Genomic DNA, 144179 nt, shown 5'->3' on the forward strand with positions numbered 1-144179 from the left:
AACTGCATACATTTTTGTAGTGATTAAAGCCCTTTATCAGACCTTGACCGCTACTTTAAAATGTTACCCTTTTATTTTCAGGCGTTGGAGTCAATTTGAATGATCCCTATGAAAATTTCAGAAAAAACAAAGGTGCTGCTTTTATCACGAGGATGAAAGAAAGAGCATTAGAAAGAGCGTAGAATATTTTTTACATTATTTGTGTTGTTCACATTAAGCACCCTCTGACTTCAAAAATCTTACTTTTATTTTTGTAGAATAATAATAATGGAAGTCTTATATTAATATGTATACATATTTTTAGTCTTCAAATAAAAATGATCATTTAAAAATTATCTTTTACATAAAACAATTTCATTTATTTATTTATTACCAAATTTGTAAAAGGTACTCATGCCCAAAATAAAAATATTTGGTGCACACGAGTCTCTTCACTTTCGAGTTGCAGCTATGCACTGGGCGTTGGAGAGGGGGCGAGCGAATAGGTTTATACAATGCACATAGTAAAAAGAAATGTAGGTGTAGTCAACTGAATATTTTACTTACATTATGAAGACAATTTTATACATCTTTGTTAGTGAAGTAAAACCTCCAAGGTGATTATTTCATAAATAGCAGGCAACATCAAACCTATTACATTTCTTGACAAATTATGTTGTTTTTTTAATTATTTTTTTTCTAAGTTTAGTAAGATTTTTTGCAAGCGACAACATATTACTATTTTATCATAATTTATGTCTTCGCATTATTTAATTTAAAATAACAAAATGCATAATTAAGTTGATTTATGTAGTCTCTTCAAAGTTCAAAGTTATCTTCATAATTTGATTGTATTTCTGCTAAATTATCCAAACAATTCTTAAAATCATCAACTTCAAGTCCATCGTCTTTGAACTTGTGCATTTTCCCTATTTTAATTCTGGCAGCTTCTCTACGAAGACTTTCCAATGTTTCAAACATGAAGTTTCCATTGTGAAGTCCCGATATAACTGGAACACTTTCAGCTGTTTCATTATTAACAAATTCCTTTACGAATCCATTTTTGTTCAAATCTTTGCTGAAAATCTTAGGATATGGTGTCTTTATTTCCAATCCATCAGGAAACACCATCACATTACTTGCCGATGCAAAGTTATTGCACTGAAAGTAAAACTGAAACATTTCTTGTACACTTGTGCAGTTATAGGCAGCCATACTCAATTGTTGCTTTGCGCTATGAACTGGTTTCTTCAATTTATCTTCCGGTATGCCCCTGACTGTGATATGTTGGAACACCTTGTCATTAGAGACTTTGCAACTAGGGGTTATTGTTGTCCAAAGAGGAGAATTATTACGATCCAAGTGATCTATCAAGAAATCTTTTTCTTTTAGATTAAATGGAAGACCCAAACTGGCTGCTGCCATTTTTCTTCCGTATCCTGTCATGTCTGCACAAATGTCTGATAAACTATATTCATTGCCTTTCTGGCGGTATTTCAATGAAATGGTATCAATAGCAGAGGCCAGTATGGCTGATGACTGATAATAGCACTCGGAATTGTAGTTCAGATTGTAAAATTGCCTTTTGAAGCCTGGTTTGCGCCACCCCTTTTCACCGCAACACATGGGGACAAACAGGGAGGCATTCTCAAATAGACTTTCATAACATTGTACAAGGTTTATTAATCTCGACGAGTCTTTTAAATTGGATAACTCTCTTTGTTTTTGATCGATAGGATTGTTGTCAGTAAAGTGTGAAGCTATCAGTGGGATAGCAAATATAGTTTTATTGGAATATTCATCATTAAGGTGCTGGATACATTGGGTGGCGAGACCTCCAAAGCCATCTGTGGAGTCTAGAAGGACTTGGAATCCCTGGATACTATCACATTCCTCAGCATAGTGACGGATGTTATCGCACAATGTTTCATAAAACTGTTCAGTCTTCCAAATGTTTATTCCAGCATTGTAGGTTTCAAACGTAACCTGAAAAAGTTAAACATAACTCATCATTCATCAATAGTTCTTTTATAAAAGTGATGGGTGCTACAGACCATTCAATTTGGTTGAGCGGTTGCATCAATCTAGTTGAGTTGAACTGTGTGGAGATGCGTTATACGCGATAAGGGGGCGTGGCTGTCAAGTTGAACGGTTATACTGCCAGAGCATCCAACCGAGTTGAACCAACTTCAGTCTGCCTAGGAAGCCATTGTGCGTAGTTGTTTGTTAGTGCACATTTAAAGAATAAAAATAAATAAACTGACAGGCATGACTAATGATGGTGAAGTTTTGATGGAGATCCCCAGAGGAGCTACTGATTAATTTGAACCAACCATCGCGTGGTCTGTATGCAACAAACAACGTTTGAACCAGCCAAATTGAGTGGTCTATAGGGAGTTAATATAATAAGAAGAATTAAATATAATACAAAAACAAAAGATTAATCTTACGTCTTCATTATTGTGTTGGTATTCATTAACAATGTTGACAGTCCTCTGATGAAACCTTGGGTATAAATAATCCGTCCAAGTGGAAACATTCTTTTCGAAATCAAAATCTTCACTAAGATCAGGGATGTTTTCTCCAACGTTATCAATAAACTTGAGGTATTCGTTTTTTTCTATGATCGGCTCTACTTTCCTTTCAACTCTGTCCCATAATATATCCTCTTCTGCATTTGTTATACTCAAACCAGATTCTGGAAGGGTTTTCAAGCTCCCCTTGAGATCAGCCAGCAATAATCTGGGAGTGTACGTGATTTTATTATCAATAGTCTGACCTTCTCGATATAAAACATCGTGATTGATTTGAGAAGATTTTTGACCGGTGTAGTCAAACCCCAATTCTTGAACATTCCAAAAGTGAGCTCCGACAAAATTGGCATAGTGTCCAAACTGAAGCGAAATAATTTCTCGTGTTGTCCCCATTGTAGTAAAGAACGAATGTATTTTGTTATTGAAAGCACCCGAGCACGTATATCATAGGAAATGCTTAATTTTATAAACGTAACACACCCACTGTAGTAAATAAATATTACATTGCTGTAACTAAAAGTTGATAAGCTAAATTCTGTACATTAAAAATATACAGAGCATTGACGTTACATGATACAGAAGAGTAAATAATAAAATTTGTTTCCACGAGGTTAATTTTTTCGACGCTTTCGTGACGGATCTGTCAAAACAGAATTTTGAATCTCGAAGTTTCTGACAGTGTTGCCAACGGATCTCGGCCTAATGTCGCCGTTTTTCAAACATTTAGTAGCCGAATTTCAGTTGCAGTAATTCGAATGAACTCGCATAAATTCTGCCCACATATTCCCCACAAATATTCTACGTGAGCTTGATTCCCCCTTTTATTATTCGAAATCCATGGGGGGGGGGGGGGGGTTAGAGAATTTCTGTAAAACATAATTCCCCACAAAAATAATTCAAAATGAGTACTCCCCACAAAATATTTGAAATCCATTGTTACAGAACTTCGCTGGAAAAAATTCCGCACAGCCAAAAATATCATATGTGATTCCCCACAATTTTTAAATCCATGGGGGGGATGGCTACGGAATTCCATTTCGAAAAATTCCTCACATTTTTCCATTAAAATTAAAAAATTTCATTTCAAATATTTATTATTTGTAATTTGGCTGATTTAAATAACTTGTCTCTGAGGTAGCCTAATCGGCGACCAGTCGCCTTTTAGATTTTTTCGTCGCCGATTCTCGTTCTGAGTAGCCTAAATGGCGATAAATCGCCTTCGTTGGCAACACTGGTTTCTGACATTGTCGTACTTCTGGCTGTGCACGCGAATGTTTTTCAGTCGTGGTAATAATTACTGTAAAACCGGGGCAAATAGCTTTTCTTCTTCAGCCTATGCGATCTGGTTACCGAGCAAGGTTCATAGAAAATATATAACGATAAACAAGCCCTCGGCAACGGTGAAAATAATTATTTTGTTTGATTGGGTTCAGAATAGCGATGGGCGGAATCGATGAATCATCGATGGTTTACTCGATCTTTTTTACCATTCGAAATATCTCGATTCATTGTCAGAATTAATTCGAATGCAACTCCGAGACAATCGTTTTGAAACGTCATCGAAAGTCGTCGCTGTGATTGGTCAGAAATAATCGATGCCAGCCAAGCGTTGTGATTGGTCAGAATTAATTCGAATGCAACTCCGAGACAATCGTTTTGAAACGTCATCGAAAGTCGTCGCTGTGATTGGTCAGAAATAATAGATGCCAGCCAAGCGTTGTGATTGGTCAGAATTAATTCGAATTCACGGTCCGAAATAATCGTTTTCAAATGTCATCGAAAGTGGAATCGAGACAATCGCTCTGAAATGTCCGAAATCATTCGAATGTTCAGTCCGAGATAATCGTTTTCAAACTGTCAGAATTCGTTCGAAAACGCAAATCGATTCTCACATTCGAGAGGTTATATTTCGAGATGTCAAAATATCTCAGATTGCTTGACAAACGAAGTACATTGTTGGCTGCCTACTGAAGCATGTTGATGTTATAATCAACCTCGTGTGTGAATTGTAAATTATGAATTTATACTTTTAGGTGACGATTTACGTTTCCAGTAGGTATAGTTTATGTGTAAAAGATTTTCATGGTGATAATTTTTCACAATTGAAGGTTTAATCCGGATTGCAACAATAACATTTGGCTTTCATCAGTTGTTTTGTTTTGCTCTATCTAAAATTATTTTTTTACTATTCTATTTTGTTTTCTGGCCTAAAAAAAGTGTAGTGTGTTGTGCCTTGAGGTTTCTTCTCCCTTCTGATCTTCCAGGAGTCACTTTTCGCTGCTGATTTCCAGATATTTATAAACTTTTTTACTTCTGTCATTTTTCATACTATTATTGTAGTTGTTTACTGTTGTGAATAATGGAGGAAGATTTCCCTCCTGGACCCCCTACAAAGCCCCCAGATCCCTCTGCGGACCCCCCAGACGGGGAAAATGTAGAAATTTCTGACAGTGATTCTGTCATTTTGACTTCTACCAAAAAAAGGAAATTTACTCCTTCTTCCCCAATAAAACTTGACTCGCCTTCGACTTCACAGTCCCCACCAGCACTTTCTCAACTTCCTCCAACAAACTTTTATTCTCCTCATTCCCGTGGCCCATTCATAGTATACGCCCAAAAAACTGAGCAAGGAAAAACCATCCACCCTCTTGAATTTGGCAAATTCCTATCAAATAGCAAGAATCTTTCAATCAAGCCTGGAGGTGTAAAAGCCGAGGGTCGCTTCCGAATCTCCGTCGAATTCCTCTCAGGGTCAGCTGCCAACAGTTTCATCAAAAACATCTTCATTTCATCTAATTCAAAGTTCAAGGCATATATCCCTACTTTTAATGTCACTCGCATGGGCCTGGTCAGAGGTATCTCGACCAATCTGTCCATCGAAGAAATTCTGTCTTCACTTTCAACCCCCCAACACATTGGCAATCCCATAAAAGCCAGGAGGCTAAATTACAAGGACTCCTCTGAGGGTATAATTTCTTGGAAGCCCTCCCAATCTGTCGTTATCACCTTTGAAGGTCAATCTTTTCCCTCCCATATATATTTATTCTTCAACTCATTACCAGTTGAAATGTATACTTATCCCACCACTCAATGTTTCAATTGCTGCCGTTTTGGTCATACCAAAGCTGCATGCAGATCTCAACCCAGATGTTTTAAATGTGGAGAAAACCACGCAGCTGACCAATGTCCTTCTTCCTCCTCACCTAAATGTTTTAACTGCTCAGGCTCACATACAGCTATCAACACATCTTGCCCAAAACAATCTCGCCAAAAAAATATTAAAATTTCTATGGCCTCTCAGAACTTGTCTTTTCTGCAGGCTTCTAAACTATTCCCGCCTGTCAAAAAATCATTTGCTGAGGCTTTATCCAGCTACTCCTCATCCAACCCTCTTCCCTCCACTACAACAACTTCTTCTCATTCAACTAAATTCACCTACAAAAACGCTATCTCTAAACCGGCTTCTGGATACGATCAGCAACAACACAACTCACTGCTCTTAAATCCCAATGGTTCACCTCTTTCAAATGCCACAAATGGGTGTGCAAATAATTATAATCCGTCCTCAATGAACTCTCTTAAACTTTCTGAAAAACTCTCCCAAGACAATTCTTCATTTATCCAAACTCTTATTATGCTTCTAATTGACCTTATTTCTTCTCAAACTAATCTACCGTCCAACGCTGCTACTATTATTTCCACATTAAAATCATTTATTCAAAATGACTCTTCAGGATGTCAGAATACTTCAGTGGAATAGCCGAAGTGCTATTTCTAATAAATCTGATCTCCTTAACCTATTAAATTCCAACATTATTTCTTTGGCTGCTATCTCGGAGACTTGGTTTACTCCATCCACCCACTTTAATGTGGGAGGGTATTCCTGTCTCCGCGACGACCGCCCGGAAGGTTCGGGCGGCGGTGCTGCCCTTTTTATTAAAAAATCCATATCATTTTCCCCAATAAATAATATCAAACCCCCCAATGCTGACTTCCAAATGGTTGCAGCTAAAATAAAGGACACATCCTTTATTTCAGTCTATCTTCCCCCAACAGCCCACTTCAATAAACAAACTTGGTTGCAAATTGTAAGTCAACTAAGCCCTCCTTTCTTTATATTAGGCGATTTTAATGCCCATTCCCCCGTCTGGGGTTCTGCTTTCTCCGACCGAGATGGTCGAAGTGTGATGGATTTCCTAGATCAATCCAACCTTTTCCTTTTGAATGACGGATCTCCTACTAGGATCTCACGCCCCAGCACAAACCCCAGTGCAGTGGATCTATCGATATGTTCTACTAGTCTGGCTTCTCTCTCCTCGTGGGTGGTGTCCCCCGACCCTTGCTCCAGTGATCATTTTCCGATCACCATTACTTATCAAACTTCTTTCCAATCAGATAAGTCTCATATTTCGACAAAAATTAAAACGAAACACACCAAATGGGATGAATTTAACTCTCATATGGACAAGTTCCTATTAAATTCACCCGCCACCGATATATTTTCCGTCAAAGATGATTATAATAACTTCAAATCAATGCTCATAACTGCAATAAATAAATCAAATACTCCCCCTAAAACTAAATCTCTCAAAAAACTCCCTCCAACTCCCTGGTGGGATGAGGAATGTTCCAAAGTAGTAAGAATTCGGAAAGTTAAATCTCTTTCCTATCGTTACAATATGACTATGGAGAACTATCTTATATACAAAAACGCTGAATCCAATGCCAAAAGGGTATTGAGGTCAAAAAAAGATCCGGGTGGTACAACTTCTGCAGTTCAGTATCTCCGAACACTCCAATTTCGGAAGTTTGGTCTATGATCCGTAGATTTAGATCCTCCTTCAGTTCACCATCTCCTCGAGCGTCTCATTCTAAATGGATCGATGAATTTTTGGACAAAATTGCCCCCCCTTCTGTACCTAACTTAGATGAAATAACGCCCATCTATAATACTCCTATGTCTAATCATTGGCTAGACTCTCCGTTCACCTTAATTGAGCTAAAAAAATGTTTATCAACAGTCAAGGACTCATCTCCAGGCAGAAATGGTATACCTTACAGCATAATCAAAAATAGTAATGATAATGTTCTAAACCACTTCTTAAGCATCTTAAATAAAATCTTCCAGACTGGTATAATGCCTGATGACTGGAATTGTCAAATAATCATCCCTATTTTAAAAACAAACAAATCACCAAATTCTGGATCCAACTACAGGCCAATCGCTCTTTCATCCACCCTCAGTAAACTTTATGAAAAATTAATTAAAAACCGATTAGAATTTTTTGTCGAGAGTAAACAGCTTCTCTCTCCATCTCAATTTGGATTTAGGAAAAAAAATCCACTCAAGATAACCTTGCCATCATCAGTACTGATATTAATTTATCAATTTCTAAACAGGAAGTTTGTCTTGCCGTCTTTATAGATATAGAAGGCGCCTTTGACAATTTTTCCATCCCAATCTTGAAAAAAAAACTTCTAGGCCTTGGCCTTCCCCCCATGTTTGTCCAATCTATTATTAATCTATTTCTAGATAGAAAAATTTTCATTGAACTTCCAGATATTTTTCCTCAAAGTAGGTCTATTTGGAAGGGTTTACCTCAAGGCGATGTATTGTCCCCCTTACTGTATAATATATACACATATGATATGCATGTCGCTATTCCCCCACAAGTAAAAGTTATTGAGTTCGCAGATGACATAGCTTTCTTCTTATCATCCAAAATCATCCCTCTCTCCGTCAAATATCTTAACGAAGCCATGAATGCCCTTTTCACATGGCTCACGTTAAATGGTCTTGAACTTTCAATCCAAAAGACTCAGTGTGTCACCTTCTCAAACCGCCATAAAAACCCCCCCGTTCAAATTTTATTTAAAAATTCTCCAATCCCCAACGCTTCTGAAGTAAAATTTTTGGGAGTATCATTTGATAGGAAACTTAAATGGTCTTCCCATATTAATAATTTAGTTACTAAATGCGAAAAAAATTTAAATATCATCAGATCATTATCTGGCGTTTGGTGGGGAGCTCACCCTACTTGCATTAAGTTGCTTTACAACGCACTTATTCGAAGCCATCTTGACTATGCCTGCCCACTTTTTAGTACTGCCTCAAAAAATGTACTTGATAAATTAGACAAAATTCAATCTAAATCTTTGCGAATTATAACTGGAGCGATGCAATCGTCACCCATCAATTCCCTTCAAGTAGAATGTTCTGATCCTCCTCTTTATTTAAGGCGTCAACTATTTGCTGACAAATTTGTTCTTAAATGTTTAAATTCTAAATGTCATCAGGTTATCCCCAGCGTCTCGTTGTTCATTGACTCAACCCATTCATCTACAATCAGAGCTTCAACTAAACCTCTTCCTGACATCTGTAAAAATTTTAAGTCTCTCTCAGAGCTTCACATCATCCAAAATGATCTACTTCCCTTATACAAATTAAAATATAGTCACGTCACCCTATCCCCAACAATATTAGAAGGGATCGGAATCCTTAAAAGTCATTCCGATCTCCCGGCCCGATCTGTCAATAATATGTTCAATGACATTATTTCATCTAAATGGCCCAACTTTTCTCTTTTATTTACTGATGGATCCAAATCTCCCGACTCTCCTAACTGTGGTATAGGTATTAACGTTTACCACAATAATTCTAATGACAGAATATTTCATTCAATTTCAAATCAATTTTCAATATTTTCAGCCGAGTGCATTGCAATAATAGAATCTCTCAAATATATAATCAAAAATAATTTCGAACATTCCCTCGTTCTCTCTGACTCTCTCAGTTCCCTCCAAAAACTTAAATCCAGTCCTCTTCTTCATCCTGATGATCACTTTGTATGCCTTATTCGAGAGATGACAGCCTCCATTCAAAGCTCTGGTAAAACTGTAACTCTGATTTGGATTCCTGGACATGTTGGTATCATGGGTAATGATATTGCGGATGCCTTGGCAAAACAAGGAGCGTCCAACCCTGTTGTTACCCTCGTAAACCACATTCCCCTATCTGACATTTTTTCCATCATCAAAGATAGATCCCGCAATGTTTGGTCGGAGTATTGGCACATTACTAGTCAATCCAAGGGAGCCTGCTATGCCTCAATACAAAGGACTATTCCATCAAAACCATGGTTTCAGCAATTCCCTCATTTTTCCAAAAAAGAAATTTCTTCACTCATTCGAATGAGGATCGGACATTGTTCCGTTCCTTCCCATCTTTTTAAAATTCACGTTGTTGACTCCCCAGATTGTACATTCTGTGGTCTAGAAGTGGGAACTTTAGATCACATCTTTTTTGGTTGTCCCTCTCTAAACAAATATCCTCTCTTCTATCAAGCCTTATTTAAAATTGCCTCCCCTCCATTCAACATCATCTCATCTCATCTCATCTCTTCTAAGTCTGAACTCTACTCCAATTTTCATTATAATTTTGAAATTTGCCTATTTAAATAAAATTAATATTTAAATTCACCTTTCATATCTCAATAATTTTAAATGATGGCCAAGAACACCCTTGAAGGGTGAAAGCCAGAAATAATAAGAAAAAAAAAAAAAAGGTTTAATACCTACCTATGTTATTTTTAGGTTATGTATCATCTATTCGGGACATTCGGGTAGTGTATATTTAAAATAAAATAAACCAATAACTTAGCAAACACCATTTTTATATTTAATGCTGATCGGGTTTCACTACAACCATAGCTTCTTCGGGTAGAATACAATATTCAGTATATATTAAACTCATCAAGTGACATGTGTTCGTTCATATAAACATAATATATCTGCTACCTATGCTACGAACAAATATATTTAATTTATTTGAAATTAACATGAATGAAACTAACATCGGTGTCTCTTAGTTAGTAATTAAAATGAAACGCTTTCTGTAGTAAAATAACTTTATTTACTTAATAATAATTTGTGAATTGCATACAAATTACAAATGAATGAATGGTTTGTTTTGGGTTCTAGTAGGCGCCTACAACGTACATGAGATTTAGAGGTTATTTTTAACAAAACGGCATATAATTATTATCTTATTATTAAGAGGTACATTATAAATATTATTAATGGGAATTTGTACCTACTGGCTACACTAAGTAGCTATTCAGCAGGAGCTTACAATATTATATAAAACAGATATCAAAGTACAGCAAATGAAAATTACAGCACAATAATAATGTACATAAAAATATTTTTCTTTGTACTTAAAAAACTTGTATAATAATTTATTTTAATTGTACGTATGTAGATATTCGAATCTTATTAATTATTTATAAAAATGTTAATTGCATATGCATACATATTTGAAATTCGTGGCTAACAGGAATAATACTAATGTTGCTAGCAGACAACAAGGGAATCATTGCCAGGAATGAAAATTAGTGATTGAAATTTCGCTAGTACCTGCTTACCAAAAATATTGCCATACTAATGAAAATAAATTACAACCGGAATATGCAAACAATTTTTTTTACGATAGGAATAGTCTTGATATTCGAGTTTCTATTTTCGAATCCTACCCCCCCCCCCGACGGAAATTTTTTTGCCCCTATCCATAGCTATTGCTCCCGCACTCCGAGCGATTCATTCGAATGGATCATTCGATTCTTTTGATGTTTCGGTTAAAAAAATCGATTATATAAATATTTCGATCATTCCCATCACTAGTTCAGAATAAAAATGAACAAGCCCTCAACCACAGACATAGGAATTAATAGACGAGAAGATAATGGCGAGGGGTAAAATCAACTGTTGAAGAACGAAGGGGGTAAAGCTGACTGTGATTCGTCAATAAATCAATCTGACAGTAAATAGGCATCTCGCATTGTAATATCACCATTTACTTCTTAAAAGTAAAATCTGCTTTTGAATGAATAGACATTTTCACATGGGAGCGCAAATTACTCGCCACGTTATGAACAAATTTGTGAAGTCCAAATTCGGCAAAAAAATTCGGTTCTATTTTCAGAGTCGAATATTTCGTTTAAGTATTTAGTTAAGACACTTTTATAAATGTTCATAATTTACTTCCCAGCAACCAACCAGCTTTGTGTTTCGCGTCCAGACGTTTCTCGATGTGATAGTATATGTTTCTAAAACTGATCTATATTATACGATGTGAATATGCTAAAAATAAAGTAAAATAATGCTTATATATGGAATGTAATACGACAATTGGGTTTATTCTCTTTTTCACATCTATTTTTACAAGTTTTCATAGTACAAGTAAACATTTTGCCGTGTTATTTCGTAAAATGAGCCGATGATGCCTCGACCATAGTTCGCACAAGAATGATGACGTCACGTTTTCAAATTTCACTTGAGGCCATACGCGAGCACAGCCGGTTCCAATGGAACCGGTATGGGGAGTGGGGATAATACGCTTTTAATCACTTAGGGCAGGTCTACTAATATTCATATGTCTATGCCCTCAACAGTGAAAAATTTTTTATCTAAAAGAAAGATAAGAAAGCTAAACCACTTATTTAGAAGCTGATGACCTCGATAAAGAAACGGAATTTCAAAAATTTCGGTTCATTTTTTGTAAATATCAGCAGAACTGTAGATTTTTAAAAATTGGGTAAATTTTCAATGAATATCATTAGATCTATAGATAATTCAGTAGGAATATGGTAGGAACAGCTTCACTGGTCTAGCTCTTCTACTCCACCCTCTATCTACTCGCTCGTAGTCAGCACGGCCGTGGAAAATATTCGTTAAAAATCAAAAGCGGCAATAGCTGCATAGGTTATCGGGACATTTTAGCTTTCGAAGGGACAGAGGCGGACAGAGGCAGACAGAGGGCTCGCATTGGGCTCGCGATATATCGGGATGGATGGCAACTAGAGGTGGGTCCTATGGGTACTTTTCGTTACTGGGTAATGAGTACAGGTACAAATATACTGCATATAATAAAATACTGGTTACAAAATACTCAAAAGTATTTTTTACCGACCTGAGGATTGATTAAGAAGAAATAATTTGTAGTAACTGTACTCACATAATTTCTACCCACAGGTTCCCCACAAATTTTCTACGAAAACTCGATTACCCAATGATTTTTAGAAATCCATAGGGGGGGGGGGTTGTTAGAGAATTTCTGCAAAACATAATTCCCCACAAAAAATAATAAAATCCATGAGGGAAGGGGGGTGGTTAGAGAATTTCTGTGAAAGTGTATAATTCTCAAAAAAAAAATTCATGGGGGGGATTCACCCATCAAAAAGGACAAACTACAAATACCTATTAAAAATACCTGGTAAAAATACCTGTCAAAAATACAAATCAAAAATACCTGGTAAAAGCACCTATTAAAATACCTGGTAAAAGTACTTATTGAAAATATTTTGTCCCAGTATAAAATACTTGAGTATTTTGGAGATTTGTCACAAGTACAAAGTATCGCATGCAAATACCCGGTACTTTTACTGGGTACGATAAATACGCCTCACCTCTAATGGCAACCCTATTTATGAGTAGCACTTTTTAACTGCGGTACCCATAAATAACCATAATTTAATTTTGTTATTTATCAGAATGATTTGGCTGATGTGAATGACTACTTGAATGCGTTTCATAAGACGTTAGATTTATATTATCTACATTTAAATTGAATAAATTATACAAATATGTTTCGTACCTGCTTCCAATTATAAGGAAATACTATACTTGAATATTCCTGCTGGATGTTTGGATTCTCCTCACATTTCTCATTATTCCGTGAAGTCATTCTTCAATAGAAGAAATAATGAAAATATTTCATAATAATAATATAATATTGGGCAATTTGTATAGCGCCGCTTTTGTGAGATCTCCTCAGGGGCGCCCCCACAGACATTAAAACTTGGACAATAAAACTACCTATACCGAATATAATATTAATATATCGATCCGATTGCTTCCTTTACAACAAATACATACATAATCTTACTTCAACCCTAAGATTCTTTATGGAGCACCCTGGAGGTGATTTTTCAAAAAACGGCGCTATAAAAATCAATCAAATCAATTTATTTTTACGTAATTGTCTTATACATATCCAATTTTTCTTCACTTAGTACAAAAAATTTGCCTACCCACATTAAACCCGCGTTCTATAGGTACTGATAACAATTTGGGAAAATTACTTAAAAATACTAAAGATAAAGATCACAAATTTAGCCACTCAGGCATTTACCAAATATGTTGCAATGATTGTCCATCGTTCTACATAGGTAAGACAACTAGAAATATAAATATTAGAATCACGGAACATTTAAGATGTTTAAATAACAATAATTTTTCAGAGTTTGCCAATCATCTCATTTCCACCGATCATACTTTTAGTAAAGATACAGGGGTTAAAATTCTTCACCGTAGTAACAAAGGCAAAAAATTAGATCATTTTGAAGGACTTGAAATCAGAAAATCCCTCAATAATAACTCCAGTATAATAAATAACCAAATTAATCTGTCTTATAGTCCTATTCTAGATATATTTCCAGTTAACCGCTCTGTTCTTCCTGGAATTCCTGTAATTACCCCTTGCACTTTGTCCACCCCTCCCTCAAACAATTAACATTTTTGTATATATATATGTCAATATTTTGTGTAGTAGATCAGTTTTTAATATTCTCCTGACGAAGGAAGGGTTCTTCCGAAACCGGTAGAGTGAAAATAAAACTATAGTGGTCAAAAACAAATTTATGTGTTTTTATTGTCAATTTATTTTTATTTAACCTCTTCAACTAAATACCTAAATAATAAATAAGTCAGAATTTCATTTTTTTACACTCACTAAATGTACGGGCGTCGTAAATCCCAACCTAAAATATGAACTATTTGTTATTCTACTACATACTAACCTTCTTCGGTTGCTAGATAATATCTTAATTAAACACCTAACATTACCAACATTTGACAGTTAGCAATGGGTAGCAAAGAATAATTGCATAATCCCAAATGCATATCAAATAATATTAGTTAGTACGTTACACAATGTGACCACAGGCATAATATCTCGTTTGTCAAGCAATCTGACATATTTTTGACGTATCTCGGAGTTGGGAATCGATTTACGTTTTCGAATGAATTCTGACCAATGACGTGACTGATTTGATATCGATTAATTCTGACCAATGACGTGACGGCTGTGGATTCAAATGATTTTTGAAAGAATCGATTACCTTGTTCGATGACGTTTCAAAACGAATGCCTCGGATGGTGTGATGATTTTGGACAGAATCGATTTGAACATGACATTGAATAGAATTATTTCAATGGTCAAATATATCGAGTGAATAATTGATGATTCATGGATTATGCCCATCGGCTGTTATCAATCTGGTTGAGTTAAATATTGGGTTCAGACGTTTGATCAACTTACCAGCAAAATATTCTAGCCGTGGTTATGTTGAAAGTCTGGTCCTGGCACCCTACGGTGTTGGTCGGTGACGTAACGGTCTAGTGAGCGTTACAAATTACACTTACACTTCTGAGCGACAGTACCGTGCGCCGTCCCAGACCGCTGCGCAGCAAAGTCTCACAATGGATTGCCCTGTAAACCGTCACATTTTTTTCACTGCGTGGCTGCCTGCAGTAGCGCGCGGTTCAAAGTGGACATGTAATAGCCACTATTGAACTAAACCAGTGGTTCCCAAACTTATGCCATGGACAGTTCATCATAGCAAAAACCTGACCATGAAGGACTCGATGTTTGTTAGTAATATTCGTAAGTCTCCACAAGCCCTAATTTGCAGTCAGTTTCATTTTTCGTGATGAGGCTTGTTAACTGCACAGAATCCACGCTCTACTATATAGAACATATCGTCGTTCATATTATAACACTGCGTATGTTAAAAAATATGAAATTACTGTTTTCGACTTTCTTTTAAAGCTGTGAATGCGCCATGGCTTGGAATCATCAAAACAAAGTTTCGACCAATCACCGCTCCTTTTGTACAAAGTTTGGTAACAACGCGTATCAAAGAATTAAAAAGAATAAATAAACAATACGGAAGTAGTGTTAATATAATATTTTTCTGGTCTATTAATTATAAAAAAATGAAGTAAAAAGTTTTATAAAAAAAAAGCAGTAGCTAAAACCTATTTACCGACATAAGATGGGACCCAAACTTATTCCAAACATAGATTATAATAAACATTAAAATCATCACTAATTCAAAGAACCAAAAAATGTAGTGTTTGGCAGTAACCCCACGATATGAGCAACGATAAAAACTATTAAAATAAATACCAGAAGGTGACCAGATTTTTTTATGTGTACTGAAATCTCACTACCCTAAAAACACATAAAATTTCACCACAAACAAAAAATTCACAGGGAAGTCATGCACTTAAATCAACTGTCTAAACACAAAATAATAAAAACATATCTCTAGATATATTCAAATTTATAATATAGATTAATAAAAAAAAATCCATATCTTGCAAGATTATCATCGAACTTAATTTGAACACGCGCGATTCCCGCCAGAAACTAGCAAACTGTCCAATTCTAGCTAGGGGATTTTCAAGCGTCCCCAAGCTCTATGAGATTCGCATGCAAGAGCACATCAGCGGTAGGGTGGAATTCCTAGGGAACCAATCCAAATGCACTAAATACGAATTTCAAGCGAAAAACCCCGGTGACGTCCCATGACTGCACTGTGCGCACTACGCATGGACGATGCTCAACAGCTTCAGCTTAATGTAGTAATGTGTTGTGTATGCATATATGCATTAGTAAACTACAAGGTAGGTGCGAAGCGGATGTCAGTTCTTCCATAAGAACTATTCTAATTTCAAGCTTGAGAAAATTCGAAACATTTTTTTGTATTATATTTCTGCAAACTACCTATGTTAATTGCTATTTAATGTTTAATTTTAATGTAGACACTGTTTGAACTATTTTTCTCTTTGAGTAGGTTTCGGAAATATCTTGTGGGGTCAAACCTCATCGCCCCCTATGAAGAACCGCCACTGTAATCAGCCATCAGTAGTTAAAATAGTTTGTTTCTTCTGTACATAGTTAGTAATAAGATGGAGCATTATATAAATACTAAATACTATTGTTCAGCGTCCTTGAGGAGATTTTTCAAGAAAACGGCGCTGTAAAAAATCATCCAATATTATTATTATACTAAATAGGACGATGGGAAATTAATCTGTACCTTTTGTACAGTTGCCCATAATGCATGATATAAAATTGGTAAATATGTTTTTGTCAACAGAATTTATGGTGTCCTTGTTCAAAAATTGGTTTGAGCCCCTCTTTTGTGGACAATTCAATAAGTGTGGCTTTATCTTGCGAGTATACTTGCAAAGAGGTTCAATTCAACATACGATGGTGAAAAATGTCTTTAAATTTTTGGCTTAGTTTAGATTGAAGAGCCGTTAAGTGTTAAAATCATTTCTATAAGCAAATCAAATTTTCATCTCATTTTTGCAATTTTGAAAGATTTGGAAACTGAGAGATTTTCCTCTTAAATGCCTCAAAAGCATTCCGAAATTCCATGAGAAATGTCACCGTAGTTGGTACATACTTGTAGGTAAAAATATTTAAAAGCAGAATTTGATTTTTACTGGGGAAATTGTAAAGAATAACAAAGAACAATATGCAGCCATTGAATATTGGGCTCTTCTTTCAGGTACCCCATGCGAGTGTGGGTAGCCAATGTCAAGTTGAACAAGATCAATATCTTGTTCAACTTGAGACAATTCATGATACATCAAAAATCATAGTAAAAGGTGGAAAAATTTGCAAAAGCGCAATAATAATGACAAATTGTATATTATTTTTCTTTTATTACAAAATTTTAATACAAAATTAAATCTATTCTATTTATTCATAGAAATTCGTCCTAAGACTAAATACATACTACAACCTCTTACTTATTAAAATACTGGTAGTGAAAAAATACAAAATATCAGATAATTAAGTATAAATGTTGCATTTTTTTACAAAATGCATTCTCAATTAAATAAACAAGTGTAAAAATGCTTGGATTAATTAATTAGTCTGAAATTATATATTGAACACAGATTTAAAACTTATTCTAGGTTAGTGTGATACATCCCATTAAATAATGTCTATGAATTATAAATGCATTATTTCTATTGAACTAGTAAGTGTTAAAAATACTATCACATAACGGTTGAAGTTCTATGTTTTTAACATTGACAAATGTAAAAAAAACAAATCAATTTAAATTCTACACAACCCTCTTGCAAATTCTTGATAATATAGAAGACATCGAGCAATTTCTACATAAAACCAATCCAAAAGTTTCAGGTGTTTATTGCCACGGTAAGTTTTTGTTATAATTTAGAAGCCAACTTAAAGATTACTTACGTTAATTCTTACATATGCATTAATTAATCTTCATTTGATTCACTATTAGAACATTAGAAAATAACAGCAAAACATTGATTCAACAATTTCCTATCATTCCTTTTTCATCATTCCCAAAAGTCCGGGTAAAAAAAATTATATGTATCCATATATATAATTATTTTGAAATTCTTTTTACTTATATTTATTACACGACATAACTGACAACACAGACAGTGCTTACTTTGCTATTACATTTATAATACCCAGGTGGAGACAGGGTTATTCAAACAGGTTTAGCTTGATGCGAAAAAGATAAAATACATCATTTTAAGATACCGGAAATTCAACACATGTAATAATATTTTACTTATATTATAAGCTGCCAATAAATGGTATTTAAACATTCAATGGAATGAGTGTACAAAGTACAGCCAAAAGTTGGTAAGTAGAAGGTTTTTATGAATTGAGTGGCAATGCATTGTGTGCATTTTCGTGAAAGAGTCAGCCAAGAAGTATTGACCTATAATTTCTGTAAAACAAAAAAAAAGACAATTACAAGAACAAACTTGGAGAAGTCTAATTTTTTAATTCTCCAAACAATTTCAGAGCCACAATTGAAATTAGTATTTTTATTAACATTAGTGTTGGCAGTACTATTTTGGGCGGCAATACTTATGGTTCAAAAACAATATTACGATTTGTTTTAATTTTTGGCATTATTGTTCGTAATATTTCGTAATCAAAATGAATGTATGCACTATTCACATTACGGGGGATTATTACCTAGTGCCTGTCGACATGATGCGATTTGACATACCTGCAAGGTACTAGGTGTACCTACAAGCTATTCACATAGTCGCGGCGTTTACGCATAAATCCAACGTACGGGGTGGATTCTCATCACATTGTGCGGGTTGAAATGCGCAAATCAAATTGCATCGAGTGGACACGCACAAAGAGCTATAGACTGAAGTGAATTACATACTTGAGTGTGCCAACTTCAACTCCAATGACAATCATTCAAAATAGAATCACTTTAACTCTACATGGTTGTAATATTAATCTGGTAATGTGTTCGTATCCAGAAATGAGTTAGGACAGGTTGTTTCAGAGAATTTGAACAATTTCAAAGTTTATTTGCGATTTCTGTGAATATCCTATTTAAGTTCTGTTATTATTTCAGAAGTGTCAAGTAACTGGCCTATAATGATATAATAACAGAACCTGAATAAGACATTCACAGAACTCACAAATTAACATTTAAATTTGATGAATTGTTAAAATTCTATGAAACAACCCATCCTTAATGTGCAATATCAATGAATGAAGACACTCATACCACTAAACACTTTACTTTTCTTATGATTAGGGTTTCAATTTTTCCTTATTACAAAAATTAATATGTCAGACCAACATTACAAAAAATATTTACAAATTAAAGTCGCTTTATGTGCTAACTCACAATCTCTGCGAAGTGAATCATTCACATTTCTATATATTCAACAGAGGGTTTTGAAACACGGCATGATCGCCCTCTAAAAGGGATAACGTTGCTGGAGAAACATGTCGGGATGCGCCATATAATGTATTAAACTGTGGAAAGTTAACATTGAAAGAGGTTATTGGGATAACATTTTTAAATTTTATTAGATCACCGTGTACGGATTCGTCCTTTAGGAATATTTAATTTAATTATATAGGTATGTTCTTTTGAATTTCAGATGAACCTGTCGTTTATCAACAATGCAAGAGCATATACTGTTATTAACTAATAATTATTATTTGTACTATACTATAATGGGCAATTCAAGAGAAATGTTTAGAATTTGTCAAATAACAAGCATAATATTTTATTATAAATTTAACTTTTTGTTGGTTGCAACTTTATTCGAGGCACTCATTCAAATAGTGCTTCTAATGTTCTCTTCCTTCAAATCATAACCTACATTTTAATTGATACTATTTCGTATTAGGATTAGAGGCGGACTAAAGCTAAAGTTACGAGCACAATTACACACTATACAAATATAAAGGAGCTTACGTATAACGATACTGACGCAGCGTCACTGACACGCAAGCGATAGCGACAGTGCCGCGATTGCTGCAGTCATGCCAATGTGGTTGATTATAGGCTACCTTGTAATTATTTTAATAAAAATGGAGTCTTTTGAAGTTTCAATATTTTTGTATTAAAATCTCATAAAAGCCTAGATGGTCAGTTGGGCCTCAGACAGACTCAAAACACTAAGCAATAGATCAGATCTTCTTCAAATTTTTGCAAATCTGTCAAGAGAGATTGATTCATAATAGTTTATTTATAAAAGCAAGACAAGATAGGTTGGCGATCACATAATGGCGATGGACTGGAGGACTACTAAGTGCGTCAGTGTCACGACTCCACAGATGCTGCACTAGAAACTCTAGCTTTAGGGACATATTTTAAAATGATATGTTTCCCATGAAATATATTATGTTAACAGATTGGGTTTATGAGGTATAATTAGTACTTTTTCAAAAAAAACTACATTACTAACGGAAAAATTATCAACCCCGAAAGTTGTTAATTTTTCCGTTTGGTCCCAAAGACCAAAAATAAACTTAAATACAAGGAGCTTAATCCTACAATTTAGTATTATTCACTAATGATTGTAAAAGAGATGTCCTTCAAACATGTATGCATACATTTAACTATATTACTAATTCCAGCACATCTAATAATGGATATGCCCTTACAGTATAATATGTAAATTCCTATAATATTCTGTTATTAAGAGTTTTACTTCACAATTAACAAATGTACATTTAGAAATAAAACCCTTCAAAAACAAAATGTCTAGAAATTGTTACATAGTTACAACAAATGTCCAATACAAAAATTCTGTATCTGCAAATATTTTACACTTTTTAAAATTTTATACGGGACTGATAACTTGGGAGGATAAATTATTCTGAAAAATGATATTTTTAATAATTATAAATACAAACTTTTCATTATAATTTACGACAAAGCCAAAATAGGAATTTTTCAAATATGCTCCTGTAATAGATTTGCAGATAGGGTATGCCGATATGCGCTCACGCTACATTTTAAACAGTTTTGTAGACGTACCTGTAGCATTCCAAGGAATTTATTTCATGGGAAGATCTTCACATATTATTTCCATTGTGAGTATTATTTCAACTCAGAAATGCAAGAGAAGATGTTACGACTGTAAATCACTAAAAATTAAACTTCTCACTATTCTTCGCCTATTTAATTGATACAAATGCACCATAGTGCAGGGTTGACATCGCCCCTAAGAAACATATTTACAGTGTCTTACTGCAGATCATGAACCTTCACATATAAGTAAAACTTAAATCTTACTCATCCTCAAAGGTGCCACTTACCTACGTAGAGGTAATTCATTTTAAAGAGATCCTTGCTTGTTTTGTAGTGTACCGGATGGATTCAACAAATTTAATCATAATTGAAGAATGAAATACGACAAAAAAACATTAAGGATAGGTTGTTTCACAGAATTTGAACAATTCATACAATTTCACAGTTGATTATCAAGTTCTGTGAAGGTTTCCTTCAAGTTCTGTTATTATTTCAGTTTTGTGAAAGTAAAGGCCAATAATGATTCAATAACAGAAATCTTCGAAGAAATTTGATGAATTGTTCAAATTATGTGAAACAACTCGTCCTAAAAAAACATTTTCAAATTGAATGGCGATTCTAAATTCAAACGGAATTGATCGACATTGCTATGCACCCAGTGTCTTTGGGCATTTGCGGGCGGGTGTTGTAAATTAGTTGAAACTTTGGTACTATGGGTGTGTACGAAAACATTCTCTTTAAAATGATTTGCCTTTACATACATACAAACTTAAAACCACCAGAAGAAGATACTTAAAAGCAAAGCATAGTTTATGTGTGTGAACAATAAGAGGTTTCCTATTAACTTGAGATGGAAAAGAATAATCCCACTGTGTCAATTGTTTTATTATTAAACTAGTTGTATTATTGATATCATTTAATACAAATGCTGTTTAAGTGGTTAGTTTGAACTGCAATGTGATCAAAAGTAAATAGTATTACCTAACGATTTCAACATACGGCCACATCAAAATAACAAAACAATATTGGATACCCTTTATTGTCGACAGATAAATATGTACTTCTTTACAGAATATTCGCAATGTAATACGATTGCATGTTTAGGTGCCTTGTTAGGTTATACATTTATTAATACACATACATTAAAGTAAAGTTACAAAATATTGTTACTTTAAAAAGATAATTTCATCAAAATCATAAAAACTGAGCAATCACATCATGCATTCTTTTCTTAGGGGAATACCATAATGCTTGTACATGTTTTTCATAGCTTAATGGTTACTTAATCCTACATTATATTCTTAAGTTAGATGATAATATTTAACTAAATTGAATTATAATCTGACAATTTGGACATCACTCAGTACACAGCCTAAGAATTGTATACTTCACACATTTTTTCACTAAAGGTTTAAATATAAATAGAATTCATATTCATTCAGTCGCTAACCCCACACCAACTATGTATTTAGTTTACGAGGAACAACTATTTATGTATACGAGGAACAACGTATTAAAAAAAAAAAAAGGGCTCAATTAAATACGCTAATCCCCCACTTCCGGTCGGTGGACCAAGTAAGGAATGGTCAAACTCGTACATGTAATTGTACTTACAAAGTAATTAGTACAATCTGCGCATAATCTATCCAAACATAAATGGACATGATTCTACAATACATACATACATACTTAAAAACTAACTTCAGCTTACATACACACATGATTCTAAAACATGTCACTGGGGATAAAATGGAACTACCAAATATTCATGGTTATATTATTATTTGTTTATAATACATTTCAAGTTTGTAAACCAATTTGTACTAAATGCTTTCACACAATATCGGAGAATGGTCTAATTTGTATTAAGACAAACAAATAACCTAATTTAGCTTGCTGTGACCTAATTAAATAGACCGCCGGCAGAAGAACAAAAGATATTGAAATAAAATATGTTTACATAAATACATTTTTGTTACATTAAAGTCTATTAATGCTAGCGAGAGCAAAAAAATAGAGATGACTTCTCCATGTTGGAGATGGGAGCATATTGCACGGCTTTTCCGGCTAGCCTAATATTATAAAGATGTAGTCTGAACTTCTTTGGAACTGTTTTCCGGTCACTGTATGTATCATTCCTCACATATGCCTCACGTACATACATCATGTTGTATTCTAAATCAAATTGATCAAAAAATAGCAAGACAGATTAACCACCAGTGAAGCAAATAAACAAGTGCCTACGGTGAGGATCATCACTCAATGTTCCTATTCCCTCGACTGTGGTTCTGTGGTCCTGGAACTGAATGTATCTCACAATATCCTCTTCAATATTAAATATTCAGGGGACGGTAGCTATACCATTATATGTATTGCAATTAGAGTCATTCCCCTATACCAGAAATTACCGGTTGCTTATGGAATCAAACCCTATATGTATACACTATTTTCGGCAAGAGGAGCACATTAAATCAAAGCAAATAAATTTACTCCTTTTGAGGGTATTTCTTATTTGTACTTTTTGTATTCCAAAAAAAAATCTCCCAACAACTTACTATGACAATGACTGATTAAATAATAAGACTGATTAAATAATAAGACGGATTCCAAAACCATATTTCCTCTTATTTCATTCTCTCCTGCAGCTGCACGTACGGAGATTCAAATAATCGTAATCCTTTAGTAGAGCTTTAAACCACTCAATGCTAGGGAATTTTTAGTAGAATGTTATAAAAAAAATTGTATTCACAGTCCTATAATATATATATATATATTTTATCAGAACACCAAGAGAAAATGTGACTTTTCGAACTCCCGGGCGAGCGACATATATATTCACACAGGGTGTGTTTTTTCCTTAAAACTTCTGGAGCAAGTTTTTTTTTTAAATTTGGACCTACATCGGACCCAAAGAGGTTTTAAGTTTGTGACTTGAATATCTTATTTGCAGAGTTTGACTTTTAGTTCAAAAAAATTCCTGAATTAAAATACATAACAATTTTTGCTTTGGGCCGTGAACTTGTCTCAGAATAATATAGTTTAGGAGGTAAAATTATACAATACGTGAGAACCACTCATCAGCGAAATTAGAAACAAACTTTTTTCATGAGGCAAGCTCATCTCAACACTTAAAGTGTTTAATAAACTCAATAAATACTGAACTTTTACAAAAATGCAAATTTAAAAAAAATAATAATTTTCTCGTTTTGCACCACTAAATTATAAGTAGGCAATCTAAATATAAAACAAAATTGTACATTATTTTTGAATCACACAATGTTAACACCAATGTCAGTTGTTAATTTATAATTAAATATTATCAAAATGACATTAAAATATACAATAAAAAAATATTTAGAGATTACTTTGTTTTGATATCTATTGAGATCCGAAAATATTATTCCAAAAGGTGTCACTTTGTTTTAACTTTCTAGTTTAATAACATTAAAGATATTCACTAGACTTATGCATATCCTAAACGTAATACAGATATTCGAGATTGGAAATGATTATTCATATTTTAGTACAATAATAAATAAATCTTTCACAAATAGTAATTTGTACAAGTAGCAAAGAGCCGTCGGTGGATTTAAATAAGTGAATTACAAAACAATCCATAATAATTGCACCCAAGTGGTTAAAGGTATTAATATAATATGATATTCACACTAGCAAGTAGCTGTTGGTCATGAAGATTTAAAGATTCAAAGGACTGGAGGTGTTTCTTAAGCTATCCGATTAACCAGCGGGGTTTTCCGCCGGTTGGCGTGGGCTGGAGCTGCATTAACCGCCTGGTACAGAAAACTGGCTTTCGCTCTTTTTGCTGGGCTCTCTGCAATAGTGACACACCATAATGTTAGTATTGTTATTTTGTTGGGTAAACAGACTAGAACTAGCATGTAGCATTTGTCAAAAGATACTTGAAGCTGGCTTTCAGATCATGTAGTGGTAGCATGCCGTATTAATAAAAGACAAATTACCTGCATGGTGAAACTGTGATGCCAATGAAAACTCAAGCTTCAGAGGTATACTCTCTTCGATATCAATCTCATCAAATGTAGTCTCCATTACCTGAAATACATCACAAATATAAGGGTGTGTATATTGTGAAGCCACATTTTTATACGAAGGAGGTTCCAAATGGCCAGATATGAGATCCAAGCAAACACTAACAAATCCCACCACTTCAATAACATCTAAGTCTTAAGTCTACACCAGGGACAATAACATGTTGCTGAAGGAAGGTAGTAATAATGCTAACCTCGACATCAGTAGTTTGGTCCTCCGGCTGCATAAGTTCATCCACGTCCAGGTCGTCGTCAGAGCAATCTTCTTCCGCTGCGGTTGTGTCCTCAGTGTTGCTGTACTTCATGTCGCCCCTCTCCAGCGCCTCCAGGCTGTCGGGCCGCACCATGGCCTTGCGGATAGCCTGCGGGTCCTTCCGCGACCACTTCTGCACCTCCTCGTCCATTTTGCCCACTTTTGAAGGGTTCATTGCCCATAGACATCCTTCAAATAAAATTAATGTTTTTATAAATAAATAATATATTTGTAAAGGTTTATTTATTTATCTGTTGCTATGTTAATCTGTGAGAAATAATTAAGATACCGGTGAATTGTCTAGTTAATGTTTTATATTGTCTTGTTTACCGTCTGTGTCTGCATTTTCTCCATAATAAAAGAATTATAATAATAAAGATTGTTTTTCGGTCTGATCACATAAAAAGTATTTTTTAACAATGTTGAAAAATGTATTGCCATTGTTTACCTTTTCTTTGACCACCATTGGTGGACGGCTTTTCAATTTTTTCAAAGCATTTATTAAGACTTAGGTTATGACGAACAGAGTTTTTCCATCCGTTGGGTGCCGTCTTGAAGTAAGGAAAGTGTTTGCTGGAAAGAAAAATCATTTAGTTATTGATATAAAATGCACAACTTAAATATCAGTGAATAAAATATAGTTATTTTATCCGTTTGTCTAAAGTTAACTAGATGTCATAATAAGCCAATTTAAAAAACAATTAATAAAAGATCTTCTGACATAATAAAAATAAATAAAAAATTATACACATACCACATGAAGTTATAAATTTCGGATACGGGAAGACTGCCTGTCCGGGAGTTCTTGAGAGCCATGGCAATCAAACAGGAATAAGAATAGGCTGGCTTTGGGAATTCGCTGCATAATGCCACTTTATTTCCCGACACATACTTGGGACTACAATTATTGTCACTAAAGGCTGCACTTGATATAGTCGTCTTGAGAACTTGTTTATTATTATTGAATGCTCCATTGTCTATTAAGATGGTGGTGGGGTTCTTGTGTCCATTGGTAAGGATGGTTCTGGATTGCTGGTGTCCCAGAATCTGGATGCTGCTCGAGATGAATGTCTTTTGGCCCAATGTCTGTGTCACATACTGCGCGCCACTTAACCTCTGGTTGGTGTTGAGGATTGAAGTATTTCTATTCAGCTTTACTAGTTCAGGTTGCGATGCCTTTATTCTGAGGGATGTTACGGTGGGGTTGTTCATTTTGATTGGTTTCATGTCCAAGTCTTCGCTTAAGTCTTTTTTAATCTGTTCTAGATTATCTCTTTTAATGAAGACAAAATTTGTTCCTTCTGATGAGGGTTCAAGATCCCCATAGCTCGCTATACTGTCCTCCATTTCTTCTTTTACCTTACACACCTTAATGGTATTGGGAGAAAAGGTCAGGTGACTCTTCTCCTGAGTAGGGCTAGGCAAGGGAGGAGAACTTACAGATCGGCTGTGCAAGGAGTTCAGCATCAAGTTGGACGAGTTTTGATTGACAATGGTTTTCACAGGTGATTCTGAGAATATGGAGGGCATCACGGAATTTGGATTGACCATAACTGCATTAGCCTCGGAGCCATAAAGGTCAAGATTGTGAACAAAATTGGATGAATTGTGTAAACTAGAATTACTGCCCGCTATCCAAGTCGTTGCATTGTCCATTTCCATGTCCAGCAAAGGTGGCAGATCTGAAAAGCTGACTCCGAGGGTGTCCTAAAAAAAAGAATATCGGGAATTAGACAGTAAAAAGGTTCTTAAATTTCATAGACTGTCTTATCTATTTATAACAGTTGTGTTCCAACAAAGGTGTCAGGTTCTGTTGTTTTATTAATAAAGTCACTAGATACCGTGGAACCTCTCATAATTATTATGTGAAACACTAGTTGAGCGAAACAATTTTTCCCATATGACTCAATGTAAAATACTATAATACGTTCTATGCCAAAAAAATACTCAATTTTTTTATATTTTTAACATTTATTTGAATAAAATTACATACTTATTAATTGTTAACGAGTGTAACAACCTGGAATGAGATTTCGATTTGCAAATACAACAAAAAAATAGAAATAACTAGTTTATAATTTATGAATTTTTGCAAATAATTCATTCTTTACTAGAAACTTGTTTTTGCCAACGATTCTAAATTTGGTGAAAATGTGACACAGCATTATCAGTGAATAAATTTGTACAACGCATAGCCACCTTCTTATTAGGGTGATGCTTCTCAATGTATGATGTAAAAGTTTCCCATGCTTTCAGCATTTCTATTATTATACCAGAAGATTGTTGCTTTGCTACTTCCTGCGCATCCACTAAAAAACTTTTCTCCTTAACTTCTTGCTGTGAAACACAATGCAACTCTATAAGCTCTTCGGTGGTCAGCTCTTGACTGTGATCTTCCACAAGCTCATCAATAACATTGTTATCCACCTCCAGTCCCATGGTATTGGTCAAATACACAATCTCGTTGACTGTAGACTCCACAGGTACTGTTTCAAACACCTCAAAATCACATTCGACAACGCTCTTTAGCCTAAGCTTCTTCTAGGCAGAAGTGAGGTTCCTCTTGGTAACCCCTTCCTATGCCTTGTCAATAATCTTGAGGCAAGTAACGCTGTGAAAGTGATCTTTCCAAAACACTCTTGAGAGTGAGACTTGTCCCTTCAGTCACCTCAAAACAACGCTCGAAGAGTGTTTTAGTGGAGAGTTTTTTAAAGTAATAAAACCTGCTGGTCCATAGGCTGGAGTAACGGAGTGGTGTTGCATCTATCTTCTTAATTTTATTCTTGTTCTTGAGGATGTTGCAATTCGTTGACGTAGACCGATTGAATGTGCTCGCTAGATCAGCCACGCTTAAACCTTGTTCTCTCTTTTCAATGATTTTATATTCTATTTCTACAGTTACTTGTTTTCTCTTATGACTGCCTTCTTTTGGTATTTTACAAATAATGTCTAGACACAAGTTTGGAAAAATGTGTGAATACATGCGACACTAACGTGTTAGGGGAACGAGTCCCAACTAGAGACTAACACACTGGCGCGGAAGTCCCGGCTCATAAGTGAGTGGCATGAAGATGGGACTTGCCCTTTCTGCGTTATTCGTTATGCGAAATGTCCGTCATTAAGGGAGCTTTTCTTCATAATCTGTTTTGCTCGCTATGCGAATTACTCACTATAGGAGGTGTTCGTTATGAGAGGTTCCACTGTACTGATATATAAAACTTACCGATAGATAATCATTGCCGCTGCCGAGATCTGTAGCCATTTCCGACTTGATATCCATGTCCAGCATGTCCTGCAGCGAATCTGTTATGTAAAGATCCATCGTTCCGCTCACAAAGCAGTCCTAGAATTTGTTTTAAATTATTACTATTTAGTTATTTAATGTGATACTACGGAAGTTCCAACTGCTAATGGGTCTACAGCACTTCAAACTTGGGGAATGCTTTGATGCAAATGGTACGTTCCCACCTCATCTATTCTATGATCTATTTCATTCATTGTTATCTATTGGAATACAAAGTCAACGGATTATAGACATATAGCAAGAAATTGTAGTCAGTTGCTCGAGATGCTACGATTTGACTGAGCATCTCGTGTCTAGGTGCTTGAGCGTGCGGACGCAACGAGGATGCCTCCAGGTCAACATGTTCGATCGAGCCAAACCGTCGAGCAAGAATTTTACCACTCAACCACAGAAGCCATCACAAACAATTACAATAAAAATAATAAATTTAAGAATAAAAATCTTTTTCCATGTAAAATTTCTAACTCATCATTTTAAGTTCAAAATTATATAGACAAAAAAGCACTGCACGTTAAGTGTGTATGCACTACATTGATGAGTTTCTGAGATAACCGTGCCTATTTTCAAGGTAGATGATAACATAAAACCTGAAGTAGGTGTACACAAAGTTTACAGTTCTGTAAAATATATTTTTGTAACTAGTACCAATAATTATATTGTAAAATGAAATGGAATGGTACTTCAGAAGTGTATTGTTGCAATAGATGTGAAATAATGTCTGTAACATCTATAACACCAGAATTTAAGGTTTCGAAATTTTGATTCTCACACAAAAAAATAATAAGTTATCTGCTTATACGGCAATATTAATGTATCAGGTTGTAATATCAACATAAAAAACACGCAGATAAGAAAAAGTTTTTGTTTACAAACAACCAAACAATTATATTTTATTTCTGAAATTGGCTCAATTACCGCCGAAAAAAGAAAATATCGTTAACTTATAAATAAAAGTTAAAATATTTTATTATACAAAGGTTACGCCAAAAGATCGAACTGAAAATCGTTATATATCGTCAAGTATTTTGCCGTTAAAGTGCATTTTACTGCAAAACCACCCGTAAAACCATGTCCACATACACATACCTAATTTGTATTCCAAAAAATATACCGGGTGGAACGTAAACATTGTCATCGGCGAGCTCTCTATAATATTTGACACTTTATTTGTGTTGTGGAAATGAAGTAGTACGTACGGCACAAAAAGAGCGGGACATGGATGAGGCCGGACGGTCCCATTATGAACATGTTAGTAGTAAGAACAAATATTTCGATTTTTTAACACAAATTATCGGGAAAACTTGAACAAATATATTTTAAAACACTCACCGAATATTTATTGAAATAAATATCCTGATGCCCAAGTGATAAATCCTCGATTTCACACATTTAAGCGGATTTTCTGTCACAAGATTGACAGATACACCACAGATACCTCTCACTTCACACAAAACTACACTGTTTTGATGTTGATTTACAAACACAAAGAACGCTGAATTTCAAATTACTCGATGCTGATTGGACATTGGGAGTCACGTGATCTTCCCGCCATTTTATTATTGGATAATATTGTCAATGGAAGATACAATCAAGTACCTACTCACAAAGAGTATAAAAACGATTAATAATTCTAGCCGGGATGGACTTGAGATGTAAAATTACAAACTGCAATGCAAGGATATGAAATCACTGATATTGTAGTTGCTTCTAAAAAAGCGGTAGGCGGCAAAATTATTGTACTTAGCACGAACACAAAACACAAGATTTTTCTTCAATCCGACGGACAAGAACACGCTTTCGTCAAATGTCACGAAGTAAACTAAGCAATGGAAATATTATACAATTAATCAAAATTGTCGACACTCTTAAATTATTATTTTTCTGCAATAATACCAGAAAACATCTATTTAGCAACACAAACTGGGGCACTACGGACTGACGTAAAAATAACCGGGAAAGTAAGTTTGTTTACACCGGCAAATGTATCGAATACCTTCGAAACAAACACAAAAATATGAAGATCGTGCAGAGTAACGCTGTATTGATATGTAATTTACACAATTTTCTATATTAATGTCGCAAAGTACCCGTAAAATCCAAAATAATTCACGGTACTTTACAAGTTCACAAGGACGATTCTATTTTTCCCGAGGGGTGTGAATTTTGTTGTGTTAACATATTAAAAAAAAAAAAAAACTGTAAACGGGGTTGCAAGTGTGACGTGGTTAAGAACTGCACGTGGCATTAAATATTATTGCATAAAAAAACTGTTATTGAAATGATTTTGGTGAATAATTAAACATACCAATTTCGGTTGTTGGTGCTTGGGAAATGTGAAAATTCTTGCGTAATGCATGACATTATTCAAGATCATTTTTTTTTTTTTAATTGGAACTCCTTCATATCATAAAATGACAGAATTATATTTACCTATTTTATGTATCTACCGACATTATTCCGCATTTACTTAATTTTAAATTAACCGTTATTGAATATTTGTAAAAAAAAATAATTATGTAACGTTCGATGAATTAATATAGGAAGATACGGTACTGAGACAGTGAGTGCAGTTTCACTGAACTGAGTCCAGTGGATATACTTTAACCGCCTTTTAATACTTCGATGAATTAAAAGGGAAGATAAGTTTCTGAGACAATGCGCGTGGTTGCACTGAAATGGGTCCAGTGGACGAGCTGGTGATTTACTGCATTTAGTATCGCACATAAGCCCGTCCATCGCATCGGTCAGACAAGCTGTCAGCGGCTGCCTCATACACGTCGCTCTAGGCTCTTTTTTGTGAAAAAAATGCCTTCTTGTGCTTTTGAGATGTGCAAAAATCATTCTCGAGCAAAAACCAAATCTGATGGAGTTTCTTTCCATTAACGTGCACTAAAAATACTTATTATTTCAATAAATACAATTATTCAAAATGCTTCTAGAATAAAATAATGTAATAACGCATAATGATTTTCGAAAAAAATAAAGTGAGACAGCGAATGCAGAAACACATAAGAGTATGAAGGACAACCTAGTGACAATACGTCGTATTCTACTACTCTGTTCGCTAGTTTGTAGCCAAGCATGAGGGTAAAAGCGGTATGACGTCACAGGCGACCAACGAGCATTTTTGTATCTATGACTTGCTCAGACTGCTCGCCGCGAACATGCTCGCCCGTCTGGAGATAAGAGAAACGAGAGGCGTTTAGAATAATATAGTCGTTTCTCCCGTACACATATTCTTTAAATGGTTATCTCTTTCTAATGCGTTTCGCTCATTTAGTTATGTATGATGTAATTTCTAGCTATTTCATTTATTCACACAAATTCGCTGTGGCTACTCTTTTCTCGTGTGTTTCATTATTCGATTTAAATGTACAAATGAGAACGTGCCATATTTTTGTTTGATTAGTTTAAACATTTAAGTTTGAGTTCGAGGTGTTAACTTGATGGTGAGATAAAATTAAAATGTCCAGGTTCGGCAGAGTCGCGTCTCCCCTTCTAATCTGGTCGGTGTCCAAATAGACTAATCCAAATGGTTCGGAGCCAAATGGCACTGACGTATATGTCCAGCTTTACCGAGCTTTATAAAATAGAATAGAGGAAGTGCTAACGGTCAACAATTCTTTACAATTTTCAAACGGTTCGTTCAACAAAATAGTTTATAGAATAGATCAGGTGAGATCCCAGTGTAACTAGCTAAGAAGAACAAAACATGAGAAAGTGTTAAATAGATATGATCTTTTTATTTTTGATCGATTTTTTTCTCGTTCCCGTTTCCCGGAGTTACCGGTGTATAATCATTAAAATATACTTTAAGATTTTCACGGCCAAAAGTATTTTTGTTATTTGTTTTCGGGGTGTTATGCCGTGTTGCGCTAACTCCTTCTTTAGCCAACGTTACAGTGTCCATTATCAGGGGAGATGTGTCACATCTGGGATATCATGGGATATGGGACATATCATCATGGGACACATCTGCCCTGACGATGGACACGTTGTCCGAAACGTTGGCAAAAGAAGGAGTTAGCGCAACACGGCATAACATCCCAAAAAAAATAACAAAAACAAAAATATACTTTTTTTATTTAAATATGTGTAGCACATACGGAAATAGTTGAAACAGTGTTTAAATAAAAAATAAAAAGAAAGGAAAAAATTGAAGAACAATAAAAATAGAGGGTTTGAGGATGATATTGTGCAAAATATATGGGATGATAATATTATATCGCTATAATCGATACCAATATCGCTGTGCTGAAATATCGATTTCGAGATTAGGCATTTCCCTGATTTTCCACCGTCCATCACTAGTCTTGTCATATGACTTTTGGCACACGTGATCTTGATATTTACAGGATCTTTGTAGTGTAGTGTAGGTGTTTAGGTATATTTTCAATGGCTTTAAAAGCAAGCAGATGAGAAAAACACATACCGCCCGTTCACGAGTTCGGTCGTGTGGCATATTATATCAAAATTCAAATAATGAAGTGAAATTTAAGAAGTTGCAAAAATATCTCAGTTAAAAAGATGGCTTTATTTAACAGACTGTTTCAATCAAGGAAGGTTGCCAAATCAGAACGTAATATCCAGGAAGATTTTAAGTATGTTTATAATCTCGTTACGATATTCTATGTTCATCTCATAATTCCCTAAATTCTCGATTTTCGTCATGACTAATGAATGGGTTTCATATTAGAATTGAACATGAATAATGTCAAGAATCTACATTTACTACAAAGTGATGTGAAATAAATTAATATGATCAGGTGATGTTGATTTTAGTGCCATATTTCGCAGTAAAATGATTGTTCTCTGAACTCTCTTGTGATAACTGTCAATTTAATAGAATTACAGATTTATCAGTCAATATATAACACAATTTCTAACCCACTTATCATTCTATAACTCTTCTCTTTGGTGAATCCCTTTTAGAGAGTAGTGAGAAATTTTGGTATGTTATATTCTCTTATAAATATTATGTGGGTTTGAGAAGTTGAAGGAGATATAGTGATATGCTTTTATTTCTGTGTAAGTGAGCAATGTGTGCTTTGTGACTGATCATGATCAAACAATGCTGATTGAGTAACCGAATTTTTGGTTCATTGATCACCACAATGAGGTCGTCTCCTACAGTGAAATTTACCGAAGATATTTATAAGCCGTCAAATTGTTGATATTTATGGCCAGCAGAAAAGTATGTGAAGTTACGGTACATGCACAGGCGGTACTGCAGCACTGCCATTCGTATTTTGAATTGTGTATCGTGTATCATTAGACTCTGCCACACTTCGGAGCGGCGGTACCACGCGCCACTCCAGGTTGCCGCGCAGAAAAGTAAAGTTCGAAAGCAAGGTAACGGTTTACAGCATAGTCCATTGAGCCTTTTCTGTGCAGCGGCCTGGAGTGGCGCGTAGTACCGCCACTCCGAAGTGTACATGTGGCAAAGCCTTTTGCATATTTATGTTATACTCAAGTTACTCAAATTTGAGATTACAAGAATCTAATACCTCCATATACCTGAAATTTCCTTATTTTTCAACATTGGCAACTTTTTTTTTGCCTTCATTTTCATGGGGATCGACTTCTAACAAGAATCTTATTAGAATGTTTAATTTTGCTTTTATTAGTGCTTCAAAACTTTGATCATTAAAGCGCATCAAATCTAACAAAATCAATTTGTCTTAGACAAAGAATTTTCTTTTATAAAACTATGGAAATAGGAACCTATGTTCTAGGTATTTAAGACAATTTTACAATCGTATTTGGGATGTACCAATTTTACCTTTTCTATCGACCGGTTGGGAACTCTTGTTCCTCTGTATGTTTAAAAATGTAAAAAGTATTTTGTAATGTAAGTACAATAATTGAAGTGCGTACTTGATTAATGAATGAATGATATTTTCAGACCATTCACATTCAGCAAGGGGCAGGTGCGGGTGCTGCTCTTCCGGGAGTGCGAGTGGAGAGGGAGGAAGCTGCTGTTTGACTCCGCGGCTGTGGAGAAAGTGTCCCTCCACCAGTCTAAGCCGTCCTCTAAAAGCTTTTCAAACACTAACAAAAACATAAAGGTCAATGAGAGTGAAGAGAGGACTCCTTTGACGGATTCAAATATAGTGGAAATGGCTGATGGATTTGGTTTTAAGGTGAATTTTACGTTTTATCTTATTTATGCAGCACTTCAAGTAACATTAAGACCATTTCCAGGAAATAAAATAAAAATGTTTTTTTTTTACAATTCCCTCCAACTAACTTTATTGTATATTACGAATTGTTTAATGTGTCCTAACTTGTTTATTTATTGCTATTAAGTTTAATTTGTAGAACTCCCTTTATTTTTTTTACTTGTTTAATCACGTAGAACAACCCCCTCAAGTTTGTTCACTTTACTCCTGGACGTATGTTCAATAATATTATTATTCAATTTACAAAAAACAGTATATTTATAAACAAGTTTTGCTGTGTAATTAACCTAACATAACCTAACTTGACTTACCCCCTTACTGATAAATGTGTTTTAAATTTGATAAAACTGATAAACATTTACCCAACATTAATGGTTGTTTATCAGTTTCTTTACAAAATTATAATATCTTCATATGATTTTTTTTGTGACCCGTAATTAAATCATATTTGAATTTTTATAATAATTTTCAAGTTGTTCCTGCTTATTATTTTTATGAATTACATAATATATGACAAATTTCACACTTCAAAGGGTGCATTGTACAAATTGTCACTAATTAAAAATAAATAAAAAGTTTGTAGGAATTTTTATCCCAACGAAAATTCAAATAATAATAAAACAATTTAACAATTTGCTTTATAACTGAGTAAAATCACTTTTTAAATGGTTTTGTTTATTTATTTTACAGTGTAAAATGATGAATCCTGATGCCATTCTTCTGGGCGAAATGATCTTTGGTTCTGTAGCGATGAATTTTAAAGGAATGTCTTTAAAAGTTCATATTTTGAATGCCCCACAAAGGTTAGATTTTTTTAAAAACTAAAATTTTTATTTTAATAATCTGATTCATAATATAATGTAGTGTTTGTTTATTTAATTTATTCAATATGCACTATGAATAGCAATGTTTATCTCAGATAAATGGTCAAAGGTTAAATTTATTGCTCGTCATTAAATGAATATGTTTTTCCACAGACTAATGTGTACCAAAGTGTATTGTTCTCCAGGACGAAGAAGATATCAGCCAAATACCAAGGGTACCTCCAGTGAAGCCAGCATTTCTAGTGATGCCGCCGCCAGTACGAGCGATGTTCTTCACAAAAGCGACAAATCAATCGAAAATTCCAATTTATATTCCTCGAGCTATTGCAATAGCGTGGATTCTGGGGAGCCCGGTCGTGTATCCACTGGGAATATGGAAGATCATTTATCTGTCAACTGCTGCATGGGGAAAGACGATTCAGGTACCACATTATTTTCATGGGAATCAAAGGAAGGACTTGAACAAGATATTATAAGGCAGCCATTCAAAACCCTTTAAGAAGGACCACTTTTTTTCAAATGTTTGTAAGCCGCATTGAGTACAAGTGGAACATATCTGGGAATTAAAAAAAAAAAAAAAAATTATGTAGTCGAGTGGATCGGAAAAATAGGATTACGAGTGTATAACTTTTTAAGGAAACTCCTATTTTCGTAGTTCTGAAGAAAATCACTTTTAACTTTTCATTCATTCGTTAAACAAGAAATCATTTCTACCCATCCATTTTCTTATTTTTATTTTCGTATGCTTATACACAACTGCAATAATTTAAACAAAAATATTGTTGACCTATTTTGCGAGCTCTTTAGATAATGAATGTTTACATTCCGTCAACATTATAAATCATTTATATTGTTAGATTAAAAACATTTTTGTAAACAAATGCTGTTATATTTTTATTATTTTTTATTATTGATATCAGCCTGTATTGTTTGCATAATTATTTCTTTGATATCAATATTTTAAATTTCCCCTAAGGGCCCGTTATCACTTCCGTTTGAAATTCGGATGCCTTAGTGGCTAAAGAGCTTATATGGAGCTGTTCACACTTATTTGACACAGTTAAAAGTCATCTCCAGCATCTGTTTAAAAAATCGTCTCGGAACTCGCCCGCTCGTAGGTTTGTATGGAGAAGTTCACACTTGTCTCCATGTCGCATTCCAACTTGCGCCCCACTACAACACCCCGACCCCACAACCTGTCCGCTCTCCAGTCACAAAGAAGCAGATTATTACCGTTCAAAGTGTGAACAGGGCGTCAGATGTTCGGTTTTTTGCCATCTGTTTTTTAAACAGATGTGGGAACCCTAAGTAGAATTATTTTTTAACCTAATTTTAATTATTTATTTTATAAAATTTCCAGGTTTCTGCAGTGAAATTTCATCTCACAGCAGCTTTGGTTGTAATTCTAACAGTGAATCTTCTTCCTGCTTTTGGGATAGAGAGAATGCATCCAATGGCACGGAAGAATTATTCAAACATGATAGTAAGTTAACAACATTGCTTTTCTTGGGATATGTTGTGCAAACATATGTGTGTAATTATCTTTAAGGTATTTGAGTTAGTTTTTACGGCAAAAATTTCAGTAAAATTTGCTTGTTTTACTGAAATTTAGCAGAGCCTTTAGATATTTTCATCAGATACATTATTTAAATAAAAAAAAATATATATATATATACACCTTCCCCAGTTATAATAAGTGGACAATATTTGAATTCCTCCTATGTACTTTCATTATTAAAGCGGGAAATGCTGCTTGTGCAACGATAAAGAGCTAGCAGAGGATTGAATCCACAATGCCAGTGTGGGAACCCTATGCATTTATCTACTTAGCTACTAATTGGTTGTTTAATTAATCTGCCTCTTTCCAACTGCTCTAATGGCGAATGTCGTAAATAAATATTTTTTTCATGCATGTATTTTACAGATAAACTTATAATTGTGTTGATTATTTTACATATGTGCATAAAGCCGGATCTCCTGAGACAAAATGCTTTCTCTCAAAAATCTCCAATGTTTTTTTGTTTTCTATCGGCCACAGAAAACAGTTTGTCGCAGGAGACCCAGCATGAAAGGCCTTCATCTAAGTGTTACAAGTTCTTCTTTTTAAAATTGTAATTTTTATAAGAAGTATGTACCAACCTTTCATATTTAAATCAGTCAATTAAATACACCTATTAAATTAACTCTGTGTGTGCCGCAAGTGACTATCGGCCATGAAAAATTTGTAGTCGTTGAATGCTACCATAGGTACATTTAAAATATACTTTCTTTTCATTGGATTTTTGCATCTAAACAAATATTCTTAGCCTACTAAAATAAATCTTATTCAATTTGAAACAAAATGAACAATGAGACTAAAGTACTTTCTTTTCGTTTCGTAATGAGTAGCCATTTAAAAATAATAACAAAGTTACTACCGTGTCATTCTTCAACGCGCCCGCCTCATGTGCAGTTTGTGTAGTTTGTTGTGTATTTTCTTCAGTGTTTTCATTACTATGAATGTCATTATATTTAACTTAATATTTTATATTTAAAACTTTATATTTATTATTATTATTTTCATATTTTTTGGAAAAAATCATATAATAGTTAAATTATTAAATTTATAAATTTATAAACACATTATCAGGTGAGATAATTTACAAAAACATAATTTTGCAAATAAAATGTAAGTTATTACAAAAATAGAATCAGCTGGCACACAGCGAACCGCTTGAAGTTTTGCGTCTGCACACAACGGAGGTATTGGGTCGTGGTAGCTGGGCTTTCAAACGATTAACGCTCTCTTTAATTGTTACTTTATCGGTGGTATATTGTATTATTTTTAGATGCTGGTGATCTTTCCCAAACAAGACCGACAAGCTTACAATGGCGTTTAAATCATCACCTTTCCACTGCCTTGGATAGTACATTTTTACCTCCCTCATCTTCTGTAACTTCTAGTACTAAGGATTCACAAGTAAGTTACTACGTATATTGTATTCATCTATGGGCGTAGCCAGGGGGGGTTTTTGGGGGTTCAAACCCTCCCGAAAAATGTAACCTCTCTATGTTTTCATTCTGAATCGTGCTGCACCGCCCTCGCGCTAGGTTGCCACTCTACTGTAGAAGTATTGTAAAAATTGTAATGTTTCAAATTAATTTGCATTAATTCAAATTAAATAATAAATTTTAAAATAAAATTTATTTGTTTAAAATTTAACCACACTATTTAAAAAAAGTGATCATCTTCGTACCGCCCCTTTCCCCCCCCCTCCACATAGTTAGCCTTTTTACTCTCCAAAACCCCCTGAAACCAGAACCTGGCTAAGCCCGTGATGCTATGTATTAATTAATATGAATTTGACAAATGTAAACATCAGAATTATTGTTGATAACAAAAGACAAATGTAGCTTAACAACGTGGATAAAACTGTGGCTTATCCACAGTTAGAAAATGGCTTTGAACTCTGATACAGCCGTGACATAAAGCATTAAACAGAACTTATATGTATTTATTGTTTTTGTTTTAATTCGTAGAACTCCATTTAATTTTTTTTTAAATTTAATTAAAATCAAATTTAATAATATAATTATTAAGTTCTGCAAGTATTTTTTGGTTTTTGTTATTGAAAACCAAAAAATACTTGCAGAACTAAATAATTATATTATTAAATTTGATTTTAATTAAATTAAAAAAAAAAAAATGAACATTTAATTTTATTTATTTAAATATTAAAAAAAAAACATGGAGTTTTATAAATTAAATGTAAAAATTATAAATATGTAAACAAAAACTAATGATACATTCCCAAATGTAAAACATTTGTGATTACTTATTATTATCAAATAAAATTTCTTTAATTATTGAAGACAATATTAGCGATTTCTAAACGAAAATCTGAAACAGAAAAATCAGAAAAGGATACGGTCACATCTAGGACTTGTCTTCAATAATTAAATATTACAATTTGAGGTTTTACTCAATAAAGTTATTCCGAAAAATAAAAAAATTTCTTTGTTTGCGGGTGTGTTTTGTGTTTTCTGCAATCTTATGTTTTCTCTAGGCATGCAACAACACAGGATGTGGAACATCAGAAAACCTGACCAATAGCTCTGGAAGATCATCATATTATTATAAAAGAAAAGAAAAAATGGGTCTAGCAATCGTCATCACATTAACTGAGAAGATAGAATCGTAAGTGCATTCTCTTATCATTACATAAAGTCTAAATATGTTTATTTTATGAATAATACTAGATGTTTCCCTCTTAACATATACAACGCAGTCCTTTTCAACCCAATGAACCCCAACGCGCAGCGATACTTCATGGATCAAATGTGCGACAATTGCGTACGGGGATGGCCATTGATAGATCACTCATGGCCACTTAGTTGAGGTTGATTTATTATTTAAATAACCTAGCTGATGAACAAAATAAGAGGGAAAAGAAAATACAAATGTTTCAGACAAATGCTGAGGTTCCTGATGGAGCATGCCGTGTTGGTGGAGGGGGCACTGGGCCGGTTGCGGCTCGCCGTGAGGGACGCCCTCAACAAGCCACACGCTTTCATCAGTAACATGGCCATTGCAACACACGAGGCGGCACAGTGGTAACTACCCACACTTTCATTAAACACACTATTTCAACTTGACTTAAGCAGCAGACCATGCAAACTGCAGCGTTTATTTGCTACCAAAGTATAATGTACTAGTATATTATTATTATAATTTCTGTAGTTCGGGATTGCATTGCAATTTGGCGACAGTGTACTTCCTCTTTCTATATCTCCCTCACACTTTCTACTTTCGCGGCACTTCTGAAAAAGCACGACTAGTTACTAGAATTTTATTGCTTAGGTCTTGGTCGGTAGACCTTAAAGTGAAGAAAAAGGAGCTAAGAAGCTAAACCATTTTTTTGGAGCTGATGACCTAGATTTAGAGCTAAAGCTAGCTCTAAAAGAGCTGAGTTGGCAACACTGATGTTGTTTAAGTCAGAGTTCATTCGGCGGGTCCATCACAGAAGGCTGGTGAAACTGGAGTTGATATCTGGAGAGCCACAAACGCTTACGCAAAGAGCCGCGGTCTGCCCACCCCCGGTCTAGGTAATTAGCCAAGACTTGTAATTTACTTGTTTTTTTTATATTTATTTCAGGTTAGTGGATTTACTTACATCTCCCCGTATAGGAGCCCCTCTATGGCCATTTTTGTCATGTTCACAGAAACGTACTGTGGGGGACAAAATTGCTGATACATTTTTGAAAGATTTCTGCTCACTTTTGTCTGCAATGGATACCAAGGATACTTATTTGTGAGTATTTATTTTTCTACCCTTCGGTGATTTACATAAAATTGTTATTATTTTTATCATGTTTGTTTGTATTTTCAGTTTTATGAGTACCCTCATAACAAATATCTTGACGCACCATCTGGGATGGGTCAACTCCGTGAGTCCATACAACGTGTCTTCGGTATCGCAACAGAAGGAACTAGATCTACTGAATAATATCCACCCTTACAACCCTCTGTGGGCGCAGCTTGGAGAATTGTATGGAGTCATTGGGATGCCCACTAGAATATCGAGGACTATTATTTACGGCAAACAAAATATATCCATAGTGAAGAAAATTCTAAATGTTTTATCATATTTTATAAGATGTGGAGAAGTCAAAAGGTTAAGCATAGAAACCAAGCCCGTTTCTTGGGACTCCATCGATCGTTTGATGGAAACTTATCAAGCTGATAACATTAAACTGGGAGAGTGCTTAAAGAAAGTTGAGTCTGACCACGCTTTGGGAGATTTAATAGAAATGAGAACTTTTGCAACAAACGAAGATGGTGCATTTAAACACTTAAAGCGTCAGTGCGATGTTACTAATAATTTGCGAATCTCAAACGAAGCGGGAAATTTAGTTTCACCTAATAAATTAGAAACATGTTATGAAAATACGCTAAGTCCTAAATCAAACTGCTCTCTAAAACGAACTCTAAGTCGTGCTTATAAATTGCACAATATAAGTAATACCTCAATTGAATCACATCAATCATCGTATGATTCGAGTCCTAATTGTAAGTCAGTTTTTATACCTACAGACAGTTCAGAGAACTCAATTAAAACGAACAAAGATAAATATGATTATCCACATACAAATAATAATAATGATCAAATAAATTTAAATATAATTCAACCCAAAGTTAATAAACTGTGCCGTGTTCCAACAAGTGGTGTTTTATTCAACAATAAAAGTGATGTTGATGGAAATACAGAAACCCAAGATTTCGAAAAGGATATGTTCGTAGACTCTTATATTAAATTAGAATGTGAAAAAAAAAGCGCTTGTGAAGAATTACCTTCTGAAACCTCAAATATAATTTCTTTAAATCTCAATGATACAAAATTGGTTAGTGCCTCTAGTTGTATCAAGAACGAAATAAAGACCCCAGTAGAGAGTCCCCGTGAGAATAATGTTGTATTTGTTCTTGGGGAGGATGAAGTTCTTGAAGGATTAAAGAGATTGCCCGTGAAAGAGCAAAGTGAAATTGAACTTCCCTGTGATAGTAGTGTGAAGTGTGTGGTGCCCCACAGTCCAGATGTTCCCGAATTAGAAGCAGAAAGAGAAAGCCAACGCTCACACAGTTATCCTAGGGAAAACCCCAGTAGTCTTAAGGCTGAGTTACCTGATAGAAATTCTTTGCAACGTGATGATGTATGCTGCACGCGCAAACCTAAATGCCAACATTCCAAATTTAAAAAACATTCCGGAGTTAAATTCGAATTTGATAAGTACCCACAGATTGTTACTAATTACATGAAGAGTAAAAACTTGGAGCTTCTGGACCGACACGTAATAGGTAAGCCGGGAAACCTGAAAATGGATGGATTTGAATTTGAAGCTGGATCCAGTATTGCAGCGTTGACAGAAGATTCGGATACGTGTGTCAACTGTTCCTTGAACGGCCAAGCCCTGCAGACACCCTCCAATGCTTCAGAGCTCGAATACACCAGCGACATTCCAGACCAGCGTGAGATCCAGTTCCCCCCAGAGAAGGTTGCGGTTTGCCCTACCATAGTAACGCACATGGAGCAACGTGACGAGTCTAAAGTTTTTATTAAACAGAAATTAGAACACACTGTAGTTGTCAATTTAAGCCACCCAACAGAACAAACCGATTCAAAAGCATCCCAAGTGAAAGAGCCACTTTATTCAACGCCTGTCCAATCGCAAACTCATCAAGAAGATTTTCTAGAATTCCCTTTACCAACGTGAGTATAGAACGTAACCTTACCATTAATTATGTACACATTACTGTTGCATGTTTTTATTAATATTCATTATTCCCTTATTTTAAAGGATGGTCCTTTCTCCTGAAGGTGATGAAACGTCTTCTGCAGGTTATTGTCACAGCTTATTCGGGGGAGTTACAGATCACTATGTTTCGGACTTTGTCCTTCAAGGTAAATAATTTTTATGATTTATATTTTTAAGTCTTCTCACTAACCCATTGGCCTCCAAATCAACTCAACTCCAACTGGCACGGCGGGGGTGTATCGCTAACTCTTAAACCCCAACCATGCTAGCACGGCGGGCCTGAAATATGTCAGCTTAAAACCGAAAAACGGACATACAAGTGACATCTGTGTTTCGAATTTTAAATGCCAATCGCTCTATAGCTGATGAAACATTCGTTTCGTAGTGTTGGCAATAATACATTGGTAAAGTTTTTCCCTGAAATTTACTAACTAAATTTTGTTAGTGATCGTCGTTATAGTGATTTTTTAAAAAGGCTAGTGGTTCTGAACTTGATAAGCTTGCACGAAAAATGTGTAGTGGGTGCTATCATTTGAAATGTTTCACTATAAGTTTATACAGTAACAATTGGTTATAACGAGTACGAGGGGACCGACTAAATTTGCTCCTTATAGCCATTACTCATTATATCCAAAATAGGTATTTTAAAAGTGATATGTACCTACCTACCTACCTCTACTATCAATATATTCGCAAATGTACAGTATGCTTTCAAAATACGAGTAAGCATTACACTTATTAAAAAAATAATTTAGAAAAATACCCTTATATAAACGAAATTTATAAGCAATGATTTTTTTTAAGTTTTTGCTTTCATGCTTCTCAATTTCCTCCTCAAAACAATCAACGCATTAAAACTATCATCACCCGTTTCAATGCTTCCGAGAAAAATATCACTAAATTGTCTGTTGTCACACAAAAAAAAATCCACTCGTAGGTTGCGGGCTGTTTGAAAAATAGGCAAAGCGGCCCCTCTACTGAAAAAGTTTTGCATCACTATCATAAATTTACCCCGTGCAGGGATGTAGGTACTCGTAACTAGGTACTTTCATAAACATATTTATTTGTTTTGAAAACAAAATTGAAGATGAGTTGTAATACAAAAGAAAACGTAAAAAGAGAAAAAATTTGCAAAACTCATATAGTTGGACTTACACGGGTAATGCGGTAGAAATATGAATCCGTTCCTAACGTGATTGGAGATTCCTGCCAGCCGCCGTTGTGTGCCGGGCAGCTAACCTCCTAGCTATACCGCCCCTTAGTTTGTTCCACTTACTTCGAGAATAATTCCCAATTTCAGAAATTTTTTCAGTCCCAACGACCCATTCAAGTATTCAGAAATTGTATAGACAAAATTATTTAAATGTAAATCAGTGAATTGACCTCGTTATAAGCTAATAATTGCTTGAAGATAAGCCTGAACTAAAATATTGTTTTCCAATTGCTCATTAGAGCCATGAACTCGCTGTTGCCGTGATCTTTATAACCAAGTTCGACCGTGTATGTAAAAATAAAATTAATTATAAGTATATATATGCCAATAAGATTGGCCAATATTCAACTTTTTAATCTAAATAAAAAAATTACGAAAAATATCCGAAATTATATCCAGTTAGGTAAATACGCATATTAGTATATATTTTTTGGTTTCGTGATAACTCCTCAAAATGACAATTCATCACACCTTTAAAAGGTGATATAAAGTCATTAAAAGTGATGAAACAAAAACTAGGTAAAATAGTTTTTGTTTCATCACTTTTCACAACTTTATAACACTTTTCATAGGTGTGTCAAATTGTCATTTTGATGAGTTATCCGGTGACCATAGTTTTTTAAGGTAAAATATATTTTTTACATAACTTCCAATACACAATTATTAACATTTTAACCATTGATGTAATATGACTATGACTACCATAACACGGGCATTAGCCTAGTATGGTAGTTGAAAATTGTAATGTTTAAAACTCTATAAAACAAAAGAAAAAAAAAAAAAAAAACTAGATACGTCCTATGATAGCTAATTCGAATCTAAAAATAACTACACCTAGGAGTCATTTCACTCACTACTGAATTCCGCCGCCTTGCTTAGAAAGCCTCGATAATACAAATGCATGTTCCCTAGAATATAAAACAGAGCATGAAGTTATCTTTTACCTAACGAAGCTACCTAACCTAACTTATTATGTATATGAAAAATATTGTAAGCCTATATGAAAAAACCTTTTCATGTAACATATCCTATACTGTAGTAATACAGTATTGTGGTAGTCCTCGATATTTGTATTGGTTGATAGTGCATCACACACTGCATGACGTCATGATCGGGATTAGTGTGAAGGATGACGTCAGAAACTTTGCTTGAAATAAATATAACACGGTCAATTTCTCACATTTGCTAATACGCCGCCCTCAAGCTATCTGTAAGTTGTATTTTTTTTAAAATTTTAGATAGCTGATTACATTTTAAAAAGTAAGTTTGAGATACCCTCTGAAATATTTGGAACTGGGCTATTTTTGTGATAGAAAAAATGAACTCGCTTACTTGGCTTGGAGAATAAATTGTTCTAATTTAGACCAACAAAAGGTAAAACGCAATGTACAGTGCTGTCTAAAAACTGCAAGATAATGCATGCGCTTTTTCATAACTGCAAGTGAACCAAATCCAAATTGGTTTGAGGTCATTTTGCATGCTGATAGGCCCGGTCTAGTCCTTATTCGTCAATGATTTAAATATATGGTTTAAAAGTTATATTCAATTTAGTACACCACAGGTTTAAATTTTGGGTTCAAAATTAATTCGGAGGTGAGTGCGATTTTTTAGCTTAACAATTCGGAGATGAGTTAAATCAACAACACTGTTCCTGCTCTTGCGTGTCCCAACATTCATGACCAAAAAAGTCAATCTCGTAGTTTCTAAAAGATATTGCTCACATCAATTTCTTGCGGAACTCTTTATTCGTAATCTTAATGGAGGTTGCTATAAAAGTTTTCCCAGTATTATGGTTTAAACCAGTAATCACTCGTAGATTAAAAGATTTGTTTTGATAAATACAAAGGAGATTAGGTTCTCCAGTATATTTCAAATGAAAATTTTAATAAGATGTGATAAATCGATCTTCTTTGAAAAAAAAAGATTATTCCAATTTCCACTGTCAATGGTTTCAACCTACATTTAATTTATTGTAAATACCAGATTGCAGTTTTTTTGTTTTTTTTGTTTTTTTTTTTTTTTAAATATTCCACCATAAAACTTTCTTCTTTTTAAATAATATTCCACCATAAAACTTTCTTCTTTTTAAATACATCTATTTGAATTTCACTTTTGTTATCGGTAATGAATTAATGCTAATTTTATTAAGCGGAAATTAACCCACTTCCCGACATCCGATCTAACTGAAACTCGGCAGATTGTCAATGACAATGCATTCTATCAACTTTTGGTGGCAATCACGTACCCACACATATAAGGTCGTATAAGAATTTCTCTGAAATCGGATGACATTACAGCGGTAAATATATTAAATAGATGACGGTCCTACCTGATCGGCGAGTTGTCGACACTAGTTCCTGGGTAGGAAAGTTCAATTCTCAGTCAAAAAATAAATAAATTTTAGACGTACATATTATATTAAAAAACTTTTTTTTTTACAGATTGATTTTTGTTTATTTTAAAATGATTGTTTATATATTTATAGGCGGTGTGGGAGGCAAACGAGGAGACTGGGAAAGATTACTTCGAAGGGATCTCGCTTTGCAAGGAGGCGCCTCTTGCTTGTTAGCAGATATTGATGATTGGTAATATTTTATATTGAATTTCTTATATGATTTCATGCTCATGATGAAAGAAGTGACGCCAATGTTAAAACCGCGCTGCGTGACAGATGATTTACAGCCATGCACGGCGCACGCCTTAGACTATTCCCTTCCACAGTAAAACGTATTCGTTTATGTTTATGTTTTTATGCTGGCTAAGTCCTCCATCACAACACAAGCAACATTTTCGGCTTTCTGTGGTGGTAGTAGGAGATTTTCAAACATTGTTGGGTTATTCGTAACCCGGGAATGTTTGTCTTTCTTTTTAAAAAAAAAAAAAAAAAAAAAAAAATGTTATATACTAGCACATTTTGTGTCCATGGCTACAAATAATTACGTTATCTCAGTACTACATCATCCACACCCTAATAGACATTATCTCAGTACTACATCATCCACACTCTACTAGACGTTCTCTCAGTATTACATCATCCACACCCTACTAGACATTATCTCAGTACTGCATCACCCATACCCTACTAGACGTTATCTCGGTACTACATCATCCACACCCTATTAGAGGTTATCTCAGTACTACATCATCCACACCCTACTAGACATTATCTCAGTACTGCATCACCCATACCCTACTAGACGTTATCTCGGTACTACATCATCCACACCCTATTAGAGGTTATCTCAGTACTACATCATCCACACCCTACTAGACATTATCTCAGTACTGCATCACCCATACCCTACTAGACGTTATCTCGGTACTACATCATCCACACCCTATTAGAGGTTATCTCAGTACTACATCATCCACACCCTACTAGATGTTATCTCAGTATTACTAGATGTAAACATTAAAAAAGATTTCAGATTAGTCACAACCAACTCTTACGACTATGTCACAAGTAGCCAGTAGCAAGGACAGTGATAAGTGGCAACTAAATTGTTTCTTTAATTTTTAGTAATTGTCCGTGTGTGGACATTGTAGTATTAGTTATCGTAAGTTGCAATTTATTTGACTGGATGAGAATCTTGTCTATTCTTTCGGTTGTACCTCTTTCCACTGCTGCGCGTGTATCCCTGTGGTTAGGTGGGGGTTATTGTCATGCTATTTGGACAGGCACGCAATTATGTTTTACTACAAATACAAGAGTTTGCTGAATGACTTGCAACTTAATTGCACATGTGGTCGGCACTTGTACTTTTCTCAGGACAGTAATTTAGTTACTACTTATTACTGTCCTTGGCACTGACTATCTGTGAACTACCGATAATGACTATTTTGTTGTTTCCAGGAGTGTAAGAATGTGGGGAGGAGGAGCCGGTGGGATGTCTGCCCTGGTGGCTTCCATGCTAGATTCCCTTCCACAAATGTGTCTTGCCAAAGTACCTCCCACTCAGGTTAGTTTATTTTTTTTCTACATGACCACCTTCCTAAAATAGAGGATAATTGACCAGAAAATGCCTATCTTCACCCATTAGTCAATCATTTAGAGCAGGGGTCTCCAAACTTTTCAGCTGGAGGGCCACATTGACTACTCCAATGAGTTCGGAGGGCAAAAACCGTTTTAATTTCTAGACACCCATATATTCTGTCCTAGGGAGGGGGGGGGGGGGGGGTAGACAATAGAATTTTCAGGGATGAAAATATAGCTTTAGATAACGTAGCTTTGAAGATAATTTTTGATGCTCGTTTCTCAGACCTTGATATCGTTGCGAATCAAATAAAGATTTTTCAAAAAAATCCTCTTGATATATTCGCGCGATACTTGTGGACGCAATGTATTGGTGCCAAGTACCTCGCCAACGAGCATATTTATTTAAAAAATTTGCGGAGTTTTCGCCCCTTCTGAGCAAGGTCTTAGCCATTAGCTGTCGCGGGTTCTTGATAACACTGGTCATAAGATGTTGCGGGCCGGATGGAAGACACTGGCGGGCCGGATAGTTTGGAGACCCCTGATTTAGAGGAACAGCTACGCAGCCTTTTTCATACAAGAATCTATTTGGATTTGCATTTTGGTTGGGTATTTTGGCCTCAAATCCAAATTTAAGATTTGTATGAAAAAGGCAGCGCAGTTGGTCCGTTCCTCTTAAGTAATTCAAAACAGAAAAAGTAGTAGTAGTAGTCCTTTTTGTAGTCCTTTCCATTCAAATGCACTTCTTTTGTCCGCACCCGCTGCTTGTTTGCGGCTAGGAAGGGAGAAGGGAGGGGGCATTATAATCATAGTTATGTTGATATATATTTTAAAATTTTTTTTTTTTATACATACGTGGATAGTTACATAAAATACTGAACACTGTATAAAAAATATTGTAATAAATGTATGTAATTAAAAAAAAAGTGGGTGTGTCAAGCCTACGCAAGACAGAAGTGAAACTTCTAGTATTCCTCTCTCTCTATTTTCAAATTAACCGTATGAACCACAATCAATTACGTATTTCACTCGTATTACACTCACGACGCAGTATACTAACCAAGCAGCTGATGCTTGGCGTGGCGCAGTTCGCTGGTGTCTGAGAGAGAGGAAAGAAGAGAAGAGAGAGAACGTTCGTGAGCGGCTCCCCCACCTCAACAAGCGCATATGGTGAGAGAGGGACAGTGAACGGTGAGCGGTGGTGGGGGTACCCGCATTTTCGTGTCGATCCTGACTCGGTTTTACTCCGTCCCCGAAAATCCATTACGCGCCTAAAGAAGTTTCACTTCAAAAATCCCACAAAGGCGGAGCCTGAGTGTGGGTATTATATGTATTTTTATCTTATTTCCATGGTTTAAGTGGAGATACAATATCAAATAAAACTAAGTTATTTCAAAAGAGTTACTGTAAAGATGCAATACAAAAAACTAAAGCATGAAATATGTAAGAGTTTTAAAATAACACAAAAAACAAGGTAAATACTAGTTTTTAAAGAAGACATCTTAAAAAGTGAATTAGCAGACAAAGCATTACAAAAAATAAAATATATCCGCTGTTTTGTATGTATGTGAAATAATAAAAAATAATCTGTCTATGGATATAAATGTTACAGATAGCTTTGCTAAAACTTATAAGAAAAAAATATATAATTACATATTTTTTATTATGATAGATTAATGTACATAAATATTTTTTTAATGCGAATAACAAACTAAGATAAGCACAAATATCTACATAAGCTCACAAAAATGTTTATGCTTATCTTCCTGAAACTATAGATTAAAGGTCGCTGGTGACTAATTTTGGATTAGAGACCTAATATCAAAATCAAGATTTTAATGTATTAAAAAAAAATCCACCTCATTAATGCACAAGGTTTAGAAAGTCTCCATAGAACAATATATTATCTTTAAAAAATGTTTATGTATTCTTTTGCTTTTTTTTAAAGCCTTTTTGGCATGAAAATAAAAAATAATGTACAGTGACAAGGTTTCAAAAATATCAGGATGTTAATTTCAATTTATTTTACACTTTTTTTTTCAGTGTTTGGTTTATATCGAGTCGAAACTAAGAGAACTCTGTGTAAGATCAAAGGCACTGGCTCAGCTGCTCATGGACAAAGACTTTTGCGATATGGATTATTTGACAAAGACTTTAAATCTGGACCCCAATGACGTTCCGCTCCTTCTTGCCATTGCCTCAACGCACACCCCTCAAGTCACGCTCAAGTACGGTGTGAGCTACCGGTAGTGCGACACCTGGCAACTAACTCTGATGACATGCAACACTATTACAGTATTATATTATCATTTGTTAATATTGTATACATAAGTTTATAAAACTGTTATTATTAGTACTTGAAATTACTATTTGTATGTAAATTGTGAATTTTGTAAAACAGATCAAATAAATATATTTTTCTACACTCACCGGCTTACTTATTAGATTCTTACGCATCGGTTTAGCGGTGTAGTTAAGCCGGCCTTAAGCCTGGTTGGATAAAGGCCGATTTATCTATACCTATGCTATGGTACTTGTCAAGTTTTTGACTACTCCGACGCTACGCGACCCGTAGTGTTTACTCGGTGGAGTAAACATTTTACACCTATAATTTAGGAGGGAAAATATCTAATCAAGCGCTACAAAACTTATTCTTGAAAGATTCAAAATGGTGATAATTTTGGGAGAAAGTAAAACAGATTAATTTGCTATTTGTCCTCGGTAAATGCAAACCTAAATCACAATAAGGAACTCCAGTTAAAATTATTATAGGTTAAAAACATATATATCGTCGCATTAATTCGTAGACTGCGTAACTCCAAATTTTTCAAAAATACGTTTTTAATGCCATCTGGTGTTAAAATTAGACCCGCATCGACTAGTAAAATTCGAAAATTTAAAAAAAAATTAACCTTTTAGATAAACACAAATTAGGAAACTGCGTAAAATTATGGTGCCATTTTTACTCGCGAATACTTCGTAACTCCTTAATTCAGTATTGGCCGGTGAGCCGTGCACGCTTGTTGTGTTTTTGACTGAGGAAATTTATTTATGATGTAATAGTTTTACCGTGAAATTAACTGAGATAAGTTGATTAATCAATTTTGCACATTTTATAACCTTAATTTTAATTGTGAAGTCACGAATAGTGTTTTGTATCTGTAGTCTAAACTGACGTCTTCTGCACCGTGTGACGCTCTGCCGTAGCTCTCTTGTTTTATGTGCCTCTGCGGTTTCGTAAATACCTAATAGGTCCTTGTTCTGTGATTATCTCTTCTTCAAGGTCACCATCTCTTTGCAAGTGGATCTCCTCCTGATGCATATCCGGATCCGGTTCTTCACTGTCCTCTTCAAACAAACCCAAAATATTTACGGTGGAACGTGCGGCAATTCCATCTCGTCTCTCCTCAGACACAGTCCGTTCTCTGTCAGGCATCTTCCGCGGGTCAAGCACATGTCTTGGTATGCCATCTACTTCGATGTTGTTGACTGAAGTAAGTCCTGTCACCCTTCCATGCACAATGTGCATCTCCCATCTACTGGTTTAACCGCAAGAAGATCGCCCACTTAGAGCTCAGTCAATACTTCCTCTTCTATATTCACTTGCGCAGAAGGGTGTCTCCACGAGTGTGAAGTGTGAACTATACTAGACAGCGCAATACCTCGATCATCCTGACTTTTTGCAGCCAAAGATTGTACCGAAACACTGCCTGCAGGGGATCGCTTCCACTTCTGGCTGCAGTTCTCTTTATTGTTTGATGATGTCGTTCAACTATACCGTTTCCAGCTGGTCGGTATGCCGCGCAAAATCTTTGACGAACATTCCATCTCTTACACTTATCTGTAACACTGTAGGAACAAAATGCAGTACCATTGTCCATGAGAACTACTTTGGGCGGGCCTCTTTCCCGAAACACTTCTTCCAAATGTCTGATAATCGAAGCTGCATTATCTGACTCGATTTCCCGCCACACGGCAAATCTACTTGGACCGCAATCGATAAATATGAGTAAACATTTCCTACCGAAATGAGTAACATCAACTGCCAAGCGACTCCAGGTTGTCACAACATTAAGATTACCCGCTTCATGGGATGATGGTGGAGGGTCAATTGTCCTGCATTGTACGCAGGAACGCACGCATCTATCGACGTCCTTTCTTCTCGCCTCGGGATCGACCAGCCGGGCAAGATGAAACGTTCACTTTACTCCAAAGAGATGCTGAGCATGAAGAGTTTCTACGCTTAAAGCACATGTTTGCTCACCAGTTCCACTTTCAAGTCTCTCCCACCTATCTTCACACTCTGAGGAGTCTCTTTCACAACGTTTCCTGTCATGGCTACTCTTTGCCCGGGTTTTGCAAACCCTAGTAAGTACATCAGTTTTATTTCTACAGGACAACAAGGGTGATCGACAATGTCAGATCAAATTCTTCTACAATCTCCTTCATCAACTCCAAGCGTCACTTAACGATCATCTCCGACACGACTACTCCCGGTCAGTGTAGATCTCACCCAGCACAAAACCGTCGCCGAATCTGTAATGATCTCCAGAGTTTGAAGATTTCACTTGAGAGTCAGATTTAATCCCTTAAGGAAGGAAAAGTACCAGCATTTACAAGACTTAAAACAGACATTAGAAAAGGATTACCACTCCTTTAACGATAACCTTCCGCATCATTAAAATCATTAAAATGCATCTAAATAGACTGTCTCGACATACACATACATTGTTGTGTTTTATTTTGTAAATGTAAAATTCCTATCTTCCAAATTTTCCGCTAGGTTGTTCATAAAAGTGTTCGCAGAAAAGTATGTATCTTTTGTAAAATGCGTATCTCCATTCTCGGTTTTTACGTAAACTTCCCAACTCCGATTTGAAATAGAAAGCCTTAACTTACAAAAGTTTAATGATTGAAAATAAATTTCCAAATATATTATATGTTCGAAACATAAATAAAAAGAATAAGCCGTCTTTCATTTTTTTTCACTACGAGGTTTTTTGTGCCTCCTGTAAAATTTTACATTTGGGAGTTACGCATTCTACGAATTAATGCGACGATATGTATTCATATAGATCAGCAAAGCCTGACTTACCCTTAGGCTTTCTGGGCTTTAGCCTTGGGTACAAGATTTTTGGGGGCACATTTCGGGTAATCGCCCGTAGGTCAGGCCTGTGTCATATTGGGGATGCTGTGTGGAGGGTCTTTTTGAGGAGAGGGAGTTGTGAACAAAGGTCTTGAAGAGACCCATGCTGTAGGAGGGGAGAAACACAGAAGCCGGCTAATAATTTCACAGTTTTCTCAATTTTGCTGTTTCTGCAAACAGTCGAGGGTTTTTTTACCTTGGGGCTCCAGACCAGAGGTGGATGCCAAATTAAACAGTCGGGCGTTTGCGATTTGTACAGGGTCAGAAGTTGTGTACTATGAAGCCAGTGAGACTATGATATCCTCAATTGGAGAATGTTGTAAGGTTGAAGGTAGTGAGAAGAGAAATAGGAAAGTCGGTAAGTATCTGGATATTTCGATCTGGTGATCACACACTGAAGTGATGATACTTAAGATCATTATTTTTAATTGATATTTTTAATTGGAGCAATCCGCTCCGGGTGCCGACTTACCAAGTTGCCAAGAAGCCAAGGAGCCAAGGTGCTGATTATACTTAAAACCTATAACAGCCCCCTTGGGGTTTTTACTAGCGCCAGACAATTAACTAGGGAATTTCGGGAAGGTATGATTCCCCACACAATATTTTCCAAACCATAAGAGGAGGGGTATATAGACAATTTTGTAGAAAATAATTCCCCACATTGTGTATTTGGGAAAAAATACCCAAAATTTTTAATCTACCGTGGATTTTCAGAGAATTTTGGTAGTTTTTCTACGAATATCAGTACGTTTTTTGAATTTCGGTAGATATGATATAGCTGGTTGTAGGTGTGTTGACTATGGCTGACTGCTACACGGTGTATATTGCCTACATGGCCGAGTGTATATTGGCCGAGGTTCGTAGAAAAGTGGAACCAGTGGCAGCTCTTCTAAGGTCATCTGGTCCCAAAAATATGCTGCAAGAGTATTAATGTAAAAAAAGGATTTAACAAACTCCCTGATTATTAATTTAGTTTTTGTTCGTGCAGTTTTTAATACGTTTTTTCGATTCGTTCTTGTGCCATCTAACGTCCAAATGAAAAGCTATTGTATGTACCTACCATGGGTCACATCTCCTTTCTTTCTCTTTGCTATAGAGACAAAGGAGGTAAACACTATCATGTCTGACGTATGCTTAGTATCATAAAAAAATTATTTTAAAGGGATTTTCGGACACGACCGCGGTGAGATAGAGATATCTACGACCTAAGATTATTAAGGTATTAGAGGGAGATGTGAAAAGATGTCACTGGAAAGTTTTTTGTGTGATAAACGATATCTGCCTTGAACTTGAATATTAGTTTGCGAAATTATGTTTATCATTTTTGACGTAATTTATTTATTTATTTATATATATATATATATACGCCTAAAAAGGCTTTTACACAAAAGTGATACATGATGCAGTGTATATAGGAGAATATCTGTATTATACAAGAAACACTGAAAGTAAATAGCTGTTAAGTAGGTGCAAAATACACATTTGTAAAATTGTGATTACAAGTATAATGAGAAAATATTAAGAAATAATTAAAAAAAAAGAAAACCAAATACAAAAAAAAAACTAAATATGAAGCAATATTAGTAAAACGTAAGTAATCGAAAAGTTATAATTTTTGTCAATGGTTTTGTGGGTGCAATAAAATGAACATATAGTTACTTTCTTTATTTACTTTTTAAATCTACTTACTAATAAACAATGGACTGAGTTAGTGATTTAAAGATTTTTAGGAGGAAAACATCTTTCAAAAGAAAAAATACATTAATTAGTCATATGTGTAAATAATTAGATAAATTGTTTCGCTTGAGGAGTGTTTGACCTAACATGCGAGATTCTGGAACGAATTATGCTCATTATGAGAGGTTGCACTGTATATATATTTAAATGTAATCAAAAAATTATTGGGTTTACCAAACATATAAGATTTCTCTTTTAGAAAAGTTTGAGAACCCCTGGTTCCTTTAAAATGGTATTTTATATTTACATATAATTATTAATGTTCTGAAAATTATGTAATATTTTTCTTTAAGAAAAGTTTTGAGAACCTCTGGCCCATGTTCTGGATTGTTTTTTATTTTATTTGATAGTTTTGTAAAAAAATAATTATCATATAAAATATTTATTTTATATGATAATTATTTTATTTACATTTCATTTACCTCTGGCCTGTGTTCTGTATTATCTCTTTTCAAATAAATTGAGAACTGCCGCCGTTAGAGTATTATGTTTTTTGTTATTCTATATTTTCATGTGTTGTTAAAATCAATTATTGGATAGTAAATTTCTGTTAGTTTGTACTTTTATGAATGTCATTGTTTGAGAAACCCCAATGATGTATAACACCCATAGTGGACTAGATCGCCAATCACCCTACCTCCCGTATAGCAGCGCCCGTAGTGATTTGAAGAGCCGATCCGCTATCTTGTAAAGGTCGGCCAGCGTGATTTGTGTACAATGGAGAATTGGTTTATCAAGTTTAATTAAATATTTAGGATTGGAGACCTGTTGTCAAGTGGACCACCATGTTGCCGGCAAAGCTGGACCAGATGTGTCGTCGACAGCCGCAAACATCGGTGTCAGTCAAGAAGCGCCTAGTGCCTAGGTGCTGGCCGCAAAGCCGCCTTTGATTTTATTCAAAGGATTTCATTTTGAAAATTGTCTGCTCTGAACAAGTCTTTATGAAGCAAATGTAGGTCTATGTGCAAATTCACTTTTTTAATATAATCAGGTTCCAATTGCCTACAATTTTTTTATCTACATTGATTTGTTTATATTTATAAGATATATATGTACTGTATAATGTTTTATTTACATTAATTTTAGGCAAAGACTGATATAGGCCTACCGGTATTCCAATATTTAATGTGAGCGGTAACTTATGTTTGCCTAAGAAAGTCACTCCCTATCAATTATTACAATACATCTGTAAATCCTTCAGCAAATATTTACCTTGATTTATTTACGTTACCAGTCTTAAACCTGTAACTATATGACTATGACTAGGCCTATGTCTTATGTGACTATATACGTTATTGCAGCATATTGTCTTATCCCATTGTAAACTTTCTAAGTACAACGTAAAAGCAGAAATCATTAAAAACAGTATTTTTTTTTGGTAAACTAATGATTAAGACAAGATTTTTTAGGCATAGCACAAAGGGTAGCAATTATTTTATGAGCAATAATTATTAGCCTGAAACACTCATCCACATTGAAAAATCTCCTGATAAAAGATACATGACGCCAACGCAACAAATAAAATAAAGTTGGTTGTTTTCAGGTGAAAAATATAACAAGCAGTAATTGTCGAATGAAACACTAGTAAATATTGAATTATTTCGCAGATAAGAGATAAGCCGCCATAGCTCAGTGGTCAGAGCTGTCGACCGGAAATCGAAAGGACACGTGTCCCGTTGGCGTCATGTATCTTTTATCAGGAGATTTTTCAATGTGGATGAGTGTTTCAGGCTAATAATTATTGCTTATAAAATAATTGTTACCATTCAAAACAGTGTTTGTTATGCTTAGTTGTGTTGCTTTGAAAAATGAGTGTACATATTCTAGTTTCTAATAAAAACCCAGGAGCCTATCCTGTTAGAATATGAAACGTCATTTTTTCTCTTTTCCCAATTCCCAATCAAACTTTTGTCAAATCCAGTCCTTTTTCTTTCACAATAACTTATTTTAATATATTTGGCAAAGGTTGAGTCCTAAAATGATGGTGCGGTATGTATTAAAGCAATAATTAGAAAAGCCTTTTGTCACACATTCCGTGAGTCGGTTAATAATCCATTTATTTATTTACTAATCATTTACACAATATTTAATTAGAAATATAGTATACATTTCATAAAAAGATGTACAAATGTGTTCTTAATGTACGATAGAATGCATGTATTATGTAGCCTGAACCGTCATTTAAAACCTTTATTGAGAGAAGCATTCTCAAATTCCCTTTCGCGTGGCACTTTCCCGCTCTTTTTCAGCACCTTGTGTTGGTCAAGTGGTCACCAGATGCTACACAAAAGTAAAGCGTCCCCTATGCGACTTTTGTTTACGGCATTCTTTCTCATTAGCGTTTTAAATTCCGTCGCTGGCGTTGTCGTTGCGAAGTAGCTCCGAATTTATAACGATTTTTCCCGTATATAATTATTTTAAGTGTATAATTATTTCAAGATAATACATTATATTATAACAGCGAGGCTGTTCGAAGTATTTTTAAAACAGAAATAATTTTTAACTGTTTAAAAAGATAAAACACGTGGTGAACACGACGGAAAAGTTCGTCAGTTCGTCGGCCATTTTGTGTTGTTTGTTTATTTACATTGTGTTTTGTGTACCTTGTGTTTTGTGTTTTGGTTTCTTGTCCAATTTAACAATGAGTGGCTCCGAGATGTCATCATCCGATTCGGTAGAGATGACGGTAGAAGAAGTTAACAAGATCATTTTGCCAAAACAAAATGAGCCGAAACGAAAGTTGCCGAAATCGACCAAATCTACGAAAAAACATCGCATTGATAAACTCACGGCTCAAGTGGAGCACATTAGCTCGTTTATTCAGGATTTTATGGCGGCTAAAACATACGAAGATAGGAGAAACTTGGATTCCGACGAGGACGCATCATCGGAAGATCAAGAGATACACGTGGAGAGAAATTCACGATCTTCGCTAGGGATGGGATTAGTAAATCCTAATCATGAATTCAAGGAATTAAACCTATCGATGGCGGAAACCACGTGTAAGGAACCTACAGTTCCTAAGGCGGACGCAAACCGCGTAAAGAAAATCGAAGATTTACAACACTTCGGTTCGCCTGAATGGAACGAAGTAAGGTATGGGGAGGTCGTAAGAAAATACCTGGCCAACCCCATGTTCAACCAGTTGGAGGTTAATGGAGAGTTTCTGCATTTGAATAAGGCAGAGCAATACGCGGGGTCACTTGACAAATTTTGCGGGTCACTAAGCCATGCCCTGTTGCAGCAAAATGAGTGCCTCAAGAAATCTCTTCAGGAACTGGTAAACTGGAGTGCAGAGGAAGGCAAGGAATTGTCAGCAGGTTCCCTCTTCAAGAAAGTGGAGTCGCTATTTGCCCCGGATACGCAATATCAGACAGTGACCAAAGATGTCCTGCAGATGGTCTGTGGAAGGAGAGCAAATGCGATCCAGCATCGTAGGGATGCAATCCTTAACGAGATAAAGAGCTGCTACGTACGGGAGGCAGTCAAAAATATTCCTCCAGCAGCGGGTTATCTTTTTGAACCAATGAAGCTAGAATCCCAGATTCAGCGGATGGGAGGACTGGATAAATGCTTCCCACATTCAAGCTTCGACCCTCAGCCATCAACCAGCTCGCAGATGCCCAAGAAAGTGCCAGTGAGGAAGCCTTTTCGTGAGAGCAGGCCCTTTCGGGAAAGCAGGACGTTTCGGGACAACAAGCCCTTCCGAGACAACAAAGCCCCCCGCGGAGGGCGATCTAATCAAGATGCAAGAGGTGCGGACAAGAGGGGACCAGCCAAACCAAGAAGGAATTTTGGCAACAAGGATAGGCTATGACTATCCGGAGAAGGCGTTTCAGGGGGGGCAATTGCAGCACTTCATAAGCAAATGGGAAGAATTAGAAGCACCACCAGCACTGCTAACCATGTTGCGAGGGTACAAGCTACCCTTTCGGCAGAAACCCCCTCTAAGTATAGTGGCAGACACGGTAAGCTCAACTTATAAAACCCAAATCACATGGATAGCGCAAAAATTAAGAGACAAAGGTCTCAGAATAATTGTTTACCTAGATGATTTTTTGATAGTACATCAAAATGAAAATATATTGAAAATGCATACATTCGAAACTATTTCAATGTTACAAACTCTTGGGTGGATAATACAATTCAGTAAATCCACTCTGTGTCCAGTTCAGAAAATTGAATATTTGGGAATTTCATGGAATTCAAGGGACGGCTTAAAAGGCCTCCCGCAAACTAAAATAGCGAAAATAACAAATTTACTGAAACAATACATTAATCTAGGAAGGTGGTCACTTGAGCAGGCCCAGAGCCTCTTGGGTACCCTCAATTTTGCTAGTTTCGCCATTCATAGAGGCAGGCTTAACCTTCGCATGTTACAGTGTGCCAGTCGCAAGCTGCCTGCATTCAAACCGAGACGACTCCATCCCATTCCTCGAACAGCGATAGAGGAGCTGAGATGGTGGAGCAGGTCCCTGCAGACGTGGTCACCAATGCATCAAGCAGTGATTCGTCATACCCTCACGACCGACGCCTCGGACTGGGGATGGGGTGCGCAGCTAGACGACCTCAGATTGAGTGGAGCTTGGTCCCAAACACAGCAACCTCTCCACAGCAATGTCAAGGAAATGCTCGCCGTGCTGGCAGCACTTACTCCTCACGGGCCAGAGCTGTCAGACTCGGGTCTCCTGATCCAGTCAGACAACAAATCGGTGGTTGCGTACCTTCGCAACGAAGGCGGCACACGATCCAAGACATTGCTCGAAGCGACTCGTCAAGTCCTTCAGATGACAGACACGTATCGCATTTCACTGTCTGCTCACTACCTACCAGGAAGGTTCAACGAGGTGGCAGATCAACTCTCCAGAAAACGCGAACCTCCGGAGTGGCATCTTTTACCAGCAGCAACAAAATTGATTTTTGCAAAATGGGGGAGACCAACTATAGACCTGTTTGCATCGGAGACAGCTCACGTTGTAGAAGATTATGTGTCCCTAAATGTATTCGACAAAGAGGCAAGTTTTGTCAACGCTTGGACTCGAGAGTGGGATTTTCCTCTAGCTTGGGTGTTCCCCCCTCCGTGCCTCATGCCGAGAGTTCTCGCACACCTCAACCGGGCCAAGGGCCTATACCTGATTGTAGCCCCGAGATGGAAGAAAGTATTCTGGAGACCAGACTTGAAAAGTCGAGCGACGAGCCCTCCTTTCACCATAATGAACCTGACAGAAGTGCTGATAGACACCAGAACCTTGAAACCCCCTCCACAAGTAAAGGATTTTATTTTGGAGGTGTGGAAGTGCCGGGGTGGAGTCAGTCATTAACAGATTGGTCGGACAAACAGAAAGAATTTTTAAAGTCAGGTTGGAGAGAATCCACACTTAAAACATATAAACCGGCATGGCTTAGGTGGCAAAAGTGGGCATTAAATCACGGGGTAAACCCGAATGTCCCTACAGGAAGTAACCTGGCAAGATTTTTAACAGATCTTAGTTTAGAAGACAATTTCTCTCCCAGCACAATTCGACTCCATAAATCGGTAGTAACAACTTTCAGTAGCCCGGAAGAAGGAAACCTAAGCTCACACCCTCTAGTCAGACAAGTTCTCAAAGCCGCAGCATTAAAGCATCCTAAACTGTCTAAGCCTCCTATCTGGGATCCCAGAATGGTGTTGACCTGGTTAGAAGCTAACCCACCCAAAAGGTTGAGTCTCTTTGAAGTCTCGAGAAGGGCAGCGACTTTACTTTTGTTAGCTTCGGGACGAAGAGTGCATGACCTGACCTTGTTACAGTGTTCGCCAGACAAACTATTCATAAATGAGGAAGGGGTCTCGTTATGGCCAGTTTTCGGATCCAAAACTGACTCTGCTACATACCAACAGTCAGGTTGGAGGTTGAGAAACGGAAATCAGCCAAATATAGACCCAGCATACTGGATTAAGAAACTGATTGAAACCTCCAAAGAACGGAGGGAAACAAAGCAGAATTTAACAGAACTCTTCATCACTACATCGGGAGCAGTTAAGGCAGCTTCAAGAACAGTCATCGCCCGTTGGGTCAAAACAATTCTAGAAGAAGCTAAGATCACAGCTGCCCCGGGAAGTGTACGGGCAGCAGTGGCGTCACTTAACTGGCTGGATAATTTTAGATTGGATGACATCCTGGCTCGAGGGAACTGGAGGAGCCGGGACACCTTTGCCAAATTCTACAGAAGGGAAGTTAACACTCCCCTAGAGGTAAATAGGGCATTGTCTGTAGCCTCCCTATTCCACCCACTGTAACACGTGAGTAGGTATTCCAGTTTTTTTGACGTATTATAATAGATCACATTAGCGTTAGTGGTCACCAGTCGATAACAAACAGATCTCAATAAAGGTTTTAAATGACGGTTCAGGCTACATAATAAAATAGTTTTACCTACCAATAAAACTTATATTATGTACCTAACCTCATTTAAAACCTAGGCAATCACTGCCTGGTGAGAACTAATGAGAAAGAATGCCGTAAACAAAAGTCGCATAGGGGACGCTTTACTTTTGTGTAGCATCTGGTGACCACTTGACCAACACAAGGTGCTGAAAAAGAGCGGGAAAGTGCCACGCGAAAGGGAATTTGAGAATGCTTCTCTCAATAAAGGTTTTAAATGAGGTTAGGTACATAATATAAGTTTTATTGGTAGGTAAAACTATTTTATTTTGAATTCCCGTCGTGATCTGACTCTTACAAGATGGCTTCAAATTCCTACGGCAATGGCCGCCAGGTTGGCTATCTAGTCCACTATGGGTGTTATACAGGGTGTCCGGAAACTCGTAGTACAAGCGGGAAACTGGTGAATCTACATCACATTTGGAGTCGATTTTGTAGTATATTTTTTTTTTATTTGAGCTTTCGTTATCGAGTAAATCGAGTTTGAAGTTGATTTTTTTTTTTTTTTTTTAATCAAATTCTTATAAATTATTACTGAAGATCAAAGTACCCAATTAATTAAAACTATTTGAAAGTAAAACAAATGAAGAAACTCGGATTTGAAGCATTATTTTGAAATCACCCTTCATTTAACCCGGTGTAATCATAAAATATTTCTGCTCTGCAGGGTTAAAACATCTGTTATTCAACCCTAAACACCAGAAAAAACTTTAACCCTAAAATAGCCGAAAAATATTTTTTTTTAGTTTTTTTTTTTTTTTGAAAATGCTCAAATCAAAAAAAGTGGGTGTGTCAAGCCTACGCAAGACAGAAGTGAAACTTCTAGTATTCCTCTCTCTCTATTTTCATTTCATCAAAAATTAAATGAATTAATTAAATGAACTACAACTATAAATGTAAATGTAAACGCAACACAAAACGCGAACACAACTTATCACAGCGGGAGCACGCTGCTAACTGATTCACTGGCCGTGGTGGGCGTGGCCGCGCAAGTGCGCTACCGGCCGACCTGCTAAACCGAACTCGTATCTCGCTCGTAACTCAAAGCAAAACGTTCGTGAGCGGCTCCCCCACCTCAACAAGCGCATATGGTGGGACAGTGAACGGTGAGCGGTGGTGGGGGTACCCGCATTTTCGTGTCGATCCTGACTCGGTTTTACTCCGTCCCCGAAAATCCATTACGCGCCTAAAGAAGTTTCACTTCAAAAACTTTATGTTTTTTTGGGTTCCCCATGTGGTGTAGATTCTCCAGTTTCCCGCTTGTACTACGAGTTTCCGGACACCGTGTATATCATTGAGAAACCCTGATTTAAAAAAATAATATCAGTGAATAGAAGATAAACATTTGGTAATAGGAGTAAGTAAAAATCAGTGAATAGAAGATAAATATTTGGGAACCCCTAAAAGCTTTTTTATAATCATTTCAAGTTTAGTAAATAGATAAATAATAACAACAATTACTTTATATTTTAGAGGGATCCATCCTGTACTATATTTGATTATTTTCATCATAAATAAGGCCCGGTATATGAGTCAGTCCATTTCCTCGCTATGTGCGATATTTCTCGCGCAAATTTAAGCGGACTAAATCGGCCGCTTATTCCTAGGTAATCCGCAGAAGAGTTCCCTTTTTAGACACCGAGGCGCTAGCAGTAACAATAGTTGATTGGTTTATTTATGCAATAGTCAAATATGACGTTTACGTGAGTAATTACGTACTCCAATCTCACTGAAATATACGTAAATTACATAATTTTATCATTATGGACTGTTTCATTTGTCGAGCGATGGGGGATGTTGATGTTATTAATTGATAATCAATATAAAATAGACAAATAGTCTGGTTAGGTAAGAGAAATTTTTCAATGTCAGGACAGTGTTTTCAGAGGTTTGTTTGTCATAATTTCATGAATAGTGCGTTGACTACAGAAAAACAAATACTAAAATAAGTATCATCGCGTATAGCACCATGCTGGTTGAAGTGGGAAACTTTATCAAAAAATTAGCCCTCCTAAAACATTTGACATTTTGAAAGCTTTCGATAAGCAGTGAGTCGTTCGCAAACGACTCGGCTCAGTGAATGGCGCTCAATAGGGATCCACAAGATCCTGTTCGCAAAGACCGCTCTTCACGGTGCGCGGATCTTTGCGAACGAGTGAGTTGTCGAGCCGTGTCGTTCGCGAACAAGTGAGCCGGTGAGCTGGTTCTCATGGCTCGCGGGTCACTACTGATCCGAATTGATAATATAGGGATTCATAGCATGCATGCACACTTCAGTCGCATGCATACTATGACGTCGTGTTTATTAATAAAGTAGGTAGGTATTTAACTACCTAAACACAAATCTTATGATTCCAGAAAATCAAAAATGTATGTTTTTGGACCCAAGGTAGCGAGGGGGAAAAATATTTTTTTAGGTAAAAGGGAAAAAAGCCCAAAAATGTAGAGAAATTCTGAAAAATTAACGAGATGAAGTCATATTCTGTGGAAATTTTTTAGATTTATTTTTTTCAAAATTCTCTCCCCTCCCCCCGAAAATATTGTGGAGAATTATTTTTCTCTGAAATTCCCTGTCGCCTTGGATTCGAAAGAACCGTCGTTCAATCGAGCCGGATCTCTAAGGAGAACTGGAACTGGTGATTCGGCTCCCTAAACTGATCCGCTTCGCCCACTGCTACTCTTGATCTCCCAATCTGGCTTATTTATGTCCCAATCACTCCCAATGACGTAAGAGCATAGATTTACCATTCACGCAGCATAGAGAATCAAGTAATATAAAATGAAGTGTAATATTACTAATATCTAGGCTTCAGACCAATATACTGATTATGTTCAAAGCCGCGCTAACCTCCACATTCAAACCAAGCCTAGCTTTAAATCAACCGATACATCGGGCATTTTTTTATCACTGTTAAAAAAACATTATGTCGTTTCTAATTCGACTCCGTATATCATTCCGGTGCAATGATAATGTGCAAAGTTTTTCTCGGGCCTCCCCGACTTTTTCTATATCACCACATATTTTCTGTTAAAAAACAATATTTTATCGATCTCAATAATTGAATCGAATTATTCGACTCGTATGTATAAACATAAGTGGGACGAAATTAACATAGTGCATAGATTATATTATGCCTTGTGAAAAGTTAAGCAGAGCTTGCGAGCGGCGCGATGCATTTTTCCGAAAATTGCCCGTATGAGCTAGAGGTGAGGCGTATTTATCGTACCCAGTAAAAGTACCGGGTATTTCCATGCGATACTTTGTACTTGTGACAGATCTCCAAAATACCGTTCCAAAATACTCATGAGTATTTTATACCGGGACTAAATATTTTTAATAGGTACTTTTACCAGGTATTTTTGATGGGTATTTTTAGTTTGAATTTAAGTAGGTATTTTTGATGGGTATTTGCAGTAGGTATTTTTGATGGGTATTTGATGACATGATATTTTGCCACCGGAAAAATGTGAGGAACTTTTGCAAATGGAATTCCGTAGCTATAGCCTTATTGTGGGGAATCGCATATGATGTTTTTGGGTGTGCGGAATTTTTTCTCAGCGAAGTTCTGTAACAACCCCCCCCCCACGGATTTCAAATATTTTGTGGGGAGCACTCCTTTTTGAATTTTTTTGTGGGGAATTATGTTTTACAGAAATTCTCTAACAACCCCCCCTCCCCATGGATTTCGAATAATAAAAGGAGGAATAGAATATTTGTGGGGAATATGTAGGCAGAATTTATGATTAGAATTACGTATTCTGAATCAATCCTCATTTCGGTATTACATACTTTTGAGTATTTTATCACCGGTATTTTTCTGTACCTGTACTCATTGTACCCAGTAACGAAAAGTACTCATGGGACCCACCTCTAGTATGAGCCAACCTTGTTAAATACATTTTCTACAAACCTTGGACTAGGACGCAAAAAAAATCTTCTACCTTTTTAGGGTATTTCATCTCTGAATAATAAAACCAAAGAAAAATACAATATGTACAAACAAAATCTATGGAGCTGTCAGTGTCAGTTGTCAGTCACTTCACTCGGCTTTATGCACTTTATTTTGTTCTGAGTGGCTTATTTATGACTTTGTCTTTCGTCAGTTCTCGGTATTGATAATGGTGTTGTTCATTTGACGAGATATTCATAAGACGTATATTTTGATGTTCATGTACATGTGCCTGGTCTCAGATCAATGTCAGGCGACAAGACAGATGTTGTACGATATGGAACTTATGTAGAATTCATATACGTTAAATAAAAATTCCATGAAATTAAATGGCTGGCCCTAAAACCGCCGATAAGATAATTTGAAAGAATCTATTTTTATACAAAAATAAGACGATTATATTTTATTACTACTTTTGTGAACGAGGAAACGTCAAAAATGTTGCGAACTATTTCACTTCTTTACATTGTATCATTAGCAACTGCAATTGATCCATGGGAAAGAAGTTTTTCAAAAAACGATATTTTGAATGATGCAGATCAAACCGGTAATAATCACAAGCCTTTTTCCACCACACACGAAAAGCCTGACATCCCTCGGCGGGAAGCCGGTTTAGGAGACAATTTTTACAAGAAGCTTTTGGGTGTAATTGTATCCAGAGCACAATTTAAGGTACAATCTCTAAATGTGTACTTACTTCTACAACCCTTCAAATGCTGTTAAGGGTAAATGCGACGTTAGTTATAATCTATGTGGTCATAGATGGCGTTAATTAAATAATTTTCATTAAAATACGCTTCTTGCTAGTTATGTTTTACAACAATAAAATATTTTTTTTTGTTTGCCTCCATACATACGCAATATGAATATGAATAAATAGTTTTGTGCATATAAAAACTCAATTTTTTCTAGAGAGGCATACAAATACAATATTGGATTGAATCACCGATACAATATTTTATTTTTATGCCTTTCTTGAAGGAATCGAGTTTTTATACGGACAAAACTATTTATTCATATTCATAATGCGTATGTACTAGCGGTGTGTAAGTTAAGCCCGGAATGAGTTCTTGAACACAAGTCCTTTGCGGAAAGTGGATCCTGCTCCTTCTCCTTTTTCAAATCAACTATTCCCAGAGAAATACCCAGTGCTCGGCAACATGGCTTCCCGGCACCGGCGTCCCCTCGCATTCGCCTCACTCGTGAGAGTTCTCAGTGAGTGGTGACTCACCACTCACTGATAACGTGAACCGAGTCCGTGTGCAGGTCCGGACTCGCACTGGTGTGAGTCCTGGCACTGAGTTCGGGGACGGAACCGTGCGTCATACAGTTCGTACCCATGAACACGGAACCCGGTCCTACTCCTAGAACTCGAGTTCTTTTGAAAGGAAGCACTACTTCCTCTTATGTCTAGTATGTACAGGCGCAAACAAAAAAATTGTCTTAATGTTGTAAAGCATAACTTGCAAAAAGCATATTTTAATCGCCATCTATGGACACATAGATTATAACGAACGTCGCATTTAACCTTAAAGAGATCTATAAATTTGAATAATATCTATATCGATGCTGGAAAGGAAAGATTGCTAAAGTACCATTTAGCAGTAATTATTCTTTCCAGCATCTATATGATTGTCATTAAATTTTGGATTATTACGCTGTTTTGCGTTCCTATTTCTTTAGCCAACGTATCGGATATCGTTACAGGGCACATGCCATCACATTTGGCCTGATGATGGACACTGTAACGACAGCGTTACAGGGCACATGCCATCACACTTGACCTGATGATGAACACTGTAACGACAGCGTTACAGGGCACATGCCATCACATTTGGCCTGATGATGGACACTGTAACGACAGCGTTACAGGGCACATGCCATCACATTTGGCCTGATGATGGACACTGTAATGCTGTCTGAAATTTTGGCTAAAGAAGGAGGAAGTGCAACATGGCATAATAACCCAAAAATAAACTTTTGGCCATGAAAATATCAAATCATATCTGAAGTATATCTATGTGTTTCTTCCATGTTGTCGTCTCTTATGACTGCATATTTATTATGATCATTGTGTTGAGAAGACTCCTCTGTTTCTCCCAGGACATTGGTGTTGATAATGCAGTCCTAACCTGGTCCATCTGAATCCTAGGCAGATATCTCTAGAACAATATTTCAAAGACATGTTTTTCTTTCTATTGCCCGTTCATGACGAAGCTGACAAATATTGTCACCCTATAGCCGCAGCTAGCTTCATATTGATATTATCCTGAGGCCCCTGAGGATGGCTAACTTATTTTAGTTCTTTGTATTTCTTTAGCATTAGCTATATAACAAGTTCTAGAAATTTAGTTTTAAAGAGTTTTATTTTGTAAGGTACACTTGATTCTTATTTTTAATATTTCACTACCAATTTCGTTACATTCCGTATCAATCTAGCGTTTTTAAAAGTTAGTTCGTTCATGACGTTAAGAACATGAAAAAAAAAAAAAAAAAATTTCTCTGAAAGCATAAAGAAACCATCAATTAAGTTGCAGAAATTTATAGGAACATAATATAATTTTAATAAAAAAAAAAAAGATTTATTAAACTACAATTCTAAACTGCACAACATGCACCCAAAACAATGAAAATTAATTTAATAAATATTTTTTTAGGAAGGGGAGAGAGGAATGGTAGAAGGTTCTCTTCATTTCGAGTTTCCTCAGCCTAAATTTGAATTGCTGACAGAAATACTATCCAAAACAGAACCGTATACCCCAGACGATTATAGGACGGTCAATGGACTCTTTTCAGATCACTTAAACGAGTTATCTCTTGTCAGGCAATTAGCAGAATCGTGGACTGTTGTTATTCTGAGATGGTGGGAACGTTATTTGGTAAGTGAATGTTTATTACAGCATTTTCGTTAAGTCCATAAAAACAATCAAAATATCAACTCCTAGACTGACTGACAGTGTATGGACGCACATACAAACATTGTGTGAATAATATTTTTAAACGGAATTTGTGGGAAATGATCCTGAAATCTTCTAAGTCAATTTCAAATACATAGACTAGTAATTTCTCTAACTATTTTATGTAACTATTTAGTAATAAATTTATAGTGGCGGTGGTAAAATAATTGAAATTTTGCATAAAAACTTGGTAAAATTATGTTTACAATCTGTTGATAAAGATTAAATATGAACTAATATTTTGTTTGCAGATTCACATTACAATATGTCTTGGGATATTTGGATGCATTTACGCCATTTATAAAGCTAATTGGAGCCGAATTTCTGTTGGATATTTAATCACGACAATCTTTTTTTTCATTTGTTGTGCTTATGAATTAATGTTGTCAATACAGGTAAGAAAATTTTAATTAATGCAATACATCTTTTCAGTCTCAAAATACTATCAATTTTTTTTACCCATACCATATTACACAGTTAATATTGTATACAATATTATAATAATCTCGGCTATAGATTCACTAATATTTGGGGAGGTGTAACACTGCAACCAAGAGTAGAACACTCTCGGCTATGGATTCACTAATATTTGGAGAGGTGTAACACTGCAACCAAGATTGCAACACTCTCGGCTATAGATTGACTAAGATTTGGGGAGGTGTAACACTGCATCCAAGATTGCAACACTCTCGGCTATAGATTGACTAAGATTTGGGGAGGTGTAACACTGCATCCAAGATTGCAATACTCTCGGCTATAGATTCACTAATATTTGGGGAGGTGTAACACTGCAACCAAGAGTGGAACACTCTCGGCTATGGATTCACTAATATTTGGAGAGGTGTAACACTGCAACCAAGATTGCAACACTCTCGGCTATAGATTGACTAAGATTTGGGGAGGTGTAACACTGCATCCAAGATTGCAACACTCTCGGCTATAGATTGACTAAGATTTGGGGAGGTGTAACACTGCATCCAAGATTGCAATACTCTCGGCTATAGATTCACTAATATTTCAGGAAGCTGACCTTAAAGATTACCAAGAGTTTGCTAAGCAACAACAATGTTCTTGGATATATTTCTTCTCGGATTGTAGTAGTACAGAGATTGTGAAGCGCGTGTCACATTACTGGTATCTTTTACATCCAATGAAAATATTGGGAAACCTTTTTACCAGAATGGTAATGAACAACATACAATTGGTCTACCTACAGATTAATGAATTGCTGGTACATATGAGTGGTATGTATAGCACTTTTTTGTTTCCTTGTTTTTGTTGATTCAATGTTCATTTACTAGAGATTGATTTCACAAAGAAATTCACATTGGATAATTTGTACAGCGCCGTTTTTGTATAAAATCACCTAAGGCGCTGAATTTTAGTAACCGTTTACCATATTACTAAACATAAAATGTTTACAGCCTTATACCTAAAAAAATATTTTTTTTTTGACTGAATGATTTTTCACAAAAATGGCGCAATATAAATTATCCTATAATTATTATATTATAATACCTACCTATCATTGAACTTATGCACTATAATTTCTCTAGCACAAAAAGTATCCATTGAACACCGGCGTGTCCATATGATATTCTGACATTAATACATTTGGTTCGTTGGATTTTTACCTTCGGCACACCACGGAGGTATTAGGTCGCAGGAGCTCGGCATTCCAAAGGTTAAGCTTCGTGGTATGAAAGCCAATTTCAAGAAATAGCAAATTAAAATAATTTATTTTTTAGAATAAACAAAGTTGTTTTAATGTATATCAATCCGTGCAAAATTCATTGGTTGAATTATTAGCTGAAAAAAAATTATACAAAGAAAGGCATAATATTCCATACTTCTATCAGAGTCTCAAAATTCTTTCAGTGAGAGCAATTCTGTGGTACAAAATTATATTTCAGCACATAAATAACCCTTTATATATAAACAGGCTAGAACACAATCATAATACTAGTTTTAACTTTAATGAAGGACTTATTGTACCTAAGCATACAAATAAATATGGACAAAAAACGTTAAACTATAGGATTCCTAGTTGTTTTAATATGTTACCTGCTGAAATTAAAAATTGTGCCCAAAACTAACTATTGGTGAACTTGCTGAAGACTTGGCTTAATGAAAGAATTAATTTGTATTAGCTTACAATGATATATTATTCTAAAGACTTTTAAAATTGTTATTTATGTTTTCATAATTTTATTTTCCTATATTCTGTAAATTTTAAATTTTTTGTTGTATATATGTAATTGTAAAAATGTAACTGTAAACTCACTATAATAAGATTTATAATGTAAAGAACTCGATAGACAAACTGCTAAAAAGTAGTTTGTCGGGATTTTTTTGCCTTATATTTTAAGGTGTGTAAAAAAAAAAAAAATAATAATTTACTTTGTATTTTATTTTCAGAAAAGGCTCCTATTGGATCTCAGGGATTTGTTTACATTGTGTTGTCCATCATTTCATTAGTTATTATTACATTCACAGCTGTTGCTTTATTTTGTAATGTTGTTTTGAATAGGCCAATTTCTTTAAAATTTTTGTTCGTAAATTTTCACATGAAACAAAAAGCAAATGATTCAAATAATTCAAACAATAACACCATAGATGGTTCTAGAGAGCGACAGCCCACCGGAGATTCATTGAGTGGTGGTAATCTTAACATTTTAATTAATGCTTTAGGAAATAATTTAGGGAGAACAAGTAATTTAGAGCTGCCAACTAATCATGATAGCGGGCAACTTCAAATCCGATATAATCCTAAGAAACACAAGTCACGTAATATTGCTGCGAAAAGCACAAAATCTAACTTCATACGTTCTGGTAAGTTACCCCCGAAGGTATCCAGTGTTGCAAATGGTAACAAAATATATGGGGGAGGAGACCACCTTGAATAGTCCTGTATTTTATATAATTTTAGATTTTTTTTTGTATCTAATAAACATTCAATTTTACAATTTTTTGTTTTAATTCCTCTCTTTTATCCTTGATACATAATTAGTCACCTGGTCTTCAGTTTGATTGTAAGAAAATATTTAAAGAAATATTTTGGCACAAATTGTGTAAATAAACAAATTGTAAATGTAGCATTTAATTGGCAATATAACGGTCATAGGAGTCGTTAGGGCATTTTTGCCATAGTTTGTAGATGTTTTTATTAGAGATGTGCCGATTATGACTTTCGCCGACTAGCCGACTAGCCGATTAGTCGGTTGTAATAAGACCGACTAGTCGGCTAAGCCGATTACGGTTTGAAGCAGAAGCTTTAGTCTTCTTACATCATAATTTACCCTTAATTAAAAAATATAAGTAAGTTATAAAAAATATAAGGAGATTATGATATTTTTGGTTGTCACAATTGTGACTTTGATTTGATTAAATTATGTAGGTATGGTTATAAGAAATATGTTTTTTTCATTTTTTTTTGTTTTTATCAAACAGTTCATGTTTAGAATTTTTTGATATATATATAAAATATATAATATACATATATTACTGTGCATCTTGTACATACAATCTTGCTTTAATACATATAACTGAGTTTGTTAATTTAAAAAATTTACTTTTTATTTTAATAATAAGAAATACTTATAAATGTTCATTGAAGATAAGAAGATATTATGTTGTTTTTTATGTTAATTAGGATAGGTACTAATTTTGTTCAATAAATTTCATAATTATGTTTTCTTTATTTTCTTTTTTCTTTTGCTTGTGCAAGTAATTTTAAAAGCTGATTACCAAAGGAAAGATTGCTTTACATTTTTTAATGTATAAGACTGATTATAAAATAAAAAAAATAATATATAATCAAGGTTTTTATTTCATGTAGTTCCCCACATTCACATTATTGAGAAATACATACAACGTAAGAAGCCGGATAGTCGGCGCTCTTTGCCGATTAGTCGCCGACTAATCGACGACTACAATAGTGGCCGGATAGTCGGCTTTACCGACTAGTCGCCGACTAGTCGGAACATCTCTAGTTTTTATGCATTCCATTCTGTTACTTTTACGTTCCACTTAAGTTTCCACCAATACCGGATTACTACAAGTTGATGTCAACATGCTACACTAGCGCCTCTAGCGTCCAGAGTTGGTGATTCTGCCAGTATTTTACTGAATTTGGTAGTAGAATTATTTATTTATTTATTGCATCTCACTATAAATAAAACACTTTTATTTCACATAAAAATCAACCTCACTAGGACTAAGCCTGTATCGAGAGGTTTAGGAATTATTAACTATTAAACTTTTATGGAAAAGATTAAACCGGACGGGTTGTCGGGGTAATCAAAGACGAGGATGTTATGGCTACTGTCATCTTCGTTTTTCCATTTTCCCTGTGCTCATATGCTGCTTAGTGCAGTACCGCTCCCTCCAGCTCGCATTATGAAATGACGGTGAGGAGAGAGGGGACGGTTTAAATTTATGTTGGACATCAACACCTGTGCCTTCCCTGCCCGCGCCCTGCCCCTCGCCACGAGTAGGTGCCAGCCCGCCTGGCAGACTGATAGCAGCACTACTCAAAAGTGAAACCTATGACAATGAAACCGAAGAATATTATTGTATTTGTTATGTTTAGGATAGTTTACGTGAGTTCTGCTGAAGGTAGTACAATATAAATAATACAGATAGAAAGGCCAGACTCTCTTTAGCATAATAAGTAATTAAGAAATAATATAAGATTAGTTTTAATATATTTAAGATTCCCCTGAAAGTTGTTAGGCCGGGGACCCACGGATATTTTTGTTTCTCAAATTAATAAAGATGCTGGAGCGAAGTAGTTTGGGTCAGACGAGGGGTCGTGAAGAGGAGCATATTGTATCATGGACTTACGCGATCGTGGCTGATGATGCAACACATAAAATATTTGCACACCACGAAGTCCCGCCACTACATGTGCACTGTAAACCTCTAAGTCTGTATTCTCAGTCTCGGATTCCACTCTCTTCACGATTCCATTCCCTGCCCGACTGCTTTATGCCTTCTTCTACCCTGAACCTTGTTTGATTCTGCGCTTCCTTGGACCCAAACTTTTCCAGCCCTTGGATATCCGACCGTTGCACCGAACTTGCATCCCAGGACCAGGCCCACTATAAGTAAGGACGTAGAGGCTACCCGAAGACTGACCTGCACCCTATGTTACAGCCTATAAGTGGGACGGGAAGTCCCTTACAACTATTCCTATATAAAAGCCCCTAATAAGGGTGTTAATAAATAAATAAATGTAGTTTCGGAATGGAAGTAACGGAACAAATTTATGTAAAAACTGTGCATTTTTCCAAAAATATATAATGTAAGCTAAGACACCACACATTTAATCTTACACACCTAAAATTAATGATGAAACCAGACTTTGTGTAATTAATTGTTTAATAAACCTTTTAAATTTATTTATTTTTTCATGTTCTCCATAAAACGGTTATACACCAATATATCATGGAGAAGATTACAAATTAAAAAGTTTACAGAGGCAGTTTTACTATTTTGTGACATGTGTTAAAAGATAGTTACTGAATTGTCTGTAGGTGACATTGAAAATGTCGATGGCTAATGCAGAATCGTTAAGCAGTTGAGTCGCTCTGTTTATTGGCGCGTTCTGATAGGCAGAAGTCCTCGCTTTCGGAGCATATAAGAGTGCATGGGATCTCCCTCGAGTATAATTGTTAGGGACATAAAAGTTAACCTCTTTCAACATAGGCGGATTGTGTATTGTACAAATGCAGGTTTGACAGTTGTATTTGACAAATAAATTTGCCCATCAAAATATATATAACTTTCCTATATTCTGTACTTAACTACGAAAAACCAATCAAAATCGTGGGACATGACAAAAACGTAATATATTAACTTGCGAAAATGCCCCATAGTCTCCTCAGCTGAAATACGAAAATGAATTTTTGTGTATTATAATCTGATATCCAATTATTATCATAAGTAGGTGCATAAGGTACCTTAAAAGGTACATATATATTTTGTTATAATGGGAATTCATTAAATGATAACAACCAATTTATTTTATATTTTAATGTGATATTTGTTTTGCGATAAGTAAGATCAATTTAAAAAATATAACAATTGAAAAAATTAGTCGAATTGTTCTAAATATATGTATATGTATAGGTTTTGTTCGTTTTAATATTGAATGCAAGCGAAAATCCTACATCATCTAATCTCTAGGCTGCTATTGGTCAACAAACATTTGTCGCCTTTGCATAACTAAAACAAAAATATATATTTACAATGCTGAAAATAAAATGTGAAAATCTTCTAAATATATTTATAATTAAATCCAATTGTATGAAAATCTACCACTCAAATCTTTCATCAAAAAGTTAAATAAGTACAAGGGTCACTCAAGGGATTCTTAAGTTAAATATTGATTCTGTCATATTTGCAATAAGTTTTTGAACCTAATAACCAATGCTTAATCGAGTCTTCTGCAAATACAATAGGGTTTACAAAGAAGTTTATAAACAAACTATTTACATTATTTTAGAATTTAATGGTAAAATGAATTACATTAAAACATACACAGTTTTGCTAGGGCATATTCAATTTTGGTGAATTTTAATCCTTGGATTGCAAATGTTTTTCATAGTCCTAAGTAAATATCATATTGTTTTAAATGGTTCTTTGCCCCGGTAATAGTCCATTTGAATAGACTTTAACATGAACCGGGCTGTAGGCAGTGCAGGGCTCAGGATCACGGAAGCCTATCTTATATGCCAAACAGGCAGAGATAGGTCAGTGTGAAGCTACTCTCCCTGAGTGATTACAAATGCTAGCAGTGATGAAATAATAACCCGATCCTCTTTTTCCAAAAATTAAAAAAAAAAATTGAATACAAAATATTATCCGAGCAACCCTTGATTTAGGATAGTGAGTAATCAGAAACGTGATAATTGTGTATTGCCAATATACATACATAGTATTATACATCTATTTTATATTGCGTCCAGTTGGATTCCTTAATTACAGCATCTGGCAACATTACACTACCATAATGCTGGCTCCCAACCTACCTTCACTTGTTGAAATCTCCAAGTGTCTTACTTAAAATTACACAAGTGTAAATAAATACTCTAGTTGGATATGTATGGTGAGTGATATTTAAGAAGTGCATAATATCATCTAATTCCTAGCTTCTTCTAATTATTAAATGTGTATGAATGCAATGTAACAATCCAATTGCAAAATATTTGTACACTAGGATATTGAATTATGTATGTATGTTGCTACGAATCACAAAGTATTGGCGCAACTCTGCTAAATTTTGTATTCTTAATTCTTTACACTTATTAATCATTTCTGATATTGCAGCAAATTCCAACTTCCGTGATTCGGAAAATATTCTCTTTTCGTTAAGTCAATAAATTCGTTATAATTCATACTTACAATACATGATTAAGGACAAAGATCTAAATGACAAAATATTTTTATACAACTATATTATTTAGATAAACCTACAATATTTCGTTGTCGCAAATTACACAACTCACCCCTCGGGCTGATTATGCTCACATCTGAGTATAAGTACTTTATTACTATGGAGTGTATAAAATGTTGACTTAAAATGATATTATGTATTAATATTTGGACTAAATGATACTTCATATATTTCTATCATAATATACAAACAATGTCCTTTACTGGCTAAATAATATTTTTTAAGTTGTTCATAAATAATTATACCAATTAACTGTAGATACATATGTAATTAATTACAGTTATTGTCATTTTCATTTAAACATAACATAAAGAGCCTTGGATCATTCTATGTATTGATCAAAAGGTTAAAATAAGCATACAATTAAATCACATTATAATGACCATAATAATTTCAAAATATTGTATACGTATGCACTGTGGATGCTTTGTTGTTCGCCATGATCATAATATGCAATAGATATGTTCCGTTAACTTGAATATTTATTATATAATTTCTTTGTACAAATAACCAAGTTTAACAACCCACAATACTGCATAATCTACAGAAATTGAATGAGATGATACATGATATAATATGCTCTTGTTCTGCAGATCTCAGGGAAGTAGTTAAATCAGACATAACTAAATCTTATTATACCCAACAGATTAAATAAATAACATTCATTTACACCTATTAAAAAGACAACACATTCAACAGTACAACTGTTACATAAGGCAGGAGGCGCCCATCAGGCCATCATGGCCTGGTACAATACACATAGGTAATTCATTATATTAATCGTTGATAGTGTAACTAGCATAAGACCAGGGGGGTGCATCTGTATCTTTTGTGTTAGCCTACTGCTGCGTTTAACGTGGGTCAAGTTCATGCAAACGCAATTTGAATTTGAAAACAAATTAATAATAATACCTAAATGTTTTAGTATCGTTCTTTTTGTTTGTTTGTTTGAGGATTTCATTTAGGTATTAAAATTTTATTATGTGGATGATAATAATAATATTATCATATCATCATATGAAGAGACTGAAGGAATTGCAAAATATATTATATGTATGTAGTGTTTTTTAGTGCAGTTGTGTGGTTACTGTTTCAGTCTCAATTCAGCATCAGCACGTTTTCTATTGCAGTTTTTTTTAACTATATAGAAGATCTACAATCAGCCTGATGCTGTAGAAATGAGATCCCTGGGCGTATTTGTGGTAAAACCTCGCATTATCGTGTGAGAAATGTGGAGATCTGCAAATAATGCAAGGCTGATGTAAGTGTAATGAGTAAGAATAAGAAAGGGATGCTTAGATGGTTGGTGCATGTAGAGCAAATGAGTGAATAAAGGAGTGGAAGGAGAATATATGACGCAAATGTGAATGTCGGGGACCCCCGAGGAAGACATTCATAAACTTGAGTCAGGCCATTTTAACACATTGTCGTCGGGACACGGCATTTGCTGTTTTTCGCGGACTGTCGGTCAACTGCGGGACACGGCAAATGCCGTTTTTGTCGACTGTCGGTTTTTGGCGGGAAACGGCACTATACGGGTTTGTTATCAGCGTGAAATAAAACGCCTTGAAGGGTGATTTGCTACCTGGGTGCTAGGCGACAGTCTGTCCACGTTATTTGAGATGCCTTGTCCGGATTGGCTAGTGTGCCGCTTGTAAAGGCGTCGCCAGAAATCTAGAGTTTTTATGCGATCTCAATCTCCAGTTTAGTTTGAGTCATTTCACGTATTGGACTATTTTTCATACCGCTCGCACTGTTTTGTTTACTGTTTGGTATTTAATTATTTGAATATGTTAGCATTGTATAGGACTTTATCCCTACAAAACAAGCCAATGATAGTGACGATGAAGTGTACTTATAGTGTGCACTTATAGTGTGTGATGGATTATTAACATATGAAGTGTACTGATTCCTTGAAAGAATAAATACTATGATTCATAAGTGGAATGGGCTCTTCAATTAGGCGAGGCTACCGCAAAAGACTCTTTTTTGACAAGAAGCAATTAAACTTATGAGTTATTGAGTGTTCGCCTTCGGCCTTAGGCGACACTGTTCAATATTTACGCTATCAGATTTCACACATCCAGCGATTTTAAAATTGCGGGCATGGCAAATATATATTATTATTTATTATATAACTACAATATGATATGAATAAACATAATATCTTTTACATGGAATTTTCAAATATTGAATATTGAATGCTATTTACTGAATTAATATCAGGTTTTTATATTCAGTTTTGAAATGTGATGAAATTATGATGTAATCAAAGCAATTATAATTTATTTTTGATGATCAAATGTCATATATGATTTCTTTGAAAATTTCAACCGAAAATATTATTTGGTTTAGAAATTATGTCAATTTTAAGAAAGCGATATATTTTTGCGCTAATCGCGAAAAACACCCGCTATAGGCTAGAGTCTATTGTTTGAAGCGCCCGACTACAATGTGTTAAGAGTCAGAATAGTAGAAGAGTATGTATGAGACAATGTATGAATGTGAATTACGCAAGGAGTGTGTGCCGAGACCGAGTTGTTTGGCGGTCCGTCCTCTCTTCCTGCGAAGGGAAACGGCATGATGGTCAATTAGCTAGTTTACGTTTTCTATTTCTGATCTATGTATTTCAGCTTTAAATTTGAGTTTTAAATGTTGGTATTGTGATTTTTTAATGAGAGTGGGATTTTGTTGTAGAGTTTAGTACCGTAGTACAAGAAGCTTTTATGTCCAAATGTTGTATTCATAGTTGTTTTTCGGATATGTTTTTGACCCTGAGATGTAGTGTTTCTAATATGCACATTTGTCGTTATTTCTTGTGTTTTGTTAAGAATGTTAAGGAGTATTGTTTTGGAATAGAGTTGTTTAATTAAATAATGTTAAGATTGTTGAAGGTTTTGTCTGGTGGCTTTGAAAGTGATGAATTTGATTTTATTAGCGGCGTGTAAGTAAGTGGTAGTCCAGCCATTTTTTGATTCTGTTTAGTGGGTTTTCTGTTTTCTTAAATGTTTCTGCCCAATTATTCCCATTAATAAGAAGAACAGTATCATACGCAAACTCATGATTTCACCTCCACATTCTATGTGGCATTGGTCATTTAACCCTTTGCAACCGGCAAAAAATTTTAAAATTGTGATGTGCCACATTGTTAAAGCTCTTAGTTATGTTCTCATAGGTCTGGGCGACTTACTGGTCGAAACATGTGCGCTTGAAAGTACCCTAAATAAGCAGCTCCCGCACGTTCAATCGACACCGGTTCCGTTCACAAAAACAAATTTATTTTCTGTCTTCAAACACAAACTCACTCTCGTGTGAAGCCGGTTGTAAAGGGTTATGTAAATTTAGAACAAATTGGACCCAGAATACTTCCTTGAGGCACCCTAAAATTAACATATATAAACTTGCCGGTTATGTGGTTAAGTTTTACTGTTTGCTTTCTGTTTTCCATGTAACTTTAAAAAATGTAAGTTCATTATCAGTTATCAGTGTGCTTTCTAGTTTGGAAAAAAGATGTGCGATTTATGGTGTCGAAGGCTTTAGAAAAATTGAGGAATATGGCAAAACATTTTTGTGTGCCGCATTTAGGTAAATGTATTGCACTCCTTCCGCATTGATTTTTGTTGTCCACGAAATTATTGGTGATTATCCATGATTTGCGACAGTTCATGAATGATGACGTCGTATTTATCGTTTATGAAATTATTGAAAGTTTTTATTTCTTGTAGTACAGATTCAATTTGGTAAAACATAAGTACATAGTTTCATTTCCTCGAAATTGGAGCTGGTAAAATTGAATATGAGGTTGTCTTAGAGATTTTTGTTAGACTTTGTTTCCATGAACTTAGTTGGCTCGTACATTGGATTTATAAAGTATAAATTAGTATGCAAATAAAAATTATTATTGTCTTGGTTTTATGTTGGCACTCATATATTGTTGATTCACTGTGTAGTTAAATGAATCAACTCTGATTTTGTCGATTAGTTAATTAAATATTACCAGAGGTGATTATATTTATAATATACATGAAAATCTTCTCAAAAGTCAACGTATAAAAGTTTTTAAAAAGAAAACTAAGGAAAATAAACTAAAACTAAGCATTCATACTCGTTGATTCTCAAAGTGTCAAAAATGGGAAGAAATCTGTCCCAGCACAAATCACAACTTTTATGGAGAGTTTATAAACTTATTTTTTAATCAATTTTTGCAGGAGCATAACTAAACAAACAGCTGTCACTTTAAACAATTGTTTTCATGGACTTCACCCACATAAAATGCAGCGTTGGGTTAACACAAAAGAAACAGACTCACCCCCAGATGACTACTGACATGGTAAGTAAACACACAGTACGTTCCTTGAAACTCTGAGGAAAACACTGTGTTTTTACTTACCACAACAGAGAGTAACAGTGACATAACTGAATATTCATTTCTAGAAAAAAAATATTTTAACCTTTCGTCATAAAATTTTCGTTGCTAATTTTGAATGCGCAAAAAGGAAAACTACAGCTTGGCATAATATTTTAGAAATTTATTCAATTGGTGATTTTTTTTTCATTACCATTACAACACCAAGCTACTCACTTTTGTCTTTACATTCAAATTTCTTCACATTCGAGTAAACTCGATTTTTTAAAAGCAAACATAAAATTGTCTTAGAACATGATGTAGAATCATCTCCTTTCGGACAGTCCCATAAATTCCGAACACTGTTTAGTTAAAGGATATGCACTTGGGCCATTGTGCTTTTTTAAACTTAAATTAATTTTTTTATGAGCCACCTTGGTGTTGCCATTTAAAACCTTTTTGAACGATCGCAGCGTAATCAATGTCTACAATTAAATGCCAGACTGTACATCAAAATCGTTGTTTTTTTTAAAATCCCCTTTGGAAATGATTAATTCTTTTATTATCATTAAAAATATAATATATATTACATTCTATCATCATTTAAATGAATATCTCATTTATGGCAATCACTAATTTCTTAACAAAGATTGGGTAAAATCATAGAATAAAAAAGAACACAAGAGATGCGATGCGGTCGTTTTTTGCGTGATTCAAAAGTCAGACCGATCGGGCGTAAATTTCAAATACAGATCTGTGTTTCGTTTGGATCAAATGGCATAACAATATACAATATCAGGCAATTGTAATAGAGGCAGAGGGCGTGCTAAATGGGCTAGAACCAAAAGGAACTAAGTCAGTGGCGATTTCGGTTTCCATTCAAATTTACATGGAAAGCATTTCTAGAGTGTATTTTCTATTCAGTGGGTATAAAAAATATAAAAATTGAATTAACGAAGTGTTAGTTTCAGAAAGCAAGTGTTGCTTATTCATTATGAATACTTTTAACTTTTCTTAGAAGTAATTGAACAGTTAAAAACTTAACCTTATCTACGCGGCTGTCGATTATATTATGTAGTTAATCGGAGGCTATCATCATACATGATCCTTGAAGTTTCACTGAAATGCACATATTGTGTCAGAACGAGCCACTTGGTGGGATAGATCAAAACCTCCTAGAACCCAAGGCTGCGATACTCATTCAAAGCAGCCTCCTATCCCCGTATGAGATTTATTAAAACATTTAAAAATGTTTTGGTTAATTTAAAATATTTTTTTTAAGAGTCCCATACAAGTTAGGAGGCTGATTTGATTCAGTGTCCCGGCATTGTGATCTAGGAGGTTTTGGATAGATTACGTAAAAAAGGCTAGCTTTGAAAAGGTTAAAGAGCGTTACATTTGTAGGCATTACTAAAATTTTGATCAATGACAAAATGTTCACTGACGACTGCTGGTAATAAAATTAAATTGCAAATACAAAGAATGAAGATTTTTATAAACGCAAGTGCAAAATTTATAAGAAAATACTCCTTTATATATTTATATTATGAAAATATATCTCAAACTCTACAATATGTTCTATGTACAATGAAAAGTTGGTACAAACTAAATAATAAATTGTACAGAAAATGAAATAAAACAAAATATAATGCAATATGCATTAGATATTTCTGATTCAGAATCAAGGTAAGACAAAAAATTAAAATCCTATCTGAAGACATCAATACCAATATCGATAGGTAGTAAAGTAATTGGTTAGTTATTTTTCAAAATTTAAATGTTATATTTTGTATGAGTTTAGAGTACGGACATTGATACATTGATGGTTGTGTCACACAAAGCTATACACTGAAAGTATATTATTGGCGTGGCCTATATCATAATAGATTTCCATACAGACATGTCACACGAGACAGATAATATATTACGAATGTGGGTGTGGCTTACATGATATGACGTGATCTGTGATCATGATATTTCATCAAAATGAAAATTCAACACACCTTTAAAAATGTATATAATCATTAAAAGTGATGAAACAAAAACTAGGTTTAAAAGTTACCTATGTAACCTATTTAACCTAGTTTTTGTTTCATTACTTTTCATGACTTTATATCACTTTTTGGAGGTGTGTTGAATTGTCATTTTGTTGACATACCCGATCACCGACGTGATCTGTTAGCCGGGCGATAATTGAAAATAATGCTACCGTCTCCCATGACTGGCAGGAGAGGGGGTCAGATGAATTAAGGAGATGCTGTAGTCTTACTGCTGTCAAGGTAACAGATCCCGTAAAAAGAAATGATATTCTGTGCTCTCCCATGAGGGGGGGGGGGGAGAAAGACACTACAACATATAATCTGTAGAGGTCATGCCCAAAATAACGCTTTGATCGTATAGCGACGTCTGACAAAAGCATAAAAGTGGTTAAACTTGAGTTGTGTTTAAAGCAAATAAAAATTAGTTTCACTTAATGTTACCGTGCACATCTACAGAGTAAGGAATGGAACTACCTATAGATTTCTAAGAGAAGTAGAGAAAACCTAATTTAATGTGACATCATTATGACGTGTGATGTGAGAGTGACTTCGAAATGGTCATCTATGTATTAAAGTATGTATTAGGAATCTAGGTACTACATATTAGGAATCTTCATATACTAGTTAGGTATGTTACTATGGATATTTTTTCATACACGTAGTGAACGTAGTCTCATTTCTTTGAGAAAAAAGTATCTGGAAATAATACACAAATACAATACATTACAGTGGATAAATGAAATGACAGGACTGAACACTAAATATAAAGGCGTACATGTATTAAATTTACCTTACTTTGGCAGATATTGGCAATTTACTTGAACAGTACAAAGGATACACGGCTTGGCCTTCTGAATGTCTCCAGGAACAAATGTTATAATTTTATCTTTTCAATCTCTGATCACTTTTCACTGTTAATAAACATTGCAGTATTTTCAAAATATTTTAAACATACAATTTAAACCTTTATAAACACAGTACCTATTCATTTAGACACACCAATATTGTCTGGAATGGTAATTTTAAAAATATCCCATTGAAAAAGTTACATATTTTTTCATTTAAATAATTATCATAATAATATATATAAATAAATGTCTTTCACTTGGCATAGTTGCATAAAAATATACATAATATATATTTACATACCGACAATTTCATCTAATTCGATGCTTTTTCATTTTAATTACAGTTAAAGCACGTTTTCATTATTTCTCTTGTATACATCGATAATAACCAATTGGCTGATAACATATTATATTATATTCAAAGTAACATTACTTCTTCCTTCATTTTATTGCTCGTACCCGAATAGTACAATCTTCTCGATAGATAAAGGCGGCAAATAGAAAATTAATGGATAGGTATCCAATATGTTTGTAATTATCTTATTGATAAAATTGAGTGCTTGAAAAGTGTGGGAGAATATTTAGTTTTAATTTGAATCCACAATGTTTTAGGCCTAGAAAGTGTACCAAATGTAACCCCATGGATTCAGAGTCAACTTGTGGGAGGAGAGAACATGAAGACATGGATGTCTCACATCATTGAGCACTTCTCCCTCCCACCTGTGGACGGTTCTCCCCCATCCACTTTCACTCCCTTGTCCTTTTTCTTTTTACTTTTGCCGTCCACTTGCAGAGACACGTTCCGGTTCTTTTCCATATTCAGTAGTTCCTAAACAACAAAATAAACGTTTACATATATGTATTGTATCCAGTAAATTCACCAGCCACAATTCACCACAGGTAAAATTGACCGAAACTAACTATAAAAAATCCTAGACACTACTTATATAGCTTAGCACCAGCTTCAGAATCTTTTAAGTCAGTCAATATGATAAGAAGGTCTACTGCTGTTCCAGAACTGGCAATTATTAGCGCAATGTCTTAGTCAAACTTACCTGAAAGAGCTGCTTAACATTGTGGTTGGTCTTGGCAGAGGTTTCCATGAAGGAGACGCCCCAGGCAGCTGCCTCCGCCTGCCCCTCCGTCCCGCTCACCTCCCGGACCTCTGCGGCCTCATCACACTTGTTGGCGGCCAGCATCACCGGGATGCCGGGCAGTTCTGAGCCCTTCAGCTCCTTGATGGTGCTCCAGATCGGCCGCAACTCCTCCAGGGACTGGCGACTGCTGACCGAGTACACGAGGATGAATGCATGTCCCTAGAAAATTATTATTTTTAAATTCAGAAGGGAGATTATAAAAGGATACTAACACTTGAAGTGAAATAGCACAAAACTGCGCTATACAAATGTAACGTAATTCTTATGTGGTCCTGCCTTTGAGAGCTTCATTGTATCCCTCTTTCTGATACATGCGTCGTTTATGAGAATGACTGAGATGTTACAAACAAGGTTTATTAGGCCCATTACCATAGTTTATAACTTATAAGGAAATAAACATTTCAGGGTGTAAAGTTTTAGTAGTGCACTTACTTTACTGATAGAAAGGCGTTGCATGGCTGGAAATTGATGTGATCCCGTAGTGTCGGTGATTTGGAGGGTACAGATATTTTTATTACAGCTGATCACCTGAAATTGTTAATAGGGTAAGAAAATATAAACATTCATTCAGTGAAAGAGATATTTTCGATACATAAAATTCAGACAGTTGTGTGGTATAGGAATTGCAACCAGAAGTTGACGTTATCGTCAGTTGATCCAGAACACTACTCACACAGATGCATTGCTTAGGTAAAGCACCCAGAGAGGCCCACATTATCAAATAATGTTTTAAAACGTTTCAAAATTCCAGTGAAATTGAAATAAGTTCTGTTTTAATAAATAAATGTTAAAATAATAATTCTAATGTATACACCTGTTGTATCTTTCTCGCTAAAAAACAATAGGCAGGCGTAAAGGAAAAGCTGTTTCTTCTAGCATTATAATTTAAATGAATGTACTGCTGGTCTGGTTGTTTCGATGTTGAATAGAGTTTGATGGGAAATCAGTTTATAGCTGTTACAGTTGTTGTCTTGAAATATGAATAAATACATAAATAATGAGTATACTACCTCAAACTTACTGCCATTAAGTTGCATAGCATGTTAGCTGTAGTTGAAGCTTTATCGTTTTCATCGGAATGCAAGATTTTTTTCCATTTAGCTTTGTACAATAACTTCCACTTACTTTTGTACCACTATTGTCAATGCGAGTCCATCTTCGCATAAGTCATTTTTGGCAACTTTTCACGCATCGGAGTCTTTTGCAGATTCTATTAATAGGGATGTAATGATACTTGTTTTGCAAATCCAATACTGATACCGATTTTTGTATTTAATTATCGGGGAACCGAAAGGACCAGTTGGACTATTACACTATGATTCAATAGATTACAAAATAGCTCATACAAAGTACCTACTTTTTTATTAAAAAGAAAGTAAATTGGAAAACGATGATAAATGATTTCATTTTGATTTAGAACGCCCGCCGACGAGAGACTTTAGTGGCGCAAAGAGTTGCGTGCATAAAAATCTATTACCGTATATGGAGGCACGCACAAAAGCTGGGGAGACTTTTTTTGAATTTTGGAATAATTTCCAGCTGTCGCCGCGACTAAAATCTCCCGTCTGCAAGTGCCCTTAATGTGAAATAAAGTTCTAAAATTTGAAGGAAAATATCAAACTACAACTTTAGTCTAAAAAAAAATGAATGTGAAAAAAGAGAACTTCGATCTTGGTAATTTTAAAATTTGTATCGGTGAATCCACTATATCTCTTATTGCTCCCTTGAGGTGATTTTGCACAAAAACGGCGCTATACAAATAATCCAAATATTATTATTATTATCGATATCTGTAGTTATTGTTACATCCCTACTATTAAGGTAGGAAAAGTCTCATTCTTTGGAAAAAATCTTATTTTATTAATAGAGAAGCTATTATTTTATTACATAAGATGATTACAGTCAAGAATACTTGGCACACTTTGTATTCGCAGCCACATATTAGGCAAAATAATTCAAATATTTAGGTCATTATTTTAATACTACTCAGGCGTAGTGTGTTCAATTCCTCGGCTGGCTAAGTCCTCCATCACAACACAAGCAACATTTTCAGCTTACTGTGGTGGTAGTAGGAGATTTTCAAATATTGTCAGGTTATTCGTAACCCTGGAATGTTTGTCTTTCTTTTAAAAAAAAATAAATAAAAAATAAAATATTTAGTCACCAATTTTATTATGTATTGCTTATCTAAATATATTTGTGCCAAGACTTGGTAGTAAATCCTAGTATAAAATCTAACCTTTCAAATATTGTAAATGACAGACTCTTTTGAAGGATTGGTGTTGGTAACTGAATAAAGTCAATTTATTATTGCATTTACAGGCGATTGGCAAAACAAATAAAGAGCAAATAAAAGCAAATAAAGAGGTGAGCGGACATTCATTTTGTGCAATTAGAAATATATATGTATTATATTATACAGGTAATAATATCATCTACATGTTTCTAAGCAGTACAACATCTTTGAGGACTGAGAAATTCATAGCACTACTTGTCATATGCTTTTCAGCATTTATTTCTGCAAGTAACAGTAAAGAAGCTCTTGAGGTGTTCTTGAGATACTCAACCTGGTTGTATTTTGAGAAATCGTCAGGTTCGTAACATCAACCGTATTAGCCCGAATATAAAACGAATATGTGATATTTTATTTCTTGAACTGAACAAAATGATTTGAATAAAATCTTATTTTGACATGATTAACTCATCTTATATTCAGGAAAATTGGTAACATGTAGAACCCAAAATAAGGCATTTTTTTAGGTAGGTATATAAAAAGGGCAATAAATTAAACAAAAGGATTCAAAAGGTACAACATTTATTAAAGAAAAATATAAAGACATAAAAAACAAAAACTATGTACTCACAAAAAACAAGAAGCAGAAGAATAATAAAATAGATAGCTTGACACGCGTAACTTTGCAGTAGGTGGCATCATTAGTGCAGATTTTGCTGACACAAAAGATCTACGGATTTTCAAAATAGTTAGTTTCTCTTTCGGCCACATGTAAAGTTAACTGTGTCAAGCTGTAGGTACATTCAGAGTGACATTCCAAAGAAGTTTAAAAAAATAAGCTTATAGCTGTTACGTCAAAAAAGTTAAACAAGAATTTTTAATGATAGTAAAATATTTAAAATTGAATAGCTGTATCTTGCCACGCGTTACTGCAGCTCAGTCTGTCTGTACAGATAGAGTAACAATAGCATGTGTTGCTTTTACGTCCGACAGATGGCGCTGTTTAAAAAAAAAAAGTTGTACAGGTGACATCCATACAATATGGGTATAGCACATGTTGGGTTTATGTCCAATAGATGGCGTAATAGTGTTTTAATAATGGAATGTAATGTTGCAATGTATGCAATGTCGTGCCAAAATTTCAAAGCAATTGGTGAAGGACTTCCGGAGATTTAAGATTTTGAACAAACATTAACATTTTTATTTATATAGATTGAAGATTTATTAATTATATACATCTGCGACCAAAACCAAAACAATATACGGGCCAAATCAAATGATAAAGACCATCTTGATTTTTATATTTTGGTGTTTAGTTCAATCACACAATAAATATGCAGAGCAAAAATATTGTTTTATGACAAATTCATTGAAAAAGAGTTTCAAAACTATTTTGTTATTAGTTTGTTAATTAGTTTCAATATTATTTTGTTATTCTTACATAAATCCATAATACGGGCATGAGTCTCTAGTATGCTAGTTGAGAAAATCACCATAATTGTAATTTACAAAAAATTTACAATGCAAAAAAAAAACAAAAACAATGTTTTTAACGGTTCCATGATAACTCAACACAGTGACAATTCAACACACTTTTAAAAAGTGATATAAAGTCATTAGAAACGAGTATAAAAAAATAATTTTAATCTAACCTAACCTAACCTACTTAACCCAGTTAATAAAGTTTTTGTTTCATCACTTTCCATGACTTTATAAAGATGTGATGAATTATCATTGTTATGATTTATCCGGTCACCGTTTTTAACAATGAATCTAGCATAAGAAAAAGCATTGTACACTTAACACCCTTCAAGCAGACAAAAATAGGGTCCCGTTCAAGAAAATGGATTTCGCTTTAGTTTCAAGTTGTCTTTGAAGATAATACATATATTTTAATGAATTTGTTTTTACATAGTAGTCACCACACCCCAACTATAAAAGTACTGCCTGAAATGAAAGCCTAATTTGTAATACAACCCAACTGAAATTAAAGTCAGTTTTGGTCCAATTAGTGATGTTTTAAGTGTAAAAATTCTACATATTTTATTAAATTATAAAAAATTTGGTTTTCACATTCGCACAAATCATTACAAAAATATAATGATTTCCGCATCTCCAGTGACATTAGTGCAAGGATGTATTACCCATTTCTATGGCAATTTTTGGTTTATGTAGTATGGTTTCTTTTTGATTAAATATTGTGACGAAAAGAGTTACAAGTGACCAAATTTGAATTTTTTTTATAAAAATAGATATTGAATAAATGTAAAAAGTTGTGGCAAATAGTAAAGAATAATAAATATGAACGAAAGATGAATGATTTTTACTTCCTTACGTTAGATTTTTTTAATTGAACCAAAAGATAAACTCTGTCTATAGATTATATTTTTACCGTGTTTTAGTAAGAAGTCATTAATCTTAGTGAGAAATTGGTGCTTATTAATCTCATTGCAATCTTTTAAAACTCTTATGGCGTTTTTAATTGTTACTTATTCCGATTATTTCATTTTCATAATTTAAAAAAGCTCTGATTTAAATTAAATTAAACTCATCGAACCCATTTATTCTGGGAGATATATTTTGAAAATTAGACTTCGACGAATGATTCTAGAAGTTTTTGAAAAAAATTTGCTTTTTTACTATTTCTATAAAAAACTGAATGTAGGTATTTAACCCTTTCAGATTGTGTGTTTGAAAATACATAGATGTCAGAATTTTTCCTCACGGTCAAGAGCAAATAAAAAGTGGCAGTTTTTGTTTTCCAATTGCTTTTAAATTAAAGTAAAAATAACTTCTGACTGTTGAAAAAAAGAAAAAAAAAAACACAAAAGTTTTTCAAATAATTCTACCAATTGTCACCAAGCACCAAAAAATATGTTTTTCCACTGTCAGTTTGAATTCAGGTCAAAAAGGGATATTATAACACGCACCACCAAGTATCACAATTTATTGTCTATGCCTAGACTAACAGAATGTATTATTTGCATTCTGGAAATAATCAATGAAAAATAGAAATGGAATTAAAATGAGTCAGAAGTAAGGAATCAAGATATTTCCACCTTATCTCGGACAACTGAAAGCCGAAATTTAATTCAACACAATTTAAAAAATATATATATTTTCACAACAATTTGAATCATCCAGTGGAGCACTCAAAATAGCTCTACAGAGGAAATGGATTTGTCTTTAAAAATTCATCAGATTTTTCAATAGGACTGCGAATGACATACTTACATCAATCTATTTTGTGCAATAATCAAAATAATGGTGCTTGCAAGATTCACCCCCTGTCATGTCTAAAAAAACAGTAATCACAATTTAAAAAAGGATTTCCACTTTGATGGGCTGCGGTACCCAGATATTATTCATGCCAGGGAGTTAAACATACAAATACCTAAAATAAAGTGAAACATACACAAGGTACTTAAACCAAGTCTAATTATTTTGATTCACACAACAAAGCGGATATTTAAAAAAGGTAGTGCAGTACAGTAATTAAAATCTTACTTGTCTGTAGGTGTCCTCAATTGTGGGTATATACGATTCACGAAACGTGCCCTTTACAAAACGTAAAACGAGTGAACTTTTGCCAACACCTCCTGCCCCAAATACTACAACTCTGTAATCGTTACTTTGTTCTGGCATTTTGAATTCAACTGTTGACGTCGGTAAGCTTTAAGATTGAGAATTTCGGATCACATTTGTTAAATAATGACTGCACATATGCTAGAAATTGAACTTTACATGTACGTGGGAGAGGATTAACAAGGGCTGTTTTGGTAAATTAGATGTGGTGGGAAGGAATTTTGTAATATTTCACAGTAAGCTTAAGAGCAATTTTAGGAACCGCATTTTATGTATGTAACGTTAAACAAGAAGAAATGGTACTTTTGCAGCTAAAAATAACGTAAATCATTTCCTTATTCTCAAATAGAGACAACTCCAAAACGCCCAAGATAATTTTGACAACTAAAATACGCTAAACTGTTCAATGCGACATAGCATAGAATCCATAGAAAAAAAGGAAATGGGTCCACATAAAGTGACTTTGTTTTAGATAATATGGCTATTTAGTGACTGCTAATATGCATATCGCCCATAAAGGAAAAACTCAAAGCAGCATTATTTTCATAATGAAATTTCAACATCATAACTCCATTAACCCTTCAGGCCTTTGGCATATTGACCGTTATATTTTTTAAAGATGCTGTCAGAAAGTCAGAGAATTTGTGTGAATTTCTGCTATCATAAAATCGAAATAAGTGGAAAAAAAAAGTTTTTCAAAGATGATAAAATACGCTTAAAATTTTATCATTGGAAATAAACATACAAATTTTGAAACGTAAAATATATGAAAACAAACATAAAAAGTTTAAAAAATGACTCTCTTTTCGTTTTTTGTCTAAATACTGAACTAAAATCACTGATAACAAAAAAATACAAATGTATTCGAAACATTACTGCCACCTCATTTCGTTTTCGTTTCACACAAAATAATTAATAAAAAAATCACAATTTTTTTCTCAAATTGAGGTCGAAAACTTCGGTCTTAGAGATATGTACATTTTAATTATTCTGTGGATAACTTCTATAATATAAAAGTTGTGTTTTTTCTTTCTAACATAGTTTAGTCCATATTTATAACTAGAGACCGGATTATATGCAACAAAAATAGCCCAAAATATGCATGCAAATATGCAATAAAAATAGCTAAAATATGCACGAAAATCCATAAAAAGGGTCAAAATATGCAACATGAAATAATACAGGAAGTCGTATTTTTACATATTTTTTTATTTTAGTAAGCTATTAGTTCTCAAGGATAACAATTATATTTTCGAAAATATCAATTATAAAATGTATTTAACAATAAAATTTAGAATTTACCTTTAAAAACGTATATGACTAAGTACTGTTCTAAATGTTCTGTAGACAAATTGTGTCTACGATCGCTTAATATATTTTTGTAAGCGGAAAAGGAACGTTCTACGTCTACTGATGTGGCTGGACAGAATTTAAATTTGGGTGCGATTTTTGAACTTATTGTTCCGGGCAAAATTTCACCTGCCCCGTTGATGAAGTTATCAATTTGGCACAAAGGTTCAAACCCTGGGTTATTATTCAGTATGTTTTCAAATTTTTCTTTGAGTTTACTCGGGAATAGCTTTGGCAACGAGGAATTCATAAGGCGAATTTCCTTCATAACCTGAATAGATGCATTCAACGCCAATCCATGAGTTTCAAGCGTTTTTATACTTGCAGGTATGTAGGCGAAATGAGTGGTAATCATAGCTAGGTTTTTTTTAATACTGGCGTCGTCAAACGATTCTTTGCACTGGAAAACTGCCAAAGCCTCTGCACTATCGAAGTCATTGATAACACCCTTGATGGCTTCAAAATGTTCATGGTAAAACATCGCAGCTTCGATCCATGTACCCCAACGTGTTATTACTGGCTCAGGAGGTAAAGGGATATTTGGCAGTTTTTCTTTGTAGGCCTTTATACGAGCAGGCGCCAAGGGCCGGAATTCCGATATTCTACCGATTTATATCATATTTCCCTTGAACACTTTAAGTTTCTAAGTTCTTAAAAAAATATATGCTATTTTTCAAGATATTATCTGAATATGTGTAGGGCCGAAACGTTAATTACATAAAATTCCCTCGATAGAAAAAAATTGCAAAGTATGCTCCAAAAATTATTATTTACACATGTGTTTCTGTTATATTACAAGTTACAGGTATGAAAAAATTCAAATTGCTTCTTTAAATGCTACTTAAGATATTTTTAAAGAAATTTTTGCTGTATTGTTAATAAGTCATGTTTAATTAAATATTTTCACAACTGTCGCTTACGCTTATTGCTTTTAAATCACATTTATTATAGCGCGCTCGCTCCGACATGAAGATTAACTTATTTTTCATTGCAAAGCTTCATTCGCCAACTCGAGGGCTTTGGGGGCAGACGTGTCGTTCAACGTTTTATGATCTACAGACGTGCGATTACGTGCAAATATTTGAACCTATAAAGATAATTTTAAGCGTGTAAAGTATATCAGTTCATAAATATTGTTTTTTCAAAGATGGGAAATAAGCGAAAGACATCTCGTATTCCAAAGAAAACAATATATCTCCAAAGGGTTCAACGCATGATAGGTGAGAAGAAAACAGTACAATATTTGATTTACAAGCTTATATTTATTATAAACGATAATTTATTATAAACATTTGTAATTCATATTTTTATTTATGTATTGTGTAGTAAAAAGTTATAAAAATTATTATTTTATTTTTTTCAGAATACGATAAACGATAATTTATTATAAAAATTAATTATTATTTTTATTTATGTACTGTGTAGTAAAAAGTTATAAAAATTATTATTTTAATTTTTTCAGAATACGTACTTTGGGAAATAAAACTAATTCCAAAATATTAGAAATTACGGGGTAAGTTCTTATTAATTTAGTTTGCTTGTTGAGGATACTATATGATCGTGATTTATTTGTGAATTAACTTTCTACGTACACAAATACACACGTCACTTTACATCTGCTCTAATGATTCACAATGCAACGATGTCCGAAATATAATATAATATGTAATAATAATATATGGGCCATCTGTTTCAAATAACAATACTCAAACGTGGAATCCAGAAAAATAATGAACGTGCCAGCGAAAAAAGCTATTGAAAGTTCTGAAACTGTGGGGAATATAATTTAGTTCAGTGATGTTATTTTTTATGTCGGAAGGAGGCCCTGAAGAAAATAATTTCTCTCAGAGCCTGTGTCATCTTTGAGAATGCTGTATAGAGGGTCTTTTTTGAGGAGGAGGGAGTGAACCTGTCCTGAATGTCAACTGTACAATTTCTACCTAGAATTAACTTTATTGTACGTTTTTTGACTAACCGTACCTAGGTGTTCTATTTTCAATAAACTCTTTAATTATGTTTCAGATGTGAAATCTATACTCCGCTACAGAATGTTTTGCCCAAGTCTTGTAAAGATGCAAAGGCACGGATGTAATAATAAAATCATTTGAGCCCTTTACTGTTATTTAAAAGGTCACTTGAAGTGCAGTTATAATCAATGATTTTATTTTTTTCTAGCTTCCACGAATAATCTGAAAAGGCATTATCTAAGGATTATACTCTTAAGGAGAATATAGAAAATGTAGAAAGGTGAAACGGATTTAAGATTTTCGATGAAATTATTGTGTTGTGAAATATTTATTTTGTTATTTATTACTTTTTTTTTTTTTACAGTTTTACCGTACGCGGTCTTGTTGTAGAGTGGTATATCTAACTGTCATGGAAAGTTTTTTTTCTGAGCTTTAAGAGAAAGGTTTCTTAAAGATACTGGAGTTATTCTAGGGCTATGTTAGATTTTTAACATCGATCACCGTAATGCTTGCCTTCCTGAATAAATCTAATTTTATTTAATCATTTACGGCGAAGATATTTTTGACAATGGTGTGTTTTTATCTTTCTGTATTCCAATCATTTAGCTTTGCTTCTAGGGTTGTGCCCCAGTATTGCTTTTTGGAGACTGTAAACGGATCTCTCGGCATTTAATGAAACTGCAGCAGAACAAAGGCTGTTGCTATATTGACGTTCATGGTATGTTTTGCTCAGATTGACGATAAGGTTTACAGATCCGCATTTCGCTCGAAGCATGTTTAGGGTAATAAGTTTATAGTTTAGGGTTCTTTCACCGTATTTATGGGAATATTTCGGAACCACCAATCTTTCATTTTGAGTGTTACTTGTGTTTGTGATTAAACAGATAATATTTAGAGAAGTTAAAAATAAAATTGAAAGTTCACTGAAAGCTTAAACTATTAAAAGTAGTAATTTCATAAAAATGTAAATAAATAAAGCCCCTTTCACATTTTAGAATGTAATTTAATGTTGCTTACATGTTTTATTACTCTTTATAATTATTGAATTGTTTAAATGAATAAATAAATAATTACAAAAAAGTCTTCTGATTTTTAAGTCCTCAGGAAGCACTAAGGATCTTTCTATCTATCTTTATAATATAATAAATTTGATGAGCATAAAAATGTAAACGTGTATATAATTTATATAAATGTACAAAAGTAGATATTACACCTGTATAAATATTATATTGCGCATATTATACAAGATGTCGGGGGTAAAGTGCACAAACTTCGGGAGGTGATTCTAATTGATAGTACAAGTAAAAAAGAAAAAAAACTTTTTTTGGAATTCCAACGTTTTAAGATAGTTTTCGAGTAAAAAAGTTTAATTTTTTGTATGGAAAAAAAACAATTTCTTCTACGGAAAATAAATTTTTGTGGAAAAAATTTGGAAATTCGAATAATTTCCATTTCTTTTTTACTTCTTCTAGCATTTAGAATAACCTCCTGAAGTTTGAGCACTTTACCCCCGGACACCCTTAAAAGATACCCATATAAGAAAAACCTTATTGATGTAAAAATATTTATTGATTTTATAAAAGTTATAAATTACTTTTATTAAAGTGATAATAGTATTTTAGTAAAGTAAAGTAATTTGTATACCTATACAAATAACTTTCGTAAATGTTTTTTGTAAAATTAAAAAAAAAAAAAATTAATTAAATCCGTAATAAAACCCATATTTTGAGAACCATCTTCATTTCGACTTTCGTTCTAATTTGCTCGGTGCTAACTAAAAATGGGTCTGTTTTTCTAAAATTGCAATAGATGTCGGTAATTTAATTTCGTTATTTAAATTATTAAATAATCCCCAAAATTATTCCTAATACGAATTCAGACAGTGACACCTCTGTCGGATTCTTTTAACACTAAATATTGTTTATTTTGTGGGTGTTACCCAAATCTAAATTCTTTACGCGGAAAGCTGGCCCTTAAGAAACACTTTCTTTGCTGATGAAATCAGGTTATTTACATTCGCAAACGTGGATCTCACTTCTTCGGCGAGTCTGTGAATTCCGTGAGCAAAATACGTCACATTAATCAAATTGGGATAAAATACTTGGAGGGCTTTGCCTGCTTTGATCATATAGGGGGCAGCATCTGAGAGCAACACATACACATTTTCATCCGCAGAAGATTCAGGAAATATTTTTTTTATACCCTCATTCAGAAATCTGGCGATCGTAGAATGATTTGCCTTTTCAAGTTCTCTGCAGGCCACCAAATAGGAAGGTGAAGGTTCAAGTTTTAATGCACCAACAATCAAATTTGCAATGTAACGGTTGCAAGTGTCGGTGGTTTCGTCAGCTGAAATCCATATGATGTTATCCTTGAGTTCATTGCGTATTTCTTCCAGCACATGTAGATAAATTGATAGTATGTAATTTTTACATAAAGTAGATTCATCCGGTATATTTTGATTTATGCAATATTTTCTGAGAGTATCCTTCAAGGCAGGATTTGTCAGTTTGTATAGAGGGATATTGCTTGCAAGAAATGCTTCACATAGATCCATGCTAAAGTGATTTTGTTGTTTACCTTTGGAGGTTAGTTCACTGTTACTGCTACTTGCCACTGTAAAAACTTGTTGTCGTGGGCCTTTCTTCTGCACTCCTGCGATATGAACACTGGTTTTGACATGCTGGTCTATTTGGAACTTTTTTGTGCTAGAAATTTTTTTCTCGCAAACTCGGCAGTATAAAACTTTTTCGTCGTATGTAAATATTCCAGGATATTCAGCTATCCACGTATGGGCACTTTTTTATCAGGGGGCATGGTTCACTTTCACAATGTACAACTTCGTGCAAATAAACAAAACACTAGACGAAACTCTAAAGAACAGCGCGTGCGACCAGTCAAAAACAAAATTAGCAATTCACTGAATTACCATAAAAATATGCCAAATCACCCCTCATACGAATGAATGAATTGTTTTCGGCAATTAGCCGAATTAAGTCGAGTAGGCGCGAGCGCAGGCGAAGATGAGAGAGGTTCCCCCCCGCTCCGGCGGAAGCCGGCCGTAGCGATCAGTAAGATCAGTTATCAGTTCTTTGCTCAGCTTCGCTGGCCGCGCGCCTTGCTATCTGACGTCTATAGTGTCGCTATGTGAGGCATCTGAACGATTTCAAGTGTAAATATAAAATATGAAATATATAATATATAAAATAAAATATGCAACTACCGCTGAAAAGGGTCTAAATATGCATTTGCATATGCAAATATGCAAATGCATATAATCCGGTCTCTATTTATAATTAATGAAGGTAAGGGAGACAACGAGTTCCGGAAAGCGAACAAATTGACTTTACGGGTATTAGCTGTTCCCAAAACAAAATAGCATATTAATGGGTATAATATGCTGTGCCTAAACATATTATGGCCATTCCAATCTCCTGGCCCGTATTGTTCAATGATATACATGTTTCATCTAAATGATCCAACTCCTCTCTTTCATTTACTGATGGCTCCAAATCCCCAAACTCTCCTAACTATGGTATAGGTATTAACGTTTAACACAATAATTCTAATGACCGAATATTCCATTCAATTTCAAAGCAAATATTTTCAGCCGGTGCATTGCAGTAATTGAATATCCCAAATATAATTTTGAACATTCTCTTGTTCTCTCTAACTCTTTCTGTGCCTCCCAAAAACTTAAATCCAGTTCTCTTCTTCATCTTGTTCATCACTTTGTGTGTCATTCGAGTGATGATAGCCTACATTCAAAGCTCCCAATACCTCAATAAAAAGGACAACCCCATCAAATCGCTGTTTTAACAATTCCCAAAAAAGAAATTTCCTCACTTATTCGAATGAGTATTTGACATCGTTCCGTTCCTTCTCACCTTTTTAAAATTCACGCGCTTGACTTCTCAGATTGTACATTCTGTGGTCTAGAAGTGGGAACGTTAGATCACATATTTTTTGGCTGTCCCTCTCTAAACAAATATTTTCTCTCTTCTGTAAGGCCTTATCTAAAATTGCCTTCTCTTCATTCAACATCTCATCCCTTCTAAGTCTGAATTCGAGACCAATCTTTCATATAATTTTGAAATTTGCCAATTTAAATAAAATTAATCTACAAATTCACCTTCCCTCTCTCTATAATTTGAAATGGTGGCCTAGAACAGTGTTCCGCAAGCTTTTTGTGTTCTAGGTAACACTCTTCGGTTCGGAACGAACGTTTCGCGCGCCGCGTCACAAAAATTCCACAAGTGACCACGCTGTAAACTGTAAATCACCTTACTCTAGCCAAATACCGTATACTAAATATATATATTTTTTTATAAGGCAATTGACCCTAAAAAAAGTGCCGTTAAAGTTAAGATAGATGGTTAAACTTTTGTGGATTATCCATAAGAGGATAGGACATATAATATATTGAAGTCATTCAAGTCTATGTACTTATATATAACTGAATATAAGCGAGAATTGTTGATAGACAGCAATCACGGAATACTAAAGGTAGACTGTTGGGTAATTTTAATAAGCAAACGATAAATGCATTTGAAAGAATAATGATTTTTACAATTGAAGAAGACATGGTTAAGAGTCTCCTCTTCCACACCACACTGCAGAATGAACTCTCGAGTATCTGAATTTTAAAGAAATGAGCTTCAATAGAGCAGTGGCCAATTCTCATTCTCGAGATACAGGGAATAAATCTTTTGGATTTTTTTGCCGTGGAACCAAGGTTTACTTGGAATATGATTTTGTATTCCAGCATAGTAAGATCCAGTTCGAGTTTTCGTACTTGTCCAATTTTTTCCCAGAAACGAGACATGTTGGATTTAAGAATAGAGAAGACGCTAGAGAAAGAAATTCTAAAATCTTAATTAATATAACCAGAGACTGTTCCAAGTTTAGCGAGTGAATAAACTTTCTCGTTACCCTCAATTCCTAGATGGCCAGGCACCCAAACCAATATTGTCTCAAACTTAGATTCGATTAACTCTTGACAGGCCAAGATGCCAAACAAAACGTTTGTAACCAAGTGGGTCTTCCGATGACCCCATGCATTTTTGTCTTATGGGCTTTTAAACTATAGAAATCCCAATTATTCAGTCAATTATTAATGGTAAATTATGTATTTGCGTAGGAATACGTAAAATATTAAAATAATATGTAAAGTATTTAAGCTAATATAAGGAGGATAGTGATTTTGGGGATTACCTACTCCCCCACTTGGCTGCGGGATAGTTAAAAAGTGAGGATGTTTTAATATTATAAATACCGTGGTTTCCGGGACAACGAACGATATTAGAGGAAATTGTAAGGCTCGACGAATATTGAGAATCTAGATTTGAATTAAAGCTTGTTCAATGGCGAAACATTTTGCAGTAAATATGGAAATTTCTTTAGACAATTTATAAGACAGATTTACATTGAATTCCGGAATATATACCGATGGGCCAGATTCTTTGTGATCAGATTTAGAACCATCTGTGTATATGAGGGAAAATCCCGGAAACTTTGAAGTGATAATGTTTTTAAAATGTTCCTTAACATTTTGAAAGTTATTAATGGAAGAAAAAATGTTCGTCCGGAAGTCAGAAGTTATTAGGCTGGGGATAAAATTGATAGAATCAAACGGGGTACTGTGAATAGGAAGGCTTTGATCATCTTATAGATTTTGGATGGAAGCAGACAGAGATCTGGATGAAAGAAAACTCTTTAGTAGGAGAGGGAATCGATCTCTATCTATTATCTTCTTTCTGCTGTTCAAAATACTGAACAAACGATCGAGACTCTCTTCCAAAGAGTAAAACGATAAAGATAATGCTTTGAAAATATCTCTATCCGCGAAGAATTGTCTTCTCAAAATAAGGGAGGATCTACACATTGGAGAAAATCAATCGGAGAAGATTTCATTAGATTGAACTAATTCTAAACTCATTCTGAGCGCTTTTGATTGGATTCTTTAAAGTTTTGTATCCAGATATTTAGGAAGTGGGTCGAAAAGAAATGTGCCATAATCCAAGTGATTTCGCACTAGGGAATCATACATTAGTTTAAGAGTAGTATGATGGGATCCCCGCCATACTCTGGAAATAGCTCGCATCATATTAAACCCCTCACGCCGCGGCGCGGCGCGACAATGGCCAATTTTGATGATTTGGCGCGACATCGCTCTCGGCGTTCGACCATTTGGCATAATTGATGTTTTTTTAAAGAATTAATAAGAAATACCACTTATTTTTTGTTAATTCTTATTAGTTGAAATGTTGATAATGATTTTTAATGCTTTTATAAAAAGTAGCGTGTAACTTGGGCGCTAAGTTTGTATTTTATAGATTAAAGTTGGTGATGATTTTTTTTCCGTGTACAAAAAAGACACAGCAATAATATCCTATTAAAATTAGCGTGAAGAATCGTGAAGATTTTTATTCCTACTCCATTAAAGGCAAAAAATTGGAAAAAAAGGTAAACTTTGAACCTAGGCAACAGTTATAATTTATGAAAAAAAAAAATTATCAGTTATTTAAATACCACGTATCTTAAAGAATATCTTAAGCGATTTTTAAAAATACTTTTTTCGTACAAAAAGTTCACAAACGACCTGATTTCGCACGCCTTCAAACTCGCCTAGATACAGCAGCATAGTTTTTTTCATTATTTCTGGCTTTCACCCTTCAAGGGTGTTCTTGGCCATCATTTAAAATTATTGAGAAATGAAAGGTGAATTTAAATATTAATTTTATTTAAATAGGCAAATTTCAAAATTATAATGAAAATCGGAGTCGAGTTCAGACTTAGAAGAGATGAGATGTTGAATGGAGGGGAGGCAATTTTAGATAAGGCTTGATAGAAGAGAGGATATTTGTTTAGAGAGGGACAACCAAAAAATATGTGATCTAAAGTTCCCACTTCTAGACCACAGAATGTACAATCTGGGGAGTCAAGGACGTGAATTTTAAAAAGATGGGAAGGAACGGAGCAATGTCCGATCCTCATTCGAATAAGTGAAGAAATTTATTTTTTAGAAAAATGAGGGAATTGCTGAAACCACAGTTTTGATGGAATAGTCCTTTGTATTGAGGCATAGCAGGCTCCCTTGGATTGACTATCAATGTGCCAATACTCCGACCAAACATTGCGGGATCTATCTTTGATGATGGAAAAAATGTCAGATAGGGGAATGTGGTTTACGAGGGTAACAACAGGGTTGGACGCTCCTTGTTTTGCCAAGGCATCCGCAATATCATTACCCATGACACCAACATGTCCAGGAATCCAAATCAGAGTTACAGTTTTACCAGAGCTTTGAATGGAGGCTATCATCTCTCGAATAAGGCATACAAAGTGATCATCAGGATGAAGAAGAGGACTGGATTTAAGTTTTTGGAGGGAACTGAGAGAGTCAGAGAGAACGAGGGAATGTTCAAAATTATTTTTGATTATATATTTGAGAGATTCTATTATTGCAATGCACTCGGCTGAAAATATTGAAAATTGATTTGAAATTGAATGAAATATTCTGTCATTAGAATTATTGTGGTAAACGCTAATACCTATACCACAGTTAGGAGAGTCGGGAGATTTGGATCCATCAGTAAATAAAAGAGAAAAGTTGGGCCATTTAGATGAAATAATGTCATTGAACATATTATTGACAGTTCGGGCCGGGAGATTGGAATGACTTTTAAGGATTCCGATCCCTTCTAATATTGTTGGGGATAGGGTGACATGACTATATTTTAATTTGTATAAGGGAAGTAGATCATTTTGGATGATGTGAAGCTCTGAGAGAGACTTAAAATTTTTACAGATGTCAGGAAGAGGTTTAGTTGAAGCTCTGATTGTAGATGAATGGGTTGAGTCAATGAACAACGAGACGCTGGGGATAACCTGATGACATTTAGAATTTAAACATTTAAGAACAAATTTGTCAGCAAATAGTTGACGCCTTAAATAAAGAGGAGGATCAGAACATTCTACTTGAAGGGAATTGATGGGTGACGATTGCATCGCTCCAGTTATAATTCGCAAAGATTTAGATTGAATTTTGTCTAATTTATCAAGTACATTTTTTGAGGGAGTACTAAAAAGTGGGCAGGCATAGTCAAGATGGCTTCGAATAAGTGCGTTGTAAAGCAACTTGATGCAAGTAGGGTGAGCTCCCCACCAAACGCCAGATAATGATCTGATGATATTGAAATTTTTTTCGCATTTAGTAACTAAATTATTAATATGGGAAGACCATTTAAGTTTCCTATCAAATGTTACTCCCAAAAATTTAACTTCAGAAGCGTTGGGGATTGGAGAATTTTTAAATAAAATTTGAACGGGGGGGTTTTTATGGCGATTTGAGAAGGTGACACACTGAGTCTTTTGGATTGAAAGTTCAAAACCATTTAACGTGAGCCATGTGCAAAGGGCATTCATGGCTTCGTTAAGATATTTGACGGCGAGAGGGATGATTTTGGATGATAAGAAGAAAGCTATGTCATCTGCGAACTCAATAACTTTTACTTGTGGGGGAATAGTGACATGCATATCATATGTGTATATGTTATACAGTAAGGGGGACAATACATCGCCTTGTGGTAAACCCTTCCAAATAGACCTACTTTGAGGAGAAATATCTGGAAGTTCAATGAAAATTTTTCTATCTAGAAATAGATTAATAATAGATTGGACAAACATGGGGGGAAGGCCAAGGCCTAGAAGTTTTTTTTTCAGGATTGGGATGGAAACATTGTCAAAGGCGCCTTCTATATCTATAAAGACGGCAAGACAAACTTCCTGTTTAGAAATTGATAAATTAATATCAGTGCTGATGATGGCAAGGTTATCTTGAGTGGATTTTTTTTCCTAAATCCAAATTGAGATGGAGAGAGAAGCTGTTTACTCTCGACAAAAAATTCTAATCGGTTTTTTATTAATTTTTCATAAAGTTTACTGAGGGTGGATGAAAGAGCGATTGGCCTGTAGTTGGATCCAGAATTTGGTGATTTGTTTGTTTTTAAAATAGGGATGATTATTTGACAACTCCAGTCATCAGGCATTATACCAGACTGGAAGATTTTATTTAAGATGCTTAAGAAGTGGTTTAGAACATTCTCATTACTATTTTTGATTATGCTGTAAGGAATACCATCTCTGCCTGGAGATGAGTCCTTGACTGTTGATAAACAATTTTTTAGCTCAATTAAGGTGAATGGAGAGTCTAACCAATGATTAGACATAGGAGTATTATAGATGGGCGTTATTTCATCTAAGTTAGGTGCAGAAGGGGGGGCAATTTTGTCCAAGAATTCATCTATCCATTTAGTTATGTTTGACGTTTATAAAAAATCACGCGTTCTTTCAATACGCCGATACGCACGGCGGCTATAGATGGCCGACAGAGCGCACATCTGGCGGTATAAGAATGAACCAAATCGCTGGCGCGAATATTTAAATATGCAAAATTACTTGAGCGTTTAATAAGAGGATTTCTTCTGGAAGCTTATCACTTTGCAATGGCATTTTTCATTTTTATTTATATTTTTTTTTTTGCTTATTAATTATATCTGATTTCATATTGACATGTTTTCTAATTTCTAAAATTTCAAAATTATTTATTTGCGATGCCTTAATCCCGAGTGAAGTATTTTAAGACCTTAATTTTTATCGAAAGTGTGATCATTATTCAAAAGATGATTTGCAAACTTAGATTCACTATTTCTATTTAAAGCCCTGAGATGTTTTTTAGTTCTGACATCAAAGTTTCTATATTGGTTCTACCTTTGTAAAAGAAATTACAATCATCCCAATTGAGTTTAAACTCCTGATTTTTTTGTTTGATTTTCGCTATCTTTATTATTAAGAATATATTTCTTCATTTTGTTATTAGTGTAAAACGCCGGTTGAATAGTACCAGGAATATCGATATCCACAAACAGAACTCTACGCCATTATTTATTTCTATCTTTAGAAATAGGGTAAAAATACCGTTTGAAGAGAATATGTTTAATTTTTTTATTTAGTCTTTCAACTATCAATTTATTAGAATAACCGTTATTAAATGCAATTTGTCTTATGAATATATTGTTTTATGGTTATATGCTATTCGTTTTTTCAGGTCTTAAAATACTTACACAGGATATAAAGAATCGCAAATAAATAATTTAGAAATTTTAGAAATTAGAAAACTTGAAATATAAAAGCAGATATAATTAACAAGAATTTTTTTATAAACTCTCTTTTAAATATTTTCCCACTTAACTGGTTTTTCATATTGTAATTCCTAATTCTTATAAACCCAGCCTACTCTTACCCCTCCCCCCTCCTTCCACTTCTTCTTTCCAATTGTAATCTATATTTAATTTTTGACTTTGGTGTATACTTCGTTCATGAAACATGTATTGGTTGGATATAATAAAGTGATGAACAAAGTTTTTTGTTTTTAATAAAATAAAGTTTAATCGGATAACATTATTTTATCTATTTCCGTTGTATATCAATGCATACGTACATAATAAAATATAAACATTATATTTATTTATTAATTGGACAATTTGCATAGCGCCGCTTTTGTGAGATATCACCTCAGGGGCGCTATTGTAATAATCTACCTTTATGTATAGATTTTTACTCTCCTGGAAGGTGTATATATAATCTAACTTTAAACTTTATAAGATACAGTAACAGTTGTAGGTAAAAAATTACCACCAGTTGGAGTAAAATTAACACCTTTTAATTAAACCGACTGCTAATCTCATCGCACAATTACCCTCCTTTTATTCACAAACACGGGTACAATTAATCAATGTGTAATAATCTATTATTTCAGTCAACTTTGTTATAACTATCTTTAATTGTTGTGACAAACTATTCGATATTGATTCAACTTATAGACATTGACGGTTGTAACACATATTTAAGCACTGCAAGTCTCCTATGAGCAAATTATATTAGGTACGATAACAGTTAATATCAGTTGTAGACATGTAGTCAATAATAGTGTTTCATTTGAAATATTCCATCACAAATACGAAAAATTTCATTTATTTAAACAACTGTCATTCTTATTATGCCTAAATTGAGCATGTTATTATTCATTAACTCCTTCCTGTTCTCTCTCTGTGAATGACCTAATATCTATCTATTAAATGCAAAGATATTAGAAGAACGAGATGTGCTATGAGCAGTTCATACTGCGTGGAATTGTTTTGCCCAGTGTCGCCGGTTTTGTTCACCAATACTACTGCACACCTTCGCTTAAGCTAAGGTATCCGCACTAATACATAGAACAGATTTCTGTGCGTACACGTCCCGATAGTATTCAAAGTACCCTAATTAGGTAATACTCCGCCTACGGTCCGGCGGCTAACATAGCCTATCTCGTTCTTCTAATATCTTTGATTAAATGTAACTGTTGTGAGTATCACTTAAACTGGGCGAAGCCCAAGCAAGTGCCACCCGCAGGGCCTAGCAGCAAAAACCCGCTCGGCGGGTTTTTAACTGCTAGTTCTTATAATTGGTACCAAAATCGTTGGTGGTGCACTAACTATTTTAAAAAACTTCAGCATAAATTTAATTTTAATAAAAATATGTGCTGAAAATATAATAAGAGAATAATTACGTATTTTTGAATTTTAAAATCTTACGTACGTATGCACAACTGAAAACGCGTCTCCTGCGGCAAAATGAATTCAAAAGATCCGACAAAAATAAAAACAGTGTTTTTCTTTTCTGTTGGCGATGGAAAACCAAAAAAGTTGTTGCTCCGACCCAATGTTTTTTTTTTGGCGGATCTTTTGAAAACATTTTGTCGCTGGACACCCGATTTTACGTACACACAACCGATAATATATATTTTTTTTCAATTAAAAATACTAATTTCCATCTTCTGTGCGTTAATTAAAAGAACTCAAATTTGCATTCAGTGTAAATGTCACTTTCAATTGTTTGTTTGAACTAGTTCAGACAAGCGATAAAGTAGCTATCTATAGTATAATATTTTAACAGAAAATTACTTTAATTGTTTGTTTCAAAATTAGAATTATGATATCCCGTGATTTTTCGCGGGTCTGCGCAGTATTTATATTATTGAACAGCTCCTGCTCTTGCTGACAAGATACTTACTTGCAGGCTTAGCGAGTACAAATTACTATTGTATGAATATAATAATCATACCATATGGGAGAATGGTTTGCAAAAATCTGCAGATTTTATAAACGATTCTCAGATAAAACGAACTGACTTTCTTTCTTCTTTCGTTGTGACAATCAATTCATTTTCCCTTTTCATCACGAGCCATCGAACCCCAACTAATTATAATATCGATGAGGAAAATAAAAAATAACCTTTATGTACGTGATTCAGACTCCAAGCATCACATGATACCCTCCGCCTGCCCTTATCGGTGTGTTTTCAAAAAGAGATTTCAGTTCTCTATTTTTCCTTAAAAAATAAAAAAATATTATTTCAGATACCTAAGCCGATATACAATAAAAGAAGGATATACAATAAAAAATACCAATAAATAGCACGCAGGTTATGCTGACAGTAAAGCAAAATCTAAACATTTAAAAAAAATTTATCGTGAACGTACTCAAATCTCAATTCAACATTATAATTTAGAGATTGCAAGAGTTCGATGAGAAAAAATTAAAAAATATATTTTTGACTCCACTAAGTTTTATTTAGATGTAAATTAGTACAAAATAGAATATGGACCTAATAAGCCCTAATAGGATTGATCCATGAAATAATAGCCCATGTTTGAGTGGTAAGCAACATATATGTCACATAGTTTGACCCGGAGTGAATGTCAGTATTGTCACATAGTTTGACACGGAGTGACGTGCATTTTGTGCACGGCTGCTCAAGTTTTAACATCATGGACGTGCTAAAATTAATAGAAAACATTAAAAGTGACCTAAAAAATATAACTACCGTAAAAGATTCGAAAGTGCGAAATAACCTCGAATTAACCATAAACCTCTTAGAAGAAACCTGGAAACAAGAGAGAAACAATTTCCAGGAACAAATAATAGATCTTCAAAAAAAAGTTATCACCAAACTCGAAAAAAATTATGAACCAAAATCGTACGCAATGGTACTAAGAGAACGAACAGTACAAATCGAAGAACCCAAATATGCCGTTATGATTGCTGCAGAAGGCAAAGAAACATCTGAGGACATAAAAAAAATTATTACTAAAACAATCAAAGCACCTAACCTAGGAATTGGTATAAATGGGATCAAAAAAGCATCAAACAATAAAATAATTATGACTTGCTCGAAAAAAGAAGACGCAGACAAACTAAAAACGGAAATAAATAAAAATAAAAACGGAATATCTGCTACAGAATTAAAAAAGAAGAGACCGTGCATGGTCATTAAAGGTGTGGGAGGGGAGTATACTGAAGATAATTTTCTTAACGACTTTTTGTTGCAAAACAATGAACTAAGTGATGCCCCAAATGATTCAATTAAAGTAACTAAAATATTAAAAAACAAGAAAAGTGACCAACTCCGCAATGTAATAATAGAAACAACAGGCCAAATCCGAAAGATATTACTTGATAAACAAAGGGTCAATATTGGTTTTGTCCGAGCGCACATAGAAGATTGCAATCCCTTAATGCAATGTTACCACTGCCTTGGTTTCGGACATACATCACTAAAATGCCTGAACAAAATGAATAAGCCTAGATGCATACACTGTGCAAAAAACCACAAATTTAGTGAATGCGAAAAAACCAAAGATATAGTGAAATGCTACAACTGCGACAAAAACAACAATTTATTCGGAACAAAAAACAATACTGAACACAGTGCGAATAGCGATAAATGTACTTACCGAAAACGAATGGTTATCATAGCTCAACAGAGAATCGATTATGAATAAGTGATGGATGATTTTCTAGGCGAGGAAATTGACAAATTAACAGATGTTTCACAGCACATTTGCGAAGATTCACAACATTGTAGAGATCTGCTAAAAAAAGTCCCAAGTGCTTTCATTGTTCTGCACCAAAACATCCGAAGTTTAAAAAAAAACCTAGATGAGTTTGTAGTAACACTAAACCTTCTTGAAACATTACCGGACCTCATTGTTTTAACAGAAGCGCACTTAAATATAAATAACGCTGACACACTGTACAGTATTCCGAATTACACATACTTTTCGTCAACTACCTATATTAATAAAACCAGTGGTATAGCGGTGTTCATTCTAAATAAATATAACAATGTCACTGTCACAGAAATTAAAATGCAATTAGCAAACTGTTTACAACTGAGTGTAAAAGTGAACGACATTATGTACCATATTATTGCCATCTACCGGACGCACGGATCGAATCCCACAAATTTCATTATAGAAATCGAAAAATTATTACTGAGTCAAAAAAATACCTTTAATATTATTGTTGGTGACATTAACATTAATATCGGACACTGGGTACAAAGCAAAACGAAAGATGATTATATAAATGTAATGACTTCGCTAAACTATAAATCATATATAAATAATGCAACCCGAAATATCAGCGGACAAATCCCTTCCTGTATCGATCACATATGGTGCAACTCAAATAACACTGAAAAAAACATGTCGATATTATGGAAAACCAGCATAACTGACCACTACACCTGTATATTCGTTAACAACATGGACAAAAAAAGTACCAACCCCAACAAAACTGACAAAAAAAACAAGAAAAAAAATATTTAAATATGGAAACTTTAGAAACAAATCTTAAGATGGAAACCTGGGCATCAATAATTGAATCGGAAAATCCAAATACTTGTGCGGAAAATTTCGAAACTGTTTTCCTAAATCACATAAACCTTTCTACACAAATACTTATTTCTAAAACAAAATCTAAACACAGATTAATAAAACCATGGATAACCCATGGATTAGTGATTTCAATCAGAAATAAGGAAAAATACTATCACCAGTCTAAAAAATTCCCTAACGACGAAAAAATCGCTACTTTCTTCAAGAAATATCGAAACAAACTTACGCTTTTAATTAGACTGACTAGAGAAAAGTATTTTCGTGATAAATTAAAAAATGCTGGTCAAGACAGCAAAGAGTTCTGGAAAATTATCAAAACAATAACCAACAAAAGCACAAAACAAAAATTTCCAAAAGAAATTACTCATCAGGGAATCAATACTGACACAGAAAAAAACCCAAAACTTTGTGGTGATATCTTTAACAATTATTTTGTTAATGTCGGCGCTAATCTTGCTAGTAATATTATCCTAGACAAAAAACAAACTCAACAACCAGAGCTAAACCCAACTTTTGAAGAAGGTTTCCACACATTTGCTTCAGTAACTGATAAAGAAGTTGAAAACGCTATAATAAGTCTACGAGGATCAGCGAGCCCTGGCTACGACAACATAACTGTAAAAACATTAAAAACTGTACGTGAGATAATCAGCAAACCAATTGCTCATATAATAAATGTTAGTCTGAAGAAGGGCATATTCCCGAACATCTATAAAAAGACTATTGTGACCCCTGTTTTTAAAACTGGTGACGAAAAAAACACTTCTAACTACCGTCCCATAGCACTCACATCAAATTTAGCAAAAATCTATGAAAAAATTGTTAAAAAACAACTCAACAACTACATAAAAGATAAGAAGATAATGAGCCCAGACCAGTTCGGATTTAGGGACAATCTCAGCACACAGGATGCGATTGCTAAATTGACATAAACAATAATGCAAAAATTAGATAATGGAGAAAAGTGTCTTGGAATCTTCATTGATCTCCGCAAAGCATTTGATAGCATATCACACTCAAAACTCACTGAGAAACTAAAACAAATTGGATTGGACGGAATAGTACTATCATGGTTCCAAAGTTACCTAAAAGAGAGATTCCAATATGTCAAAATAAATAATACCTTTAGTGAACCCAAAACCTCATCTTTTGGCATACCGCAAGGAACTGTCATCGGTCCAATCCTTTTTATTATATATGTAAATCAAATGTTCACTCTTCCCATTGTTGGAGATATCATATCTTACGCAGACGACACTGTAGTTATCACAAAAGGAAAATCATGGGAGGAAACAATGAGGATAGCCAATATCAATATAAACATACTCAAAACATGGTTCGACCTAAATTGTCTCTCACTAAATACCGAGAAAACATATTTCATCCCATTCTCTTTGCAGGAAAAAAAATTTGAAAACAATATTACCATTAAAATCCATTCATCACAATGTGAAAATAAAAAAGAATGCGGTAATGTAAATTGTTTACCAATAACATGCAAAAATAGTATAAAGTATCTGGGTATCATAGTAGATAGACACTTAAAATGGAACGAACAAGTCCAAAATACGGCAACCAGAGTAAGAAAACTTATTTACTTATTCATTAGATTGAGAAACATCCTTTCATATAATATGATTAAAATTATATATTTTTCTCTTGCCCAATCCATATTACAATATGATATAATCGGCTGGGGAGGGACTTTCAAAACTAACCTTTCACCTGTAGAAAAGGTTCAGAGGTTAATTTTGAAAGTGATCCTAAGAAAACCATCGATATTTCCAACCACGGAGCTGTTTGACTCGTTTGGGGTTCTTAGCTTAAACAAAATTTTTAAAAAGAATGCACTGTTACAAATTCATAAAGACCATTTCAATTCAACAATTTCTACAAAAATAAGTAACCGATCTAGATCACGTGGTAACTTAGAAATTCCTAAATGTAATACTAGTGCTGGTCAACACCATTATAATTATCAAGGTATAAAATTGTTTAATGCCCTTTCGGATAAAATTAAAACTGAAAAAAATTACAAAACTTTCAAATCACAAATCAAACAACTTTTAGATAAACCCAACGGTAATCACAAGTTTTAATTTCATTGGATACATTTTTCAAATAATTGTTTATATGAACTCATTTGTAATTTTTATTAATTAAATTTTCCTAAATTTACGTTATGAATTTAGGAAAATTGATTAATGATTAATAAAAAAATATATATATAAACAAAATTTAATATTAAAAAAAAAAATACATATCCTCTAAAGTTATATTATCCGCTTCCTAATATGTGCTAATATCAGAGATGTGCTTTATTTCAAATAAATCCATTTAAAATGAAAATGCAAAATAGGTATTTTCCATTTTGCATTTTAAATGCTTTTCTAAAAACCATTTTGCATTTTGCATTTTAAATGCTTTTTTCAATGCATTTTCCATTTTAAAAGCTTTTTTGCAACATTCTTCCTACTATCTCCACTCATATTTTTTTCATAAGCCCCAAATATCAGTCGTTCCTCAGCCTCGCTATGAGAGATAATTTACATTTGTCAAGTTGCTCCCTGGTAGGAGCCCTGGCAATTGAGTGATACCATTACAAAAAATACTAATTATTATTTTTTTAGTAAACTAATGTTTAAGACAAGATTTTTTATGCATAGCATAAAGGGTAACAATTATTTTATAAGCAATAATTATTAGCCTGAAACACTCATCCACATTGAAAAATCTCCTGATAAAAGATACATGACGCCAACTATAATAAAGCCAAACCAAAATTAAGTTCTTTGTTTCATTTTTTTTTTTTTAAATAAATTTAAAATAAATCAAATTTAATAATGTTGTAATAATTATTAAGTTCTGCAAGTATTTCTGTTATTTTTACAGTTTTTAATGTGACAGCTGTTTCGGCTTTTGAGGCCATTATCAAACTGTTTGATAGTGACAGTTTGATAATGGCCTCAAAAGCCGAAACAGCTGTCACATTAAAAACTGTAAAAATAACAGAAATACTTGCAGAACTTAATAATTATTATAACATTATTAAATTTGATTTATTTTAAATTTATTTAAAAAATTAAATGGAGTTCTACGAATTAAACACCAAAACAATAAATAAAATTGGTTGTTTCAGGTGAAAAAATGTAACAAGCAGTAATTGTTGAATGAAACACTAGTATATATTGAATTATTTCGCGGACAAGAGATAAGCCGCCATAGCTCAGTGGTCAGAGCTGTCGACCGGAAATCGAAAGGACACGGGTTCAAGTCCCGTTGGCGTCATGTATCTTTTATCAGGAGATTTTTCAATGTGGATGAGTGTTTCAGGCTAATAATTATTGCTTATAAAATAATTGTTATAAAAAATACTGATTCAAATACTGAACATGGGGCCATGACGCTGTAATATTAAATGTTAGATGGCAGTTTCTATGTTTTTACGTTGGCAACATTAGTCCCGCACAAATTTTTTGTGGTTTCATAATCCGTAGTCGTGGTGTTTTTGGATTTACCATCATGTAATATGTTTGTTCTACATTGATGTCCATTATTAAATGACGAAATTGTTTAAAAATTCTATAATTAATTTGATTGTTTGACCTGAGAAACCATTTTGCATTTTGCATTTTCAAATGGAAAAGTTTTGACCCATTTCCATTTTGCATTTCAAATGGTTTTGGGTACCCATTTTGCAGATCTCTGGCTAATATGCGTTTATTGTTGTTGCATTTTATTAAGTACCCATTTCATACAAGATTGCCAGCTCGGTCTTTGAACAATTTACTACCAGTACTGTACCTACCTACTATTATTTCGTACCTAATAAGTACATTTTTATTTTTATATCTTATTTTTTCTAAGTTTAATAACTATTATATTATTTAAGTTTTATTTTTTATTTTTTAGTTTGTAATTAAATTTCTTATTGTCTTAATTTATAGTGTTATCAAATTTATCATCTAGTTTTATAGCTATTTGTTAATTTTTAGCTACATCAACTAGTGAAATTTTACAACCTATAAACCATAATGACTCACAACACTCCCCAACTCAAACACGAGAAATAATTTCTCAATTGAGTTGGGCAATTTTTTGTTAAAAATTTCTAATTTTTTCGCAATCAGCCTCGAAATATCTACATTTGTAAATTATTGTAATGTGTTTATATATTCCATAAAAAAAAAAAATATATATATATATATATATATATATATATATATATATATATTAATATTACAAAAATTCATTATTACAATAATTCGCTATTACAATAATTCATTATTACAATAATTCACAATTACAATAATTCACTATTGCAATAATTCACTCTTAACATAATTCACAATTATTTCATGTTATTCCTAGCTTATCTAATATCATAATTTTTGGCGTAACTTTTGGAGACAATTCCGTATTGCCCAGTACAGTTTCCCATACTAATAATAATGCTGTTAATGAAATCCGTACTTTAACGCCGGCTTCTAAATTATCTCCGAAAGATACAATGATTCACTATTACAATAATTCACTATTACAATAATTCACTATAACAATAATTCACCAGTACAATAATTCACTGTTACAATAATTCAATATTACAATAATTCAATATTACAATAATTCACTATTGCAATAATTCACTATTACAATAATTCACTATTACAATAATTCACTATTACAATAATTCACTATTACAATAATTCACTATTACAATAATTCACTGTTACAATAATTCACAACAGAGCTTGAAGAGGTGAAACAATTTTGAAGTTAAACGTTTAGTACAATGGAAAAGTAGCCAGGGCAGGCCCTGATCCAAACGCTAATTATTATTTTTTTATTTTAAAAGAAAGACAAATATTCCCGAAAAACCCGAAAATATTTGAAAATCTTATAGGTACTACCACCACAGTAAGAGGAAAATGTTGCTTGTGTTGTGATGGAGGACTTAGCCAGCCGAGGAATTGGACACACTACGCCTGGGTGAGACCCAACCGCGATGCCAATTTAGCCACCGACCGGTCAAAATGTGCTAATAAAAACCTTAAGGGCGCTGTATTAGGTGTGAGGATGTTGTCAGCATTTTGACTCTTTGGCTCCTTGGCGCCTTAGCAAGTTGGCGCCCGGAGCGGATTGCTCCAATTGCGCCTGAACAAGACCGGCCTTGAAATTAGGCCTACACGATAAATAAAATAATATCTTCACAACTAATACGAAGCCTCGAAGCTATGTTGTATTGCACATTATAGGTAGGTACATTGTTGATAACATTATGCACCACGTCTACTGAATTTACGCATTTAGGTAAGATGATAATAGTCTCAAATTAAATGTTATTTTGGAACACCAATAGATATTGTAACCTCCTAAACCGTTAATCAGAGATAAACGGTTTAGGAGGTTACAATATCTATTGGTGTTCCAAATTAAATGTTATTAAATGTTATCTCTGATTACGGTTTAGGAGGTTACAATATCTATTGGTGTTCCAAATTAAATGTTATTTTGGTACACCAATAGATATTGTAACCTCCTAAACCGTTAATCAGAGATAAACGTAGTAAAATATTAAATTTATTTTATTTAGATCTTATCCAAGTACCTACCTATGTAAATATTGTTTTATTTTATTGTCGGATTCCATATACATACCTACAAAGTAGATCACGCACACCACCACACACAACACAAGATTTAATCGTAATGAAGGTTTGTCCATTCCAAATATTACTAATAAACAAGAAGACAATCAGTGATTCGCATACGAAAAATGTGAATAATCATTATTGTTAAATAAAATATTTCTTTTCTGGTACTGGATTATGTAATACGGGCTTCGTTCGCAGCAACACGCGAGAGTTGCGATGTTGCTTTCAAATTTTGACAAAGGATAAAACAGTGGTGACATGTGGTGAAAATATGTTTAATTAATTTTTTATTAAAAAAAAACGTTACCGGACAGCAAAGTGCACATAACATTTTTTACTCCAAATGTGCTAAGGAATAGCTGGTTAAAGTTTGTCGGGTTAGTGCCGATACACCCTGTATGTATGGATAGAAAGAAATGGATATTTTGAGAAAAAAAAGTGCCAAGGAGCTTTCTGATCATTTTTTCACTGAGCCATTCGGATTTTGTAAGTCGAGACGCGTAATTTGATACCCATATCGTATGTACGGTTTTTGTCACCGACACTCGTCAAAAGTCCCAGCGAGTTTTATTTTGGAAAAAAATATTGCTACTACCACTACCACTACCACTACCATACCACTACCACTACCATACCACTACCACTTCCACTACCACTACCACTACCACTACCACTACCACTACCACTACCACTACCACTACCACTACCACTACCACTACCACTACCACTACCACTACCACTACCACTACCACTACCACTACCACTACCACGACCACTACCACTACCACTACCACTACAACTACCACTACCATACCACTACCATACCACTACCACTACCACTACCACTACCACTACCACTACCACTACCACTACCACTACCACTACCACTACCACTACCACTACCACTACCACTACCACTACCACTACCACTACCACTACCACTACCACTACCACTACCACTACCACTACCACTACCACTACCACTACCACTACCACTACCACTACCACTACCACTACCACTACCATACCACTACCACTACCACTACCATACCACTACCACTACCATACCACTTCCACTACCACTACCACTACCACTACCATACCACTACCAGTACCACTACCACAACCACTACCACTACCATACCACAGCCATACCACTACCACTACCATACCACTACCACTACCATACCACTACCAGTACCACTACCACTACCAGTTCCACTACCACTACCACTACCACTCACACTTCCAGTACCACTACCAGTACCACTACCACTACCATACCACTACCACTACCACTTCCATACCACTACTACAACCACTACCACTACCACTTCTATACCACTACCACTACCACTACCATACCACTACCATACCATTACCACTACCATACCACTACCATACCACTACCATACCACTACCACTACCACTTCCATACCACTACCACTACCACTACCATACCACTACCACTACCACTACCCTACTACTACTACTACAACTACTTGTTACAATTTATAAATTTGCGTGACGCTAATGATTTAGTTTTTTACTACGGGGCGACGGTACCAGTGCAAAATTATTTTTACCAAACTTCATTTTATTTCGTTCAAAAGCATTATCGATTTTAATAATATGAACTACCAAAGTAAGTACATGAACAGATTTGATCGTTTTTTTTAATTTTAAATCCATGTACCATCCACCCGGTACCATCTGTGTAGGTACCTGCACCTACTATTAAAAATTTACCGAAAAAATATGAAAAATGAAAACTTTAAATATGAATGTCTCGCAGGCTAACCTCTTCCAATTTCTGCGCTCCTGGTAGAAATTAAAAAATTGCGTAACGCTATTGATGTAGTTTTTCACTACGGGGCGACGGTATCCGTGTCAAATTATTTTTACCGAACTTGATTTTATTTCGTTCAAAAGCATTATCGATTTTTAAAAATATACTGCCAAAGTAAGTACCTCTACAAATTTTATCGTTTCTTTGAGATCACATCCCTAAAATAAAAGCACATCACTTCGGTGTGTCTATGATTGGCTGATTTCTGACTGACCAAAAGCTGACTGTTGGCATTTTTTGTTAAAATAGCAAATGTCAAAAGTTTGGCCGGTTACTGTGACACATTTTGAACCGAACGCCATTTGTGGGACGGCCGAATAACGTTCCTTAACCTTCGGAGGATGATTTTTTTCGATAATATTAAAGGCGGACGGCGTATATGCTACGGATTGCAATCATCAAGTTGAGCGTGTAGATTTTATAAAAAAGCATACCGCGTAGTTTTTGCTTGATCACGTGACTTCGCGAAGCTCTCCCGATTAAATCATTTTTTTGCTTGTCGGGCGAACCTGGCGGCCGGAGAGAGAAATGCGCCCTTTCGTATAGCGCCGCGAGCGCTTCCAGTTTCCGCCGCTAGATGCTACTCAAATTTTTGTCGACAAATTAGCCCGAACGAAAAAATTAGTAAACATTTTCATAGAAAATCATACTGAATTTTGCCCAAAACGCGTCCCGCCATAGTGATCCTCGAGTCGAAGCGGCTCAGTGAGAGCGGCGGTCGATTTTCGCTCGCCAGGAATTCGGCAAAAAACAATTGAATGGGACTTTTTTCTCGCACGCCAAAACGAACCTAGAGTGTGAGCGACTTGATGTGTCAAGTGGTCGATTTTCGCCTAATTTTAAGCGACCAAATAAAACAAAGAAACTGAGTATTAATATATGTACTAGCTTTTTGCCCGTTGCAGGCAACTGATGGGTAAAAATTAATTGCGTGGTGTAGTATTTGAATGTAGATGAGGCGAGGGTGTGGGACTGCAATTTTTTAAGTAATGTAAATTTCCCCTTTAATAACGCCTGCTCGCGTCCCCTTAAGAGTTACATCCCAGTTTTCAAAAAGTATGTGGGCTACGCTAGGTTTGTATAGACTGGTTTGTGATTTGATTCAAATACCTATTTTCCATGTTCTAACCTAACCTAACCTCAAAAATACGCAAAATTTATAAACTTTTAAAAATGTAATATGTATGTTTGCATGTGAATGAAGCAATGAATGTGTGACCACAAATGTATTGAAATATATGTTTGTTTAGAAAGAAATGAATATTTTGAGAAAAAAAAGAGCCAAGGAGCTTACTGATCATTTTTTCACCGAGCCGTTCGGATTCTGTGAGTCGAGACGCGTAATTTGATATCCATATCGTATGTACGGTTTTTGTCACCAACATTCTTCAAAAGTTGTTATTTTGGAAAAAAAATTGCTCAATTAACACGAAAAATATGTATGCTTGCATGTGAATGAAGCAATGAATGTGTGACCACAAATGTATTAAAATATATTTTTGTTTAGAAAGAAATGAATATTTTGAGAAAAAAAAGAGCCAAGGAGCTTACCGATCATTTTTTTCACCGAGCCATTCGGATTCTGCAAGTCGAGACGCGTAATTTGATACCCATATCGTATGTACGGTTTTTCTCACCAACATTCTTCAAAAGTTGTTATTTTGGAAAAAAAATTGCTCAATTAACACGCAAAATTTAAGAACTTTTAAAAATGTAATATGTATTTTGGCATATAAATGAAACTATGAGTGTGTGACCACAAATATATTAAAATATATGTATGGATAGAAAGAAATGGATATTTTGAGAAAAAAAAGTGCCAAGGAGCTTTCTGATCATTTTTTCACTGAGCCATTCGGATTTTGTAAGTCGAGACGCGTAATTTGATACCCATATCGTATGTACGGTTTTTGTCACCGACACTCGTCAAAAGTCCCAGCGAGTTTTATTTTGGAAAAAAACATTGCTCTATAAACAAAAGCAAAATGTAAAAACTCTTATTGGAAATTTTTTATTTTTAAATTTAAAATCTACCACTACCACTACACTACCCCTACCCCTACCCCTTCCCCTACCCCTACCCCTACCCCTACCACTACCCCTACCACTACCACTACCACTACCCCTACCCCTACCCCTACCCCTACCCCTACCCCTACCCCTACCCCTGCCCCTACCCCTACCCCTTCCCCTACCGCTACCCCTACCCCTACCCCTTCCCCTACCCCTACCCCTACCCTACCCCTACCCCTACCCCTACCCATACCCCTACCCCTACCCCTACCACTACCACTAACACTACCCCTTCCCCTACCCCTACCCCTACCCCTACCCCTACCCCTACCCCTACCCCTACCCCTACCCCTACCCCTACCCCTACCCTTACCCCTACCACTACCACTACCACTACCCCTACCCGTACCCCTACCACTACCCCTACCCCTACCCCTACCACTACCACTACCACTACCACTACCCCTACCCCTACCCCTACCACTACCACTACTTCTACTACTTGGTACAATTTATCAATTTGCGTGACGCTATTGATGTTGTTTTTCACCACGGGGCAACGGTACCCGTGCGAAATTATTGATCGGTTTTTTTTTAATTTTCAATCCATACGTTATAAAACAACACTACGGACCGAACCTAGAAAACGGGCTAAATCACGCTGTCAGTACCTGCCTACCTAGGACGTCTACCCGGTACCATCTGTGTAGGTACCTGCACCTACTATTAAAAAAATACCGAAAAAATATTTGCATAACGCAATTAGGCACCTACTCGTTAAAAAATAAACAAATGAAAACTTTAAATATGAATCGCTTCCAGGCTAACCTCATCCAATTTCTGCGCTCCTGGTAGAAATTAAAAATCTGCGTAACGCTATTGATGTAGTTTTTCACTACGGGGCGACGGTATCCGTGCCAAATTATTTTTACCGAACTTTATTTTATTTCGTTCAAAAGCATTATCGATTTTTAAAAATATACTGCCAAAGTAAGTACCTCTACAAATTTTATCGTTTCTTTGAGATCACATCCCTAAAATAAAAGCACATCACTTCGGTGTGTCTATGATTGGCTGATTTCTGACTGACCAAAAGCTGACTGTTGGCATTTTTTGTTAAAATAGCAAATGTCAAAAGTTTGGCCGGTTACTGTGACACATTTTGAACCGAACGCCATTTGTGGGACGGCCGAATAACGTTCCTTAACCTTCGGAGGATGATTTTTTTCGATAATATTAAAGGCGGACGGCGTATATGCTACGGATTGCAATCATCAAGTTGAGCGTGTAGATTTTATAAAAAAGCATACCGCGTAGTTTTTGCTTGATCACGTGACTTCGCGAAGCTCTCCCGATCAAATCATTTTTTTGCGTGTCGGGCGAACCTGGCGGCCGGAGAGAGAAATGCGCCCTTTCGTATGGCGCGCCGCGAGCGCTTCCAGTTTCCGCCGCTAGATGCTACTCAAATTTTTGTCGACAAATTAGCCCGAACAAAAAAATTAGTAAACATTTTCATAGAAAATCATACTGAATTTTGCCCAAAACGCGTCCCGCCATAGTGAACCTCGAGTCGAAGCGGCTCCGTGAGAGCGGCGGTCGATTTTCGCTCGCCAGGAATTCGGCAAAAAACAATTGAATGGGACTTTTTTTCTCGCATGCCAAAACGAACCTAGTGTCCTATGCGACTTTGGGGTCGAGTGGTCGATTTTCGCCTAATTTTAAGCGACCAAATAAAAACAAAGAAACTGAGTATTAATATATGTACTAGCTTTTTGCCCGTTGCAGGCAACTGATGGGTAAATGTGATAAGCGATCTGATGTTTGAATGTAGATGAGACGAAGAGTGTGGGACTACAAAATTTAAAAAAAGAAATGGATATTTTGAGAAAAAAAAGAGCCAAGGAGCTTACTGATCATTTTTTCACCGAGCCATTCGTGTTGTGTAGGTCGAGACGCGTAATTTGATATCCATATCGTATGTACGGTTTTTGTCACCAACATTCTTCAAAAGTTGTTATTTTGGAAAAAAAAATTGCTCAATTAACACGAAAAATATGTATGCTTGCATGTGAATGAAGCAATGAATGTGTGACCACAAATGTATTGAAATATATGTTTGTTTAGAAAGAAATGAATATTTTGAGAAAAAAAAGAGCCAAGGAGCTTACTGATCATTTTTTCACCGAGCCGTTCGGATTCTGTGAGTCGAGACGCGTAATTTGATATCCATATCGTATGTACGGTTTTTGTCACCAACATTCTTCAAAAGTTGTTATTTTGGAAAAAGAATTGCTCAAATAACACGAAAAATTTAAAAACTTTTAAAAATGTAATATGTATTTTGGCATATAAATGAAAGTATGTGTGTGTGACCACAAATATATTAAAATATATGTATGGATAGAAAGAAATGGATATTTTGAGAAAAAAAAGTGCCAAGGAGCTTTCTGATCATTTTTTCACTGAGCTATTCGGATTTTGTAAGTCGAGACGCGTAATTTGATACCCATATCGTATGTACGGTTTTTGTCACCGACACTCGTCAAAAGTCCCAGCGAGTTTTATTTTGGAAAAAAACATTGCTCTATAAACAAAAGCAAAATGTAAAAACTCTTTTTGGAAATTTTTTATTTTTAAATTTAAAATCTACCACTACCACTACCACTACCCCTACCCCTTCCCCTTCCCCTACCCCTACCCCTACCCCTACCACTACCCCTACCACTACCACTACCACTACCACTACCCCTACCCCTACCCCTACCCCTACCCCTGCCCCTACCCCTACCCCTACCCCTACCCCTACCGCTACCCCTACCCCTACCCCTACCCCTACCCATACCCCTACCCCTACCCCTACCACTACCACTACCCCTTCCCCTACCCCTTCCCCTACCCCTACCCTTACCCCTACCCCTACCCCTACCCCTACCCCTACCCCTACCACTACCACTACCCCTACCCGTACCCCTACCACTACCCCTACCCCTACCCCTACCCCTACCCCTACCACTACCACTACCACTACCACTACCCCTACCCCTACCCCTACCCCTACCCCTTAAACTACCACTACCACTACCACTACCCCTACCCCTACCCCTACCCCTACCACTACCACTACCACTACCACTACCCCTACCCCTTCCCCTACCACTACCACTACTTCTACTACTTGGTACAATTTATCAATTTGCGTGACGCTATTGATGTTGTTTTTCACCACGGGGCGACGGTACCCGTGCCAAATTATTGATCGGTTTTTTTTAAATTTTCAATCCATACGTTATAAAACAACACTGCGGACCTAACCTAGAAAACGGGCTAAATCACGCTGTCAGTACCTGCCTACCTAGGACGTCTACCCGGTACCATCTGTGTAGGTACCTGCACCTACTATTAAAAAAATATCGAAAAAATATTTGCATAACGCAATTAGGCACCTACTCGTTAAAAAATAAACAAATGAAAACTTTAAATATGAATCGCTCCCAGGCTAACCTCATCCAATTTCTGCGCTCCTGGTAGAAATTAAAAATCTGCGTAACGCTATTGATGTAGTTTTTCACTACGGGGCGACGGTATCCGCGTCAAATTATTTTTACCGAACTTTATTTTATTTCGTTCAAAAGTTTTATCGATTTTTAAAAATATACTGCCAAAGTAAATACCTCTACAAATTTTATCGTTTCTTTGAAGTAACATCACTATGTAATAAAACATCTCTTCGGTGCTTGTCTATGATTGGCTGATTTCTGATTATACAAAAGCCCGCCTGTTGGCATTTTTCGGTTCAAATTGCAAATGTCAAAACTTAAGCCGCTTATTGTAAGACATTTTGAACCGAGCGCCATCTGTAGAACGGCCGAAAAACGTTCCTTAACCTTCGGACGATGATTTTTTTCGATAATTTCACCTGCAGACTGCGTGTTTGCGACGGAATTTAATCATTAGGATGACCATGTAGATTTTATAAATAAATCGTACCACGTGGTCTCGTGTTGACCACGTGACTAAATTTTGTCCAATGATACCACTATGCAAAGAAAAACAATTTCACTTAAATTAAAAATCTTTCCCGATAAATGAGGAAATTTGTAATATTTATCGTGAAATTAAATTTTTTTTTTCGTGATATTTAAAAAAAAATCAACGATACCTGATTAAATCAGACACGACGCTCGATCAAAAATAATCGTCTTTTTAATTTGCGTTAGAGTAATGCGAAAAACGCAAAATTTTCGAGCAAAAAGGCGCAAGAATTTTTTTTTAATTATTTCGCGTTTTGGGTGCGTTCGAAATTGAATAAAAATATAAACGGTGAAGGAAAAACAGTTTTACAGATCGGTGGCGATCGATGAAAACGAAACATTGAGAAAATGCACCAAAATTTGGCCGTTTCGAAACCGTGCGTGTTGCAACACTCGCGGTGAAAAGTTGATTTGTCGCCGGGAAGCTCTGCCGATTGACCGGCCGCGAATTAACTTATTGGAGTGTCGCCGTCCCGGCCGCCGAAGAAGAGAAAATCAGCGCTTTCGTATGGCGCGCCGCCAGCGTTGCCGGACGATTTTGACGACATCGATTCCCTAAAGAAACCTCTCGAGTTTCCGGGAATTATTTTCATAGAAAATCATACTGACTCGGATTTTCAGGTTTTACAGACCAAATTGAACTTGAATTCTCTTCCCACAGAGAGGCGTCTCGGTCTACTTTCGCTTGAAGCCTGAAACAAATGAAAGGCAACTTTTTTCAAGCACACGAAAACGAACCTAGTGTCCTATGCGACTTTAGGTGCGAGTGGTCGATTTTCGCCTAATTTTAAGCGACCAAATAAAAACAAAGAAACTGTGTATTACTATATACTAGCTTTTTGCCCGTTGCAGGCAACTAATGGGTAAAAATTAATCGCGTGGTGTAGTATTTGAATGTAGATGAGGCGAGGGTGTAGGACTACAAATTTTTAAGTAACATATATTGCCCCTTAAATAACGCCTGCTCGCGTCCCCTTTAGAGTTACATCTCAGTTTTCAAATAGTATGTGGGCTACGCTAGGTTTGTATAGACTGGTTTGTGATTTAATTCTAAAACCTATTTTCCGTGTTATTTTCTTTAACATAAATTGCCCCTTAAATAACGCCTGCTCGCGTCCCCTTTAGAGTTATATCCCAGTTTTCAAGTAGTTTGTGGGCTACGCTAGGTTTGTATAGACTGGTTTGTGATTTGATTCAAATACCTATTTTCCATGTTCTAACCTAACCTAACCTCAAAAATACGCAAAATTTAAAAACTTTTAAAAATGTAATATGTATGTTTGCATGTGAATGAAGCAATGAATGTGTGACCACAAATGTATTGAAATATATGGTTGTTTAAAAAGAAATGAATATTTTGAGAAAAAAAAGAGCCAAGGAGCTTACTGATCATTTTTTCACCGAGCCGTTCGGATTCTGTGAGTCGAGACGCGTAATTTGATATCCATATCGTATGTACGGTTTATGTCACCAACATTCTTCAAAAGTTGTTATTTTGGAATAAAAATTGCTCAATTAACACGAAAAATATGTATGCTTGCATGTGAATGAAGCAATGAATGTGTGACCACAAATGTATTAAAATATATTTTTGTTTAGAAAGAAATGAATATTTTGAGAAAAAAAAGAGCCAAGGAGCTTAGCGATCATTTTTTCACCGAGCCATTCGGATTCTGTAAGTCGAGACGCGTAATTTGATACCCATATCGTATGTACGGTTTTTGTCACCGACATTCTTCAAAAGTCCCAGCGAGTTTTATTTTGGAAAAAAACATCGCTCTACAAACATGTAAAATGTAAAACTTTTATTGGCAAAAATTATATAAAAAAAAATCTTCAAATTTAATATATTTAAAAAAAAATTACCAAAAAAATATATTCATAACGCAATTAGGTACCTACTCGTTAAAAATACAGAGAGAAAAACTTAAAATATGAATGGCTCCCGGGGCGACGGTACCCGTGCCCGCCTCTCAAATTTATTACAAACACTCAAACTGGAAAAACTTTTGATTAAAAAATGTTAATTTTACAAAACAATAACACCGCTTCACCCTATATAACTTCTGCGCTCTGGGTACAATTTATAAATTTGCGTGACGCTATTGATGCAGTTTTTCACTACGGGGCGACGGTACCACTACTACTACTACAACTACAACTACAACTACAACTACAACTACAACTACAACTACAACTACAACTACAACTACAACTACAACTACAACTACAACTACAATTTACAACTACAACTACAACTACAATTTACAACTACAACTACAATTTACAATTTACAACTACAACTACAATTTACAATTTACAATTTACAATTTACACTTAAAATTACAATTTACAACTACTTGGTACGATTTATAAATTTGCATGACGCTATTGATATAGTTTTTCACTACGGGGCGACGGTATCCGTGTCAAATTATTTTTATTAAACTTTATTTTATTTCGTTCAAAAGCATTATCGATTTTTCAAAAGATTAACTACCAAAGTAAGTACCTGCACAGATTTTGTCGTTTTTTTTCAATTTTAAATCCATACTTTATATTACAATACATCGGACCTAACCTAGAAAAGGGCTAAAACATGCTGTCAGTACCTGCCTACCTGGGACCTTTACCCGGTACCATCTGTGTAGGTACCTGCACCTACTTTTAAAAAAAAATACCGAAAAAATATATTCATAACGCAATACGGTACCTACTCGTTTAAAAATAAAGAGATAAAAACTTGAAATATGAATGGTTCCCGGGGCGACGGTACCAATGCCCGCCTCTCAAATTTATTATAAACACTCAAACTGGAAATTTTTTTGATTAAAAAATGTTTATTTTACAAAACGATTATCACCGCTTCACCCCATATAATTTCTGCACTCCGGGTACAAATTATAAAGTTGCGGGACACTATTGATGTAGTTTTTCACTACGGGGCGACGGTACCCGTGCCATATTATTTTTCCCCAACTTTATTTCATTAATAATAAAAAAAAAATATTTCCTTCAAAAGCATTATCGATTTTCAAAAGATAAGCCACCAAAGAAAGTACCTACACAGATTTTATCGTTTCTTTGAAGTAGCATCACTATGTAATAAAACATCTCTTCGGTGCTTGTCTATGATTGGCTGATTTCTGATAATACGAAAGCCCGCCTGTTGGCATTTTTCGGTTCAAATTGCAAATGTCAAAACTTAAGCCGCTTATTGTAAGACATTTTGAACCGAGCGCCATCTGTAGAACGGCCGAAAAACGTTCCTTAACCTTCGGACGATGATTTTTTTCGATAATTTCACCTGCAGACTGCGTGTTTGCGACGGAATTTAATCATTAGGATGACCATGTAAAATTTATAAATAAATCGTACCACGTGGTTTCGTTGTTACCACGTGATTATTTTTTTTCCAATGATACCACTATGCAAAGAAAAACAATTTCACTTAAATTAAAAATCTTTCCCGGTAAATGAGGAAATTCGTAATATTTATCGTGAAATTAATTTTTTTTTTTTCGTGATATTTAAAAAAAAAATCAACGATACCTGATTAAATCAGACACGACGCTCGATCAAAAATAATCGTCTTTTTAATTTGCGTTCGAGTAATGCGAAAAACGCAAAATTTTCGAGCAAAAAGGCGCAAGAATTTTTTTTTAATGATTTCGCGTTTTGGGTGCGTTCGAAATTGAATAAAAATATAAACGGTGAAGGAAAAACAGTTTTACAGATCGGTGGCGATCGATGAAAACGAAACATTGAGAAAATGCACCAAAATTTGGCCGTTTCGAAACCGTGCGTGTTGCAACACTCGCGGTGAAAAGTTGATTTGTCGCCGGGAAGCTCTGCCGATTGACCGGCCGCGAATTAACTTATTGGAGTGTTGCCGTCCCGGCCGCCGAAGAGCGAGAAAATCAGCGCTCTCGTATGGCGCGCCTCGAGCGCTTCCAGTTTCCGCCGGCAGAGTTCCGGGACGATTTTGACGACATCGATTCCCGAACGAAACCTCTCGAGTTTCCGGGAATTATTTCGATACAAACTCTGGCTTAATTTCGCCCAAAACGCGTCCCGCCATAGTGAACCTCGAGTCGAAGCGGCTCCGTGAGAGCGGCGGTCGATTTTCGCTCGCCAGGAATTCGGCAAAAAACAATTGAATGGGACTTTTTTTCTCGCATGCCAAAACGAACCTAGTGTCCTATGTGACTTAGGGGTCGAGTGGTCGATTTTCGCCTAATTTTAAGCGACCAAATAAAACAAAGAAACTGAGTATTAATATATGTACTAGCTTTTTGCCCGTTGCAGGCAACTGATGGGTAAAAATTAATCGCGCGGTGTAGTATTTGAATGGAGATGAGGCGAGGGTGTGGGACTGCAGATTTTTAAGTAACATATATTGCCCCTTAAATAACGCCTGCTCGCGTCCCCTTAAGAGTTACATCCCAGTTTTCAAATAGTATGTGGGCTACGCTAGGTTTGTATAGACTGGTTTGTGATTTAATTCTAATACATATTTTCTGTAACATAAATTGCCCCTTAAATAACGCCTGCTTGCGTCCCCTTTAGAGTTATATCCCAGTTTTCAAGTAGTTTGTGGGCTCCGCTAGGTTTGTATAGACTGGTTTGTGTTTTAATTCTAATACCTATTTTCCATGTTATTTTCTGTAGCAAAAATTTGCCCCTTTAATAACGCCTGCTCGCGTCCCCTTTAGAGTTATATCCCAGTTTTCAAGTAGTTTGTGGGCTACGCTAGGTTTGTATAAACTGGTTTGTGATTTAAATCTAATACCTTTTTCCATGTTCTAACCTAATCTTACCTCAAAAACACGCAAAATTCAAAAACTTTTAAAAATGTAATATGTATGTTTGCATGTGAATGAAGCAATGAATGTGTGACCACAAATTTATTCAAATGTATGTATGTTTGAATGTATGTGCCTAAAATTAGCTTTTTGCCCGTTGCAGGCAACTAATGGGTAAATGTACTAAGCCATTTGATGTTTGGGTGTAGATGAGACGAAGAGTGTGGGACTACAAAATTAAAGAAAGAAATATACTGATCATTTTTTCAGTACGGGGTGACAGTACCCATATGTAAAAACTTTTAACTGAAAAAAGGTTATTTAAAAAAAAAAAAACAATTGAATAAACCGTTTTTAATAGTAAATTACTTTCCCAAACGTCTGTGCTCCTGGTAGATTACAGCGTCACCGAGCTAATTTTTCGCAGAAATGGCTTTATAAGAATTATCATTAATTTAATAAAAAAAAATATATATATGCAAAACGAAATATGTTACCTACTGGTTAAAAAAATAAAGGGATCATGCTATGTATGAATGGCTCCCGGGGCGACGGTTCTCATGACCGCCACCCTAAATTAAATGATTATTATTAATCGCGAAATGCAAAAACCTTTAATAAAAAAAAAAAATCGTTACTTCAACCTACTTAATATTTATAACGCAAAAAAAATATTCCTTTTAAAAAAAATCAGAATGTGAATGAAGCATTACCTATGTTATTTTTGATTATTAAATGAAAAATCTTTATCATTGTATGTGGACCCAATTTATTGGAATACGTTTTTAAGTTTGATTAGCCTTAAATATTTGTAATAAAAACTGGTTGTTCCAAAGCATCCATCTATCTATCTATAATTTATCTGTGGTTTTAGTATGACATTTGACATTTGAGCCACTGCCGTCTCTGTTTACATTTGAGCTGATGAATGTTTTTTTTGCAGCTTAATTTATTTGCTAACAGTTCAATTAAAAACAGTTTATCCGATTACACCTCACATTCAACATATTCATAGTTATGACATGAATACATTTAATTAAAAATGAAACAATCAGGATGTGATTTGTCTACATATCGTTAACGTAGCGTATATTTTCTTTTATAAGTCTTAAACATTTTATACATCGACCCCTATAATGGAAGTCTTTACCTATAATGAAATGCATATTGAAAATGGTGGTGGAAAGAAACACGTTATAACATAAATGCTTAAAATATTTTTTTATTGGGTAACAAAACATTCAATATAAATGTACAGATATAGTTTGTTGTTTACAAAGAATATGCAAAACATGTTAGATTTGACAAATTTAACGTCTGATTTACACAACACTTGAATTGTGACGTCTTTGGGTTAATGCACACTTCTCACAATACATATAATATGGAATAGTGGTTTTAAAGCTGTAAAAACTTTGAACTGAACAACGCGCTAAGACACTTGTGTTTTGTTGCCTCGCGTGTTAAAAGCGTTTTAACTTTTGTATGAGTCAGAAGTACACTGGAATATGCCTCGACAATTTGGAATCCACAGTATAAACCGTAGAAAAAAAATATACACATTTCACTCTCTTTACTTAAAAGTAAGACGTTAAAAATATAATTGTTTACTACCTACAACTACTTGAACTTACATAAATACTTTTTTGTTGTTTGTTTTTGGGGTGTTATGTCGTGTTGCGCTAACTCCTTCTTTAGCCGACGCTGTCCGAAACGTCGGCTAAAGAAGGAGTTAGCGCAACACGGCATAACACCCCAAAAACAAACAACAAAAATGCTTTTGGCCGTGAGAATCTAAAAACTTACCTTACATAAATACATTTTAATTTAGCTCACTGATCTAGCTGAGCAAACCTATTTACCTATGTCAAGCTACCGATTGAAATGCCCTAGTGAGATGTGCAGAGTATGCTTTTTATGTAAAACACTGTTTTTTGAATGAAATAAATAAAATAAAATAACAGATTTTGGAAATAAGTAAAAATCAAACAACGTTTTAATTTCATTAAAGTGTATTTATTTTTTTTAAATCTGATTCGATATAAGTATTTTGAGTTTGAACTTGTTTTACTTTTTAAAGTTTAAACAGAATATAAAAATAGTTAAAATGCTTTTGGGAATCTATTTAATCTGAAACTAAATTTTCCTAATGATAAAAATCAACAGTTCCCTCAAATAGTGACAAATTTAGGTTTACGTTATCATCAAATGAATGTATTTAACCCTGTGAATAAATTTAAAATGGGAAGATTAGTCTTAAATAGATTAAATTTACTGGTTTAAATAGATATGAAACGACAATACCTAATCTAAAATTTACCTGTAAACAATGTTTTGGGTTGAAACTCCAGCCTGATTTACACCTTGAGGACTTCCGTCGACTATTTGAATTTTTAATGAATTTATTGTTATGACTCTGGAGCAAGCTACATACAATTGCCCATGCGTAAAGACGGGTTCTGGTAAATAAACACCAATCTGATTAAAAGTTTGACCCTGCGATTTAAATTGTCATTTCATAAGCAAGACTTTTTCGTTAATTTTACGTGCATCTACATTTTTGGGACACAGTATCGCTCTGTCACTGAATAAATTTGAATCGCTACAGAATGAGAATGTCCGTAAAGTGCGCTAATAACATCTTGGCAAATCGTACTTGACGGTGAAACTATTTCATGATGGTACGCAACTTTGAGGAGTTGGTAATGTTCCATTCCATGATTAAAACGTCTATTCTGTATTATTTGTAGGTTGTTTAAATACGTAAGCTCCCGATTTGCGAACCGAGCCAGGAAAGAAACGGCGTTTCGAGCCATTTGCGGTTGTTTCTTTCCTTTCCTATAAATCGAAGTTCAGCTCGTGTACATAGCATGAGGCTTTCTAAACGGCACAACTCTGATAAAAATGGAGAAGCAAAGAATGTGTTTCAACACTTTTGCTTTTTGCCCGAAAGTAATGGGTAAAAATGTGGTGCGTGGTGTAATGTTTGAATGTGAATGAAGCAAGATGTTTGTGCCAAATTTCATATTTACGATTTGATGTTCGAATGTAAATAAAGTAAATGCTTTCATTTAAATCAAATAGCTGTAGGTACCTGACCGACCCCCCTATGGTGGTCTGTGAACAAATTTTAAATGAACAAATTGGCCGTCCAATTAAAAACCTTGATCGTTTCCGATTTAAGTAGATATATTAACTGGCAAGCTAGTTATGTAATTAGTTCCATAATTATACCATTCATGGATGATTAGTAACTTTAAAATATCAAAGCGTTGAAGTGTCATCATTTTCATCACGCCTTTGGAAAGACATAGAGAGGATTGTGAAATTAGTTCCAGTTCAAAGTAACGCCGGCTGAAGTTCATTCATTCTCGAGGACTTGAAAACGCAGACAGTAGAGAAAGCTTTAGACATCCTGCAAACGAAAAAAATTATGCATATTGTTAATTCATTTATTAATATATAGTATTTTAATGTTTTTAACTTGGTACAACAAAAAAATCTGCAATAAGAGACAAATGATCAGAAGAATTGTGCAAAATTTACAGAATCAGCGTTAATGGCGATTGTCAAAGTTTCAAATGTAATATCAAATAGCGGGCCAGAACTAATTACATACATTTTGTAATAGATATTACTTGTACCCTATGTTTAAACATATATATTTAAACATCGGGGTTTATTAGCCATCTACGAACACAGTGCACGATCTTGAGATATGTTATTTGAATATTATAATTAAAGAGTCGCCTCATGTTTTCTTGTCTCAAGTGTTAATAGCGTTTTAACTTTTGTATGATAATACAATTTGACGCTCAACATGAATTTTATAGCTATGAATTTTAAATATTACAATGGCGTCCAACGCGTCTTGTATTTTAATCTTATTGCATTGTGTTGACTTTCAAATGTTACAATGATAGTCAATAATTGAAACGCCTGATGTAACTTACTATCTAATAGAATTATGCAAACAAACTTTGTAACTTTAAGGTCCGCTTCGTGTCACTAATAAATATTATAATGGCATTACCAAAACCCAGCTTAACTCAAAACACCAGTTTTTGTAGTTGGGCCCCTGTGATTATAAGCTCCGAACCGAACCAGAAAAGGAACGCAACAACTGCAAACGGCGTTTCGAGCCATTTGCGGTTGTTTCGTTCCTTTCCTATAAATAGCATGAGGCTTTCTAAACGGCACAACTCTGATAATTAAATACATATGCTTGCGTGTAAATGAAGCGGACTGCGTGTCAAAACGTTGCTTTTTCCCCGAAACTAATGGGTAAAAATGTGGTGTGTTATGAAATATTTGAATGTGAATAAAGCAAGATGTTATAGTTATGTCATACTGAAAACTGGCGCACGTAAAGATTAAAGGAACCGTTGTGTCTGCGAATATATCCGGCATGATTGTAGGCAAAAAATGAACGCTTTCTCTTTTATCATTTCACGTGACTTTCTTGTAAAACATTATCTGATAATTCCCAACCATCATACTTGTGCCATTGTATACCTGTTCAAGAAACGCTTAAAGCCGGCTGACAACTTTAATTTCAAACTTATATTTTTAGATATTTCTGAAGTTCCACGACGCCCGGTGGAGATTTCCTCCATTGTCAATTGCAATAAGCAGACAGTAGAGATGTTTCAATAGATGAAAGATAGGCTTTTATTTACGTTATAATAATAGTATGAACATGATAATATTCACCTTGAGAAAGTGCATTGAGGATTCTGCGCTGTCCTTTGTACAGAACGTCGAGTCAAAGCGATGCACGGTCATCACGACTTGACGATATTTCTGAAGCAACGCCAGTAACGTATGTAAGTAACGTAACGCCGGCTGTCATTACTCGGCTTTCTCGAATACTGAAAAGCGCAGACTGCAAAGACGTTTTCAAAACCCTGCAAATGACATTTTAATAACAGTTAGGCATTTTGTATCATTTTATTAATATATATTGCAAAATTTACAGACTCGACGATAATGGCAATTGTCAAAGTTTTAAAATGTATGTCAAATAGCAGCCAGAACAAACTACACGTAATATGCAGTCGTCTTATGTCATAATACTAATAATCATTTATAACACTGCCGCTAAAACATTCAGAAAAGTTCCCAATTATCATACGTGTACATACCTGTCCAAGAAACGCTCCCAAAAACCATCGATGAAATCGCCTAGGTGTATTTTTAACCGAATTTGGAAAAGCGTAGACGCCATTTTTTTAGATTTTAAAATCCACTTGAACACAACGTCCCGTGAAAGTATCCATACAGTAGAATCCTGCAAATAACGAATGTAATAACATTAAAATATAATTTAGAATATCATTAAGAAAGGGACGTTAGTTTTCTTTTTAATGAATCTACTATATTTCATTTCGTTTCCCCAAATAGTGATGGGTTTTGACAAATTTAATGATTAGTTCAAGTCACACTGTATGTATTTTACCACGTGAAGAAATCAATAGATTAAAAAGAATGTGTTTCAACACTTTTGCTTTTTGCCCGAAAGTAATGCGAGAGGCATCTGCCTAATTTTATAATTATATACATATGCTTGCGTGTAAATGAAGCGGACTGCGTGTCAAAACGTTGCTTTTTCCCCGAAACTAATGGGTAAAAATGTAGTGTGTTATGAAATGTTTGAATGTGAATAAAGCAAGATGTTATAGTTATGTCATACTGAAAACTGGCGCACGTAAAGATTAAAGGAACCGTTGTGTCTGCGAATATATCCGGCATGATTCTAGGCAAAAAGTGAACGCTTTCTCTTTTATCATTGGTGGATATGTCCTCCATTGTCAATTGCAATAGAGATGTTTTACATTGACAGTAGAGATGTTTCAATAGATGAAAGTTAGGCTTTTATTTACGTTATAATAATGACATTAATTAATTAATTATAACATGATAATATTCACCTTGAGAAGATGCTAGAATTCTGCGCTGTCCTTTGTCCAGAACGTCTAGTCGAAGCGTTGTTAGAGACGATATTTCGACAGCCTAGACGTTTCAGAACCCTACAAATGACAGTTAGGCATTTGTATAATCATTTATTAATATAAATTATTACGTTATATTATGGGTAAAACTCACTTTAAGTTCATTTTCGATCAAAGCTTGCAGATAGGCACCATTGTTTTCTTCGTCGCGTTCATGAGTGCAAATTCGATTTCCAATTGGGCAACTTGTCAAAGACACACGGAACTTGAGAATAATCTCAACTCATCTATTATCCATTATCGATATCCATTTCGACGGACTTTCCAATATTTTGAAACACACAGAAAACAAACAGACGCGTAAAAAATGCGGTTATTTAGTTAAAAGAGGACGCCATTTTGAGAAAAAAAAATGGCCACGTGACTACCGATGATACCACTATGAAAAGAAAAACATTTAGACATTAATTAAACCTATTACCCTAAAAATGGGGAAATTTAAAAACATCTTTCGTGAAATTTAAAAAAAAAATCAACGATACCCGATCAATTCAGACCCGACGCTCGATAAAAATCAATCGTGTTTTTAATTTACGTTCGAGTAATGCGAAAAACGCAAAATTTTCGACCAAAAAGGCGCAAGAAATTTTTTTTTTATGATTTCGCGTTCGGGGTGCGTTCGATGTTGAATAAAAACATAAACGGTGAAGGAGAAAATGTTTTGCAGATCATCCCGATCGATGAAAACGAAACGTTGCGAAAATGCACCAAAATTTGGCCGTTTCGAAACCGCGCGCGTGGCAACACTCGTGATTTCTGCAAAATTGGCAGACCACGTGGTACGATTCCCAGATTTGGAAGCTCTGTTGCAAATCGTTTTTTTGCCATAGTGGGGCAGTCCTGGCGGCGGGAGAGTGAACCTCGGTACTTGAGCATGGCGCGCCTCGAACGTTTCCAGTTTCTGTCGACAGAGTTCCTCTAATTTTCCAGCCGTAGAGTTTCCAAATAAAAAAACTGACTGCTGTTTCACGTTTTTACACGCAAAATTGAACTCGAATTCTATGCAAACAGAGAGGCGTCTCGGTCTACTTTCGCTTGAAGCCTGAAACAAAAGAAAGGCAACTTTTTTCAAGCACACGAAAACGAACCTAGTGTCCTATGCGACTTTAAGTTCGAGTGGTCGATTTTCGCCTAATTTTAAGCGACCAAATAAAAACAAAGAAACTGCGTATTACTGTATATATAGGGCCAACGAATGTATATTTATCTTGTGCTTTCTATATATAAGATGCAAATGGATGTAAAAAGCGAATATACCTGCACAAGTGAAATAAAAAAAGCTAAAAAATTTATAATGGATTAAGATTTTCTATATTGATATTGTTTGTAAATACAAATGTATCAATTGATTGTATGCAAGTAATTGCATAAATTTGCCCATGAGGGTGTGTAGGTATGTTGTGTGTCTTTGATTGAGTGTATGCCTATGAGTATGTTTAAGTATGTTGTGTGCCTTTGAGTGTGTGTATACCTATGAGTATGTTTAAGTATGTTATGTGCCTTTGAGTGTGTGTAGGCCTATGAGTATGTTTAAATATGTTGTGTGAATGCCTTTGAGTATGTTGACTGCGTTATAGCTATCTGTCCATGTATTTTATTAAGTCTTTGTATTGTACAGAAATGTTATTCTTCTGTATCTGTTTTCTATATTATAACTTCAAGTTATATGTGTACTTTTGTTTTATAATTAACTAGCTGACATGTACCCGGGGTCGCTCGGGGTTATGAATGGTTTGGAGTAAAGTTTCGAGGTTGTAAACTCTAGTGTACCTGAAAACGTGTATTCTAAATAATTGAACAAGTTTACTTTATATGAGTTTTTGTTCGTGCCATGCCTTCCTCGGGCGTGCCCGACTTTTTATACCATTCACTACTATATATGTATAAACCACTTTGTTACTATTAAAAATCTACATTTATCGACTTTTATCTCATTCCAGTGCAGTCGTCCCCGACGACTTATATCTTTCAAACTTGAAACTGATTATTCAGATAAGCGATAAAGTGGGTATACCTACTTGTTGAAAATGAAGATGTGCGTTTATTTACACGCCATTCACCACTTTGTTGAAAGTGAAGTGTTGGGAGTGAATATATACATTCACTCCCATATATATTTTAAAAATGTTTAAAAAATACTAATTTAGGTTGCCGGACTTTCGGTCTGCCGGTAACTCCGAATCAATGAACCCTAGACCTAGGATTTGATTTGAATTTAAAAGCATCATTTTCAAAATTGGAACTAATTGTTCAGACAAGCGACAAAATGGGTGTTTATATCTATGTGTAGGTACTATACAGTGAAAAAACGTAATATTACAATTTTTTGATTTGTGAATGTTAAAGTATTTTTTAGTTCTGTGAACGTTCTGTTAAAGTTCTGTTATTATTACAGTTTTGTGAAACAACTGGCCAATAATGATATACTAACAGAACTTAAATAAAACGTTCACAGAACTTGAAAATCCACATTGAAATTTGATGCATTTTTCAAATTCTGTGGAACTACCCGTCCTAAATATTTGATAATTAGATTGTGTCTAAATGGACAATAATACAGGATCGACTCTTAAAAATTGCTCGATGAAATAATTCAATCGAATGTTAAATGAGAAATGGGGGTGTGATGCCATAAAAAGTACCTAACCTATCGAATTTACCAAACAGAATTATTATTTTTTTTAGACAAAATTCAACGATGAAGAATGGGAAATCCTGAAAAAGAAACACGAGGAATACATGTTTGAGTTTGAGGCTGATGAAGCCGAGATTCATAGCACAGGGCAATTTATCTGATGTGGACGATCACATCCACGTCTTCTGCATGATGCTCAAAGGCGGGCTGATTTCCCTGGATGGAAGGTTCCAGAAGGAAGTGGCATTGGCAAAGATAACGGAAATTGAAGACAAAGGACCATTGGGGGGCTAATGCTGCTTGTACGGAGGTTCAGAGAAAGAACCCGTTACGAGTCACGGTGGCTCATCACTAAGGGTTTGTCACAATAAGAAATTTTGTGAGGTAAGTTTTAGAAATTAACCAAATGCTTAGTGGAAAATATAATAGAAACGTGAAACAGAACAAGTACCTACAGAAAATAAAAAAGGTAACGGTTTCAACTGGAGTCGAACCCACTCTTACCGGGACAACGCCTTAATCCACTCGGTCATTGTGACTTATTTTTTAAACTTTATTTATTTGTGTATTTAATTATAAAATGTAGGCCATTCAAGAATTCATTTTTTCAAAATTTTATTGGCAATTTTAACTTGAGTCAATGATAATTATTAAAAAAAAATGTTTTGTGTACCTACTATAATTTTATCAATCCATAGTTTTGCAAACATCCAATAATATCCCGATAAACCAATAATTAGTATCGATAGTATTGGGAAGGTATGTTTTTTTGTAGATAATGCAATTGACCTAAAATTATTTGTATGTTTTTTGTAGATAAAGTTGTCTAACTTTAAATATGTAGGTCCTACTTCATATACGTTTTTCCATTTGAAAAGTCGGTGGGCGTGACTTGGTGTGTATCTAGAAGGCGAGTTACGAGAAGTATCCCCCAATGAGAGTGCCGCTGTACTTCTATTGGTCGACTGGGCGTGCTCTATTCCGGGAGAAGATATCTTTCCGGCGCGTATCCATGCAGCATCCACTAGCATTTCACTTGTTTCAGTAGATATTTTTAACGTCAAGCGATTGACACATTTGAATCTCTCGGTCAGTGTTTCTTGTGTCAGTGCTTTCTGGAAATATCAAGACGCAACATAATATCTAATTTTTTAGGTACGTGGACATATTTTATTGCTTTATTTTTAATCGAGTTTTAATTTTATATCCAGTGATTTCAGGAAAAATTACTTTTTGTGATTAAAATGGCAAATGAAACATGTTTAGGTATTTATAGAAAACGATGCATTATTTTGTTAACAAAAAAATTTATTTACCTTTTATGTTTTTAGATAGGTAATGCAAATCTAAAAACATACCTCTGAATTTCAATTGTTTCTCGGTTCTTTGAATTGCCCAAAAGTCTAATATTTTTAATTGTAATTATATGAATAGGAGAAACGAGAGTTCCTGATTTATCAAAAAAGTTACATTGTTAAATATTAACCGCCTTACCAATAAACGTGGTTTAAAATTTATACAATTGATAGATAACCGTTTACGATACATTTGGTTGTTTATCAGTTGTGTAAAATTTAAAACAAGTTTTTTAGTAAGGCCCTAACTGTTTACGTGTAAGTTAAAAGAACCATTGCTTGTAGGTACTTTCAATAAGTACAAAAACATTAGACAAATAAAAATATGTAAAAACCTTTCAACGACTGCTTCCATATTGCGAAAATAACTTTGTTCTTGTAGATACGAACCCAATTTTAATTACGTGTGGCTAATTGTCAAATCAATTTCCAAAATTTCGGTTTTGAACTGAACTGTCTTTAAATAAAAATTATAATACAACAACAGGATATTATATTTAAATAAATTGTTGTTCAACAGAAGATATTTCGGGGGTAATAAATAAACAAGTGAACACACGACAACAACAATAATCCGCTACTAACTTCGATGTAGGTAATATTTTTTATAATTTTTCATTAGCCTTTCCAAAATATATTACCTACTGCTAAGCGAAAGCTAATTCATTTAAATGTGAAAACTTTAACTGCAGGTTTCCTAAAACGTATAGTTTTGAAGAAATTGGGATTCCGATAATCGTTAAAAATCATTTGAATGAGAGAACTGTGTGTGGAATACATAGTTCGTAATATATATACCTACCTACTTAACCCAATGACAAGTTAATGATAAAACATGTTTAATATGCTGGGCCGTCAGTGCATGAAGGTTTTGTTTGATAAATCATCCTTCCAGATGTCTCAAAAATCTCGTTTATGTGTAAGCTTGAATGTGGGACTGAAAAACTTAAGAAAACAATCAAGTACCTAGGTAGCTTTTCAATACATTCACGTTTCAACCATTTGATAAGTCGAGTATGTGCAAATAATAGGTTTTCCCTTTTAGTGTCTGATCAAAATCTCTAATCGCCAGCTGCCTTATACAAGATGCACCATAAATGTCACACATAAAAACGTAAAATATCCTGCAACCTCAGAAAATTTATTTGTCCTAATTATTTTTCTACTTTTTATATAAATTTTAAAATTTTGTACTACTACAAATTATTTGCGGTGGTGAGGTGTTTTTGTATTGGCAGTAGGTACATTACTTACTTTCGATGTACACGATTTTAGCTCGTTTTTGGCTCTATATTACTAAGTATTTGAGAACCTCAAACAAACTCATTCTGAAATCGTGTCCTACCCAACACAGTCAAAAGTCACACTTATAATTTACTTTATTGTACTCAATATGTCAAAGCACTGATACTTTATTTTATTGTTTTATATGTAATAATAGATATAAGTAATGTAAAATACAACCAATAGGTTTCCACTGATGTATCTTAATTATTTAGTGAATATAAAAGAGAAAAAAGTTACATTTATGGGGAGGAAGGGAGGGGTATGGGAGTGACATGCTAATGTAAATGTTATTTTTTGGTTTGAAATTTAAAAATGCGAGGTGTTGTGTTTAATAAGTCAAATGTGTTGTACGAATTTTTGAAAGTATGGGAAGCACGGTGAATGAATGTACGAGTATTTTGTTGAGTTAGTAGGTAGGTATTACATGAGAGTTGTTTAATATGTGGTTTTGTCTGGTTTGTCTGGTGGGCACCCTTAATTGAATTCTTTCAAGTAATTCCGGGCAATCTATCACGGAGGTGGCTAACTTGAGACAGTTAAATAAAAAACATTTTGAAAACAAGAATAAAAGAGGCAAAACTAGCAGATGCCAAAATTTTCAGACCTACAAAAAAAAGTTTGACGGGTCAGTGTCTATAATGTACGATAACACAATATAGCACCGTATAAAATATGACGGGTCTGTCTACAATGTCCGATAATACAATTATAGCATTGTAGAACTATGACGAGTCAGTCTATAATGTCCGATAACCCAATTATGGCATATAATAGAAAGTTTGACGGGTCAGTATTTAATGTCCGATAATACAATGATAGCACTGGATAAAGTTTGACGAGTCAGTCTATAATGTCCGATAACACAATTATGGCATATAATAGAAAGTTTGACGGGTCAGTATTTAATGTCCGATAATACAATGATAGCACTGGATAAAGTTTGACGAGTCAGTCTATAATGTCCGATAACACAATTATGGCATATAATAGAAAGTTTGACGGGTCAGTCTTTAATGTCCGATAATACAATGATAGCACTGGATAAAGTTTGACGAGTCAGTCTATAATGTCCGATAACACAATTGTAGCATTGTAGAAAAGATTACATTCCATCGGTATTAGGTACCTAGTTGCGATATTTTATTGTTACGTACTGTTGCCTCCCCATAAAAGGGGGTAGTTAGATCCTCGTTTCGGCACCACCGCAAGGTGACTCCATTGTTCCTCTTAGTTTATCAATAAGTTTTATGTTCATCGATGTATTGGTATTTGTGCTTTTTCTCTTTTTTTCCTGGCTTAAATTTTCCGGAGTTTGATTTCTTTGATTAATTTGTCCACCTTTATCCATCATATTACTTACTATTAATTCCTACCATGCAGGGACATTCGAGGATCTAGATTCGTTCAATATATGTGTAGCTTCCTTAAAAAAAGTTCTTGAGAACGTTCTGAAGGAGTAGGTAACTCTCGTTGCTTAGAACTGAGCGGGAAAGCGGTGTTCTGTCTCGGTACCTACATGCGAACATTTTATTTATTCAAATTTTACAGATTGGTATTAAAAAAAGAGGTATATATAAACATGTTCTACATTTTACTTACTTATTTACGATGTTCCCTAGGTTCCGTTGGTGTTGTTGGCAATGTTGGGCGGAGCGCGCTCCCGAGTGCCCAAGTGCGCCCGCTGCAGGAACCATGGACTAATCTCGGGCCTGCGCGGTCACAAGCGGGCCTGTGCGTACCGCCACTGCCAGTGTGCCAAGTGCGGGCTCATCAAGGAGCGACAGCGCATCATGGCTGCACAGGTAAACTTCGTTAGTTCACCAGTGCGGCTGATGTAGATTCTCTCAGTATTACCCACCCCACCCCTTCAGCCTTACAGCATATTATCTCTATTGGGGATGTCGTAGTCCCATTGACTTCAGGAAGTCATGGTCAACCTAACGATTTTGACGGCCGGCATAGTCCAGTGGTAACGCATTGGACTGCCATTCCGAAGGTCGCGGGTTCGAACCCGGCGTGCGCAAATAAATTTTATTTGATTAATTTGTGTTATTTCACAATTAATTAATTAAAATAATATAGGTATAGTATATTTGCGGCACGTTCCAGAGTGGAAGATACTACCAGTATCGCCCTGGTGTAAGACCACCATTCAGAATTGAAACGTTGCTCCAAATGGCTTTAGCCGTGTTTAGTGACTAGATCTGAATAGCCAGGTACTTCCCCACCTTCCTCTTTCCCTTCCCCACTTACCTTCAGCCTCACAACATCCCCCAATTGGGGATGCCATAGTCTCACTGGCTCCAGACGGGAGCAGTTGGGACTCTTGTGAGGTATTCACTATAAAAAAAAAAAAAAACTATGAAACTGATCAACACTTTGATTTCTAATGAGAGGTGCCGCAGCGTGTCATTATATTCCCGACGCATTTTCTTTTGAGTCGTTGCCTAGTTACTGAGGGCCATGTCCCCACAATGAAACAACTTTGCTTCTCCTGCCTTCCACTTTGCCAAAGACTTTGGCTATGTTCGAGTGTTTGGAAATCTGCTTTCCAATTAATCTTAAGATACTTTGAAGGCAGATAGATGACTAACCTGATGAACCTAGCTTTTCTTGGATGGATTAGTACGCCTGACTGTCGAAATGGAATCGGTTTTGGATGCGTTTTATAGAAAGTTTTATTTCAGGTGGCTCTCAAACGCCAGCAGGCAGCCGAGGACCGGATAGCCCTGCACCTCGCGGCCGCCGCGGGGGCCCTGCCCCCCGGGGCCGGTACCTCTCCGGGTGGGCCTAGGGGTAGAAGCGACGCCGCGGCTTCCTCGCCGCAACTGCCGCCGGGACGCATCTTCGGGATGACCGTCACGCCGCCTACTGACTCGAATAAACCCAATGTAAGTACGCTCTAAGAGCTTAAAATAACAAACATAACAATAAACGGAAATATGTAGAAAAAATAAACAAAAAACAAGACATTGTGTCACTAGTTCATACTATATTCAATAAGAGAGAAAATCAACAAACGTGTATTTATATATATATATTTTTTCTTTTTTTAATTCCTTTTTATTTTTCTCAATTTTTACACTAATTACATACAATATTATATAAATCAACACGAATAATGGGAACCCACTAAGGCGCAGCGGTGTGGGTAACATATTTAAATGCATTATATTATTGTATCTAGAAAGAAACAAACTGTGGGCATATAAAACAAAAACAAGATTACATTTTGCCTAAGCGGTTTATATAAAAAATGTTTAGTGAAGTTTTAAGTGTTTAGTGTAATATATGGTGAATAGTTTATGAGAAACATAAATTGATACGAATTAAATAAAAAAAGTTTCAACTGCTGTATTGAAAAAGCCATAATTTTAACTCTTTCAAATATTGAGGATGTTTAGATAATAATCACTTGAATATTTTTCGGTAAAAGATTGAAAGTATAAGGTCCAATGAAACTGCAGTGTGTTTGCATTTGTTTTGTGTTCGTTTGGGGAGTATAATACATTATTATTTCTAATGTTGATTCTGTTTTCATTTATTTCGAATTTATTTTTGTTTTTAAAGATATATCTCATTGTTTGAAAAATAAATGGTTTACGGAGACAGAATAGTTTGGATTCTTTGTATAACTCATCTATTGAAAATGTTCTTTTCTTTCATTCCTATACGTTTTGAAAAGAACAAAAGAAAAAAAGAAAAGAACAAATTGAAAAGTAAACATTTATGAGTAAGCATAGTATATTATTTATTTATTTATTTATTTATTTATTTATATATAATTTGTACATTTATTTATAACAATTACAGGTAATAAAGCCTAAGACGTTATAATTGTACCATTTATGCAATGTATATGCAATGCCAAAAATCTCGCAAATGCGCTATAGGACACAAAAAATAAATCTAATTTCTTATCTACCGCATTCAAAAAGCACGTAGCTCTCCCCACAGGTGAGTTCATTAATAAATTAGTGCGGCTTGCTCTACTATATAGAAGATTGTGATGACGTCCTCGAGAGTGAGACTCTGGTACAAAAAAATTTAATTGGGCCAGTATCTCATTATTAGATAAGTGACCGTTTATTAGTTGGAAAAAATATTTAAGCAAAGCAATACCTCTACGTGTCTCTAGGGAGTGGTAATTGGTCATGCCTAATATATAAATCGATGGGTAAAGCCAAGGGTAACGTCCATAGAGCCGCGAGAATAAAAACCTTAAAAAAATTTTATGGACTCTTTCAATGCGTAAAGTGTATGTTAATTCATGTGGAGCCCAGATGATCGAGTTTGATTCAAGTACACTTAGGACTAGTGTGTTATATAATAACGTCAGTGTTTTTGTGTTACGAAACGGATATGAGTTTCTAATTACGAAGCCGAGAAGCCTGTATCCTCTGCTTATTAAATCATCGATGTGTTGGTGAAAGGTTAGTTTGCTGTCGTAAATAACTCCTAGATCTTTGATTTGATTTAGGTGTTGGAGAATAATTTCATTGATTGTATATTCAAATACATGCGGTTTCTTCGATCTTGTATACGAGACGATATTGCACTTGGGTGTACTGAAGTTCAAGCCATTTATTTTGGCCCAGTTTGAGACGCAGTCAATGTCACGTTGAAGGAGAATACAGTCAAGATGGTTTTTTATTGAACGATATAGTTTCAAGTCATCTGCAAATAGTAAATACAGCGAATGTGTGATGACTGAACCAATATCGTTGATAAAAATCAGAAACAGAAGTGGTCCAAGGATAGACCCCTGAGGAACTCCAGAAAAAACTGTGAATTCCAAAGAACTGGAACCCTTATAATAAACAAACTGTCTACGATTTCGAAAATATGAAGCAAAAAAACAGAGTAGTCTTTTGGAAAAACCAAATGAAGCTAGCTTATTTAGAAGAATGTCGATGTCAACCTTGTCGAATGCTTTTTCCAGGTCGAAATAAGCAACATCCACCTGTCCCCGATTGTCGAGAGTTTGTGATAAGAAATCTGAGATGCATAAGAGGTTTGATGTTACTGACATCTGGGGTCTAAAACCATATTGACGGTCATCAAGAATTGGATTAACGTGATTAAGTATATATTTATGTAGAATTTTCTCGAATATTTTCATGATGGAACATAGAACGGCAACTGGTCGATAATTCCGGATATCGCGTTTGTCTCCCTTCTTGTAGATAGGGGTTATTTTAGTTAATCTCCAGATGTCTGGGAGAATCCCGTTTTTTAGGCAAACATTGAAGAGATGACATAATGGTGGTATTAAAAGGTCGGAACAACCCTTTAGTATAAATGTTGGAATATTGTCAGGACCGATGGAGTGAGGTTTCTTTAAATTTGAGAGTGCCTCCTTAACATCTTTTTCTGAAATACTGACCAGGTCGAATGAGGGCCCAATCTGTACAGTGTGAAGGGTAGAGTCAATATTGAGAGTTGGTTGGACATTTTTGTAAACAGATGAAAAAAAGGTCGCAAAACTATTTGCGATTTTATCATCAGTAGTCAATTCCTCTCCGTCAAGAATCATAGACTTAAATGAGTTGTTGGATTTTTTTAGATCCTTAATGTACTTCCAAAACTGTTTGGGATCAATAGATAATTTTTCTTCCATTGAAGTTAAATGATTTTTAAAAGCTTCACTGATTTCATGTTTTACGATGGAGCGATAGGCTGAAAAACTAGCATAGTCCAAGTTGTGACGTGTTTTTTTCCATCGCTTATGAAAAATATGTTTAATTTTAATATTTGAAATAATACTATTGGTGTACCACTTAGGATATACTCTGTGTGCCGTTGTGCGAGGTGTGGAAATGGGTATACACTTGTCGAATATATTGTAAATTGAATTGTAAAAATTTGTACATAATGCATTTATATCTGTTGAACTTTGGCAGACCGGTTGCCATGAGCATTCAGAAAGCAATTCATATAATAAGTGGAAATTTCCTTTGCTGAATCTCCATGCGTTTATGGTTCTAGCTCCATGATAGGAGGGAACTTCTATTGGACTTGGGTTTAGACATGAATTTGCAACACCTGAGTGAGTCTCACTAATACTAATAGACAAAGCAGGGTGGTGCTTGTCCTCGTTTGTAATAGGGTCATGACATTTCTCAACACACTTTATAAGATCCTTGGCATTACATAAAACTGTGTCCAGAGTGTTATTATAATCATTACATATCAAGTTATATTCTTGCAAACCGTAGAAACATTTAAAATAGTTAAACATGTTCACAATATTGGAGTTACAGGAAGGGAGGTTCAAATCACCTAATATTAAGATATTTTTGTCACTGAGAAGATTATAATTACTTTCTATTTTTTCGAACATGTTGTAGTATAACGAAGTTGAAGAACGAGGTGGCACATATATCACACATACGAAAACAGTTGAAGATTTCAAGGATAGCTTCACCCACAGGGATTCAGTGTCGGGGAGGTCCATTGAAGAAATCCTCTCAGCATGGGTTACAGAATCAGCACGAACAGCCAGGACGACACCC

At 34.9% G+C, this 144179-nt stretch overlaps 8 protein-coding genes and 2 long non-coding RNA genes across 17 annotated transcripts in view; 6 read left to right on the forward strand and 4 right to left on the reverse strand.

Moving 5' to 3' along the window:
• Nucleotides 1–335, forward strand: part of scaf6 (SR-related CTD associated factor 6) — a 7707-nt gene extending 7372 nt beyond the window's left edge. The window contains exon 13 of the mRNA XM_089637503.1: nucleotides 82–335. Coding sequence (XP_089493629.1) covers nucleotides 82–182 — 101 coding nt within the window. The 3' untranslated portion in view covers nucleotides 183–335. The remainder of the gene's footprint in view (nucleotides 1–81) is intronic.
• Nucleotides 336–575: 240 nt separating this feature from the next.
• mst (misato mitochondrial distribution and morphology regulator) lies at nucleotides 576–3189 on the reverse strand. The gene is made up of 2 exons (XM_089637508.1): nucleotides 2430–3189; nucleotides 576–1965 (listed from the first exon to the last, which is right to left on the reverse strand). Exons 1-2 carry the CDS (start codon nucleotides 2904–2906, stop codon nucleotides 799–801), a joined length of 1644 nt encoding a protein of 547 aa, XP_089493634.1. The 5' UTR covers nucleotides 2907–3189; the 3' UTR covers nucleotides 576–798.
• A 14195-nt stretch (nucleotides 3190–17384) lies between these two features.
• On the reverse strand, nucleotides 17385–30689 carry jumu (Forkhead box protein N4 jumeau). Of its 3 annotated transcripts, XM_089631792.1 has the most exons (8): nucleotides 30559–30624; nucleotides 29895–30161; nucleotides 28485–28604; nucleotides 26016–26968; nucleotides 25710–25834; nucleotides 25203–25450; nucleotides 24922–25012; nucleotides 17385–24773 (listed from the first exon to the last, which is right to left on the reverse strand). In XM_089631792.1, the coding sequence occupies exons 2-8, from the start codon at nucleotides 29952–29954 to the stop codon at nucleotides 24667–24669; spliced, it is 1704 nt and encodes a 567-aa protein (XP_089487918.1). In that variant the 5' UTR covers nucleotides 29955–30161; nucleotides 30559–30624; the 3' UTR covers nucleotides 17385–24666. The 3 variants fall into 3 exon arrangements, with proteins under 3 accessions (XP_089487918.1, XP_089487910.1, XP_089487926.1); XM_089631784.1 differs by having other exon boundaries at nucleotides 29895–30689; XM_089631800.1 differs by lacking the exons at nucleotides 29895–30161; nucleotides 30559–30624 and adding an exon at nucleotides 29652–29758.
• A 2247-nt stretch (nucleotides 30690–32936) lies between these two features.
• On the forward strand, nucleotides 32937–50472 carry LOC149426569 (folliculin-interacting protein 1). Of its 4 annotated transcripts, XM_089631811.1 has the most exons (14): nucleotides 32937–33166; nucleotides 34471–34708; nucleotides 35438–35550; nucleotides 35725–35993; nucleotides 36932–37054; nucleotides 38400–38530; nucleotides 39618–39748; nucleotides 40021–40164; nucleotides 40707–40862; nucleotides 40941–42815; nucleotides 42904–43007; nucleotides 46560–46659; nucleotides 47928–48033; nucleotides 50091–50472. In XM_089631811.1, exons 1-14 carry the CDS (start codon nucleotides 33093–33095, stop codon nucleotides 50295–50297), a joined length of 3771 nt encoding a protein of 1256 aa, XP_089487937.1. In that variant the 5' UTR covers nucleotides 32937–33092; the 3' UTR covers nucleotides 50298–50472. The 4 variants fall into 4 exon arrangements, with proteins under 4 accessions (XP_089487937.1, XP_089487954.1, XP_089487962.1 ...); XM_089631828.1 differs by lacking the exon at nucleotides 40941–42815; XM_089631836.1 differs by lacking the exons at nucleotides 40707–40862; nucleotides 40941–42815.
• Nucleotides 50473–58543: 8071 nt separating this feature from the next.
• LOC149426570 (uncharacterized) lies at nucleotides 58544–60385 on the forward strand. Its single transcript, XM_089637514.1, has 2 exons — nucleotides 58544–58898; nucleotides 59313–60385. Exons 1-2 carry the CDS (start codon nucleotides 58677–58679, stop codon nucleotides 60249–60251), a joined length of 1161 nt encoding a protein of 386 aa, XP_089493640.1. The 5' UTR covers nucleotides 58544–58676; the 3' UTR covers nucleotides 60252–60385.
• Nucleotides 60386–65360: 4975 nt separating this feature from the next.
• Nucleotides 65361–71226, forward strand: LOC149426571 (uncharacterized). 2 transcript variants are annotated; one of them, XR_016302804.1, is made up of 5 exons: nucleotides 65361–65974; nucleotides 67960–68181; nucleotides 68511–68654; nucleotides 69281–69503; nucleotides 70678–71226. XR_016302804.1 is itself a non-coding variant. In XM_089637522.1 (5 exons), exons 1-5 carry the CDS (start codon nucleotides 65832–65834, stop codon nucleotides 71163–71165), a joined length of 1095 nt encoding a protein of 364 aa, XP_089493648.1. In that variant the 5' UTR covers nucleotides 65361–65831; the 3' UTR covers nucleotides 71166–71226. The 2 variants fall into 2 exon arrangements, 1 of the variants encoding a protein (XP_089493648.1); XM_089637522.1 differs by having other exon boundaries at nucleotides 65361–65849.
• A 2989-nt stretch (nucleotides 71227–74215) lies between these two features.
• On the reverse strand, nucleotides 74216–90321 carry LOC149426572 (GTP-binding protein Di-Ras2). The gene is made up of 4 exons (XM_089631847.1): nucleotides 89848–90321; nucleotides 84540–84635; nucleotides 84006–84266; nucleotides 74216–83779 (listed from the first exon to the last, which is right to left on the reverse strand). Exons 1-4 carry the CDS (start codon nucleotides 89983–89985, stop codon nucleotides 83642–83644), a joined length of 633 nt encoding a protein of 210 aa, XP_089487973.1. The 5' UTR covers nucleotides 89986–90321; the 3' UTR covers nucleotides 74216–83641.
• A 1971-nt stretch (nucleotides 90322–92292) lies between these two features.
• LOC149426573 (uncharacterized) lies at nucleotides 92293–94090 on the forward strand. 2 transcript variants are annotated; one of them, XR_016302805.1, is made up of 4 exons: nucleotides 92293–92495; nucleotides 92738–92788; nucleotides 93451–93522; nucleotides 93607–94090. It is a non-coding gene; the product is annotated as an uncharacterized LOC149426573 (long non-coding RNA). The 2 variants fall into 2 exon arrangements; XR_016302806.1 differs by lacking the exons at nucleotides 93451–93522; nucleotides 93607–94090 and adding an exon at nucleotides 93298–93362.
• Nucleotides 94091–127580: 33490 nt separating this feature from the next.
• On the reverse strand, nucleotides 127581–132746 carry LOC149426574 (uncharacterized). Its single transcript, XR_016302807.1, has 5 exons — nucleotides 132482–132746; nucleotides 132307–132405; nucleotides 131521–131666; nucleotides 131090–131283; nucleotides 127581–129791 (listed from the first exon to the last, which is right to left on the reverse strand). It is a non-coding gene; the product is annotated as an uncharacterized LOC149426574 (long non-coding RNA).
• A 6302-nt stretch (nucleotides 132747–139048) lies between these two features.
• dmrt93B (doublesex-Mab related 93B) overlaps nucleotides 139049–144179 on the forward strand; it is a 7601-nt gene continuing 2470 nt past the window's right edge. Inside the window, exons 1-2 of the mRNA XM_089637550.1 lie at nucleotides 139049–139466; nucleotides 140352–140555. Coding sequence (XP_089493676.1) covers nucleotides 139305–139466; nucleotides 140352–140555 — 366 coding nt within the window. The 5' untranslated portion in view covers nucleotides 139049–139304. The remainder of the gene's footprint in view (nucleotides 139467–140351; nucleotides 140556–144179) is intronic.

This window comes from Hesperophylax consimilis, chromosome 1, assembly GCF_061612785.1.
Source record: "Hesperophylax consimilis isolate HC1 chromosome 1, BYU_Hcon_1.0, whole genome shotgun sequence".
In the NCBI taxonomy this organism is placed as follows: domain Eukaryota; kingdom Metazoa; phylum Arthropoda; class Insecta; order Trichoptera; family Limnephilidae; genus Hesperophylax; species Hesperophylax consimilis.

What these genes read in the sequence shown, in the direction of transcription:
- mst (XM_089637508.1), bottom strand. Translation starts at nt 2,906, where the DNA reads ATGGGGACAACACGAGAAATTATTTCGCTTCAGTTTGGACACTATGCC. An exon ending in ACCAACACAATAATGAAGAC is followed by an intron (nt 1,966 to 2,429) that starts GTAAGATTAATC and finishes TAACTTTTTCAG; the next exon opens with GTTACGTTTGAAACCTACAA.
- jumu (XM_089631784.1), bottom strand. Translation starts at nt 29,954, where the DNA reads ATGTGTGAAATCGAGGATTTATCACTTGGGCATCAGGATATTTATTTC. An exon ending in GAAATTTATAACTTCATGTG is followed by an intron (nt 25,835 to 26,015) that starts GTATGTGTATAA and finishes TTTTCTTTCCAG; the next exon opens with CAAACACTTTCCTTACTTCA. An exon ending in CAATGGTGGTCAAAGAAAAG is followed by an intron (nt 25,451 to 25,709) that starts GTAAACAATGGC and finishes TTTTATTTGAAG; the next exon opens with GATGTCTATGGGCAATGAAC.
- LOC149426569 (XM_089631811.1), top strand. Translation starts at nt 33,093, where the DNA reads ATGGCTTTATTTAACAGACTGTTTCAATCAAGGAAGGTTGCCAAATCA. An exon ending in AGAATTATTCAAACATGATA is followed by an intron (nt 37,055 to 38,399) that starts GTAAGTTAACAA and finishes TATTATTTTTAG; the next exon opens with ATGCTGGTGATCTTTCCCAA. An exon ending in TTAACTGAGAAGATAGAATC is followed by an intron (nt 39,749 to 40,020) that starts GTAAGTGCATTC and finishes CAAATGTTTCAG; the next exon opens with ACAAATGCTGAGGTTCCTGA.
- LOC149426570 (XM_089637514.1), top strand. Translation starts at nt 58,677, where the DNA reads ATGCAAGAGGTGCGGACAAGAGGGGACCAGCCAAACCAAGAAGGAATT. An exon ending in TAAGTATAGTGGCAGACACG is followed by an intron (nt 58,899 to 59,312) that starts GTAAGCTCAACT and finishes CGCATGTTACAG; the next exon opens with TGTGCCAGTCGCAAGCTGCC.
- LOC149426571 (XM_089637522.1), top strand. An exon ending in GATGGTGGGAACGTTATTTG is followed by an intron (nt 68,182 to 68,510) that starts GTAAGTGAATGT and finishes TTTTGTTTGCAG; the next exon opens with ATTCACATTACAATATGTCT. An exon ending in ATTGCTGGTACATATGAGTG is followed by an intron (nt 69,504 to 70,677) that starts GTATGTATAGCA and finishes TTTTATTTTCAG; the next exon opens with AAAAGGCTCCTATTGGATCT.
- LOC149426572 (XM_089631847.1), bottom strand. Translation starts at nt 89,985, where the DNA reads ATGCCAGAACAAAGTAACGATTACAGAGTTGTAGTATTTGGGGCAGGA. An exon ending in TTGAGGACACCTACAGACAA is followed by an intron (nt 84,636 to 89,847) that starts GTAAGATTTTAA and finishes TAACAATTTCAG; the next exon opens with GTGATCAGCTGTAATAAAAA. An exon ending in AACGCCTTTCTATCAGTAAA is followed by an intron (nt 84,267 to 84,539) that starts GTAAGTGCACTA and finishes ATAATTTTCTAG; the next exon opens with GGACATGCATTCATCCTCGT.